This window comes from Mercenaria mercenaria, chromosome 3, assembly GCF_021730395.1.
Source record: "Mercenaria mercenaria strain notata chromosome 3, MADL_Memer_1, whole genome shotgun sequence".
Classification (NCBI taxonomy): Eukaryota; Metazoa; Mollusca; class Bivalvia; order Venerida; family Veneridae; genus Mercenaria; species Mercenaria mercenaria.
In genome coordinates this window covers 56,674,655-56,818,833 of record NC_069363.1, presented here as the reverse complement: position 1 = coordinate 56,818,833, position 144,179 = coordinate 56,674,655, and the positions used below count along the sequence as shown (strand labels likewise).

Genomic DNA, 144,179 nt, shown 5'->3' with positions numbered 1-144,179 from the left:
GAGTCCAAACCTATTGAACTTTCTTTTCTTTTTTGTTACAGAAATGGCTAGGGCTTTCAGACACAAGTATACTCCTAATTTTATCAATTTCTCTCTCCAAAAATATGTAAATCCACCAACTTGTTAAAAAAACATGATTTTTATTTTTACTTTTTCAGACCTAGGATTTTAATTTGTGCACATTTTAGTTTGTTTCGTTTTACTTATTTCGATTTCATTTTACTTTTCACTTAAGTTTTCGTGTATGTGCGAAATGGCCTACTGGTCATAATACAAATGTATATACTAAAAAAATTTTTGGTTCAATTTCTGTTCGGTGTATTTGTGAGGTGGCTTGAAATTTTGTATTTTTTAAATTATTTCCAAATGTTTGCTAAAAAGAATGGCAATTATTTGAAGTTTCAAATAAATTAGAAATTAAATTAAATGAAATTTGAAACTTTTAAATAAGTTTCATTGTAGTAAATGTTAAGGAAATGGCATGCATTTCAACTTTTCCCTGCTAAATGTTTTACTACATGTACCCTTCTTCCATATTCAGGTGACCAGGTCAAGCTTGTTGTTCTACTGAACCATTTTGTTGTCCACTGTGGATATTTAACTTCTAGCCTGCTAACAGCAAGTGATTCTGCCTTTGTGACCGGTGCAGATCTTGATCAGCCTGCACATCCATGCAGTCTGATAAAGATCTGCACTGTTCGCCATTCAGTCTGTATCTTTTTGGTTAGCACCCCTTTTAACAGTTAACAGTACTGTCCAGACTGAAAGATGGACAAGTTCATTATAGAAATTTAGCAGGATAAGGGTTGAAAATTTATTGAGGTTGAGATCCTCAAACTTGATATGCACATTGCTGATATGAAGTGCATGACCCCTATTGATTTTTGAGGTCAATGGTCACAGTAACTGTTAGTACAAAAATTGTTCCCACTCTATAACCTAAGAACGCTTTGAACTATGATCCTCAAACTTGATATGCTCAGTACCCATGGGCAGTGCATGACCCCTGTTGTCTTTAAGATCAAGGTCACTTTGACTGGTTATACTAAAACTGTTCCTGCTGAGGATGTTATAAACGCGTTTACAAACATTTCCTGGATTGGTAGGCACATTGCTTATGAATAATGAATAAATCCTATTGATTTTAAGATCAGTGGGTCAAAAGTCAAAGGTCATAGTGACTATTACTACAAAAACCTTTTCTGTTCAATATCTAGAACCTGTAGACCTACAATTCGCTCTCTTGTCTGGCACTTTGTCCATGCCTTTTGATTTTGAGGGCATAAGAGCCAAAGGTCAAGTCACAGACTGCTAGTTCTAAATTGTTTCCTCTCTATCATTTGAGACTGATTTGACCTGCAACCCTCAAACTTTGCAGGCACATTGCTAGTGTGCAGTAGCTGAACCCTCGTTTTTGAGATTAGTGGGTCAAGGTCACAATGACTAGTAGTACAGAAAACTGTTCAGCTCAATATTTGGAGAATGTCTTGACCCACTACCTTCTATCTTGGCAGGCACATTGCTCATGAGTAGCGAATGACCGCTACTGATTTTGAGGTCAGTCAGTCTAAGGTTAAGGTTAGACTCCTCTTGATCAAGGTGAGCTATTGTGACCGGTCATTGTCCATCTGCGCCTGGCGTCCGGCAACATTTGCCTTGTGAACATTCTAGAGGCCACAGTTGTGACCCAGTCTTATGAAACTTGGTCAGAATGTTTGTCTTAATGATCTCTAGGTCAAGTTCAAAACTGAATCATGTGGAGTCAAAAACTAGGTCAGTAGGCCAGATCAAAGGAAAAGCTTGTGAACACTCTAGAGGCAACAGTTGTGACTCGATCTTTATAAAGCTTGGTTAGAATGTTTGCCTTGATGATCTCTAGGTCAAGTTTGATTCTGGGTCATGTGGGGTCAAAAACTAGGTCACCCGGTAAATTCAAAAGAAAAGCTTGTGAACACTCTAGAGGCCACAGTTCTCAATCTTTATGAAACTTGGTCAGAATGTTTGTCTTGATGATCTTTAGGTCAAGTTTGAAACTAGGTCATGTGGGGTCAAAAATTAAGTCACTAGGCCAGATCAAAGGAAAATCTTGTTAACACAGTTTAAGTTTGAAACTCATAAGAATTGGTCAGAATGTTTGTCTTGATGACCTCTAGGTCAAGTTTAAATCTGGGTCATATGGGGTCAAAAACTAGATCATCCGGTCAAATCAATTGAAAAGCTTGATAACACTATAGCAGCCACGTTTATGACACTATCTTCATGCAACTTGGTCAAAATATTTATCTTGATGATCTTTAGCCCAATTTCAAATTTGGGTCATCTGGGGTCAAAAACTAGGTCACCTGTTAAAATCAAAGAAAAACGTGTTTGCAATATGGGCTTCATTTTCATTTAATGTGCATGAAACTTTGTCAGAATGTTTGTCTGCATGAAATCTTGGATGATTTTTTATCTGGGTCACGTGGGGTCATAAACTAGGTTACCAGGTGAAATCAAAGAATAAGCTTGTCTACACTCTAGGGTCCACATTTTTAGCTAACCTGAGCAATGCTCAGGTGAGTTTTTCTGATCGCTCCATGTCCAGCGTCCGTCTGTCGTCTGTCAACATTTAGCTTGTGTATGCAATAGAAGCTGTATTTTTCAACTGATCTTGATGAAATTTGGTCAGAATGATAATCTTGATGAAATCTGGGCCGAGTTTGAAAATGGGTCATCTTAGGTCAAAAACTAGGTCACTAGGTCAAATCAAAGAAAAACCTTGTGTATGCGATAGAGACTGTATTTTTCAATTAATTTTCATGAATTTTGGTCAGAATGATAACCTTGATAATATCTAGGACGAGTTTTAAAATGGGTCATCTTGGGTCAAAAACTAGGTCACTAGGTCAAATCAAAGAAAAACCTTGTGTATGCGATAGAGGCTGTATTTTTCAATTAATTTTCATGAATTTTGGTCAGAATGATAACCTTCATGAAATCTAGACCGAGCTCGAAAATGGGTCATCTGGGGTCAAAAACTAGCTCAGTAGGTCAAATCAAAGAAAATCCTTGTGTATGGGATAGAGGTTGTATTTTTCAATTAATCTTCATGAATTTTGGCCAGAATGATTGCCTTGATGAAATCTAGGTCAAGTTTGAATATGGGTCATCTAGGTCAAGAACTAGGTCAGTTCAAAGAAAATACCTGTTTTTTGCTCCAATTTTAATGATAATTGGTCAGAATTTTTTTCAAACATGTTTACACTGTTATGGTGTGTTATGGTGTTTCTCAGGTGAGCGACCTAGGGCCATCTTGACCCTCTTGTTTATTGTCTTCATAAAACTAAGTCAGAATGTTTGTTATTGCAAGTTCTTGGACATTTTCAAATCTAGGTCAAGTGGGGTTAAAAACTAGGTCACTAGGTCAAATCAAAGGAACAGCTTGTATACACTCTAGAGGCCACGTTTTTTGCTCCAATCTTCCCGAAACTTTGTCAGAATATTTGTTTTTATGAAATCTTGGACAAGTACGAACCTGGGTCATGTGAGGCCAAAATCTAGGTCACTAGGTCAAATAATAGAAAATGCTTGTTTACACTCAAGAGGCCACATTTTTGGGCCAATTTTAATGAAAATTGATCAGAATATTTGTCTCCATGAAATCACTAGGTCTTACACTGTTATGGTCACAGGCGAGCACTCTAGGGCCATCTTGGCCCTCTTGTCAAATGTCTTGGACGAAGGTCATGTATACTGTCATGTGAAGTAATCAGATTAACCTATTGTGTGATTATAATGGTTATCCATCTGTCTGTTTGCAATTTAGTTCCCACTCAGTAACTTGAAAATTTCTTGAACTTGATAGGCACATTGTCCCATGCATATTGTCTTCACCAGTTTCTCCTAATGTTTCCATCCAGTTCAAATGAAACTTAGTGTACATCATCAACATTAGCAGACATACAGATATTATTCTGAGATTTAGATCATTTTTAGCTCGACTTTTCGAAGAAAATGTAGAGCTATTGCACTCGCCCCGGCGTCGGCATCGCCGTTGGTTAAAGTTTTCGATAAAGTCAAATATCTCTGTTACTATCAAAGCTATTGACTTGAAACTTAAAGTGGTTATTATGTCTCCCACCACACAGTGGTGTGGGAGACATTGATTTACTCCAGTCTGTGTGTGTGTGTGTCTGTGTGTCTGTCACAAAGCTTGTCCGCACTCTAAGTCGAACACTTCTCATCCGATTTTCACCAAACTTAAAAAAAATGTGTTTGACCGTAAGACCTCGGCCAAGTTCGATAACTAGCCAAATCAATCCAGGCGTCTTGGAGTTATGGCCCTTGAATTATCGAAAAATTGGCCTTTTTACTCATGTCCGCACTCTTAGTCAAACATTTCTCATCCGATATTCACCAAACTTGAACAAAATGTGTTTGACCATGAGACCTCGGCCAAGTTCGATAACTAGCCAAATCGGTCCAGGCATTTCGGAGTTACAGCCCTTGAATTATCGAAAAATCGGTCTTTTTACTCTTGTCCGCACCCTAATTCGAATATTTCTCATCCAATCTTCACCAAACTTAAACAAAATGTGTTTGACCATGAGACCTCGGCCAAGTTAGATAACTAGCCAAATCGGTCTAGGCATTTTGGAGTTACGGCCCTTGAATTATCGAAAAATCGGCCTTTTTACTCTTGTCCACACTCTAAGTCGAACATTTCTCATCAGATCTTCACCAAACTTGAACAAAATGTGTTTGACCATGAGACCTCGGCCAAGTTCGATAACTAGCCAAATCGGTCCAGGCATTTTAGAGTTACGCCCCTTGAATTACCGAAAAAAATCCGTCTGTTTACTCTTGTCCGCTCTCTAAGTCGAACATTTCTCATCCGATCTTCACCAAATGTGAACAAAATGTGTTTGGCCATAAGACCTTACCCAAGTTCGATAACTAGCCAAATCCGCCTAGGCACTTTTGATTTATGGCCCTTGAATTACTTGTTGGATCCACTCATCCAGACCATCTAATTGGATCGACTCGTCTAAAACATCTAGAGAAACTAACATTTTTCATAGGGGCAGTTGTGGGAGACATGCGCTTTTCTCAAAAGCTTCTCTAGTTTACTGTCAAAGTCTACACCAGGAGAAACAATCCCCATAACTCTGATTTGAATTTTGACAGAATTATGCCCCTTTTTAACTTAGAATTTTTGGTTAATGTTTTTGATAAAGTCAAATATCTCTGTTACTATCAAAGCTATTGACTTGAAACTTCAAATAGTTATTTACTATCAAAGTCTACACTGGGAGAAACAATCCCTATAACACTGAATTGAATTTTGATAGAATTATGCCCCTTTTTAACTTAGAAATTTTGTTAAAATTTTTGATAAAGTCAAATATCTCTGTTACTATTAAAGCTTTTGACTTGAAACTCAAAATAGTTACTTACTATCAAAATCTACACCAGGAGACACAATTCCTATAACTCTGGTTTGAATTTTGACAGAATTATGCCCCTTTTTAACTTAGAATTTTTAGTTAAAGTTTTTGATAAATTCAAATATCTCTGTTACAATCAAAGCTTTTGACTTGAAACTTAAAATACTTATTTACCATCAAAGTCTACACCAGGAGAAACAATCCCCATAACTCTGATTTGAACTTTGACAGAATTGTGCCCCTTTTAACTTAGATTTTTTTGTTAAAATTTTTGATAAAGTCAAATATCTTTGTTTCTATTAAAGCTTTTGACTTGAAACTCAAAATAATTATTTACTATCAAAGTCTACACCAGGAGACACAATTCTTTTAACTATAATTTGAATTTTAACAGAGTTATGCCCCTTTTTAACTTGGATTTTTTTTTTTTACTGGCAAAGCTCAAATTCAGAGTGAAGCACTGAGAAAAGTCGAGCGCGCTGTCTTACGGACAGCTCTTGTTTTTTTAGTTATCCCCATTTTTGGACTTTTGATATTATTCTATCAAGCATTTTCATGGGTCATATGTCTTTAAGATACTGATATAGTTCTCAATTCATGCTGTTACTGATAAACATGTTTATTATTGACATTTTAAGTACTTCATAGGAAGCAAATATTTGCTAATGTGTTTTTAATTTTCAGTTTTCACTTCATTGAAGGTTGTTCCAGATATAACACCAATTACTGTGTAATAATGTGATTTTTGATATTTTATTAAGACATTGCTATTGATTTTGGAATATTGTGACATACTATGTATGTTGGAATATTGTGATGTACATTTGCTGGCATGGTGACATACATCTGCCAGCATGAATCTTTGAAAATATTTCTTATCAAACTATTTCTATTGTTCTAGTCACAGTTTATGATCTCTGTTGTATTCTTGAAATTTTAAATTGTTAATTTTTGTCATGTGAAATAATAAATTTGTGAACTTTTTCAATTTTAATGTCATTAAACTCCAGAGTTCTGTTACAAAATTAATAGAAAAAAATATTTCATATTTTTGTGACACATTTCTAAGGTGGATGGATGGAATCTAGCAGACATACATCTTTGATGGCCAAAATTTAATACCTCAACCATTCTAAAGGGAGATTTTGGGTTATTGCTAGCTAAGCTCTGTATTAGTAGTATGTTTAATTTATGAAGTCATGCCTAAGATTAGATGGCAGTCAATAATGAAAGCTGAAAACCCTTTTTGATGCCACCTCTGAAAAAGGGTTGGGTACTGATTCTTTTGCTCATGTCAGTCAGTCTGTCTGTCGACAGTTTGGTTTTCCATCAATAACCAGAGAATAACCAGATAATGCTTTGCCCTACATTGGTCAAATGCATTTGATCAGGAGAAAAAACATTTTTGGGATCAGTAGGTCAGGGCTCGGTTGTTCGAAACTTTAACTGGCTGTTAAGCTAACTGCTGGTTAAATTCTGTTTCAAAATATTAGTCTTGGAGGGGAACAAAAGTATAATATTTTGTTTTTAGTGTAAAGACTTAGAAGTTTTCATAATCCTTAACTCAAACAGCTGTTTTTTCCAAGTATTCTAAAATATCAAAATAAAACCCCAAAGGTTAATTGACAGTTAGCTTAATCGTCTGTTAAAGTTTCGAAACAACTGGGTTCTGAGGTCAAGAGCACACTGACAGTGAGACTTGAAATAAGTGTCCAGTTAAAAACTATATAACTAGAGATTGCTTTGCCTACATTTAATAGCTAAATTTCATAGTATGATTTCCCTTGGTCAGGAGATAAACATTACTGTTTTGATGATGTAAGGGGATCTGTAGGTCAAAGGTCAAGTGACTGACACTGCTTATGCATACAGCAGGAGTGCCTTTGGTTATTATGCCCCAGATGCCACCATTTGTGGTGAACTTGCCATCCATCCTTTTCTGAGGGCAGCATGCACACGCACCCCTAGAAATCTCACTTCCCCAAAAACTCACAAAAGTTCTGGATACTGGTCAAATGTCAAGGTCAAAACTGAAAAATGATTATGTATGCCTATGGAGAACCCATGCTGGTATTGCGATAGCTATTGATGTCACAGTCAATGGTAAAACTTCTTTGTTCCTTAGTCTTAGAATCAAATGACCTTAGAGATTGAGTAAATGAATATCAGGACGATTTTAGAAGAACTGTTGTTCCAGTTTACGTTTGTCAGTGATCAATATCAAATGTTGACTCATCTAGGCGATGTGTAGAACCCCTGTTCCAATGCGTTCAGTTTACGACAGTGGCATAATAAGTATAGGTTACAGGCCTAACTATAGTGAAGGAACCAGCGTGGGAACCATCTGGTCTAGTTGCGTAATGGCGGACAGGTTTTTGAACACTTATTTTTATGCCCACCCTTCGAAGGAGGAGTATATTGTTTTGCAGATGTTAGTCAGTATGTAGACTGGATGATAACTGTAGAACACTTGGGCCTAGCAACATGAAAGTTGATAGGGAGATTGATCATAACCAGCAGATGACCCCTATTGATTTTGAGATCAGTAGGTCAGAGGTGAAGGTCACAGTGACCCAGAACAGTTAAATGGTTTCTGGATGATAACTCAAGAACGCTTAAGACAAGGATCATGAAAATTGACAGGGAGGTTGGTCATGACCAGCAGATGACAGGTATAGATTTTGAGATCAATAGGCCAAAGGTCACAGTGACAGTAACAGTTAAACGGTTTCCGGATGATAACTCAAGAATGCTTTGTCCTAGGATCATGAAAGTTGACAGGGAGGTTTGTCATGACCAGCAGATGACCCCTATTGATTTTAAGGTCAGTAGTCAAAGGTCAAGGTCACATTGACCCTGAACAGTTAAACGGTTTCTGGATGATAACTCAAGAACGCTTGGGCCTAGGATCATGTAAATTGATAGGAAGGTTGGTCATGTGCAGCAGATGACCCTTATTGATCTTGATGTCAGTAGGTCAAAGGTCAAGGTCACAGTGACCCGGAACAGTTAAACGGTTTCCGGACGATAACTTGAGAACGCCTGGGCCTATAATAACAAAACTTGATAGGGAGGTTGATCATGATCAGCAGGTGACCCCTATCGATGTTGAGGTCAGTAAGTCAAAGGTCAAAGTCACACAGCGACCCGGAACAGTTAAACGGTTTCTGGACAATAACTCAAGAACGCTTGGGCTTAGGATAATGAAAGTTGATATGTTGGTCGATCATGACCAGCAGATGACCCTTATTGATTTTGAGGTCAGTAGGCCAAAAGTCAAGGTCACAGTGACCCGGAACAGTTAAACCATTTCCGGACAATAACTTGAGAACGCTTGGGCCTAGGATCACGCAACTTAATAGGGACGTTGATCATGACCAGTAGATGACCTCTGTTTATTTTGAAGTCAATAGGTCAAAGGTCAAGGTCACATTTACCCATAACAGTAGAACTTTTGTGTACAGTGACCAAGTAATTTCTGTTCCTTGTGCAATTACTTCAAATGCATCAAGGGGCATTTCATGTTCTACGAGCTCTTCTTCACTTTGTATGGCAACAGAGGTCTAAATTTAAGCTAATTTCTGTTTAAATTTCATTGTGGATGTATTTTTGACATTTTTTTAAGGAAAAATGGGAGAGGAAGTTGTATTTGGTGAAGTGAAGCTCAGTTTTAGTGTGAGTAGTACTTCCAGGTCTCAGCAGTGTGATTTTGATGTGATTATACAGTAAGCAAATGTGACAAGAGAAATCTCTCTTAAAAAATTCATGACCCCTACTTTTCTCTTCATTGTATTTTATATCAGTTTTATCGTAACTCTTAAAAATGAGGTAAGGATTTGTTCTCTGAAATGGGTCTAGCTATGTTTGGTAGCTCTTTAAAAATATCAGTTTTATATAGAATATATATGGAAAACTATTTACAGGTGTGTGACCTATAGGTCATTATGTCTCCCGCCACACAATGGTGTGGGAGACATATTGATTTACTCCAGTCTGTCTGTATGTGTGTGTGTCTGTCTGTCACAAAGCTTGTCCGCACTCTAAGTCAAACATTTCTCATCCGATCTTCACCAAATTTGAACAAAATGTGTTTGACCATAAGACCTCGGGGCGCGCCCGCTTAGCTCAGTAGAAAGAGCGTCGGTCTACGGATCGCGGGGTCGTGAGTTCGATCCTCGGGCGGGGCGTATGTTCTCCGTGACTATTTGATAAACGACATTGTGTCTGAAATCATTAGTCCTCCACCTCTGATTCATGTGGGGAAGTTGGCAGTTACTTGCGGAGAACAGGTTTGTACTGGTACAGAATCCAGGAACACTGGTTAGGTTAACTGCCCGCCGTTACATGACTGAAATACTGTTGAAAAACGGCGTTAAACCCAAAACAAACAAACAAACAAAATAAGACCTCGGACAAGTTCGATAATGAGCCAAATCGGTCCAGGCATTTTGGAGTTCTGGCCCTTGAACTGTAGTGAGTAAACAGTATTTAAAGACCGACTTGCTATTTAGATGATAGGCAGTTGCGGGAGACATTCGCTTTTCTGAAAAGCAGCTCTAGTTTATTAACATATTTGCCGAAAGGAAACGTAGTGTAGTGAAAGTAAAACTTAATTTATTAGCATATCAATAAATGGTCTACAACCGACATATACTAAAAACGACCCGTTTCATATAACTGACATGTTAATTTAACAACATCTCCGTCTCGTCGTACGACTTTAGTTTCTTGCATAATATCCCCGTTGTTCTTCGAATGTACGTACCTGTTTAGGTCTTAAACAAAATAAATGTTGATTCTGTACTTCAGTATTTTGATGAAATGGATGAATCAACTTTACCGCAACTGTTAAATTTAATGAACGAGAAAGTGAGGAAAATGGGAAAGTTTGGATATAAACAACAACAATAAACCAAATTACATTGGCGCACTTCTCATATTTACTGTATTAAGATCGTGGAGATAATACAAAGGTGCAAAACTTGCATTAAAAGGGTGAAATAAAACACAATTCTCTTGTGCTAAATTTTGTCCTTTCACCACATAGAAACATTATTACATGTGCTTTGAAAATCATTTGCTTGCTTTACATTTGATTAATAATTATAGGTTATTAGCTTTGTATCGGGAAATATGCACGAGTTCTTCAGCGGAAATATTGCGCGACTTTAGGAGCGCAATATTCTTCCGCTGAAGAACGAGTGCATATTTCCCGATGCAAAGATAATAACCTTTTTATTACATACGCATCTACACATATAAATATTATGTAAACACCACAAATATATTCAATAGCCTGTATAGGATTGACAAAGCAAAAGTAAATAGAAAAAAAAATGCAACAACACACACTGAATTACGTCACGCACTTGATATGAAATTCAGGCGTCAGTGTATGGGAAAATATTGACGTTTCCGGTACCAGTGTTACTTAACGGGGAATAGAAACGAGTATGTAATAAGGTAAAACTACTGATCTCACTCTTTATTGCGGTGAGACACGTGTGATGAATATTGTCTCATGAGATAGTTGTGATCCGTGACAGACATAAATTAATATTTCAGTCACGTCTAGATAGTTTCACTTTCGGTTCTAAATACAACCCTGACGCTGTAAGCAAAATTGTTTTATTATACATTTGTCATCTACATAGATACAAATGACGAATATGTAACATTTGGATGGCCAGTCATGCTTGCATACATTCGTAACGTTAACAAGACTTCAGCACACACACACACACACACACACACACACAGAGGCGCTCTCACGCACGCTTGCGCGCGAAACCCCGAAACAACGTTTTCCAAGGTTTTCAGCGTGTACGTTAATTATAAATGCAGTGACTACACTTCTGTGGTATCTTCAAACATATTGATAGATCTGGTCCCAGTTTCACGAAAAAAAAAAACTTAAGTTATTACTTAGTTAAGTCTGTTATTTTGAAATCGTGCTATTGCTTAGTTAGTAGTATTTGTCTGCAGTACCTATTTCAGTCACGCAAATATGATATTTCTATTAAAGCACGATATAACAAAGTGTAAAATTTTGCTTAAATATATTTATTATTTTCAGTAAAGTTCAGAATGGTTGTGTTCTGAATTATATACGGTTCTGATATAGATGAAAAGACGCATAAAGGACAAAAAACAAGCATTTGAAACAACATAGTTAGCTAAGCATTTTTAAAAAGTATTTTCCGTGAAACTAGGGTCATATTGCCCAAGCAACAGCTGCTCTTTTACAACCAAGATTTTAGTCCTGCGGGAACTCTTGTATCCGAATGAATAAAGCTTATACCGTGTATTTTTAATCCAACACTGATAGTCTCCTTTATCGTAGAGACCAGAGCACCTCCACCGGCATTCAGACACGTACTCAATCTTCCACAAACATTTGGATATATCACAGAACATGTTACGTCAGTCTTCTTGTACGTTGTAGCGTCAATCAATCTGAACACCTCGGTTTATGCTACGCAATAGACCGGAGAATACTGAAATGCCCGATGTTGCACGATTGCAGCGTTGATAAGCACACGGAGACAGTTCAAAACATCACAAAAATGTCCCACTCATGATCTTCTAGAAGCAACATAAGAGTCACTGTTCATTGTGAATTAATAATTCAGTAGGATTTCAGGTACAACAAGCCGTTGTACCTGCAGTCTCAGAAGCATAAGAAGGCTGAATAAAATATTTTATTACATACTCGTTTCTATTCCCCGTTAAGTTACAATGGTACGGAAAACGTCAATATTTTTCCATACACTGACCATGCTGACGCCAGAATTTCATATCGGATGCGTGACGTAATTTAATGTGTGACGTTGCATTAATTGTTTTATATAGTTCAGTATTGTCAATCTTATTCAGACTATTGAACAAATTCATATTTTTAAAATTACATTTATACGTGCAGATAGGCTACATATGTAATAAAAAGGTTATTATTTTTTGCACCGCGAAATATGCACGAATTCTTTAGCGGAAGAATATTGCGCTCCTAAAGTCGCACAATATTTCCGCTACAGAACTCGTGCATATTTCCCGATACAAAGCTAATTAACCTATAAATGTTGGCACGAGCGCGATGTTGTCCATCTCAAACCTACTGGCGGTTCTTCGTTACCAGTAATACCTTGATATGTAATTCCATTAAAGTTATGGTCTGTTGCAGCTTTCTCCTGCAGGTACACACAAAGATTTCCACCCATATCATTCTTCTGAAGAAAACAATATATTTTAACAAAATACATTGATTTTCATTCTCCGCGGAGTAATTCTGATGGCTTTTTGTCAGTGCAATGTATTTCGTAAATGATGATTTTGTCCTTTCGATTTGCAAAATTTCAAATTTCCATTGCGTGTTTGGCCTGATCCGTAATAATGACATCAGCTTTAAAAACACAAATGAGAGAAAAGTTTCATAAGACTGGAAAGAAATCAAAAAGCAGAAAAGAAAGTAATTTTTTATGTAATTTGAGGAAGATATTTACGTCCTTAGTAATTTAAGTACTACTTGTTACTTATCGTCATCCCAGGTGTATTTTATAAAAACTTATTATTCTTAACTTTTGAATGCTTTTATAGATTAACATTTAAAAACTGAAATTGTAACTTTCACAAACACATGAATAAAATATCAATCCTGACATGTATTCTAAGTATTTTTCATAGCATTTCGTTAATTTTACCAAGGACGTTACTTACGTCCATAATTTTACCTATACTGTGTTGGTGCGCCGTAAAACCCACATAAATAAATAATCTTACTTTTGTATGACATTTAGGCCTATATAGTTCGAGGTTAAATTATGCCAGTTGTTAATCTCAGCTTTCCTTTCAAACCGAGTTTCACGCCTCTTTGTCCAATATTCATGAAACCCCACCAGACTGTCTGTTTGTCTAGGGTATGCTTTTTTTGAAAAAACGCTGAAATTGTTACAAAATGCGTTTTATGATCGTCACCTATGCTCAATACATGTTAAAATGCTTAAAAATATTCGCTAAACTTTGGCAGGGGCGGAGGAGAGTAGGACTGACCGGGGGGTCCTGACCCTTAAGTGTCTGTGGAGTCTGCAACAAAGACACCAGCATCGTTATATCACCTCCTGTTCTATCAGTATTAATTTGTACATACACTGCCTTATTTGGCGCGGTGTTTCTTTTTGCTGCATCTTGTTTTATAACCTTTAGCCTGCTGGCGGCAAGTGGACCAGTGCAAACCATGATCAGCCTGCACATCCGTTGATTTGAAGATAATTGAAAATGTATTTCAAATGTCCATGTCGAATTAATTTAATTAATAGATATATCCCTCTTTGCAAGAACACTGTTTTGTGATATTCTTTGATGATGCGTATTTTACCGTATGTCTATCTCCCATAAAAAAAGACTGAAGAAACCGTAAAATTTTCGTTTCTATAAAGACCTTAATCGAGTGACACTTAAGAGCTCTACATGAAATAATATAATAATAACAATAATAATAATAACATCTTTATTCATAAAAGGTAGCACATGAAGATATAGATCAGTACAAAGTACAAATGATACATCTTAATTTTAAATGTGGCCTTCTGAAAAACAACAACATACAAATACAATTTACACAATCACATAACCTAATTAATATCACATTCATCCTTATTAATATCACATTCGTTCTTAGACAAATACCCCTAAAAATTGATATTGCCTTTAAGTATCCATTTATACAATTTTCATTTTTAGGCAATCAATTAGTTATAATAATCAATTATATTATAATGGCATAGTTGTAATTCAGCTGATATAAACAAGGAGATTCTTAAGGCAGTCGACTGCAAGATATACCTTTATATTTCTTTTTTAAAAGATGTTAGAGAACATACGGAGCGAATTTCATTTGGTATTGAATTCCAAACATTTGCACCATTGTAACAAAAGGTCCATGTCGAATTAATTTAAAGAATAATGAAAGAATTAATGTAGTCTTAAGTACAATTATTTAGCGATATGTGGTCAGCCTTTATTCTTTATTTTTTAGCTCGACTATTCGAAGAATAAGTAGAGCTATCCTACTCACCACGGCGTCGGCGTCGGCGTCACACCCTGGTTAAGTTTTTCGTACCAGTCCACATTTTGACAAAGTCTTTTGAGATAAAGCTTTGAAACTTTCAACACTTGTTTATCATCACCATGTCCAGTTATAGGCAAGAGTACATAACTCTGTCAAGCATTTTGACTGAATTATGGCCCCTTTTGACTTAGAAATCTTAGTTAAGTTTTTCGTACCAGTTCATATTTTGACAAAGTCTTTTGAGATAAAGCTTTGAAACTTTCAACACTTGTTTACCATCATCATGTTCAGTTGTAGGCAAGAGTACATAACTCCATCAAGCATTTTGGTTGAATTATGGCCCCTTTTTGACTTAGAAATCTTGGTTATGTTTTTCGTACCAGTCCACATTTTGACAAAGTTTTTTGAGATAAAGCTTTGAAACTTTCAACACTTGTTTATCATCACAATGTCCAGTTGTAGGCAAGAGTACATAACTCCATCAAGCATTTTGACTGAATTATGGCCCCTTTTGACTTAGAAATCTTGGTTAAGTTTTTCGTACCAGTTTATATTTTGTGTAAAGTGTTTGACATATGGCTTTGAAACTTTTATATCTTGTTCAGTATAATAGTCTCTATCAATAGGCAAGAGTACGTAACTCTCTCATCTTTTTTGGCTGAATTATGGCCCTTTTTGAACTTGGAAATTGGTTCTGTTTTGTAAATGTCCATGTTTTGTCAAGACTATTTGACATATGGCTTTTAAACTTTAAACACTTGTTTATCATTATGATTTCCATCTGTAGGCAAGAGTACATAACTCTGACAATTATTTTGACTGAATTATGGCCCTTTTTGGACTTTGAAATTTGTTCAGTTTTTCTTACAAGTCAGCGTTTTGTCAAAACTGTTTGAACTGTGGCTTTGAAACTTTTAACACTAGTTTATCAACATGATTTCCATCTGTAGGCAAGAGTACATAACTCTGTCAACTATTTTGACTGAATTATGGCCCTTTTTGGACTTAGAAATTAGTTAATTTTTTCATATAAGTCCATGTTTTGCCTAACATATAACTTAACATATTTGCTATCATGGTCACACATTGCCATTTAGTGCAAGACTAATCGAAATCCACAAATACAGGAACATTTTTTGTTTAATCCATTTTTTTGTTTAGTCTGAAAATCTATGGAAATATTTTGACCCCATTCTTCAATCAATTCTTCGAATAGTCGAGCGCGCTGTCATCCGACAGCTCTTGTTGTAATAACGTGTAAGGAATTTAGTTATTTTATTAAGAGAATCCGTCATAGCTCTATCTTGTGGGAAAAAGCATCAATTTTCATACATCTGTTTTTTTTAAAAAAGACTGGACCAGTGCATCGGACATTAAGTGTTGAATGTTCGATTTTCAAATGACCGTGGACAAGTGCAGATGTGCTTTTTTTTTTATTTAAGCCCGGCATTGAATATGAATCGATATTGCAGTAAATGCTGCCTCAGCAGATAGCCTAGTTACAATAATAGTTTCGGTTTCGGTTGTAAAAATAGCATTAACCTCGTACGCTCCGTTCTATTTATTTAATTATCGCATAGGGCGGCAATTTTCCTTTGATCTTTGCAGCATGTTATACCTAGTAACACACATTATTACTACAAAACTGTGCTGATATCTTACAAAACTGTTGCGATGTATATCAACACGGAAATCTCTATGGAGTTTCATAAGAAAAAAAGTGTTCCGATATATATCAGCACAGTAAAACTGTTCCGATATATATCGGAACACTTTTTCTCTATTGAGGTCCTATCAAGGGAGTATAATTTTTTCCTTTCAAAGAAAAGATGATTTTAGCTCCAATTTACAGTTCACAGAGAAAGAATTGTCACAAACACCTACATTTATAAAGTAAAAGAATAAATAAACTAGAATATTTCAAAAACTTGATAGTTATTGCCAAATTCAGAAATACATGAAATATATGAAATTCTGAGATTTCTCAAATGTTTCTTTTTCTTTGATTTTTTTTACAAACAAAACAACAAGTTTTACAATATGTCTGGCCAATGAAATGCAAAGATTTAAAACCAATGCAGAAATTTGTTGGGTACTTTTATCTGGGGAACACATTTTCTAAAACAGAAGTTTTAGTGTTTCAGTCAGCGAGGCGCAGAAAGGGAATCAAAATAGTAAAAATAATAATAAACAAACTTAAATGAAAATAATATATAAATTTTAATGATAAACTATGCGATAAAACAGTTATAATATGTAGTGCTCGTGTGTTACCAGGATATATCAGAGCTAGGGGTACATCTCGTTATTTTTCTCTTCACATATCTGTCTCGGCCTACCGGCCTCGACGATATGTGCAGAGAAAAATACCCTCGATGTACCCCTAGCTCTGATATATCCTGGTAACACACTCTCACACATACTATAACTATTACGTAATGGTATTGACATTAAAGCTACTCGCCCACCGTTTGAGTGAAATTTTTCAACATGTTTATTTGCACCAAGTTTGGCATATAATGTTTATATGACACTGAAAATAATAAAATGGGTGAAGATAGAAGTAATAGATATTGGTAAAAACGCAAGACGAATGTAAATTTTCTGCATTATTTCAAAAGCGTTACAACGGTTAACTACCTTTTGCGATCTTGCAAAAAATATTATGCCAATAAGTTTGCACTACTAGTCACTTTCAGAGTACTCACTTTTTATGGATTTTTGTAGTCCCTTTAAAACTCATAATAATTATTTTAATTTTGAATTTTAGATGTTGTGTTGTACTTCGGTCCGCATTTGGAACTATCTATCATGCAAATTACTTCCTTTAAGGTATCCGATCCCATTAATTAATATGCAAGAAGCTTTTTTACGGCGAAATGATAAATCTTACACTATTTTAACTAGTCTTTTGTTGAAGTTTTAACTAGTCTTTTGTTGAAGTATCTTTGAAGACTATAAAGTTAAAAGATAAAAATTCTATATTAAAACGTATTTTTTCATGTTATTTATATTTTCTTTTTCAGTAGACAATACACTTTCAGATGATATCAAAATTATATGAGCTTACCAGACATCAATATTTGATATATTTTAATAGCACTGTTAGATGCAACTAGCTTATTTGTGGATTGGATACCTCAAGTCCTAGCCACAGTTTAAAAGACGGGTGTGCAATCGTGAAATAATAACGCCAAATTTTTCTGTAATCATGCTTTTGCTGGATACAGCCGGATAAGAAGAAAGTGTCCAAAGTGCATTTACGATAAATAAGAAATATTAATAATCGATATAAGCTCCATCGTAATTACCTCCCTTTACTTATTTATTTACAAAGGCCGGCTCCGTGGTCCGTGTAATGAGGTCATTTATAAAAAAAATAATGTAACTGTATACTGTTGACGAATATCTCCTTTTTAATTCGGTATGATGAACAGATAATTATATTAACATATTATCTGATTTCATTTTAGATGTTTAAACTTAAGAATAAATGTAAGATGTGTGCTAACAATGTTTTTGACTTGAAGGAACTGTGTTTAGGTGATGAAGGTGTTGTTGGGGATATATCTAAAGAATTTGTAAGGGAAATAGACGATGTGAGCATGGTACAGACGTACGGACAGACACAAGATGAAACTTCTCCCATGCTTGACACTTCCGTCGGTACAGCAAATGATGCTAGATTAATGGAAAATGCTGTAAGTGTACTTTTCACTTTACTTACGGCTATGAATACTTGTTTTTCTGAAGAAGAAATAATGAAGTATTTAAACGAAGTGACCTACGATTATTTCTGCTACGATCTTTGTGTTATATGAGCCGTGTCATGAGAAAACCAACATAGTGGGTTGCGACCAGGATGGATCCAGACCAGCCTGCGCATCCGCGCAGTCTTGTCAGGATCCATGCTGTTCGCTTTCAAAGCCTATTGCAATTAAAGAAACCTTTAGCGAACAGCATGGATCCTGACCAGACTGCGCGGATGTGCAGGCTGGTCTGGATCCATGCTGGTCGCAAATCCACTATGTTGGTTTTCTCATGGCACGGCTCATATGTCGAAACGCATGGTTTAAACCTTTTTTCTTATCATATTTTACAAAATTTAATGTTTTTTTTTTTGTTGTTTAATTTATGATAGCTCGTCTTTCAAATACAATTGTACTTATCGTTAAGTGTGTTCTGATAACGAACTGCCAAATTTTAAGAAATGGGTTTCCCTGAAATTCCGCTAAAATGCATGTCATATATAATATATGCAATTTAACGTCAGTTATTTACGACTCTAGCTTGTGTACTAAGGCTATAAATTTGTTATGCATTGGTAATTATTCTGCGTAATATTTAAGGTTTCCTTTGATCAAGTTTTGTTTTCGTTTCCAATAATGTGGTTATTTCCAGCCTATCAACTGAGCATCTGTCACGTGCAAACTTTCGTTTTGCGCAACAGGATTGCAACACATTGCTATCTCGGATATCAAAAGTTGCAGTGCAATTAAGATAATAAATAACAACAGTATTAATTAGCTTTTATCTTCGGAATTGTTTTGAGATATTTGAACTGTTTAATTAGTGTTTGGGTACGAATAATCAATATTAAAATAGGACACAGTCATGTCGGATATCTGGGTTCAGTATGACAATAGGACAGAACAAGTAAATTCTGTGCTAGTACCTCCGCAAGAAAACCGGCGATCATTGCAGAGTAATGGAGGAATGTGCGGCTCAAGAGAAGACAGTGTAAGTTTGTTTAGTTTTAAGACGAAAACGTTTAATAATGACATTCGAATTAAGTTAGTTTAGTAGTAGTTTCCATGGATTATTGAACCAGTATTTACTTACGTGGCGATCAGTGTGATATTTAGTCCCGCCTCAGCATTCAGTGGCTGATCTATAGTTATCAGTTTGTCCGTCTGTTCCCGATACCACAATGCTCTCCATTGCAATTATTCTATATGAATATAAACCGTTTTTATTGTCAATGTTGAGGTCAGATGAGGATCTTCTGGTCATTATATCCTCTACATTCATACTTCAACTTAACCCTTACACAATGAACTTGTCCATCTTTTAATTTGGACAGTACCATTAACTTTTAAAAGGGGTGCTTAGCAAAAAGATACTGACTGAATGGCGAACAGTGCAGATCATGATCAGACTGCACGGATGTGCAGGCTGATCATGATCTTAACTGGTCGCAAAGGCAGAATCAGTCGTGCCAAGCAAGATAAGGGTTATAAGGCTTCTTTAATTGTGAAATGCACGCTAAAGAAATATTTCTCCACGTTCAGGGTCAAATGAAACATAGATACGAACATTTAACGTAGACACGGTAATTTAGCAACTTCACGTTTTCTCAGTATCCGCCAAGTTACGTATCCAGTCTGAACTGTATACAAGCATAGATGGTAGGGTAGGACGAACAGCATCCATGTTTAAAAGGGACGGAACGGTGGCACACCCTTAGACTTCACAATGTTAGCACCCTGTTCCTAGAAACGGCGCCAAAAATCCAATAGACATGGCCAAGTTCCAAGATCCCAGCCTCATACAGCAGTGTATTTATAAATATGTAAACACATAGAAAAATTAAGACAGCAATGAAAAAACAACCAAATAATGAACATAACGGGCCACCGCCTTGGCAAAATCACCACTTTAGAACCAGTTACTGGTGTGTACTGGTACTGATGATAAACCCGAACAGAAAATGAGGTTTTTTACGTGTAACTTTTATTTTTTGCAAACTGAAATCAACGGTTGGTATCAAAATAAAGGTTGACATTTGCTGGAAACTTTACATAATTCAAATTTTATATTTAGTAAGCAAACTCACACGAAGTGAGGCCCTGAAAGGGGTTTGTAAAATGGGGACTGTATGAACATTGACTGATGATAAATTCGTCCACTTTGTCATTTACAAAAATTTCTTCGTATTATTACATTGAAACTTTCCCGAAAAAGCTGCAACAGTCATTCCTGATCAAGTAATGAAAAGTGACCCAATGTCAGGCCTTCATGTTTCGACAGTGAGCTTGCGCAAAAAACACCCTCTTCCCCAGTAATTTTGGATAAATATTTTGTATACAAATAAATATCAGTCATTTATTTATACAGAATATTTACCAAATTTGTTTTTGTTTAAACCAGTTAGTGTGGTAATTGGAAACTATTAGATGGTGTGTTCAATTTTATAAATGACCGCTTGCAGTCAAATATTTCCAAGGTGGTCGACTTTATCATCTGTCCGGGTTTATCATCAGTACCAGTATATACCCGCCTGCTGGTTCCCTAACACGTGCAATGGCAACAAAATACATGTTATGTAAAACACAAAAATACTCGTGTACATATTAATTCATCATAATAAAGATACTACCAGACTTGTGTACCCTGTGCTTTTGCAGAAGGCAGAGCAACAAGGGAAACACTAATAAGGGCCCATAGAAACAGACTAGAAGACAAATATGGAAGGATTTCAGTCTCAGTGTCTATCGTGGAATAGGCTTCATGTTCTGTCAGATCCGATCAAAGACGAATGGTTAGGACTTAAAAAGGTCTAAACACCAAACAGGCGGCGTATCTCAAAATAGTTTGACCATAAATTCTTTAATAGAATGTTTTACAATTTTACCAATTATTGTCTTGACGCAGAATCTCCATAAAAAATCAGGTTTTGATATGATATGTTCAAAAAGCATGTGTCACTTTTCTACAATAATATCCAGGCACACAAAATAACATTATAGTCCAGGTCAAACCTTTTGTTATGTTGTCACATAATATTTGTATGCTAAACATGGTTTCCGAGAAAATTATTTCAATCTCAATGACAGCTGTTGGCACCAATATTGCAGTTTTATAAAATGTTTGACGTTACCTGAAGAGCTAAATTTTTTTGGTTCACTTTACTAGCAACATATTTTGCAGGTGACTGGGATGGAACGATTCATCTGCTTATGTTAGGTGAAAGAAATAATCCCAAATAAATTGATCTGAGGTCAATTATTCGTGCTCAGAATTATCTGCTTATATCAGGACGTTTATTTCAAAGCTACCCCTTTCCGACCCAAAAATCCTGATTCCCCACCTCTGTCTAAGAGTGAATTTTCATAATGAACATAATGGAATATTACTTTAAAAAACAAAACAAAAAAACTATTGCTATTCATTATCCATTTATCCATATATACTGCATAGATCATAGGGTAGGACGAACAGCATACATGCTAAAAAGGGACGGTAACCGTGACACGTCCTTATATTATATTTCACAATCTAAGCACACTGTTCCTAGAAACGGCAAAAAACCAATAGACACAGGCAAGTTTCAAGAACCCAGCTTCTCAGAAATGAAATTACACAGCAGTATATATAGTAATATGTAAAACACACATAGAAAAAAGTAACACAGCAGTAAATAAATAACGCAATGGGGCACCGCTTTGGCAAAATTACCACTTTTGTTTAAACCAGTTACCTTAATTTGCAGAGATAAGATTTTTGGGGGGATTTACTTTACTTGCAAAATATCATTTTACAAATGGTGGGACAGGAATGATACATCTGCTTGTGTTAGGTGAAAGAAATAATCCTGAATAAAAATTGAGCCGTGCCATGGGAAAACCAACATAGTGGGTGTGCGACCAGCATGGATCCAGACCAGCCTGCGCATCCGCGCAGTCTGGTCAGGCTCCATGCTGTTCGCTTTTAAAGCCTATTGGAATTGGAGAAACTGTTAGCGAACAGCATGGATCCTGACCAGACTGCGCGGATGCGCAGGCTGGTCTGGATCCATGCTGGTCGCACACCCACTATGTTGGTTTTCCCATGGCACGGCTCAAATGATGTGAGGTCAATTATTCGTGCCCAGAATTATATGCTTATATCAGGACCTCTATTTCAAACCTACCCCCTTCCAACCCTAAAATCCTGGCTCCACCTCTGTCTCCGAGTGAATTTTCGTAATGGAATATAATGGAATTTTACTCTTTTTAGCTCATCTGATTTTTTGAAAAAAAATGATGAGTTATTGTCATCACTTGAGCGGTTGTCGGCGTCGGCGTCGGCGTCGGTGTCGGCGTCGGCGTCGGCGTTGCCTGGTTAAGTTTTATGTTTAGGTCAGCTTTTCTCCTAAACTATCAAAGCTATTGCTTTGAAACTTGGAATACTTGTTCACCATCATAAGCTGACCCTGTATAGCAAGAAACATAACTCCATCTTGCTTTTTGCAAGATTTATGGCCCCTTTTGTACTTAGAAAATATCAAATTTCTTGCTTAAGTTTTATGTTTAGGTCAACTTTTCTCCCAAACTGTCAAAGCTATTGCTTTGAAACTTGGAATACATGTTCACCATCATAAGCTGACCCTGTACAGCAAGAAACATAACTCCATCTTGCTTTTTGCAAGATTTATTGCCCCTTTTGGACTTAGAAAATCAGTTTTCTTGGTTAAGTTTTATGTTTAGGTCAGCTTTTATCCTAAACTATCAAAGCTATTGCTTTAAAACTTGCAACACTTGTTCACCATCATAAGCTGACCCTGTACAGCAAGAAACATAACTCCATCCTGCTTTTTGCAAGATTTATGGCCCCTTTTGGACTTAGAAAATATCAGATTTCTTGGTTAAGTTTTATGTTTAGGTCAACTTTTTCTCTTAAACTATCAAAGCTATTGCTTTGAAACTTGCAACACTTGTTCACCATCATAAGCTGACCCTGTACAGCAAGCAGCGTAACTCCATCCTGATTTTTGCAATAATTATTGCCCCTTTTGGACTTAGAAAATCATTTTCTTGGTTGAGTATCATGTTTAAGTCAACTTTTCTCATAAACTATCAAAGCTATTGCTTTAAAACTTGCAACAGTTTTTCACCATCATAAGTGGACGCTGTACATCAAGAAACATAACTCTATCCTGCTTTTTGCAAGAATGATGGCCCTTTTTAGACTTAGAAAATCATGGGTAGGACAATATTTCTATTACACAAAAAAAATCAGATGAGCGTCAGCACCCGCAAGGCGGTGCTCTTGTTTTTATAAACTATTGCTATTCATTATCCATATATACTGAATTATTCTAAATAAGCGGGAAACACTTTTTCTACTCCCATGCTATGGTTTCTGTATCTGAAACACAACGATTTTGTCCCTATAACATACATTTATACATTGATTTAGTGTGTACATGTACCAGGATGGCTGCAGTATTTTGCAGACAGCCAGTAGACTGACAGTGGGAATTCCCCTAGTTTTTGTGTGTTTTTTTTTCGTCGAATTGGCACCGCTTGTGAGGTTTTGGATAAAATTAATATGCAAGTGCACATCTCGGTTAACCATTCAAAATGTTACTCTTACTTCCTTTCCTGTAACCCATATTTTTATTTCATTTACAAGTGGTCAAACATTTAATAATTCAAGCAACAATTTGGGACTTTCTCACTTTCCTTCTATTCTATTACGGATATATTTGAGCAGCAAAAGGATCCAATAAATAGATCAAAACTTTCGTACCGCTGCGGTATCTTTTTAATATACCCATTGCACGCCACGGTTACTCTTTAGGAGCAATAACTTCACGAGGAGAAATAGTAAAATTTGAAACAAAATATTTTTACAGAAGTGATTATAGTGCGATCAATTCGTAACAGAAAATGCCAAAATACTTCAGAAAATGGGAAAAGCACCAAAATTGGCACAGCTATTTATTAAAGCATTAAAAACATTTTTGTCATGGGACCCATTTGATATCTGTGAAGATGGTCGATATGGCGGCCATTTACCAAAATGGCCGCCAAAACTCAATATTTACCTTAGAAGATTCTAATGAAAGGTCATTATATTTACATTCACCCCCAAAATGCACTAAATATAAATGTTTATAATAAAATAAATCCTAAATTTGCATGAAATGCAAAAATAACAATTCAAATGATGTTAGTTTCTTTCTGTTTCCATGGTAACGGCAAAAATCTAACCTTTAAAACTTAGTTTAATATTATCATTGTGTAGTTTCCATATTTTAAAGAATATTTTATTTTAATATATGTAATTTATATTATTTCACTTGAATTCCCTCCACAGCAGCATATTGAAACATTGTTGTTATTCCCTTGCCAGTATTTAGCCAGATGGGGCTTATGGGTTGCCCCTATATGCATGTCAATATGTCAGCCATGCAGAGTGGGATACTGCAATAACTTTGAAACTACAGCAGAATTTTTCATGATACTTGGTACATGGATAGATGGCAATGCAGAGAATGCCAATGTCATTTAAATTTGTTGCTATGGCAACAAATGTTGTTGCTATGGCAACAAATAGTGCACGAATATGACACAAAGTGTCATCCTGCATATCTTCAAAACAAGGAGAGATTGTTTCTTGAGAAATTTTACATAGACAGAGGGACAAATTGAAAACATGCTTGCTTTCTTATTTTCTCCTCTTGTACATCATTTTGTCTGTCTGTATGTCGGTCCATCATTTGCAAATGGCGGATTCTTCAATAACTTCAAAATTGCAAATTCTAAAGACTTCTTTATGAAACCTTGTTTATAGATGGTAAGTAATATGGAGAATGTGAAGGTCAATTAACTTAGTTGCTATATAAAATTGTAGTTTCCTTGACACCAAGTACGACAACTACCCCTTTCAGTTTGGGACTTCGAAATGCAAGAATAGATTATAGCGACGGGCTAGTAGGATCAAATAAAACAATGTTCCTTATTATGCACCCGCAGTCACAATGTCTGCGTAATAAATTGCTAACTGTGTAACAAAGAAGAGTAAGGCTGAAAATATAAAAGTTGCTTTCATGGACAACACTTAGTAACTATTCTGTGAAATATATTACTCTGAACAGTGAGCTGAAATCTGAAATAAGGTACATGTCAGATACTCTTGTCAGTACACACAAGCACGAGATTGTCGACAACTTTAGTTAACTTGCATAAGGCAGTGCAGAGCATTTCAGCACGTTTGACAAATTACGTCTTCCTCGACAGACTTTATCGAGGTTGCAAATACACTTGAGGAGCTATTGGTACGAGACTCGTGTACTCGAGACAAAAACTATTGGAAAGGTTCCAATATATCAAAGATCTCTCTGGTCAGCCTTATTTATCTTGACTAGGAATTTTAGGAAAGTGATAGAACACCCGACACCCATATGTGCCCGACTTAATGGGCGACCTTTTTTAGTATGTTCAAGAGGCGTAGCAGACGATGCAGGAATGCACATTATAGCCCTAATTTATATGTGAACAGATGGTTGATCAAGCTACTTGACATGTTTTGCTGTAAAGAAGAGTATCGAAAGCCTCCATTTATACCCCAAAAATATAATACGAACAGTTTGCTTGTAGGAAGATGTAGAAAATGCATTTAAAAGCTTAATTCACCGGTAAGCGCGAGCTGTACTGGTTAGTTTTGTTTGACAAGACAGTGTTATTCTTACATTGGACTGCTTAACTGGAAGTACAAATGGTAAATAGATAATATTTGTCGTCTTAAAACTAGTAATTTAAATTGGTATTAAAATTGTGTTTCGAATGCACCTGTGCTTATTAGAAAAATCCTCAAGTACTCACATTTAATTTAATTTTAATTTCAGTAAAATGTCCAGAAACAGATATTAGAGCACATTTTTCTTGTAGAAATGACAGATTCTGCTCTTAATTTATACCCCCGTTACACTCAGCCACATTCCCACTACGTCGTAAAAACTAGCAGGACGCAGTAAGAACTTGTACAATGTAGAAGAAATACAGTAGACTCCGATAAGAACATGATAATTAATAATTATGGTCTCCATGAGTGTAGAGAACGCGGTCGAATTTTGGACATGTTCAAAACAAATGTAGTGAGAACGCGGTCTAATCAGGAAGCAGGAAGGACGTAGTAATGATTAACTAAAACCTAGTAGGACATAGTACAAGCGTGGTGCGGACGGGAAAGGCTGCATGGCATGCTCACTGCGCTGTCATTGGGTTATCATTGCGTTCTTGCTACGTCAATGGAGTTCTTACTACAATTTATCTACGCTTGTGTGCTATGACCATGCTACGTGCATGTCACATTGTAGTATACCGCATAAGGTTATTAATACGTTCTTTCGGTTCTTAACACATCTCTGTCACGTTTGCAGCAGGATCTCACCATGATTGGTTCAGATTCTGATAATTAAGTATGAATACTGGATCCAATTCCCAATCACTTCGTTTTCAGTCAGCAATGGGTATCGAACATCATCAGGAATTGCCACATAATCATGGACTCAGCAGCACTGGCAGCTTGTAGTGGACTTTTGGACCTCTGTATATCCTTCACACTGCTTTTGCTTATTCCACCGCAGTCTCTCTATAAGACTGCTCTTTTTTCTTCATTGGAGCGTTGGGGTGGGGTGGGGGGGTCATCGTTTATTGTAATTTATGGTTGTTGAGTGTAGATGCGGACACAATTATGTCAATATAACTTGCAGAAGGAATGAAAAAAAAAAGAGGCGCATGGCGTTGTATTTATAAGTAGCGACGAATGCAATGAAAAGGTGATAAGCATATGGTTAAAGCATGGTAAGCGAGAGGTGCAATCTGACTGAACCGTGAGAACCTGGCAAGGATGTTAAAAGCGCGCAGTATGAACTTTAGAACTGCACATTTTTCGAGTTTGATCCCCGTCCCCACCGCGTCAAAATTTTCAGGAAGCAGTATGATCTTCATGGTCTTTGCCTGAGAGTGATCAGGGCATTAGTGACTGTACATTATATGCTTACAACATTAAACTATAAAACCATTGTTATGGCACAATGTGCTACAATTTGACAAAAACAGAATATTACAGGGACATGCAAATGTAAATTTGATTACGCTGATCAACCGGCAATGACTTTTTCCCAAAGAAATCATGATGATCTGACAGGCCAGGGATGTTCACATAGTCTATCACACTAACATAATTAATGAATTATATAGTTTTATTAAGTGTCATTAGTTCTCTTAGGGTAAATAAATTGAAATGAATACAGCAACACTTTCAAATTCTGAGTCACGAAAACTAATGACAAAGTGAAACACATGTCATTTATTCACTAATACACATTACAGACTAAAACTTCGTTTGCTCAAACTCTGATAATTCAAACACCATTCTTCAATTAATCTATCGTCAAGTCCCAAACAAATTCCTTTATAATATTTTTTTCGATCACTCATACTACCAATAATTCGAATAAATTTAGTCGGTCCTGATGGGTTCCAGTTACCGAAGTTCGAATGTATTTATAATTAATTAATTTACAATTGTTGTAAAGTTCGGCACAGGACTATTGCCATTTTAAACATTCTTGATATGCCAGTAACCATTATATACTTAATTTTGATTCATATAAATGCATTATGACTTTTCTTCTGCTTAATAGCACATTTTATCAAAGGGAGACAACTTTTTTCATTTTTGTTGGAAGAGCGGTATTTTTGTTAATATAATATGTTTGGATTTATTCAGGCAGGTGGTTTTAGCTTATTATACTGATGACTGTAAGTGTCAATAGAAATTTTATATATAATATTACGTATTTTTGAAAATATATACATATATGGCGGCCATCTTAGATTTTTCGGCCATATTGGATTTTTCGGAGTGGGTCTCATGCTCATTTTTAGTATTTTGCCCTAAAGTAGTTATGTACCAAGTTTCATGCTTTTCCCATTTTCTGAAGTATTTTTACACCATTTTACTGTACTATTATAACAATATAGTGAATTTTGATATGGCATAGACGCCAGTCAAAAATGTTTGGCTTTGATTCTCCTAAATGAAACGAATATCCTTACATGGGGCCAAGATGTTTATATGAGCCGCGCCATGAGAAAACCTACATAGTGGGTATGCGACCAGCATGGAACCAGACCAGTCTGCGCATCCGCGCAGTCTGGTCAGGCTCCATGCTGTTCGCTTTTAAAGCCTATTGGAATAGAAGAAACTATTAGCGAACAGCATGGATCCTGACCAGACTGCGCGGATGCGCAGGCTGGTCTGGATCCATGCTGGTCGCATACCCACTATGTTGGTTTTCCCGTGGCACGGCTCATATTCTTTAATAAACTGTAGAAACACCAACGAAGATTAATCGTATTTCGAAATTTTTCAACACGTTCAGTTCCACCAAGTTTGGCATAGAATGTAAAAATGCAAGAAGAATGTAAAGTTTCTGCATTATTTCAAAAGCGTTGCGACGGTTTACTACCTTCTGCACAATATATTTGGTTATTTTTTAGAATATCTTGCAAAAATCTTATGTCTATATGTTTGTACTACTAGTCACTTTCAGATTACTCACTTTTTATGGATTTTTGAGAGTAATTACTTTTTGCCTAAAATGTGTGGGTTAGTCACTTTAAGCAACCGAAATCAGTTTATACAATTGCAGAATCTTTTGGCAGTACACAAAATACCACTTTCTGGTGCAAAATGAGTTTTTTTATCCAGTTGGCTTACGAAAGGTCGGTTGTTCTACCCAGGTGCCCGCTTGTGATGAAATAATGCACGGAGGGGCACCTGGGGTCTTCCTGCACCATCAAAGCTGGAAAGTCGCCATATGACCTATAATTGTGTCGATGTTAAACGCAACAAACAAATATCGTTGATGTTTTAAATTTGAGGTTCCCAAATTGTTTTCTAGGTTAATGCAACCGAGTCACGCTATCGGCTGGTATGCATCATTATCTAGCGTAAACGCAATAACCGCACTTTAATAATTACGACAGTATTTGAGCCGTGCCATGAGAAAACCAACATAGTGGCTTTGCGACCAGCATGGATCCAGACTAGTCTGCGCATCCGCGCAGTCTGGTCAGGATCCATGCTGTTCGCTTTCAAAGAGATGCGCAGGCTGGTCTGGATCAATGCTCATCGCAAAGCAACTATGTTGGTTCTATCATGGTACGGCTCATTTTACGTTTTAATTATATTTAAAGCAATTGCCGTTTGTGTGATCATGTCGGCCAGCAGTACTATAGGCTTTCAGTTATGCATTTAACAGTTTTAAAATAATTTTCACGTCACATGCGTTGCTAAATACATTTTTTAAACGATTTTAATTAAAATCATGTTACCATTTATTGAAAAAAAGAGAAGATAATGTAGAGCGCAACAAAATATAACAATACATTTTGAGGGTTATCTTAGTCAAAAATGATTTCATAGAAAATCTTATGAACACTGTGCATATTTTGGTTAAGAAAGTTATATTAAGATATTTTTTAAATGTCATTTCATGCGTGATTGATCACCTGAAGATACTTTTGGAGATACTTTAAGCTATACATGCCATTATTGTTTTAAATCAGTCATTTAAGCGGTGTGCTTTGACGGCGAGGGAATTTCCCAAATTTAACCATTTTAGTCGTTAATCAAATGACCTTGCGTGGTATTCACGTGATAATAACTCGACATTTAGATACCATCAGTATTCTATTCTAATTGATATGGAAAAATACTTCATGCCCATATTCATCAAAGTCCCGAGTTTGAAATCTAAGTGCTTATTATTTCATTTTCCTTAGTGTTATTAAGTAATCTCGAATTAAATTTCAGATGTTTTCAAAATGTTGATAAATACTAATACGTATTCTATACGGAGAATACGGAAATACCAGATGTCTCACGATTGCCTTTTAACGTTCATACTGAGTATGTACTTAACCTCGTACATTAATTAATACGTGCGTATGATTAAATGTTGAACGCTCTTAACGTACCATCCTGCTAAATTATGAAAACAAATTCTCCTTAGGTTTTTTTTGTCAAAATAAACAATCGGCCTCTTATTGTTGTTGTTTTTTTTTTTTTGTTTTTTTTTTTGGTTTCGACATAATATTGAATGCCTGTTGAATATTGCGGTGACCGGTCTATCCGCCGCATATAAAGGAAGACTCACAAACATCTTTTTTTTTACTGTGAAATTTAATTTCGTGGTCATGAAAGTTCGTACTTTTCACAAAAGCAGCTTTTTCGTAGGGTTGTGAATTCGTGGATTTCAACTTTTAAAGTTAAAATGAATGAAAATTTTATTTGATTTTTTGGAATCAAATTCCTTGGGTTGATACAACAGCAACGAAATCCACGAAATTTTCCCCGCACGAATACAAATGAGCCGTGCCACGGGAAAACCAACATAGTGGGTATGCGACCAGCATGGATCCAGACCAGCCTGCGCATCCGCGCAGTCTGGTCAGGATCCATGCTGTTCGCTAATAGTTTCTCCAATTCCAATAGGCTTTAAAAGCGAACAGCATGGAGCCTGACCAGACTGCGCGGATGCGCAGGCTGGTCTGGATCCATGCTGGTCGCATACCCACTATGTTGGTTTTCTCATGGCGCGGCTCAAATGATAACGCAGTATTCGATTCATTTCTTAAGAAATCACTTGAATATCATGTAAAGAAACTTCCCTTCATTTTTTTATGATTGATTTATGTTTATATTGCCGATAACTATTTAAGACCAGCTGTAAAAAGAAATGATAAAAAAAATCCTAAATTACATTTGAGCAACATTTTATGACATTTTTCATTTTTGGTGTATTTTGTTAGAGATTTATCAAAGGAACAAAAGGAGCCATTTCGTAAGAGTTAGAACTCTATTAGAAATGTATAGTTCATTTCTTTTTATGAAATGTTGTAATTACGCACCTTTAATACGATTTTTTTAAGTATGGACTACTGCTTTCTCATTTCAATATAATTTCTAATTGTATATTTGCATTTAAAAGATATTGGGATATTTCAACAATCTGAACCAAATGCAAGTTTTAGGACAGTGTGTAGCTCCGGAATTCATATGTCTCCAATCTACCCTGGTTGCGCAGCCAAGATAGTAAAGGGATGTAATAATATTCATACAGACTTGCATTTCTAATGAATTTCGGCTAAATATATATTTGTCAATGTAAATATTTGACAGATATGATAAAATAGCTTCAATATTCATATGACTTCTTAGGCAAAGTTAGTTTATTGAATTCATACATATGCTAAAATAACTCTAGCTTGTATGAGGAACCATAGCCTGGGTTCCAGTCTGTCGATTTTTCATGTGATTTTGTTCTGCAAATCGACATGATACTATCAGAAACTAAACGGGCCAGTAACAGCAACTTGCTCATATATATGAAATAGCGCGTATGTTATGACAAAGCAAAAAATATCAACGCCTGAATCCCAGGTTAGGGGAACCAGTTTAAAAATACTTTCAGTGAAAGTCTTACATGTTTTAACCCTTATCCTGCTAAATTTCTAAAATTGACTGGTCCATCATTCAATTTGGGCAATACCATTTAATATCCGAAGGGGTGTTCACTGAAAATTTACTGACTGAATAGCGAACAGTGCAGACCATGATCAGACTGCACGGATGTGCAGGCTGATCTTGGTCTGCACTGGTCGCATAGGCAGAATCACTTGCCGCCAGCAGGCTAAGGGTTAAGCAGTAAGAGAATATAAATAAGTGTAAATAATCTTCTTTTTTTGTTAAACTTTTCACCGAAAACCTTAAACCACCGAAAACCTTAAGTCTGCAGGCGGCAAGCGAACAATGCAGACCAAGATCCGCCTGCACGTCCTTTGAATACTAAGTTGTACTGCCGAAATTGAATGATGGACCAGTCCATTTTAAAAATTCAGCAGGGTAAAGGTTAAAAGCCACGGGCAACAGCGTAACTATCAGTTTGGTTGCATTACCTTTCAGCAAGCTTTTAAATTATAACTTAAGTAATCTTATATTTATAGAACGTCCATATTCCATGGACCCATTTCAATTTCAGAGAAATATTTCAAATATAACTTAAATGGTTCAGATAAAGGTCATTTGAGCACTTACTTGTTCAAAAGCGATTTAAGTTCGAAAACATTATGTAAATATCACTGAAACTATTCAGTTTAGTTATATATAATAATCCGTTTTAAAGTATTTAATGTTTGCATAACCTTTCTGGTTAGATCCGATCAGGGTTTTTTTTTCAATTGTGTTTATTATGAGCTCCCAAACTGATCTTCAGAATTTGCATTATTCCTATTCTAATGTGTCATTATGGTAAAAATAAAAGCGGATGAATTAGGGAAACACTATTGCTTTGCGAATGTATGGCGCAAAATTTACACGTTACCGCTATATAATAGTGAAACCCCTAACACAAAGACCCGCTTGTGATATTATTGATTAAATGAGCCGCGCCATGAGAAAACCAACATAGTGCGTTTGCGACCAGCATGGATCCAGGCCAGCCTAGTTTGATTTTACTTTTATATGTTTCAGCCATCATCCTGGGCCGATTCATGTGTTATGTTGTATTTACATCAGTTGCTCAATGCAGTCCGATATGCAAGACAACTGTAACTTTCTGTTGCTTTGTGCTTATTGAACTGATTAAAAAAAATAATTCAGGCTGTAGCAGTCAGGGTAGGATCCATGCTGTTCGCTAACGGTTTCTCTAATTGCAATAGACTTTGAAAGCGAACAGCATGGATCCTGACCAGACAGCGCGGATGTGCAGGCTGGTCTGGATCCATGCTGGTCGCAAACGCACTATGTTGGTTTTCTCATGGCGCGGCTCGAATACAAAAAGGCTAATCATCCACTTGTCGCCAGGACAGCCAATCATTACTTGGTCGTGGTTGCAGGTTGATGCGCTTTTGAAAATGTCTTTCTTCCCTTGACACCAAATTCCGCTCCTTTTGAAATTAGGATTCAATGTAAACTGACTATCTCTAGTTTGATTCTACTTTTATATGTTTCAGCCATCATCCTGGGCCGATTCATGTGTTATGTTGTATTTACATCAGTTGCTCTATGCAGTCTATGCTTTGTGCTTATTGAACTGATTAAAAAAATTAATTCAAGCTGTAGCTGTCAAGTATGGCTTCAGGTTTTTAAGTATTAAAGCTGTTGCCCGAGTTTGAATATCAATATATGAGCCGCGCCTTGAGAAAACCAACATAGTGGCTTTGCGACCAGCATGGGTCCAGACCAGCCTGCGCATTAGCGCAGTCTGGTCAGGATCCATGCTGTTCGCTTTCAAAGCCTACTGCAATTAGAGAAACTGTTGGCGAACAGCATGGATCCTGGTCTGGATCCATGCTGGTCGAAAAGCCACTATGTTGGTTTTCTCATGGCGCGGCTCATATTGAATATCAATATGCAACGTTCGATTTTTCTTTCAGTTTTTAATAAGTACACACGAACAGAGCAGGAATATGAATATATTCTAAACATGACCTTGGCCTGCAATATTGAATTTGGCACTCGTCTAGTGTGATCCGGATGGGCAAAATCCATGAGAGCCGAATACATCGTTGCAAATCAAGGTGCTGTTTTAATGACCCTTTTATTATATGCATGTACCTGTTTCTAATGTTTCGTGTATATTAGCCAAACATTACTATAATTTTAGATAAATAAGGCAGAAAACTCGTTTGAAACGGTCCAAACTAGTTGACGTATAGAACGTCTAGACGCCGTTATGTCGTCATTTCTGGTTGAATATTTTTCTGTATGCGATGGGAGTTGAATACAGGGCGTTCTATTCGTTAGTGAAATGCATGTTGTATTTGAGACAGCACATTCATATGTGTATAACAAACTGTTTTAATTTCGGAAGAATTTGTTTTCAGCAGTACAATCTTTGGGGTGATTTGAGCTAAATTTGAAATTCATCAAGTTGTTAAAAGAAAATTTTGGTTATTAATATTTAAACCCACCATAACGGTTACATTTGAACAAATACGAGTCTCATTCTTTCGACTAAAATTAATTTCAATTGCTAAATTTCTATGACAGGTCTGCCATTCAATTTTGACATTACCATTTGTTAATCGAATGGATGTTCACTGAAAATTTTCTGACTGAATAGCGAACAATGCAGATTATGATCAGCCTGCACGGATGTGCAGGTTGAACTTGAGTCTAAAGAAATATTTTTGATGATTGATTCGGGGGTGTTTTTCATAAAGTAAATGACTTGAGAGGTAAGAAAACATTGACTTGCTCGCATTTACAGATTTTGTTACCATCTATCATAGGTGTTTCCCCACTATTTCCTTGTCATAGTGAATAAAATTTCTCATAAAAACACGATACTATTAAGGTACTAATCTATAATATATGCATATCGCTGACCAGTCATTCATAAGCATCTTCACCCGGCGATAACACTCCCGGATAAGGAAATAATATAAACATTCTTTCCTACTCCGTGCCTTTCTAATTTAACATTTTTCAGTTGACTGAAAATAAGCTGAAATATATACCTAGCTGACACATCCTAATTCTGAACACGGATGTAGTGTTGGCGTTCATAGGTCACGTAAAGCTTTATGGGTTTTCTTCCTCATCGCATAATATATAGTCGCACTTGGTCATTGTGGTCGGGAATTCGGAAGAACTCCGTAGAAACTCTGTCATGTGTATTTGAAATGTACTGAACAGTTTTCGTACCGTTCTGTGCAAGGTCAGTAATTGCAAGGTCAGTATGGCGTCGGGATATATTGTATCAGATAAACTTTTTAAACAAATTCATTTTTTTTTATTTTTGAAATACATTTTAGTATCATTTGCTTTCCATAATGTGCTTTTACATCTTCAAAAGCAAAAAAGTGATGTAGGCCAGGTATTTTCTAGAGGTTACAATACACATTGTATACTTGGTGTCCAGCTCGTTTAAAGTTGGATCCTACGCTTATGTATATATCAGACAAACTCCATAATACGCAGCTCTTAAATGGACTTACCCGCACATTTTAGGCGAACAATAATTTTTCTCAAAAATTCATTGCAAGCGAGAGCTCTAATAGTGACTAGTGGTACAAACTTACTGACATAAAATTTTTAGCAAGATATTCTTAAAATAACCAAATATATTGTGCATAATGTAGTAAACCGTTGCAACGCTATTGAAATACACCTCCGCACTTTAAAAACGCACCACCTAATAAATACACAAATTGCACTTTCTGAGTGGACCAATTTATTCATTCTTGTATTATATAGTAATCTCAATATCTCTTCCATAAGATGTGCAAAATAGAAAAAGATCTATAAATAAAAACTACTTATTTAAGATGTTATATCTGGTACCCCTCAGTTTCAAAATTCACAAAATAGAATTTTGAGATTTTTTATTACTTATTTCACGCATAAAGTCTTCCAATATTAAATTTAAATGAAACAAATGTCTTTGTTCAATACACGTATTCACTTGTCGCTTAATTAAAATTATATTTATTCAAAACCACTCAAGAGTGGATGAAACATTCCCCAAGCTAGGATTAGCAATCATAGTTTACTTCAAAGAGGAAGAAAGTGGTTGCGTGCGTGCACTCTCGGAGGACATACTAGATACTGACATACTGGTTCGCTGTGAGTTTTGACTTGGAGGGTGGTGTTGTTTAATAGGACGAATGAACATTTTCGTTACCGATTTTTGTTAAATTTTCCTTGTTTGTGTACCAGATAATGAATTTATGTAATCACATAAAAATAATGGAATTGTCATATAAAATAAAATTTTATGACCCATTTTCTGAGTGGTGCGTTTTTAAAGTGCGGAGGTGTAATTCTTTTTGCATTTTACCAATATCTAACTTTTATTTTCACGCACATCATTTTCCAGTGCCATATATACATTTTATGTCAAACTTGGCGAAAAGGAACATGTTCAAACATTTCACCCAAACTGCATGGGCGAGTAGCTTCAAGCCCGCTTTGATACCTGTCCTCTGACCTTTACTTGATGGCACTGAGTATTATGCGTATATTGTTCGTAATAATATACACAAGAAGTTGTGTTCTTATATCGTGCCTTTTGTTAACTACTGCATGTTTTATACTTGGATATGGTTGAGCCGGTTAATAATGAGTATGGACAACACCACTTTATAGGTTTAAATTCCCCTGTGGTGTTTTGGAAGTGATGTGTTATCGTGTTCCTTTGTTTATTTTTATGTATGTTTTACTTTGTGTATTTAGTGAATATTATAATTATGAGCAAATCCATACATGGGTATCTTTTCATATTGAATCTATGTCCCTGTTCCTATGGAGTTGTTGTTCAGGTTAGAATTTATTACAGTTTATTATGAAACGCTTAAGTTGTCGACCGACACGACACCTGGCTTATTAAATTTTCATTTTGTTTTGCAGATTTTAGATTTAAGTTCAAGATAAATTAACATTTTCTCGCAATCGAAAATGAGATATCGTTTTCGTGTCAAATAAAATTCAATGTTTATATTGTCCGCTCGATCGTGAAGAAAGGGCGTAATAATGTGTTTATATTCTATGACATGACTAAAATCCTTGCTTAATGCAAAAACGAAATTTATTTCTATGAAACGTTTAAATTAAATAGAAAGTTACGAATAGGATACCATTTCATGACAAAAAATTTCTGAATAGAAAACATTTTACAAAAGATTCTAAACTCTAGCGGTACCTTAAAACTGTTGAGGTTTCAAACTTGGCTGAATTTACTGTCAAAGAATATACACATTTTTTTATTTGATTAATAACATTTGGAAATTTAGGTTAAGTCACATAAAATTGCCCTAATTTGGACAGTGACAATATTATTGTGACTTTATACATTGTGTGTTTGCCGTCAAGGTAAGGTAAGCCTTGAACTAAAAAAAGTTCATTCATTGATCGCATGTCTAGTGTCACTATTGATTTCTTTTCATTGCTACTATATTAGACTAATGCTTATTATATAGATATTAAGTGTGTATATAATTGAAGTAACATAGAATTGAAGTAGTTTAAAAAGGCGTGCAATTATATCAGTTCAGTTTTTGCACCACTTGTTCAATGAAAAGTACTTGTCCTTGAATCTGTTTACAAATGTAATCGTATCTGCGGACGAGCATTTTTTTTTTGGTTATTTTCACGTATCACAAATAACACCAGATTGCGTACGAACTTTTCCTAGATAATTGATACTAAACAAATGAGGAGTTACATACATTTACCATTTCCCATATTACGAATGTACGGACACCCACAGACTCTCAACATGACTGAGCAACGTTTACGATCTAAGCTCATGCGTATATATATATATATAGATTTCCCTACTTGTCCATCCTAGGTCACAAGGTCAAATCAGGTTACTTAATTTAGTTACTTGTAGCAGACGACCTTTAAATGCAACTTAGGTAATGTTTTGAGTCTTAAATTTTGTCAGTTCGAAGACTGATGCATGTCTACAAAACCACGTGCAAGTTCTGCTTGAAATCCTGTGCTAGCTGAGGTTATGACCTATGCTTTCCACCGTGAAATTCATTTTTTTTTTTTGACAGTTTAAATTTAAAAGACGTTCTAAATATACTTCCTGGAAAATACTGCACCAACAAAAATTACGTATATTAAGCATGTCTTTGCATGTTTTAAAAGATTTTGGGTTTTTAGGTCACTTAGTTAGTCATATCAGATAACTTCAAACGAACAAGGATACTCGAACCCCATTATTGTTTGAAGGAGGACATTAAGTAGGCTACTGCTACTGTTTCCTATTGCTCGGCGCTAAACAAGCCAGCGATTCAGATGTGGGGGTTACAGTCCCGTCTTTAATATGGATTTGTATTTACCTTTTATCAGTAACCATGCTAATCACGTCTGTCTAGTTACATCTTTTTTGCCTTGAGGTACTTTAAATAGATAAATGTTTGTGTTGGCGTATGTCTTACTGATAACATTCTATCAAAATTTTCTATAGGCCAAATGGCTGATGAGTAGTTTGCTTAGGTGAGTTTTTGTGATCGCTCGATGTCCGGCGTCCGTCGTCTATCTGTCTGTCTGTCAACATTTAGCTTGTGTATGCGATAGAGGCTGTATTTTTCAACTGATCTTCATGAAATTTTGTCAGAATGTTTACTTTGATAAAATCTAGGCCAAGTTCGAAAATGGATCATCTTGGGTCAAAAACTAGGTCACTAGGTCAAATCAAAGAAAAACCTTGTGTATGCGATAAAGGTTGTACTTTTCAACTGATCTTCATGAAATTTTGTCAAGATGATAGCCTTGATGAAAAAAGACCAAGTTCGAAAATGGGTCATCTGGAATCAAAATCAAGGTCACTAGATCAAATCAAAGAAAAACCTTGTGATGCAAGAGGGGCTGCATTTTACACTTGATTTTCATAAAATTTAGTCGGAATGGTTGCATTGATTAATTCTAGGTCAAGTTCGAATATGGATCATCTGAGGTCAAAAACTAGGCCACTAGGTCAAATCAAAGAAAGACCTTGTGTATGCGATAGAGGCTGTATTTTTCAATTGATCTTCATGAAATTATGTCAGAATGATAGCCATGATGAAATCTAGGTCAGTTCGAATATCGGTCATCTGGGATCAAAAACTAGGTCACTAGGTTAAATCAAAGAAAATACTTGTTAACACTCAAGATTTTTGCTCCAATTTTAATGAAAATTGGTCAGAATATTTGTTTTCATGAAATCACTAGGTCAAACATGTTTACACTGTTATGGCGTGTTTCTCAGGGGAGCGACCTAGGGACATCTTGGTCCTCTTGTTTAAAATCTAGTCTGTGTTCAGACCCTGTGCTTTGTTCACAGGAGATAACTCCTGAGGCTTTTCAAATTTTGTATAATTATGTCTCTTTTCTTCTCAAAACAGTCATCGGTCAGAAAATATAAGAGAAATGATTAAAAATAAAAAATAAAGAGTATCTAGTCGGTAGCCAGACTATTTTTTTTAACTAACATACAGATGTGGAGGAGAATGGCTATTTTTTTTTCTTTTTTTTTAAAAGTCTCTTAATCGTACATCAGTATTATACCAGACATCATAAAAGCATAAAATACAATTTACAGTGCCATTTATATATGAATTATAACATACTGCACCTACTTTGTACGTGAAAAGTGCTGTTTTAATACGAGTTGTATAGAGGTTGTAAAAGACGAGTTACACATATTTGTCTGTTAGATACTAGTGTCCTTAACTTCTTATGGACGACCATAGATAACATAAAGTAACGTTTACACTCCCGGATATAGGATGGATATAAGCAAATTAACATTTTTTTCTCTACCCACAAAACGTTTATATTCATTATAAGCTTAAATGAATCAGCATCGATTGATATCCTGGATATATCACGTTCATAGGTCATTGAAAGCTTTAGGGTATTTTTTAACCTGTCCACTTCCTATAGTCTCACTGGTTCATGTGGTTATTTGTGGTAAGTTCCTTGATTGACCTTTTAATACATGTATAGAGTTAAACCTTAAACATTTGCGAGTGTATTTGAAAGGATGTACAAGTACTAAAACAGCCTTCTTCTGTTTTCGTTTTGTGTATTGAAATTAGCATTGTAAATAGTCATACGGATTAATTAGCATTTACAGTATAGTATTCCATTTATTTTAAAGGTAAATCTGCACTTACTGTACTGGTTGGGAACCATTTTCCGGACAGGACCAGTTTCCGGACACATGTAATATCCGCTTTATTTCGTTGTTATTCATGTAATTGTTTCATCTAGATCATTTGGATGTTTGTTCTTCATGTCTACAACAAACCACTATTTTATAAGGCTGTATAATGTTTGGGTTTTTGATGATAACTCACCTGCGTTGACAAAACAACTTTCTGTCTTAACGGGGCATGAAGATAGCATTGCGCATGCGCAGTAGTTCACACATGCCGAGATATCAAGTGGGGTAGAAATAATCAAACTACATAATGATTGTCTGCTGATAACATGTTCTACTTTTAATGTCACGCTAAAAGTTATATAAGATGCAGGGATGTCGATTTTTGCACTAATTTTATTCTATATCTATTGGAATTATCAAGAATTCGTATAAGACGAAATTCGAGTTTTTTTATAGTCAACCTCGGTTTGCTTTCGTAGCTGCTATTGAACGGCGAATTATGTTTCATGTGCAATTTTGAAAAGATGAATGACAAAGAAATGTGTAAAACTAGTTTAATTATTTATTTTGATATCAAGTTAAAAACAAAACACCGTCAAAATATTTGTCCGGATACTGGTTTACTTGACGGGAAAAATAACTTATTTTAGTGACCCCATTTGAGGCCCCATGGAACCCATATTTTACGCCACAACGCGATGCTGATTACAACATCGGACGTGGAAGGAGCTGAAGTTTGTGCAGTGTGGGCTTCATTTATGTCAAATATTTTTTTAGGGAATGATGGAGCCGAAATATGAAAATGTGTCCGGAAAATGGTTCCCAACCAGTATCCTATTTTTTTGTCAAATAAGAAAAGTAGAAGTGCATGAGCACGAATAAATCTACATTTACCGTATTTGATTTTTTTTTCAACGAAGAGAAAAGTTTCACAATTTAGTAATATGCATCGGTTTGAGAGGCGAGCGTTCTTAGAATGCAGCTTTTCCTACTGAACTGTTGTCCTGGTTTCTATGCAGTTCAAGTTAAAGCAACGTACAAGTAAAGGTTTGTTACCGTTTATCTTTAAAAAACAAACAACAACAAAAAAAAAAACAAACTGACGTTGTTTATGTATTGACGTTTTGTATAATATTTTGTGTCGACGCTTAAATTTGTCGGCCGTAACACGTAGCAAAATATAATTCATCTTGTGTTCCATATTTTAGTTAAAATCGCAATTTCTCGTAACCGAAATAAAAGTAACATTTCGGCTTCTTTTATGTAGACGTAATTTAATACACTATGATATGTTTAAACTCAATGACCTACTTAATTGATTTCTAATCACGCGAAAATTCATTTCTATGAAACGAATGATGCAAATGGGAAACCATAACATCATATGATGATTTAATCTGCGAAATATCTGAAAATCCAAACCGTACCTCCGCACACCCGAGCGCGTAATATCTGAAAATCCAAACCGTACCTCCACACACCCGAGCGGCGCAGTATACCTCTAGTTTTCCAATATTTGAGACTTTTTGTTTAATTTGAATAATTGAATTTGGTATTTGTAGTCGTTTGTACACATGTAAAGTACAATATACGAATATTATATACTCTCCCTTTGATTTTACCCATGCCGACGGAAACCACCTAGCATCCCAGTGGCAGATTACTCTCGTGCTGTAAGCTGCACTCATGAATGGCAGACTCGTGCATCAGTTATATAGTTGTTTATGTAAAACTGAACTCAACTTTGAAACACCATTACGTAATTTTCCGCTTTATTGTAAAAAATAATAAGGTAAAACTTTAATGCAGTATTACAGCGAACACAATTAAACGTCTGGGTCAGGCTTGTAAAATATTTCAGCACGAGAAATTGGATACTTTTGTTTTAACGATGGTAACGTCGTATGTAATCCAAATCATGTGTTCACTATAAAACAACTGGGATTTCGCCTTTTTATTGTATTTGTTCTCTTTTTAGTTATATCTTTAGCAAAATGTTTACTTAAGACATGAATCAGACAGAATATTCCAGTTTACAATGTACATGCAGTCAAAAGGTTGCATTTGGCATCGTCAAGTGAAAACAAGCAAGAGGTTATAATAAAAAAAATAAAAATTAGAATTCGCTTTCTCTTCACGTGATATTGCAACATATGGGTATTCCTCGCAAAACCGTGAAATAAAGGGAACTTAAAAAGCCATGTAGTCCGCTTTTAAAAGACTTTAATTTAATATTTGTATTAACATTGTTAACATGTGTACTGGATTATATACAAGCCGTGCCATGAGAAAACCAACATAGTGGGTTTGCGACCAGCATGGATCCAGACCAGACTGCGCGGATAAAGGACAAAATTAGCTGCTGTCTGTTCATCATTTTTTTTACGCAGAGCGTTTTATAATGTTTTATCCGCCAAAAGGGATTTTTTTGTACAGAGACTGTCATGTTTACTGAAATGACAACAATCCCAGCAAAATAATTAATATTCTTCCCTCTGTGCTTTTCAAATGACTCAAAAATAAATACGTTTATATTCATAAACTGTACATGTGACGTTGAAATAGCATACCTTGTTGAATGAACATCGTAAACTGATATCCTAAATATTGGCGTTCATGTGTCATTGAATAAGGGTTTTCTTCATCTATTCGCTAAATTAAGTCTCAAGCTTTTGTGGTCGGGAAAAAGTCCCTATCTTTAAAAAAAAGCTGATTCATTTGCGACTCACAGTTGTATTTCAAATAAAAGGATTTACATGTATTGAAGCAGTTCTTTTCGTTATGTGCAAGGCTAGTAAACATTGAATTGATCACTAAGGTTACCGTATCTATTTATATTTCAGAACGAATAATAGAAGAGTTTTCCATGTGTTTTTTTTTCTTTAAAGTCTTTTCATCAGGCATTAAGTTTTATCATGATATTTTCTTAGTCCCAAAAATCTTGAAAAGAAAACAGTTCGCTGAATACTAGACTGGCTCCCGTCCCTATATGCTTTTTCTTCATTAGCAGTGGAAGTAACTCCAGCAGGTTGTTTCTTAATTGATATTTTAATTACCCCTGGCTCCGAACACCGTTGGATGAAAATGTGCAGAATAAAATAACCAGTCAGGGAGCCAGGCTAGCTGAAAACTTGTACTGTAGAGTTTAGTTGCTTATACGAACTAAAATCAGATTAGTATGTTTCTATTTAAAGCAACATGCATCCTGGTTAACTTAAAATCTCACGTGGTGTGTATGAGACCCTGAGTGCAGCAAAGTATTTTTTCGGTAAATGTTAAAACCATTTCACATGGTTTCATGTATTGCAGTTTCTCGTAATCGAAAATGACATATCTTGCGCATATTAACCTGAAATCGACGCATATCGGCTAAATCAATGTATACTTGCTTGAAGGTATTCTAGGTATAATATGTGATCTACTAAAAATGATTTTTGACTAAAGTCATTGTCTAATCATGTAAAAATTCATTTTTGTGAAATGTTTGAATTACATATAATGATTGGAATGGGAAAACCTAAAAATTATCTTTTTAAAATCTTCAGTTATATATTTTCAATCTACAAACGTTAGCGATACCTCAAACACTGGTTCGTCGTTTTTTTCCCCACAGATATGTTCTTATTTACAATATTAGTGATTGTTTGTTATTTGTTAGTCGCTTCCATACTTTGATAGGTCAAATCTGGCAAATCTGGATCTTGCAGTTACTAAAAAAAGTATTCAAGCTAGGTTCATAAAACTTGGTACGTGAATACAAGGCAAAATGTAAATTATGCTCGAACATGATTTATACTTGTAGACCAAAGGTCAAGGTTACTACTAAAAATAAAGCCTTCATAACTTTTGTATGCATTGATGGATTATCTTAGTGCTACACATAAATATTCCCCATGATAAGACAATGTGACAACACATGATCTGTGAATGTCGGTTAAAGTTCAAGGTCACTTTTCAAGGTCAAGTAACTGCACTCAGGATAGAATGTCTCAATACTGTACACAAAATGTTCCCCATGATCAGACAATGTGTCGCGCATGATCTGTGTGTGTAGGTCAAGGTCACTATTGAAATTTAAGTAAAAATATTTTTTGTTTCTTAGCTCCTAAATTCCTTGAAGCATTTTAGTCCTAACACAAGGCAAAATGTAAATTATGCTCAAACATGATTTATACTTGTAGACCAAAGGTCAAGGTTACTACTAAAAATAAAGTCTTCATAACTTTTGTATGCATTGATGGATTATCTTAGTGCTACACATAAATATTCCCCATGATAAGACAATGTGACAACACATGATCTGTGAATGTCGGTTAAAGTTCAAGGTCACTTTTCAAGGTCAAGTAACTGCACTCAGGATAGAATGTCTCAATACTGTACACAAAATGTTCCCCATGATCAGACAATGTGTCGCGCATGATCTGTGTGTGTAGGTCAAGGTCACTATTGAAATTTAAGTAAAAATATTTTTTGTTTCTTAGCTCCTAAATTCCTTGAAGCATTTTAGTCCTAACACTGTTACCAGCAACCACAAGGGACGAATATTAACAAAATCTTCCACCGGTAGGAGACTTCTGTTTAGCTACTGCATTGTTATCACTGTTAAGCACCTCTATTGTTTTCCCACGGTCATTAATTAAAGTAGGTGATTTTAACAGATAAAAGTTTGTGTTTGCGGAGTGTCCTTGTGTTATCATCTAATTGAAATCACTTAAAAATAAGAGGTTTAAGGAGAAACACTTACATAAATATCTTATTTCATTGAAATCATTTTTTGTCCTTGAACTTTTTGAATGAAAAAGTACTTGCGCTTGAACTTTACTATAATTCATAAATAAATTAATTATTGGCTCCTCCACTTCACATTTCCTCAGGTTCAAATGAACGGACACCCATCAACTCTCAGCTTGGCATAAACTTTCGCCATTACAAGACACTGTGCTCTGTACAGTACCCAGACCACCCTTTAAAAGGTCAAAGTCACTCAAGTATTTTTTTTTTGATCGTACATATAATAACTTCCCTTTTATATGATAAAGTACTATACCTGTGCTTTTTTGTCATTTTTTCCACTAATTGAAAACGAAATTATGTTCAAAGTAAGATTATTGGTATTGAAATCTATAAAAAAAAGCTATTAATATTTTAGATGTCATAAATACAAACCCAGACAAACGTTATAACTTTCCTGTATATTATAGGTAAATAAAGCATTAATATGATTGCAGTAATTTAGGTTGTTATGCCATGCAACTCTGTGCATATAAACTTTAACTGGTTTGTAGTTTGAAAATAAGTTTCATGGGTACCATACATATGTTGCCCCCAAAGTCAGACATTCGTTGTTTATCAATTACTTCCCTTTCATATGATTAGATATTTCAATACATTCTTATGTCTTAAAAAATGAAATCGCATTAAATTTTAAAATACAGGTTTTAACATTTGAAAGCATTTGCCAGATATATAGATTTCCAGATATTTTACACTATATACTTGTTCATGAACAATGTGATATATATGTATGGGTATAGTATGTCTGAGACGCCCACGCCGTTTTGTTTATGATTCTTACTTCAAGGTTAATGTAAGCGTAATGAAATGTTCATATCATAAAAAATAATTTCAAGGGATACGCGTTTGGTTTTTAGACTGACTTAAGTCATTCTGTCATCATGTGAAACCTACAGTTTATTTATTTTAAGACTCATTACGTCAGTTGTATAATTATGTCTCCATGCCAGTGCACTCTTCATAAAGAAAATATATTATAAGGATACCACCTCCACTTTGTATTACTTTTTAAAGACGTACCAGAAAATAACTGTATTCTTTTGTATTTCCGTGATGGTAGTTATACATAATTTGCATGAAAAAAGTGAGAAGTACAAATATCTACTAACAAATTTACTGTGACATATATAAGGCCAAGACAATGTGTTTCATGTCTAAACATTGTATTAGATGAATGTAGTATTTAAGAACAGTATTTGATATATTAAACTGAGATTAGATCAAACTTTGTTTCTACATGGTAAGATAGTTATTTATGTATGCTTTAAACATATACTGAAATGCGATTGACCGAATAAGTTTGTTGATGAAGTTGTGAAAACATATTAATTCAGGGAGGGCCTAAATTGTCCAACTGTCATCATGTAATATAGCTGTATTATACCAGTATTATTAGAATGATTTTCACGAAGTTCTTGTGGGAGAAAAAAGTAGGTCACTAGGTCGTGGTGGGTCTTTAATAACATTTCTGATGAGAATGACCTGAACAGTATAAACTTATTGTACGAATACGCCGCTATTTCAGGAATAAGTATACGAAAAGGATGAACAGACATACGATTAATGTAAGCGGGACTTACGTAAGACAAAAACTATTCTAATATTGTTATACAAAATAAACAACATGATGCGAATAAGCCGGAACATTGCTAATAATAAATGAAGTAGAGTAGAAGAAATGAAAATCCCCAGTTCACTTCAGACATTACACTTCATTAACTAAGTTTCTGAAGACGAATCAAAAATAGTCATGGGAAGGTCAGATTGTCGTGAAGCGTTTATTTATTGTAAAACTGGCAGTTTCTTTAAAATATGTGACACTATTTTTCAGCGGTCTCATCTGAAATAGGTTCTAGCACCTAACATGAATTTACGCGAAACTGTCTGTAGAATGTTAACAGCTGACCAGTGTTTTTATGTCCAGATCTTAATTTGTAATTCATTTGCACAGTTTAAACTATATATCGGGCCTATCTCTTCACTCGTAAATTGAAAGTATTGTCAGCTCTAACATGCCCTAGTTTATAATAATACTTCCGTTTGAAAGTTTTGTCCATCTGCATAATTTTTATTCGTACTGACATACATGTACAATGTCCTATTCAGGTGTTATGGGCCTTTAAAAACGTGAATGAAAGGTTTGCGCTGATAATACAAAAACCTCATAAATCTACAAAACAAATCATTTTGCACGAATTATCAGGACATAGATATATATTCCCCCAGTAATTGGCTCTGGAACTTTATCACCGACTTATGTAGAGTTTTCATTGGTTTAAACATTCTTTTGTTGCAGTGCAACCTTTATTTTTCTAGTTGGATGCAGCTGCTCATTACAGTAAAAGGAGTGTACACACACACACACATGTATATGGATGTAATTTTATATTCACGTCGTGGGAAATCCACAAAATGATATTTTTCCGCTCTGACGCATTGTTGTTATGAGTAAGTAAACCATGTCGGTTTCACTGTGTTGAAAGAGCGCCTAGTGTGGTGGTTTTTCCGTGGACGTTACTATTAACATAAATACAGGATTCCTGATGAAACCCGATAAAACAGCCGTGAGCTGTACCAAAAGAGTCTGTTACAAATCGAGGGCTTGGTGCAAAACTATTGTAAGTGTATATAAATAAGGAACAAGATACAATAGTTTTGCGCCAAGCCCTCGAAATGTGATTTTTGTCTTCGCTTTAGTATGTTTACTAACTTTATACACAAAATTAGTCAGAATTCTCCCGTCCACAATGTAAGTAAGATATTAGATTAAATCTGACATCTTCAAGTGAAGGCAAGCATAATAAAACACATTGTTTGGATTATCTGTCACCATGGGATATTGCAACAAGTAGGCTATAGTCCCTATTCGAAACGATGTACATTAAAGACGACTTTAAGAGTTGATGTATGCCAAAAATAAATTATTCGAATTAAATACCTCCGTTTCGTCTGTTATTTTGATTACATTTATAAGCAAAATTAATTAAGCCTTGAAATTATATCTAGCAGAACCATGTTTCAGCACATCGAAACAGTGCAATGACTGCACACACACTTGAAGGTATTAACTAACGTAAATTGTGAACTGGAGTATTTTGACTGATTTTGTTCTGTTGCCAAAGACGAAACAAAAAGTTAGAGAACACCAACTGTTTTCCCATAGACTTTCATCTTTCATTCCATTATGCCATGTACGGCCTTCCATAAATCAAAACATGTTTATCTAATCACTTTTTATACCCCCACCAAACATGTTTGGGGGTGGGGGGAGGGGGGCTATATAGGAGTCAGTTTTGTCGCGTCGCGTCGCGAAATCTATTATCTCAGTTATTACTAAATGGATTTGATTCAAACTTAAAATAGTTGTTCCACCTCATCACCCACATCATGTGACATAAGGTGCTTAACTATGACATCAATTTTTTTATGAATTATGTCCCCTTTTACTTTAAATTTAAGGTTTATTTTGATGTATTTTCGCTATATCTCAGTTATTACAAAATGGATTGATTCAAACTTAAAATAGATGTTCCACCTCATCACCCACATCATGTGACACAAGGTGCATAACTCTGACACCAATTTTTCATGAATTATGCCCCTTTTTACTTAGAATTTAAGGTTAATTTTGATGCATTTTCATTATATCTCAGTTACTACTGAATGGATTTGATTCAAACTTAAAATAGATGTTCCACCTCATCACCCACATCATGTGACACAAGGTGTATAACTCTGACACCAATCTTTCTTGACTTATGTCCCCTTTTACTTAGAATTTAAGGTTAATTTTGATGTATTTTCACTATATCTCATTCTGATTGGCTTAGAGCCAAAGGGAAGTAACCTTTTTTAACTTTTGTATTGAGTTTCTTCCCCTTAAATTTCATGAATTAGTCTATTTTTAGAAATCCTATTTTTAGATTTTCAATATTTTATGTATTTTTTAAAACTTTTTTATTATAAGTCCTATGTAAAAAGTAAATACATTTTTCTGTGGTAACATGGGTTGATAAGACACTTTTTTATATTCACTTTATCTCTAATATTAGAGATTTTTTATATTTACTAGTATTACTATACTAGTATTATACTAGTATTACTTATATGTGGAAGCCCAGGATGAAGTACTCCAAAGACGAGTAAAATTCTTAAGTATTAAGCTTTTTTTGACATTTTTATATTATTCTAAGTATTTTTAAGATGTCTTATGGTTGCCATTCTTCTGTGACAAGACCGTATGGTGGGGGTATGAGTCACTCCTGTGACAGTTCTAGTTTTGTTTTGCAAGAACTATCTTAGTTCCACCAAATTATCGGACGAAAAACATACGGATAGTGATACTTTATTCAAGTAATTTTCATGTGAATGAGATGACGCCCTGTATGGCGGGATAAAACCTTTTTAATACACATAAAATGTAGCAAATTTTGTCAAAATATATAATAAAATACTGTAAATGCAGTAACAGTCAATTTTGAAAAAAATCGCTTCTTGGGTTTGTTTACATGACTGACCAATCAGAACGGACAAACATTACCTTATTCCCAGGTATACACTTACCTTATTCCCAGTAAGTACTTTTTGAATTGTGGTCTCTGACCTATACCGAAGGACACTGACATTATTGATCGCGGCCTCGATGAAATAGGTGAAGTATATGCGCGCTGGGGAAAATATTTCATGATGGACCTGTGAATTCTTTACTTATGGGTGAAACAGGTCTCATAAGCGTAAATACGACTAGCTTCTACTGATTATAAAACATACCGTACGATTTGTTGTGAATTAACTGTTGTTGTACTTTTTATAGTTCAACCGCCACCCTTGTTAAGAGCAACATTTAAAAAAACATGTTTTTTTTTTATCCTCAAGTAATAAGTAAGTAGACTCGCCCAGTGTAATCAATAACCCACAATTGACCGATCCCTCTGGTACAGTATCAAGACGCATAATCTAACTCTATACATAGAGCGCCTACTTCACCCGATTTACATTCGGAACATTTTCACGCGTTTCGGGCTTAATCGTATGTTTAACATGGGATTTTTGAACCGTCCAAAGATGTTGGAAATGTTTGTCTCATTGTTTATTTTTTTTTTAATAAAAATATTACTGCTTTCATTGTCTACCACTTTTTTTCTACCCTAGCCTGAAAAAACAGTAATGAGTTTGTACACTGTTCAGACAATTGTGCTCTGTTGAAATTTAACCAAACACAAGTTTACCTGCATAAACAGAAAGCATGATATCTTAAAGATATGTCACTATACCTGTCCAGTAATGGACATTATGGTAAACGCTTCTTTCCTGCACACATGACAATTTCGCAACTTCTGTCCGGTTTGTACAAATTTCTGGCGGCGATAAACCATTTGACTTGTCTAAATACATGAGCACAATAAACTTAAACATTAAACAAAATTAATGATTTACACTATGCTCGACATTCATGGTGTTTGATATTTATGACACCCAATGTTAGATTAAATGTGACTGGTATTTTGTTCATTTTTTAAATAATTGAATTTTTAGTGTTTTATTTAAATGTGAACAAACTGCCATGTAAAAAATAAGATTCTGAATATTTCACTTTATTCATTATATGTTTATTTGAAATGAAAACAACTTTTGTGGTGTCGTAATTCACATGAATGTAAAGTCTCTTTCAAATACGTTCCTGAAACAGGTTACTGGAAGAGAATTACATTTTCACTAAATGTACTTGCATTTAGCGTCCTTCTCGCTAATTGAGCTAATATTTATATCGCAAATATCATCAGCTTTAACACAGATTCAAGAGGGTGGTTCGATATATTAAATTCTATATCCGGGAGGCTATTTATAGCGTGATCGATGGAGTTGGAAAACCCGTAGTTTTGTATTTAAGCTTAAAAACTTTCAACGTGTGTGCAGTATAGTAAAGAATTAACATGGGTTGTTCAAGTGATAATTTAGCGAACGGCGGAGTTATTGACGGAGAAATATATGAAGTAAATTTCAAGCTTTTGGAAAATTTATGTTAATATCGTTTATAAGTTTAACGTAATGCACAGCGGATTTATAAACTTAAAGTGTTTTTTTTTTGTATGAAGTTGCAGAGCTTAACACGTATATTTTCAAATAACATTTACACTTACGGTTACCGTATTATATGTCAGGCAAAAGTTACTATTACATGCGTGCTCCTTCGACTTCGTTTGTTTAAAACCATACCGGTTATTTTCGGATTATATATATCCATCACCCCCTCCAGGTTTTCGTTCTTAATGTATATATTTTAAAAGTTCAGACTTATGCATTTAATTATTATTTTATTATTTTCTATATTTTACTATTCTGTCTTCCCAGCTTGGGTGATTAAACTGCAATAACTTAAGGGAAGTCTGACGTTTTACGAATATATTCATACATTACCTGGACGTAACTGTAACTTTTCGGTTCTGTATCATCATAAGGTCTCCGAATACTGTTCAACATGTACAAGGTCACTTTGCAGGTGTCTTAAATCACAGTCATCACAAATGTGGTTTCAAATCCCGATTCTTTCATATGAGGAAGCTATCTCACTTCACTGGCTTATGGACGGTCGGTGGTTCGACCTCCCTGTACGCATAATTTATGTCCGGAGGGGCATCTAGGGTCTTCCTACAAGGACAGAAAGCCACCATTCAGTTGTAACGTGAAAACCAAACAAAAACACATACGATAATCATATTCATGTAAGAAGATATTACAAGTAAAGAAGTGGCATATCTAAAGTGACAGGTTATAACAATAATATTGGACGGTTTATCTTGAATAATATAATCGGAATAACACTGAAATATTTTTTTTTCAGATGGAATTGGAAGATACCAGCACAATTCCAAAATCACGGGTGCGATGTGGCAAAGTGGTAAGTTTTTCTGTGCACTTCATTATGAATTGAGCTAATCTGTAGCAGACTATTAGGTTTTCCATATTCTAGTATATTATTTTATACATTCCTGTACTTTGTTTCTGCTATTAATTTACAAAGTTCCCAAGAGTTCTTCTAACAGAATGTTTACATTTGTTCACTGCTGAGAGATAAAAGCAACGTATTCCAGACATTTTCCCAGCAAAAAAAATAGTCTTGTCAATTAGCCTTGAACTTGAAGCTGTGCAGTCGATTTTATACCTTTTATATAGCCCCATTAATAGGAGTGACATGCATTTTGCTTTTGATCTCAGTCTGCTAAATTTACAACTATTTATTTGATAACAACCCTTACCCTGCTAAATTTCTAAAATGAACTTGCCCATCTTTCAATTTGGTCAGTATCAACTGTTAAAGGGGGTGTTTACCAAAAAATACTGACTGAATGGTGAACAGTGCAGATCTACACTGGTCACAAAATCAGAATCAGTCGTGGGTTAAAAGTTTATTGTACTAGAATATGGACGTGCTTATTAGACTTGTTTACAAATTTTTGGGTATCTGAGGTGCAAATGTAAATATAAAAATCGATTTGTATAAAGCGGTAAACTCGCTGTAAAGTGTTAGGTTATTATTAGAGGCAGTTTATTAAACATACATACTTACGGCTAAATATGTTTTATTAGTTTCTTCTTCCGCACACCTTCCGGTAGTTCACTGGGCAGTAGTTACCCACGCTGTTTTTGAGACGTGAAAAAAAACTCACGAGCACAACGTGGTTTAATGTTGGGCATTAGTCAGATATTTTTTTTGCGTCGATTAAAGCTACTCGCCCGCAGTTTGGGTGTTTTTTTCTTCTTCAAGATGTTCATTTCTACCAAGTTTGGCATGGAATGTATATATCACAGTAAAATGATAAAATGGGTGAAAGTAAAAGTTAGATATTGGGAAAAAATGCAAGAAGAATGAACATTTGTTGCATTATTTCGAAAGCGTTGCAACGGTTTACTACCTTCTGCATAATGTTGTTGGTTATGTACATGTATAAGAATATCTTGCAAAAATCTTATGTCAGTTAGTTTGTACCACTTGTCACTTTCAGATTACTCACCTTTTTTATGGAGTTTTGAGAGAAATAATTTTTCGCCTAAATATGTGGGTTAGTCCCTTTAATCTGCGCAGAAAAAGAACGTTTCGTGAGTTACTCATGATCATGTTTGACCAAAACTGGTCGGCACAGTTAAACGTAATGGATTTGGGTCATTGAAATAACTCCGGTATTTTAACGGTAGCTGGTCAATATTTTATGAACAGTCTATTTAAACTCATTTTTCATCCAAATTTGTAAATAAGAAGGGCAAGTCTGTCAATGAATTGGATTTTGTTACAATGTCAAATTCAGACAACGTAATGGTCATTTTTGTTGATTATGATTCGTCGACGCCGTGGTTATAAATAATTAAGGTTTAGGAGTATATCACCAAAACACAGAAATATTTTATAAACGAATAACATCGTTACCAATATTTTACTTAACCATTACATGTTCTGCCATACTGTCCCGTACTGAAAATATTCTGAAAAAGTTGTCCCCCTTTGAAAATGAATGCCATTTGTAAAGAAATAAAAATAAACAATTGCTGAAAACTGTGTTCCACTTAATTATGTGAAATTTCAACACTCGCATGCGATTGCAAATGAATAAAAACTAACATGTGTAACAGTTCTTTGAAAATGGTGAATTTTTGAAGGCGTTTGACTGCCTGGAAGTGGGTCCCATTTAGGCAGTCTTTTTTTCGGAATTCAATGTTTATATTAGTATACTGACACTTGTTTTGTTGTTTTTGTAATGATAGCGTGTATATTACTTATATTACTCTACAAAACAAGTGTCAGTTTACTGATATAAGCATTGAATTCCGAAAAAAGAACTGTTTAAACAGGCCCCACTTCCAGACAGTCAAGCGCTTTTAAAATCTCACCATTTTCAAGGAACTGTTACACATGTTTGTTTTGATGCATTTGTAATAGCGTGCGAGTGTTGAAATTTCACATAACTAGGTGGAACACAGTTTTCAGCGATTGTTTATTTTTATTTCTTTACAAATGGCATTCATTTTCAAAGGGGGACAACTTTTTCAGAATATTTTCAGTACGGGACAGTTCGGCAGAACATGTAATGGTCAGGTAAAATATTGGTAACGATGTTGTTCGTTTATAAAATATTTCTGTGTTTTGGTAATATACTCCTAAACCTTAAATTAGCACTATTCCGATTGTTCATGAATACTTTCTTCATTGTTGTGTATTACCTTGTCCTCAGTGGGTGTTGTATCATTTTCAGAAATTGTGCACTTTAATAAGCTCTGCTGGCGTCTGCGTACTGGTTGGTCTTGTTATTGGATATTGTGCCGCGAAAACTCTGAACAAAGCGAAAGCGGAAGTCTCCCTCAGCGGACTTGCGTCAAGTCAGACTGGAAGTATAGAACTCAGCAATGGAGGAGTTGGTAAATATGATAATACAAAATGTATATGAGCCGTGCTATGAGAAAACCAACATATTGGCTTTGCGACCAGCATGGATCCAGACCAGCCTGCGCATCCGCGCAGTCTGGTCAGGATCCATGCTGTTCGCTAACAGTTTCTCCAATTCCAATTGGCTTTAAAAGCGAACAGCATGGAGCCTGACCAGACTGCGTGGATGCGCAGGCTGGTCTGGATCCATGCTGGTCGCAAACCCATTATGTTGGTTTTCTCATGGCACGGCTCAGTTATCATTTGTAAGCTTACATGGATTCATGCAGTCCCAGTTTACACAATAGCATTGTCTCCACTGGTAGAATAAATACTTGCAATATTTCTGCCGCATTAACACTGAAATCAGAGACAAGTTTTTAGTTTTAAAAATGTATCGTTATAAGGTTTTAAAAATAACAGTATCTTGATTACAGATTTACGAATTAATCCTGATACAAGTGTATGTGACGGTTCGTCGTGTGTGCAGTGTAAAGCCGAAGCCCCTTCTCCACACAACATAACCTCTAATCGTAAGTACCGGTGCTTTTGTTGTGAATATATGGAGGTTATCTCAAATATATATTTTTTTGGCTGAACATAGACCAATTTGGTGGCACCTGAAAACGACATGAAATAAAAAAGAGAATATATGCTTATGTTATACTTGAAGCTACTCCCCACACTTTAGGTGAAAACTTCAGTATGTTAATTTCCACCAAGTTTGGCATAAAATGTATGTATGACACAGAAAAAAATGATAAAACGGTTAAACATAAATGCTAGATATTGGAAAAAGATGCAAGAATAATGTAAATTTTCTGCATTATTTCAAAAGCGTTGCAGCGGTTTATTACCTTATGCAAAATAATTTTGGTTATATATAAGACTAGCTTGCAAACATCGTATGTCAATAAGTTTGTACCACTAGACTCTTTCAGAGATCTCACTTTTTTATGGATGTTTGAGAGAAATTATCTTTGGCCTAAAATGTGTGGGTAACTCCCTTTAAAACTGGGAAACACCACACCTTGTGTGTCATATTGCATCTAGTGTTCACCGATAAAAAAAAATATATACCCTATAGACAATATATATTGTTTATTGGCAAATGCTTAATATTAAGTTTACAAAATGTAACACTGTTCTACAAATATTTACAATTTATTGTTTAAATTATCCATAACATTTGAAAATGTTGTTGAACATTTTAAGGTCGTTTAATAGTATAACAGCAAATCAAAAATGAATTTTGACTCCAGTATGTGGTGTGCCGTGCTTGTTGTTGTTGCTGTGTTCGCATATTATGACCGTGATATGCATGGTTTTCACACGTTTTACATATTTTTGTTAAATCTTCCGTAGACAGTAGGCCTAGCTCCTTAAAAAAATGTGGGATCACACGAGAATGACCGACGCAATATAGATTGTCAACGAAATTAATGTAACAGTTTTATTAATAACTCACGGTCAGTTGTAGTCAAATGTCAGTCTACACTCTGATAAAACCATCTTATTTTGAGCCGTGCCATGAGAAAACCACCATAGTGGCTTTGCGACCAGCATGGATCCAGACCAGCCTGCGCATCCGCGCAGTCTGGTCAGGATCCATGCTGTTCGCTTTCAAAGTCTACTGTAATTAGAGAAACCGTTAGCGAACAGAATGGATCCTGACCAGACTGCGCGGATGCGCAGGCTGGTCTGGATCCATGCTGGTCGCAAACCCACTATGTTGGTTTTCTCATGGTGCGGCTCTTTACATTTTTTTCGACAGAGAATGACTTAACAGAATGATGAACCAAATTTGATATGGAAGCAATAATTATTGTTATTTTTTATGTTTGTTTTTTTTTTCAGCTTTCAGTTGTGGCGAGGACCAAAATGTCAAAAATTCAAGTAAGTATACAAGTATGTCAGCTACCAAATAAAAATGTAACATAGATAGAATTGTTCTGTACATACATTCAGCTATTAAAACATATCTAAGTCACTGTGATAAACATTGTAGACTAACTTCTAGACTATGATATATCTTTTTTTTCTGACATTTTTTGTCCATACTTTAGTGAATTTAATCTAGTATAATCTCTATTATAGACTGGCTTTTGTCTCTATGAAATGGATTTGAACCGAAAATACGTAAAAAAATCTTTATCATCAGTCTAGTGGCTAGTCTGTAGACTACAAATCGACATTGATAAAGTGTAGTAATCATGTTTCTTTTGTCTTAATACTTCCAAATAATCCAGTGTTTGAACTGAGGGTTAAAATGCTGGTTCGATTCTACGGTTAGTTTTAAATAGATTATTCTTATTTAACCATTTCGTATATTATAATGCTAGTATGTAAATATATTGATTCGAATGATTTTAGGTTGCTATCTTTGTAATGGGGAGTGCAAAACGCCGAACGATCTGCAAGGTAGAACAAGTATAATGTGTGGGGGACGGCCTAAATCAATAATTTCGTGTAAGTAAAAAATTTCTTGCCTACCATGCGGGGACAGTATATATGTTCTATTAAAAACAGAAGCAATTTTACAGATGTTGTACGCCTAAAGCCCTCTACAGACGGTAGGTTTTTGTTGTACAACACCAATTAAATTCAAGATGTACAGCCAAATATTATCGTGTGTATGATGCTTTATTTTCCTCGTCTGTAGAGGCCTCAACAGACGACATAAAATATCATAACTATTATTGATAAGATATGTCAAGGTTATCTAGAAGCAATCATTCAAGTTGGAGTTCAAATCTTAACCTGTCGGTGATAAATTGTTTACTTACATATACAGTGAAACCTATGCCGAAGACCAGCTGTAAGTCAGAAACTGCGGATCACCTGTATCATTTCTGATTCAAAAAAGTCAAATGGCAAATATTATATTAAAATCATAGAAAGAAAAGAACAAGCAAAATAATAGCAGACTCGGATTGAATGAGATTTTTGTTAGAGGCAATAAATCTCATCCCCCCCCCTCATAGTGTGGTATGAACGTAGAATATCCGAGTGTATATTTCCCTGGCAGTCTGCCTGATAAGCTCCCGAAGCTCTGAAGAAATTTTCTTCCACTGGAATATTGTTTTATAATTTGACCGGATACATTACGCTGGGAGGAAGTTGCCAGTAACTTTCTGACAAAATGTTAGTGCATGCAAGAAATACAGATGCATGTGTTTCGTCTGAGATATGATTGTTTATTTTTATTTTATCCCATACAGGTTGTATCATTAGCCAGATGGGTAACCTCGGCAATGTGTGTGGTGTGGGCGGCGAGTACAACTGCTACGAAGACGGGTCAGGCCGTCTCACGCCAATGTGTATATGTCCACGTGGACAATCTGGAGATGGATGTCAGACTTCAACTACAGATAAGGTATATATTGCTTTAAAGAGTTGAGCATGAATAAAAACCACACTGGTCACAAAAGTGCTATGTTCTCAGCGGTAGAAGATAAACACCGCTTATAGGCTAGTTTAAACCAGGACGAAAATAATACAAATATGACAGATCTGTGTTTAAATAGAGGATATTACACGAGTGTCTTTTTATATTGAAGTTTTTAAACGAGTCGAATAAAATAATATCATTTTTTTTCAACGAGTTTAATAAATCCAGTTTGGAAAGTCACTAATATAATACATGAATATTCTTTTTATCACATGTTAGTTTTTCCTGCCAAAACACAAAAACATCTACTTTCTTTATGTATTATAAACAAGTCAATTTGACCGACGTCTGCGATACGTTGAACGACGTCGACGTAGAAGCTTTATATTATTACACTTTATTATATTACTATAAATAGTAACAAAAAAACGTGTAAAACGGCCATCATGGCCTCTGTTGACGAATCCATAATGGCGCAGTGCGCCTCACGCGCCATAATCATAATGGCCCCGGGTAACCGGAACGTCAGCGCGTTCTGATGTTGACGTCATGTAGCAACGTTATTATGGCGATTGAAAGGGCGCTGAATCATTTTCAGATCAATTGTCAAATATTGATGGCATTGTTGATAAAAAGCAAGGCAAATAATGCTTTTAAATTTTTGGAAAATAGGTGAAATGAAAATACCAAAATAAATATGAAGCGAACGTATATAATAAAAAGGTCAATAAACGACTGGTGTGTGCCGTCTAGCCATAATAGCACACCTAGTTTCATAATGGCTCTCGGGCAATTATGACACTAGGTGTGCCATTATGGCAAGAAAGCACAATCCAGTCGTATATTAACCTCTTGATAGTGTATTATCAATTTATGTAATGGCTTTATTTCACTCCCGCGACGTCAAACATGTGATAAACAGCATTAGTAGGCTATAATATCATCTTTCACTGATTTTTCACAGTCTCAGATTTAAATGTAGTTCCAACATTGTTTGAATGAAAACATTCCATGTTTCATATCAGCTGTTGAGGAGTAACATTTTTGTTTTGCGCCTCCCGTAAGATTTTAGCATTTTCAGTGGTTAAAAAGTGGTCAAGTGGTGACCCCCTATATTTCTGTGGAGGGTCAGGAGATTTTCGTGTCGGTCTAGGCCGATAAAACAAATCAGTTATAGAGTGTGTTAGTGTGACCCTCTACGGAAATATGAGGGGCCTGTATGTTAATATTGGGACTCTGCTAACGTCTTGCCCCCCCCCCCCCCCCCCCCAATTTATCATATTGACCGCAGGGTCACTAACAAACCCAATAATAAAAATATATTTGCGCTGGGTTAGACATATAGGTAATCAATGGTTATATAATGAATATGTTTATATATCACTACCAGGAGAACACTGTTGTATGGAAACGGTTGTAATTTCGAAAAGGAATGTTTTGTTTTTGTTTCAACAACAATATTAATGTGACAGTTTGTGTGTTTCAGTTAAACTGTAAGTGTTATAAACCCGACTATAAGTTCTGCGGCCAGGAGAACATCGCTGAATGTAACAGTATGGATACGGATGTAACACAGTGTCACATGGTTGTTGACAGACGCGGAGAAAGTCATAATTGTATCTGCAATAAAGCAGGTAGCTTTTATTGTAATTTTATCTCGGATTTTAACTCATGTAATTCCATTTAATGTGTATAAGAGTTGAAATTAAATTTAAAAAAATGATATTTTTACCCTACTTGATATTTGATCTCTTTAGCCCTAAGCTGGCCCATGTTAAACATTTGATTACTAGGACACAGGAACATACTTTACACAACTTACTAAAGCTATAATGACCACACCTTGTGTAAATGATTTAATAATATATATAATGTGTGTTTTTTCAGATGACGGTGAATCTGATGACAATTATTCAGATAGTTGTTCAATTCCCCGCACAGACGCACTAACAAATGGTACGCGAACAAATGGTACGCACATTTATATCATTACCTCAGTGTAGAGTGCCTGTGATATATTACAGACTCCGGTATATACCGGACTCAAGCGATTTGGAATGACGAATATCTTTAATGCACATAATTTGTAACTTTGGTAATTTTAAAACTAACCACTAGCCAGTATATGATACATATTGTACACTATTACATTTACCTAATTATTGATGGTTGTCCATATTTAAATTACATTTATGTGAATATTCATTGTGGTATTTTTATTATTTCAGACTCCACAAAACTGTTTCAAGATTTCTTATTGTATATAGTTTTATTGGTGAGTATACTCTTGTTCTTAGAGAAAATTAACAGAACAATACCAGCTTATGTTTGTATGTTGAGTCTATAGTCATACCGACACAATTATAGGTCATATAGCGACTTTTCAGCTTTTGATTGTGAATAAAGACCCCAGGAACCCCTCTATGCATTATTTCATCATGGGCGGGGCACCTGGGTGAAACAGCCGGCCTTCCGAAAGCTAGCTGGATGGCTTCCTTACATAAAGAATTCAACGCCCTGAGCCAGACCTGATTGCTAAGTGATTCGAAGTCAGAAGCCTTAACATCTCGGTCACGGAGGCCCCTACAGTACTACTTACAGCAGTCAAAAAAATGCTATAAATAGTTAATATGGTCATTTTGCTTCTTAATTTAGCTTTCTGAAACAAAAACCAGTGGAACAAAAAAGTATTCAAGCAAAACGAAAAAAAAATATTTGAGTAACGAGACGACGGATCTTGCGTTTTTTTAGCGTTTTGCGTTCTACGTTATGATCATACTAGATCACCATGTTGCCTAAAATCATTGTTCTTTTTATTTATTTTTTTCAACTGTTTTTTTTTTCAGGCCATCTGTTTAGTAGAAAAAACGTGAGCAGATAATTAAAGAATATGGAACAATCTGTCTCTCAGATCAGAACTGCTTTCGGTTCACACTGTTTTCGAAGATCTCAGCAATACCTTCAGATAATCGACGGAAGCGTAAGAAGTTAACTCAAGCTATCTACGAATTGCCATGCAATACTTCCCAGAAATAAACGGAGGCGTAACGAGTTAGCTCAAGCTATCCGGTATCTTCCGTACACTATCTCCTGGTAACGAACGGAGGCGTAACAAGTTATCTCAAGCCGCCTACGATCCTCCGTGCAGTATATAGTGCTTAGTGAATACATTCATTCAAGACACGGTAGATTTGAAAATGCTTAGAAACATTAACTCCTAGATTTATTTAATTTCGTATGGAGGTGCTTAGGTAACAGCAACAATATTTCATGAATAAAACGATATGCTCAGTAATCGTTCTGTGTTACATGCTCATTGTCACAGTTCATTATTAACTTGCACATTGGACCTTTCAGGTGTCCAACCTTGTATTTCCATGCTCAATGACACAGTCTTATATTTTATGTCTGGTTGCTACTGTCTAACATTACTGTTGTATTTTAGATAGTGTTGGAGTAGTTAAGTAAAATATACATTTGTGTAGATGAATAAATCAGCCTAGTACATCATCTAGAAAATTGTAAATGCTCTCTTTTTTTAGATTGAGAAGTTAAGACATGACATATATCATAAGCCGCACCATGAGAAAACCAACATAGTGCATTTGTGACCAGCATGGATCCAGACCAGCCAGCCTGCGCATCCGCGCAGTCTGGTCAGGATCCATGCAGTTTGCTAACGGTTTCTCTAATTGCAATAGGCTTTGAAAGCGGATGCGCAGGCTGGTCTGGATCCATGCTGGTAGCAAATGCACTATGTTGGTTTTCTCATGGTGCGGCTCAAATTATTATAAGGGTATGGCATATAGCTGAATAAGAATTTAGTTTGGTTAGACCATAAGTATGTTCCTCGAGACCATTGTTAAGGATGTACGTCAATTCTTAACCATACTAGATTGAGCTGCAGATGTCAGTTCATCTGTTACGATTATTAATTCACAGTGGTTTCTTTGATGTCATATATAAGGGAGCAAAAGGCCTCTTTTGTGGCATTTAGGTCTTTCACACTGCACACTGCAAACCATTACTTAGTACTTATTCATCTAGACCAACTTTCGCTATTGGTTAAAGACAATATATAATAGCACTTGATTGGTTGATAGCCTGACGTCATTCAGCTTCATGTCACATTTGTAATATCTAAGTATTTGATAATCACGAACTCACTGTATTGCTTCCTGTCTCAAAAAGCGAAGTTGAGAGTTAGAAGTGGGCACTCTAGATTTTAGTTAACAAAACATAATTAAATATTAACTGTCTGTCAATAATCTAGTGTTATTTACTTAGATGAAGTTTGTCTTATTGTCACTCCTTCTACAATATGGGACGGCCGCATTAAAAAATAGAAAATAAGTTTTTTTCCGGCCTGATCTCGGGCACGTATAGATATTTTCGTGCTTATCATGTAAACCTGACAATATGCAATTGTTCAAAAAAGAAAAGGAGTGTGTGTATGAATCAAATTTGCAACTTTTTTCAGTATTCATGTAATTTATCCTTTTCATGCTGGACAGGATTGATTTGGCCTTTGTGACCAGTGTAGATCTTGATCATTCTGCACATCCGTACAGTCTGATCAAGATCTGCACTGTTCGCCATTCAGTCACAATATCTTTTTGGCAAGCACCCCTTTTGACAGTTAATGGTACTGTCCAAATTGAAAGATGGATAAGTTCATTATAGAAATTTAGCAGGTGAAGGGTTAAGGCAATATGTATGCTTTGATTTTTTCAAGGATATACGAATGAACAGTCAGGAAACAGGCTGTGCAAAGTATTCATTTAAATGGCTTTCCTATTGCATATCTTATAACAATTATGTGACGGTTTTATAACGAAATATTGCCCGAGCTGCGTTGTGACAGTTTTAAACACATTTATCTGTATAAACAATTTTCTGGCTGATTTTGGCTACATTTTTTTTTCGGTTGTTATTTTTGCTAACAGATATCATATCATCCTGTTAATAGTTATATTAGTTGGCTGGCTGACTGGGTTTGTGCAATAAGCTATTGATGTCATGTGCTTTTATCATTTGCCTATTACATAATTTTGCAGTAGACCTTGTGTGTTTTTGCTGTGAATAGCTACTTATAAAATGATAATAAAACTTATTGATGCATATATATATATATCTTGTACTGATAAAAACTAGTATGGCAGTTGATTGTATGATAAAAAAAGTCATTCTATATGGTTACTTACATTCCACTTCGATTGTGTATATAATAATTCAAACATTTTATCTTGTTGGTGTATGTAATTGTAGATGTTAATTGTGAGACTTGATAGTAGTCAGTTATCACGGTAAATTAGAAAGGCAATTTCAAAATTATTGTTTGATACCTTTTGAATGCTAATGTGTTTTAACTAAAGAGTATGAATAGAGTTGTATAGCAGTGTTGGAAGAAATGTGTATATTGTGTTGTGTTTACCTTGAAATACTGTAGTGTTGGTTATATTCGCGAACAATCCCACTCGTGGATTCAAACTATTCATGTATTTTAATCTGCACCGTGTTCAAAAACACAAACACTCACATTTTGCGAATTCTTAACACCGCGAATAAAGATTCTGATTATGGAATCGTTTCGCGAATTATACATACCGCGAATAAAGGTGCTAATCATGGAATCGTTGTTAAACCGCGAATAAAGGTGCTTATCATGGAATTATTAAAACATGTCGAAATAGCGAAAATAACCAAATTTACAGTATCTTTTGTGAATAAACTATATTGAAATACGAATATTTTTTTCACTTTTCCTTTAAGAAGTAAAGAAACATTTTTAAGAAGGAAAAGATGACGCCATATATTGTATAACGTAGACATGTAACACTATTTTGTCTAAGGACATTTCCAAAGTGCATACGACTTTAAAAAATACGCTCATTTCCGAAAGACTTGTACTAGTATACTGTCCTAGCATGAACAGTAATTTGCCTGAAGAAAATCCCGAAATACCATGTTTACGAAATGAAAATGCTCCACTGTGCTAACAAACACTATATTTAAGGTAATTATGTATAGGTAAGAGGTTCTGATAACCGGGCGAAGCCCGGTTATCAGAACGTCTTACCTACTTATTGGCAAATATGTGGGGGTGAAGAAATCTGACCTTCCTAATTAACCATGAAATTGCTGTTGTCAAACAAATTTGTGTCTTCAGAGGAAAGCTGATTGTGAATTCCATCATTTATTTTGTCTGTAATTTGGAGCCAAAACAGATGTGAATGTCTAGCAAAATGACGGACTGTTTTCAGTTTGTTTCAAAGGATTATGTTGAGCAAAGAATTAAAAGAGTCATTTGTTCCCTAGCTAGCTCTTTTAGTGAAATGTTTAATTAAATATTTTCACACTTCATAATATGTCGTATGTCACTGCATTCCTGTAAAGTACACCACAAATAAATGAGTCTGATAAATAAATTGCCTTTATCACTTGATTGTGGTCTTATCATGACCTTCCCAATTAAACCTGTCAGTTAAAAATTATGAAATAAGAACCGGGTTCTTACTGAATTTTTGGGGAAACATGAAGAACGCACCATTAAGAAGCAGTTTGCCAATAAGGGAAGATGGTGTGTCGAATACATTAACCAATTGCTTAATGTCAAATATCGAATCGCTAATGCTAAATGCCAAAAAAATGAGCACTGTTTAGAACTTTATGAGTATTTTGTCACCATAAAATGAAAGAGATTATATGGAACCGTGGTCTGGGTTTGTTAAAAGTTTGAATCGCAGTTCTAAACCTTTAGCTTGAGGTGTAGGTTTCTTCATGTGAGGAAGCAAACTAGCTGGCATACGGAAAGTCGATGGTTTTACCCGGGTTAGCGCCCTTGCCTGGAACAATGGCTTTATGATGCACCTTGCCTCTTCCTCAACTCAAACCTGGAAAACTCTCCGTATGACCTTAATTGTGTCGACGTGACTCTCACCCCCCCCCCCCCCCCCCCCCACACACACACACACCCCACCCCTACCCCCTCCTCTCACACTCACACGAGCGCGCACACACAGACACACACTAGCACACAAAAAAGAAAGAAGAAAACAAATAGAAAAAAAAGGCTAACCACTTACTTCTTGTTGCTTTGTCTTAGTTCCCAGTTTCTAGCAGGAATGTTCTTCCTTATTTCGGGAGAACAGATTCATGTTTTCGTTCCCAGCGCTACACCGGGGCAGCCTAATTTTCTTCGTTCCTGATTTGAGCCAAATCGAAAAGTCCGTCAAGCAGTTCCGGAAAAAAGCTGATTCAAGCCAAAAAATGACCAGGCTGGAACACACCTGGTACCATAGGCCGGCGTGTTACCATCGGACCACTACGCCCGCTTTGCGCACGCACGCACTAGTGGCGTGGTGGGGGGGGGGGGGGGGGGGGGGTGGAGAAACAAATACACTGAAGACTGTGCGAAGATGGGGTATTCTGGATGTGTAGACGCTATGTGTTTGTTTCAGTCTAAGACTGAGGCATTTTTTACCGAGTGAACACTAGATGCAATATTTTCATGAGTGGCATAACAACGACCAAACAGATATGGTGTTCATGAGTGAAGGATATTTGATAAATATCTTTTACAGAGATAGGCAAATTTTCTTTTTTCTTTTATGTTTTTCAATGCTTTTAACCAAATTTTGAATATTTGGTATTTACACTCAGTCCAAATATATTTGATAATTTTAACTGCGGAATTATCAAATATATCTGACACTTGTATTTCTCATTAATTTACAGAACAAATGTAACAAAACCTTTTTTTATTACATATCTAGCGAAGATACCGTGATACCAGCCGGATGTGTTGCAGTCTTCCAATGGGAATTGGGGTTCCCCAAAAATTTCATTGATATGATATCCTGGCTATATCTGTCGTTAATCAAGCATCCAGGCGTATTATTCTAAACTTTATGCCCGCTATCTGCTCTTTTTATCTTCCCTATTTTTCATCTCATTTATCCGGCGTCTAGCTGAAAATAAATAAATCTAACTATTAAGATATGAAAATTACTGGTTTTTTTTCAGCATAGAAAGGTGATTAAATGCGTGTTAAATAGCGTTTATACTTCCGGGCATTTTCTAATTAAAGCGACTCGTTCATACATTTTAGGTGAAATGTTTTCTCTCTCAAAAATCATAAAATGTGGGTAATGTGGCAGTGACCTGAGATACAAACTTTTATTGACATACTCTTTTTGCAAGATATCTTAAGAAATAACCAAAATATTTTGCAGAAGGGAGTGAATCGGTGCAACGCTTTTGAAATAATGTAGAAAATCAACATGCTTCATTTTACCTGTATCTTTTACTTATTTTCACTTTCAGTGTCATAAATACAGTCTATACAAAAACTGGTCAATATGAATACGTTAAAAAATCTCCCCGTACATGGGCGAGTAGCTTTAAAATTATCTACCCGGTCAGTGTGGTTAGTAAGTAATGGTGCAAAGAAATATCTAAAAAAATAATAATAGCTATTCCATTCTGTTTAAGCTTGTTTTGTTGGGTTTAACGTCGCACCGACACAATCATAGGCCATATGGCAACTTTCCAGCGAAGACCCCAGGTGCCTACCCGTGCATTAGTTCATTACGGGCAACTAGGTAAAAGCAACGACCTTCCGCACGAAGAATTCAACGCTCCGAGTGAGGCTCGAACCCTCGTCGGTGAGGAGCAAGTGATTCGAAGTCAGTGACCTTTATCACTCTGCCACGGAGGCTCGATTCTGTATTAATGCTTTAACAGGTTACGCTTTACCGGCATACATATTTTATTGTATATACTTTAATACTTTTGAAGGTCTCATAAAGCCATTTGGTACTAGTATATTTTTTTCATCCCAATTTAATTTTTCTAGATTATGTAAAAGCGTGATCGTTATTTCATATTTATTGCATCATACACATTGCAGTGTCAGGAGTTTATAAAAACTTCGAAGATCGTCATTCTAATGTACATACTTATACCATTTATATCTTAAGGACCGTAACGGGAAAATTTCATTTGCAGAGTAGAATAGGATTTTAGAAATTGTGGGAAATTTTAGGAAATTATCTCCATACTTACTGTTCGGGAATCCAGACAGATTCACTTAAGTGGTAAACCACAATAATGATTGAGCCGCACCATGAGAAAACCAACATAGTGCGTTTGCGACCAGCATGGATCCAGACCAGCCTGCGCATCCGCGCAGTCTGGCCAGGATCCATGCTGTTCGCTTTCAAAGCCTACTGCAATTAGAGAAACCGTTAGCGAACAACATGGATCCTGACCAGACTGCGCGGATGCCACAGGCTGGTCTGGATCCATGCTGGTCGCAAACGCACTACTAGTATGTTGGTTTTCTCATGGTGCGGCTCATATGTTACTTGCACAAATCGCTGTGTTTCCTAAAAACGCAACAACAAAAAGCAAAAACAAAAAGGAACGAAAAAAAAGAGAAATAAAATAAAACAACAACAACAACCAAAAAAAGAAAAGAAAAAGAAAAAACACAATAGTTACCGTTTTTCAATGGCGTCTGAAATGTTGTATAACTTTGTATGCTACCATATCATGCATATATTTGAGAATATATTGCAGTAAAGTCTCCAGTATTTGTTCAAGTTTCCGGAAGCTCTAACGATGTAAACAAACAACATCCAGAACGTGAGTCAAGGGAGCCATATTCACCTCTAGCCTACTGGCGGGATGTGATACTGCTATTGCGACCAGTGCAGCACTGTTCGCTACTCAGTCAGTAAATGTTCAGTGAACACCCCTTCGAATAATAAATGGTATTGCCCAAACAATTGAAATTGAGTGATGGACTTGTCCATTTAAGAAATTTAGCTGGCTAATGGCTTATAAAAGCCATGTGTGCAAATAATCCCATAAATCTTCGGAGATCAAAAGTAGTAATGGGGAAAGACATCCTTTTAAAATTTCAACTAAATGTCTTTGAGATAATCTCTCCAAATGTTTTCATCCCCCCCCCCCCCCCCCCCACCCACAAGATTAGACCGGCCTCCGTTGCAATGGTTGTTCTTCATTAACATGGAAGAACTCCAGCATGTTGTTTCTATATTGACATTTTTATCCCCCCTCACTCCGAATGTGCTATTTTAGAGGCTTAAAATTTACTTATAAAAGGTTTTCAATATTTTTATAAAAGTAACCATGCAGCCAGGGAGCCAGGCTATCCTAAGATATAAGAAGAACATTTGTTTCTCTTATGTAAAAACGCATTTAGCTTGTTTATAAATTATAGAGATTGTTGGATACTTCTTTGTTGAAAAGTTAAAACTATTGGCAAAATATCGGGTGATGACTGTATTAATTTAAGAGGTACACTAACTAAATATGTCTTCGGAAATCCAGCAAAGCTATATTTAGTTTTAATTTTCCGCTATGACGCATTGTTTAATGACTATGAATATATGCAATTCCAACATTATTCAAATAATCAAGTGTTCAAATCGCGAACATTTCAATCAAACACAAAAATGTTGTATGTGATCGGTCCTTACTAAATTTGTCTTGGGAAATCCAGAACAGCTATACTTAGTTTAGTTTTACGCTATGACGCATTGTTTAATGAGTATGAATGAGTGCAATTTTCAACATTATTCAGATATTCAGGTATTCAAATCGCAAACATTTCGGTCAAACAAAAAATGTTGTATGTGATCGGTCCTATTTAAATTTGATCTAAAGTACTTCAGATCCTTTTCTTCGCCCGCTACAGACTGAAACCCGGTTTGAAGACTATAATTTTTATGTATATCTAGAAATTTTCAGATGTTTCAGTGCCATTTCAAAGTGATCTCATTCAGCCAACACGCACTGTTTCAATCGATTTGATCTTGATTCTGAAACAGTTTACATAGGTTTAGGTTTCTCTGGGCTTAGGTTCCAGGCAATCTTAGAGCCAAGGAAGAGACTCATAAGCAAGTTCGCTAGTTGTAACCTGGTGCATTCCTCTTCACCAGATAGCGCAGCGCATTTGGGGCCCACCATGCGTACCGCGAGAACAGTTTTCGGAGGATGTGATGGACATATGCTGCACTCGTGTTCGTCATCAACAGTCAACCATGAGTCTTTCTTAATGATTAATTATGATCTTTGAAACAGCAGACTTTAGTCTTTTGGTATGTGGAGAATCTTTGACCGATTCTGTCCAGATTTGGATTAATAAAAAAGATGATGTGACACGTGCAGGAGCCAGGACCATAGCTGAAAAGTCAGTGTCACACTTAGAAATCAAATAGTCTGGATAAAACTTTTTTATGTGATAAACTGGCGTTCAAAAAAATGACCCTAACAAGACAATATATCGATCTCTAGATCATAGGTCAAGGAGTTTAGATCATTATTCTGTCCAATCGAAATGTGTTTTTATATGGAGCACAAACAATAACTTGAAAAAGGTTGTGCATTACCCAAATGTTTTTCAATAATAAAATATCAGGTTTTATTTTTTTAAAACGTGGACAAATGTGGCTGGTGTATATACACTAAAATTTTCAGTATTTTGCGTATCTGAGTACATTCTATATATAATATTGTTCATTGAAATAGAACCCATGATTTTTATGCAGCCGTAATTCATGTGAATGCAGTGTTCCCAGAACGTATGCTACTATATCAATGTCACACGCGTTTGAGTGTGTCAGAATAAATTGTGAACTTAAGATTTTCAAGTGTTTACAATGCTTTGCTTGTGATATCACGGTGAGGATGCGTACACCGGATATTGCCATTAAGTGATAAGGTATTTTCCGAAAACGTGATTATTTTTCGTCAACAAGGTAAGTAAAACCCCGATTTACTATTGTATTATACTACTACAGAAGAAAAGAGCATTACTTTTCATAACTAGATACTGTGTATATGCTCTTACAAGCTTAAAATGAATGAATCATAAGTAGAAATGCTAAAATTTGTGATAAAATGACAAGTTTATCATTTGATAAATGCATGCCGTAAACACATTTGTCCCGATACCATAACCTATTTGCATTGTGGGGAAAATCTGAATCGTACGATTTATTTAGTTACATACAAAGAAAAAATGTGCAAAATTTCAGCTTTGTACATGTTCAAATCACGGAGAAATCGGTGATAAATGATCGTCGATGGTGTACTGTGTATTGAGTTTTCAAAGTAATATTTGTACTGTGTATTGCAGTTTGGTGTACTGAGTATTGATATTGAAATACGTGCATATTTTCAGCATTTATGGTCATGAGATAGACAAAGCATGTAATTCCATTGACCCAAATGATGGAATTTCTTTTTCTGTTTGCAGATGGCATTAGACTTCACAGCGAAAATAACAAGCACCAGTTTGAACACTGATATTACAACTTACAATTACAGTGGGATGCCAATAGTCACTCCGAGAAACTGTCTAAAGACTAGCCATTGCCGATAAAAGGCCCAGCCACAAGTTCAGCCGTGAAGTTTTATAATAATGTAACACAAGACATGATGACGATAAGAGTGGAAAAGGTCTCTCCTTATAAGAAGAGCAAACATGAAAATATGTTATCCTTTTGCCTTCATACTATAAAGAGACATAAGCCTTGGTCAATAGACGACCTTTATCGATTATGGTGTCAATAGTTCAAAGGTCAAGGTCGTAGGGGCTTTGAACTTTTAAAGTGGTTTCTTTTCAATAACCTTAGACTCATTTGACGTAGAACCCTCGAAATAGTTTCACTTGAAATTTTCTCAGAGCTATTTTTATTGCTTTAAATGCATTGTTCTAAAAGGTAATTAGCTCACCACTTGCTTCATACGAAACAAAATGGGTGCCATATGCAATGAGCAATTTGTTTTAGAAGTAGGAGGAAACAGTGCCATGTGTTATTTTTGCACACTTCATTTGCAAGATATATGTCATTTCTATGCAAACAGTTCGTTATCATTGTTACGTGATCAGTTTCCCTGTTAACCAAAATAGTATATTTGTTGTCAAGGTCAACTTCGAATTATAACAAACGATCGGGAACTGACTTGATGATCATTCCGATTTGTTTTTCATGTATTCAAACTGTTGAATGTAAAATGTTAATGATCTTTGGTTTAAACATATTTATTCCCAACAATATACATAACTATATTTATATACTAACATTACAAGTACAGTTGGTGGAAAGGATTAGAAAGAAAGTGTGTCTAGGTTTCAAGTTTGTTTAATAAATATTTCAATGTACATGACTATTTGTTCTTTATCAAAGTAAACCATGGCTTTTACAATATTGCTTGTCAAATAATGTTTGGTAAAATAAATCTGTCACAACAGAACCTATTTCAGTATCAATGCCCAGTCTTATGTGGAAGTAATGTACACTCATCACATTTATGCAGTTACTAGCTACTTCTTTTAATGTCAATAAGTATTTGTCTGTTTGCTTTTCTCTTCCCTCTTAATTTAGCGGCAGAAATGCTGTCTCTGTTATGCAAGCAGTTGTATAATTGTAATTTCACTGGAAGAGTTATAAGCCTGCTCTTCAAAACAACTTGCAGTCTTCACTATACCTCATATTAACCAAGTTGTCGATAAAAAGATTTTGCGACGTCAAAAAATATAGGAAACTATAAAATCAGTTAAAGAAAACGTTTCTTGGCAAACAAACTGATTAAAGGCTATTTATTCATTCATCTATTTTGTCTCATTCTTTCATAGACTGTGTAAAAATACTGTCCGAAAACCTTGTCTGTCCATGGAAATTGCACTCTGTGTAACATTGAAAGTTCCATGTACACCGCCGTGAATGTGTCTCTAGATTATATTTTTGTACTGGTAGCATTGTGTAAATATTGAGCTAGATGGCGTGGTAGGTAGCCTACATTTCCACTACAGTCAGTGAACAGGCTCCTCACTATTTGCCCAAATCAAAGGTTTCTTTCTGTTGCAAGTTGGTCCCTTTTGTAATCGGGTTCCTTTTTAAAACATGTATGTTAATATTTTCTGAATCAACAGTATTTTTTCTGCTTTTTTTTCGCTGCATATGTCTGGTGCTATCTTGTAATTTACTTTTTTGCGGTTTTGGTCGTTAGCATACGAATATATTCTCGTCATTTGGGTGGTGTTCAACAAAATGACATAGAAAGTCCTTAAATTCGTTCGTCGAGCCAGTCATAAACACACATACACAAGTTGAATCTGCAACGAAAAAAAATCACAATATAGTATTTATTAGTAGGACCGGGCTTTCTGCAAGATATTGAGAGTAAAGCTAAGTGGCATACCAATACAAAATTTTAAAAGATACCTTTAACTGTTTTTGAGATAATTCATTTAATATCAACTTAAACAATGCTCATTGAAAGAATAGAATATATCTATACATTTACAACTGGTAAGCATAACAAAATAACAAAAAATATTGCCCACTGTTGCACTACAGTATGGTGTAGACTGTGAGTTACGTTTAGAGCTTATTACATGAATTACAACAGAGTAAACGCTATAAATATCAATGTAAAACATCACGTATCTTCAGGGCTAAAGAAATTACTGTTTTGTACCTTGAAAAGGAAATGATAATGTACATTTTGTAAGATTCATTCTAAAAAATCAGCGATAATGTAAACAATACACAGTACAGTAAAATGTGATACAGGTCAATACACAGTACATATATTTGCAATACACAGTACACCAACGACGCTCATTTATCATCGATTTCTCTGTCATTTGAACATTTACAAAGCTGAAATTTTGCACATGTTTTCTTTGTATGTAACTAAATAAATCATACGATTCAGAATTTTTATCATAAGACAAAAAGTGACGATATCGGGAGAAATGTGTCCCCGACCTGCATTTATCAGATGATAAAGTTGCCATTTTATCACAAATTTTAGCGTTCCTTCATAAGATTGGCTCATTTTACGCTTGTGAGAGCATATACACAGAATCTAGTTATTAAAAGTAATGCTCTTTTCTTCCATAACAGTATAATATAATAGTAAATAGGTGTTTTACTTACCTAGTTGACGAAAAATAAACACGTTTTCGAAAAATACCTTATCACTAAATGGCAATATCCGGTGTACGCATCCTCACCGTGGATATACTTATTCTATTATACCGAAAATACATAGAGATTGCAAAATGATTACTGGAAAACCTGATATCTATTTTTAGACATGTGGGAATTTTGGGATGTAATATTATCATGTTACCTAGCTACTATTAATATTTTCTAACGGAAATATTATCTATTTTAGACGTGTGTGTAATTTTCAAGCGTGTAACATCATGATGTTACATGGCTAACAATAAGAATTTTTAAGCTCTGCGGAATTTTTGAAAATGCAAGTGAGTTATAATCATATATTTAGCTAACTGTGCACTAATTTCTCAATAGCAGATTTGACGCAGAATCAGATGCAAGAGAGTAGTCCGCTATATAGTAGTCCGCTGTATGTATCTTTCCGCAGAATTATATAGCCAATAGATCTAGTTGGTAAAAAACTTGTCATACTTGCACGTATTTTTTCGAGTAAAAATTACAGAAATTATTGACAAAAATTATATGAATCATATTCAGGTTTTTGAAACGTAATGTCAGTATTTGTTGAAACACAGGGTTCTGAAATTCTATTCATAACCCACCACAAGTCGATAAGACACATATGGTACTCTTAACATGTTGCAGCGCGAACATTGTTTTTCACGTTTCCTGAAAAATTGATAGAAACAAGTATGCCAGTTTATGAATGTAAAGTAGTAGTGTGATTATGTTTGCAATTAGTCACCACTATATTCCTATTTGTAAGAATTAAGACGTGTATGTATTTAATTTTAAGATATCCAGCTCCCTAGCAGAGGCCCGGTGGTTATGTTCGTCATTGCCTGAAATAATATATATATATATATATATATATATATATATATATATATATATATATATATATATATATATATATATATATATATATATATATATATATATATATACGGTCGGGCGACTAAGGCGTCTTCCTCCACGATTTAAGCTAGAAAGTCGCCTTTGTTTGTCTATGTGACATAAACAAACAAAAACACATCAGATATATTTTTCAAATAAGAAGGTATTACAAGTCCGCCGAAAGAAATAAAGAACTCTAACCTACGTACTTCGTCTTGGGCAGTTCGTTCTGAGTAGTGATTAGCAGTTCATTTTCAAGAGTGTGCTTTATCTAAAGTGGCATTAGTTCATTTATGACAGTGTTCTTTATTTAAAGTGGCATTAGTTCATTTATGATAGTGTTCTTTATTTAAAGTGGCATTAATTCATTTATGACAGTGTTCTTCATTTAAAGTGGCATAAGTTCATTTATGACAGTGTTCTTCATTTAAAGTGGCATTAGTTCATTTATGATAGTGTTCTTTATTTAAAGTGGCACGGGCAGTTCATTTTGAATAGTGTAAATGTACTAATTTTAAAGTGGCATTAGCAGTTCATTTTGAATAGTATATTTTATCTAAAGTGGCATTAGCAAATCATTTCGAATAGTGACATTAGCAGTTCATTTTGAATTGTGTACTTTATCTAAAGTGGCATTAGCAAATCATTTCGAATAGTGACATTAGCAGTTCATTTTGAATTGTGTACTTTATCTAAAGTGGCATTAGCAAATCATTTCGAATAGTGACATTAGCAGTTCATTTTGAATTGTGTACTTTATCTAAAGTGACATTAGCAAATCATTTCGAATAGTGGCATGAGCAGTTCATTTTGAATAGTGTACTTTATCTAAAGTGGCATCAGCAAATCATTTCGAATTGTGACATTAGCAGTTCATTTTGAATAGTGTACTTTATCTAAAGTGGCATGAGCAAGTCATTTCGAATAGTGACATTAGCAGTTCATTTTGAATTATGTGACATTAGCAAATCATTTTGAAAACTCATTATTATAATCGCTTTAAGTTCGAAATAATGATGGGGAAAACTATTTCAGATGGAACAAGATGATTCCAGCACCGCTTCAAAACTCTCATGCACAGTATACAAGATGGGTAAATTTCTTACCTTGTTAAGAAAGTGTTATTAAGGTAGTGGCCGGCAATTTCCGAATACACAATCTCCGTATGCGATTGCGGTACCATTCAGCTTAATTTACAGAAAGTTCAAGCATACGGAAAAAACGGAAATAGCCGGTTTTCATTATGGGTACAGTACCTTATATGGCTTAGATATCATTTCACTACTACCCGGTACCAACTGGCAAAAAAAGTCTTCTTTTTTTCAAACTTCACTTTCGTTATGATTTCGTAGAGAAGTTCACCTTTTAGTGACTGAACTACTCGTGTCAGACCAACTGGGCGTTATTTCTACATTTCTGTACTTTTTTGTCTGTAATCTGTCTACACTTTCTGCTCCCTATCACATGGAAAGAATATAGATATACTTAATTAACACACAGACGAACGAGTTATTTTAGCACAATGTTTACATTCCCACAAATCATCGCTAGATAAAATCTTTACGCCACTTGCTTTGAATTTCTTTGTGAAGATATGATACTTAGTGCAGCTGATTATTTATGTAATAGCTTTTGTTCTTAAACCTGATAGTGTTAATCATTATACTGCAATGAATCAGAATGCGGACGTGATCATTAAACATGTTTACAACTCGTTTGTGTATTTTTCTTTCATAAAATTTAGTTATTAGAAGGGCACATGTAAATATAAGATCGATTTGTAAACAGTATAGGAATGATACCTTACTATGTCTGATGTTTTCTCCGCTCACACCTCTGCCGACGGCACATACATGAAAAACGCACCAGCTCCCCTCTCCTTTTTTATAGAGATTTATCTGCACAAAAATAGATTGATCTCCGATTAATGAATCATTATCACATGACCAAAATTGGTCACCGTGGATCAGATTCAATGAAATACTTCCGGTATTTCACCGGTAGCTGGTCAACTTTTAAGGGGACGTATACTTTGAAATTAGAAAAAAGTGGGTGGGGTATTATAAAATTTACCTGCAAAAAAGTACAAGGTTTTGGTAAATGAAATGAATACTGTTTCAACTGTTATAAGTACACAAAGGATTGCTCACTAAAATAAAAATGAGAAAAACTGAAACAAGAAAGTTATTGTTGAATTACGCAAGACTTCTTGTGTACATTCAAAGTCAACAATTAAGATTTTTTGGTGCGAAAATAATAGTGCTTCACTTTGTCTAAACATTTATCAATGTCCTACAGATTCTAATTTAAAGAAAGAATGTGAAATAAGTTCACTGTCTTGCTTTTCATTTCGCATATGTGAGCTAAAACAAATTATTTAGTTTGTTTACAAAGTAGTGCATAAGAAAAGATACGGTGGTCAAGGAATGCCACATTACAAAACTAAAAGAGTATATTCCCCTTAATACATTAAACATTTATCGTTACAGAAGTCTAGTGGCTTACAATAAAGGCCTAGAAATGTTGCCATTATTAATTTTTAACTTGGTATTCATGAACTACAATGCACTTAAATATCAAAACACATTCAACAAACTTTTGAAAATGTATTGTCTTAAAAATCCCTAAAATAAGGTATGAAATTTGGTTGAGAGGTCCAATCAATGTGTATATGTGCAAAAGCAACATTCTAATCTTGTTCACAAAAGTTACTAATAAACAGTAGGAATGTCAATGATCAAAACTGGACGAATATACAGTTATCCTCACTTTAATGTCAATTATAATTTGTCCTTGAATTCTCCACCATACTTTTCATAACTCTGTTTGCACGAGTTGCACGAGAATGCTGTCATTCACGTAAAAAAACGGGGTCAAATAAGTTGTAAATGCAGTATCATCTAAACGTAATTAATGGATTATGCAGTTCAAGATAAACTTTATCTCATATCGTAACGAACATGTATAATATTGTAACAGCAATTTTACTTACACTGATTTAAGTAGCAGTCGGTTTATAAGTGACTTTATTGATTCATTTTGTGTTTTGTTATTGTTGTCAAAAAGTATAACGGAAGTGCCTCACAACTGAAGCGGAAACCAGTTTGATGCGCAAAGTAGTCCACTGTAAGTAATATTATTTGACAAATGTCCACAGAAATTAATAATTTTCTAATATTAAAGACGAATATCTGAATAGGATTCATTATTTGATAAGAAATTATAATCATCGACATGTTTTTTTAAAAATCGTACACGTGCTGACACCTAAGTTGTCTCCCGTTGTTTATTAGAGTTACCTTTCGTCCGGCGCAGTAATACATTTGCAGTGAATCGCCGAGAAGTCGTGGGAAAATTAAAAACCATGTAAACAAACTAAAATTAACTACCTTTTCAAGATGAATTTCAAGTGATCGACATTATGCATTTAACCCGCCTGACCTGTGTAGCATCTTAGATATCTGTTCTAAGGTATTCATTGTGTAGAATGTCATGTTATGCCCTTGCAATGCTAATCCCACCTGACTTTTTTGTTTACATTTTTTATCAATGAGAAATATGGCGTCCATCCCGAGACGAACAGACGTGGCGTTAAATTTTTACATGTTTAAGCAAACCTGGTGTGTTAGAAAGAAAATCTCATCCCTTCAACATTATTTGGAATACTGTTATTGTAAAAAACCTGTATTTTCCTTATACAAAAGCTTAATATTTTGTGTTGAATGTACTTTCACAAAGACCTCTGTTTTCCTATTACATTCATAGTACCACATCCTTATCCACAAAATACTGAATATTACAGGTGTCCATCAGTATTATATCAGTTTAGGAATATGTTTTTTATTTTCCCACCATCGATTTCTTGAATATGCACCCCTTCCGCATTGCTGTATGAACTGTGAATGTAGCAATATGCGTCCCCTTAATAATTTTATATATTTAAAATTATAAGCACGTGAGGAAAACATGTATTTATAGCTTATGACGATGTCAGAGTGACCATGTCCGCCCATATCGTGGCGTTTTGTCAGCAAATTATATGTCTACAAATACTTTCATTATTGTTTTATATGAGCCGCGCCATGAGAAAACCAACATAGTGGGTATGCGACCAGCATGGATCCAGACCAGCCTGCGCATCCGCGCGCAGTCTGGTCAGGCTCCATGCTGTTCGCTTTTAAAGCCTATTGGGATTGGAGAAACTGTTAGCGAACAGCATGGATCCTGACCAGACTGCGCGGATGCGCAGGCTGGTCTGGATTCATGCTGGTCGCAAAGCCACTATGTTGGTTTTCTCATGGCATGGCTCATATCTTATTCAATGCTTATATCGGTATTGGGCAAATACAGCATTCTGTAAAATTTCAAAGGTCATATCTCTTAAATCAGGAAAGGTACTCTAACGCGCTGATAATATGCCCAAATTCACTTCATATAATGACGCATTTCTGTTGGTTTAGGCCAGTTTCCTTGAATACTGGGGAAAAAATTATCTGGACAAGGCTTATATTACTATTGCACAATATGCAGAATTTTGTAAAATTTCAAAGGGGCATAACTCTTGAATCAGGCATGAAACATTTATGTTCTTTAATAGGCACACGGTAACTTCAAAGTGATACATTTGTATACATTTTGACCAGATCCGTTAAAAACTATAGGAGGAGTTAACCGGCTAATATCAGTATTACACAAAATATACACCAGTCTGTAAAATTTCAAGGGCCATAACTCTGAAATTTGGCATTTTCATTCATGTCCTGACACTATATCTAAGTTCATTTCATATAATTATAGTGATACTTATTTGTAAATCTGGGTAGGCTTATACCGGTATTGCACACTATACAGATTTTTCGTAAAATTTCAAAGGGCGATAACTCCTAAACCAGGCAAAGTACATTCATTTCCTAATAATATGAGCAAGATCACTTAAAAGTAGTACATTGTAAGTCTGCGTCAAATCCCTTGAACACTGAAGTTCCAGAAAAAGTCGGGAAGGACGGTCGGACAAACGGACAGAAGGACAAGGCGGCATCTTTATCCTACCATCCCATGACACTTTTTCAATGTGTGTACTCTATCTTAAACTTGTGAACACCACATTTTACAGGCACTCGTAGCAAAAGATGTCTCATGGATACTTTTTAATGAAAGGAAAATGATAAAGCTCTTTCAAGAGAGCATTTTTGCAATTATTTTTGATGGTATTATGATCTTCTTTTATTGTGGCCTTGTGGATTACAATTAATGTCAAAAAGTTGCTGCTTCAAAGCACGAGTAACGGGTGGAATAGAACTGTTATTCTTTGATAAAACTGAAAAAAAAGTTATGAATTGAAAGTATGGTCTAAGTTAGCTTTTGAATTATAAGTACAACACAATATGCACACAATTCACTTCTTTCGGTGCACTTCAAATAAGCTTGTTCATCAATTAGAAATACACTGCTAGTTACTTTTCGTATATCTTTACAAAAAAACTTTAAATAGATTAGATTAAAATTAAGATTTACATCTTTTTTTAACATATATTTCAGGCATCTTATTTATGTGACAACAGCACAGGTTGGACACATGTAAATATATTTGCAATTTTAGCTTCAACATTATATATTCCCGTTCTATTTTTATTAAGTTGTATATCTAAAAAGTTGCTGCTGTTGTTGTGGTTGTAAAAGCTGTGTACGACATTTTATCTGTGTCATTTCAATAGTTTTATTTCAGATCTATATTATTTTTCAAAAATGATATTGCAATATATCAGTTATTAAGCCATAACCTGAAATAAAATATGAAAAACACGCTAGCATATGGATTTTATGTCAGTTATTGTGGATATCTATAAATCTACAGAAACCCGAGAGTTAATTTGAGAGCGAAAATCCATCAGGTATTGTGTAAACTCAACCAAATGAACAAACTATAGCAAAATAAACTTGAGTAAACCCCACTAAATCGTTCCTCACTATTCCTTTCAATGGCAGTTGGCGGCCATTTTGAATTTTTTAAAGTTAATTTTTTCTCCAAAGCTGACAAGATGTCATACAGTGTATTCCTAAAGAAAGGAGACTCCAAGAGCTGTCGGAGGACAGCAACGCCGAAACTATTCAACAGCCTTGTCACTCATCGAAATGAAAGTTAACTGAATAAAGATAAAAGTCGAAAAAAGGGGCATAATTTTGTTAAAAAAAAGGGAGTTATGGAATCTGTGCAGTGGCAGTGGATGTCAGATCATCACATTAGACAGTGGAGTGAAGTTTCAATCCATTCCCATTAATAGGTACTAAGATACCAGCTTACATACGAAATCTTAACCAAAAATTGCTAAGCCGAAATAGGGGCATATTTTTTTTTATTGCAAAGCAGAGTTATGGAACCTATGCACTGCAAATCGGTTTATCACAGTGAATAATTGTGTGAAGTTTCAATCCATTCCCACAAGTGGTTACTGAGAAAAACAGCTTACATACAAAACTTCACCATATCGGGACGCCGACGAATGGGCGCGTGCAATAGCTGTACGTATTCTTCGTAAAAATAGTCCAGCTAAAAATACCTGGTATATTCTGAATTTCAAAGTCCAGCTTAAGTTCTACCCTTCTTTAAATGAAACCCTATTTTATTAATTTTTTCGTCTAAACATGTTACATCTGTAATGTTGTTGAACCTTTTTGAAAAACATATTGCTGTATTACGTACGTAACAACACAGTCACATAAAACACGTCGCTAGAATGCATATTATTCCCATGCCTACAGAAGTCTTTCCTTCGAAATTGTGATAAAAATAGGAAAGAATAATTGTTATTACACAAAATAATTGTCCGAAAATATGTAAATTTATGTTCTCTTATGAAATAAATTGTTTTAATTTTGGTGGGTATCGTCCTGTCTAACATAACGCCTCACTGCTAATCCGCACCTGTATTTGTATTTATAGTCGTATCAGTTCAAATACTAGTCTGACAAGTTTTAATCCCACGGGATTTTCATGGGCAAATTTAGTGCAGTGACAAGTACATTCTTTATCGGAAATCCGTAGAGGACAGATCGTTTACAAAAATTTAAAGAAGATTACGACGGAAAACTGCAGCTCTACTGTTTTGAGAATTCACAATTGAGATGAGTATACATTATATATTTTCTTTAGATGTCTGCGCTTATAATTTTGATTGCTGAACTTTCTGTTTATACGGCATTTGAATATGTCCTCTGGAAAGTAATGGAGACACGTGTTCATCGTACAATCAGCAAGATATTGGTTATTTGGTTTTATTCAATCACTGAGTGAATCAGTCTGAAGTGAATTTTAGTTATAAAAAAAATAAATAAATAAATTAACAGGCCCATAGTGAGCTGACAAACACTCACAGGTAAAACATGGGTGTGGTCGAGCGTTTTTTTTGTTTGCATGTACATGCGCAAAATTGCAGTACGTTTATTTCCCTATACATTATTCTCGGTCATATTATTTAGGGATTTTAAATCATATGTACAATACGCATGTACTGGTTTCACCGAGGTGTATTGAGGTTTATGCTTTTCTAACGTACATTGTTGCGGAAATATTTTGTAACATGATTTAGTATCGCTGGGATTAATCAAAGAATTTTGCTTTGTAGCCTACATAATTTAAAAAAAAAAATAAAAAAAAATTACAAACTATTATGTCATTTAAAATCAACAGAAATATACATTTGGTTGTTCCTTACCAATTGTCAAAATTATACTTTAAATATCTTGCTTCAAATGATAAAAAGCATGCTGCATAGTCTATTTACAGCTTAACAGATCCGTGAGAAGGAGCGACTACATTAATGGGTTCCATGCCGTTTTCAACAGTATTTCAGTAGATGGTTTGGAGTGTTCGTAGAGACTGCATGGAAAATTGGTATGTAATAAGACGCAGTTCTAGCCTGTACGTTTTGTGCGAATAATCCATTACGTCGCAATTGTAAACCAGCATTAACACGGTCAATCTCTGGTATAAGGGGCTGCAGAAAACAAATGTCGTCAACCGGCTATTCTCCCAATGTCTTTAGTTTAGCTTAGGAGCGGCGGGGCCCAGGGTTTCGGGATCGGCGCTTTTGGGCACCTTTGTGTGAAAGGTAACTTCTGTACCTGGTTAATTTATTAAATCCGATTATCTAGGTCCGTTGCATGCATTACTTAACTGCCTGCATGTAATAGATAAGTAATAAAATGCTTGATATGGAAAACGAAATAATCAAGAAATATCGAAAATAGGTGTTAAAACAGAATGAATCAATTATGAGAAAAATGTTAATGTTAAATATAAAAATTTAAATAATAACAATAATGATATGAATAAAAATTTCAAAAATATGAATGCAAAGAAGAGTCACAGGAACGGTTCAAGCATATTCTGTTTAGACGTAACAAGTCAGGGGCAGTGGACTCTTCTAATTAAAAGTCTTATGGCTATTGGTTTCCTATTCGTCAGCCCGTCCGTCCGTTCGCCTGATGTTCGTTCAAAATAAATAGTAATACATTTTTGACTGAACCTTAGCAAAAGGTTTCATGATGCCCCTTTGCTTTTAGTAATCGAATATTGGTTTAATGTACATGTACCTGAATGCATTGTAAATTTAAGATATACAATTTGTAAAATAGCAGCGAGTTCTGATTTTGTTACCCTTAAAATTAAAGGTACATAGCAAAAGGCATTTTAGCTCTAGACCTTTAACTGTTTTTCAATGACCTGCTGTACCTATTGAGTAAACGTGTATTCACTGCATACCTCGTTTTGGCGAATTTTATTTGCATAAAATGTTGAGTGGCCCTCATACACGAAAAGTGCATTTCGGTATGGCATATTGTAAATCTTTTAGTACTAAAATCTAAAATGCATTACATTCGTTGAAATCTATAGTTATCATTTTAATCATAGTGATCGGTTGAGAGCATCTTTGCCTCGTTTCTCATTAGTGCGAAGTACTAGAACCTAAAATTTTTCCTATTAGGTTGGTTGTCTGCGCTTATTTTCATAGTTTTTCTGCCCCTTCGCGCGGGCTATGTTGCTTCCAGGCATTTAGCTGGAGTTTTGTCTTTCATTTTTCTCATCTTTTCATATATACCATGCTATATTTTTTACAATATGCCATAATTTTCATTTGAAAATTTACAATAAAGTCACGGCCTTTCCACATAAGTTTGTTTTTTTTTTGCTATATTATTTGGGTTTACATTCACTTTTGTCTTGAACCGATGAACTCCCTTATGCAGCCAGACCCGTACTGTAGAAAGCCTCCAAAAATATAACCTGCTTACTTGGTCACACGTCACTTGTTTTGGGAGAAAATATATTGTTTTCAAAAAATACGGGCATTTTCAGTCCCCAAGGGAGGTTCTGCAGCCGGGTTTGACTGTTATATATATATAATACCCTAACACCACCAAAAAATTTAAAGTAAATTTATGTTCTCTTATGAAATAAATTGTTTTAATTTTGGTGGGTATCGTCCTGTCTAACATAAGCCTCACTGCTAATCCGCACCTGTATTGTATTTTAGTCCGTATCAGTTCAAATACTAGTTGAAAAGTTTTAATCCCACGGGATTTTCATGGGCAAATTTAGTGCAGTGACAAGTACATTCTTATCGAAAATCCGTAGAGGACAGATCGTTTACAAAAATTCCCTCCCACCCTTCCATTACATTAACTTTGTTGTTTTTTTAACTATTCTGGCCGTCAAGTTTAATCTGTTTCAGGGTCACAATGGTGAATCATACTGCTGAACCCCTGCCATAAATGTACTGCTGCACCAAACAGTCACGCCGCTTCTGTAATCTATGGTATATTAGATAACAAACTCTTTTCAGTGTGTGTGTATAAACTCAATTTTGCTAGTATGCTTCTGTTGGTACATTTAATCATTTAGGAACAATACGGTTGAATGAAACCGGCTTGATTTTTTAACTGCATGTTTTCATTTATAAACATTCCCAATGTTACATCTTTTTCTTTTTGGTACTTTGTTTGTTGTTTTTGTTAAATTTGGTTTGAATTTAAGCTGAAGATATCATGAAATTTTTTGCGGGTTTTAGTAACAAAGCGATGCATGCAGGTTCGACAAATTCTGGGTTTTATTTGCAGAAAATGAGGAGATGGTCTTTATGTCATTTATTCTGTAAAAAAAAAAAAAAAAAAAAAAAATAATTGAATATTTTTGTAGGACATCGTTTTTGTACATCGATTTATAATTCGATCACAGTCATGAACATTACCCGTTTTTCGTGTTGTTTTTGTTCTGTTTGGCACAGTTATTTTATCTATAGAAACATTGATGATAGTAAATACTCGGAAAGCAGGGGGTGGAGGAAACCTTTTTTTCTGGTCAGAGCCTGGATTCTCCCTACCTCCCCCTCTTATATAAAATATCATAAAAAATGAAGAGTTAGGGTTGGGGGAGCCGGTCGCGCATACGATTAACCTGTCTTTTCTGGGGAGTTTTTGGATGAAAATTAAACAAAAAATATATTATAATAATAATAATGCGTAAGATTTTAAGAAACATGACAAGTATTTGTCATATTATATGAATTGTCCATTCTGTATTCTGTCTTACTGCTATGTTCATAAATAGTCCCGGTATTTTATGTTTCTTCGGCATATTGATTGCTTAAGTACCTGCATATTTGGAAAGAATTATGATATTTTTGTCTATATTATATTTGAAGGCGTTCTATTGATGCATTGTGTTATTGGATATTGATTGTTATATGAAAAAGTAGTTACACCATCTTTGAAACCAGTTGGTATTAGTTTATATAGTAAAGGAAAGAAATAAGGGGTATGCGTATTAACTTGATTTTATTAGTAAACATCATTATTTGCATTGATTTGATTTTATCAAATTTTGAATTTTATTGTCGTGATTAAATGGCGCTTACAAATTGTAATCTTTATTCGGGATCAGTAAAGAAAATCTTCTTTATTAAAATGTTTGGCTCAAGTCAATTCTAATTTCATTTTAATTTTTGTCCGTGTTGGGGAGCAATATTTAGTGATCCACAAATATTTTATTCTTGTATACTACGGCGTATCAAAATAAAGCTCACTTGTCTAGGTTGACCTTCTCGTATCTGCAACCTCGCGCTCGGTTGGTCATCTCTTATTATTGGTGTTATTGGCGTGCGCTCTTTAACCCTTAGAGGGGGCCTTGTACATGTGGTCGGCCATTCACCTGGTCCATAGATTGCTGTGTCTTAATAAACAGGGTTGTTCAATTTCGGGCCCTACGATTATTAGTGATCAGTCGAAAGTTGCATTTGTTATATGTACGTGTAGGTCCCTACATATTTTTTTAATTTGTGGATCACTTTGCTACAAACCTCTAACACATGGGTTTTGTTGAAACGACATGTAAATCCCCCCTGTTTTTTTACGTTTCCCTCTGCTGGTTAGCTCAGTCAATCGCTTTGGATGGATTATATTATTTTTGTTTGCATATTTGTTATAACCATTCCCTCGCCCCCCGTCCCTTTGTTCATATATTACATTGAAACAATTTTTTCAATATTTTAATAATTTTGTGCGTTTGTTTGCTGAAGACTTTCTTGACTTACATCAGATTTTTTTTTTGATCTTGGTGTTATGTTTCTTTCGCATTTACTTAATCTAGGAAGAATATTTTTGTTGATATATCATCTCATGTCATAGTGATCGGTTAGAGAGCATCTTTGCCTCGTTTCTCATTAGTGCGAAGTACTAGAACCTACAATTTCCCCTTTTGGTCTGGTATGTTCTGGCTTATTTTCATTTGTTTCTGCCACCTTCGCGCTGCTATGTTGCTTTCCCGGGGATTTAGCTGGAGCTTTGTCTTTCTATTTTCTCACATTTCATATATTCCATTTCTATATATTTACAATATGCCATAATTTTTCATTTGAAAAAATTTTTAATAAAGTCACGGCCCTTATCCCACATAAGTTTGTTTTGTTTTTGCTATATTACTTGGTACATTCACTTTGTCTTTGAAAAAGATGAACTCCCTTATGCAGCCAGACCCGTACTGTAGAAAGCCTCCAAAAAATTTTAAACCCGCTTACTATTTGGGCACACGTCACTTGTCTTGAGAAAATATATGTTTTCACAAAAAAACCGGCATTTTTCAGTTTACCAAGGGAGGTCTGCAGCCGGGTTTGACTGTATATATATATAAATACCCTAACACCCACCAATAAATTAAACTCATTATTAAATAAATACGCCGCAAGTAAAACAACTGGAAATATTGTGTATATAACAACTGGTCGGGAACTATTTGACATACAGGAAACTGTTATTTACTGAGGTAATTGCATGAGTATATAATTATCAAGAAAAAGTGAAAATAGTTACTAAAAGTTGCAAAAAATAGGCTCAAAATGAATATTATACATCATTCAACGATGGGATGTAAAGTTAGGTAAGTTAGCTACTTAAAAAAAAAATCAATGTAATAACGAAATTTACTGCGCTTAATCTCGTGCAAGTTTTTTAAAGAAACATTGCGACTTTGGAAAAATATCGTTTGTAAAGTATTCTGCATCTTTTCTGTGAAAATTGTAAACACGTTATATACAAATGAATAAATAGCTGAAATAATAGTTAGAAAAGAGATTTTGTCAAAACTTACTTTTTATAATAAAATAGATTTCTAAAATATTCTGTATTATCCAGAAAGTTTCTCCAATTTCAGGTTGAGTTAATTCATAAGTTAGTTCTACAACAGATCTGCAACGACTTCTAATAGTGCAAGATATACGGCTAGATAGGGAAAACTTGGGAACAGTAGGTATTTTAGATATATTTTTAAGCTTCTCTAATATATTCTTCTTAATCACCCCAATTGAAAATATTTGTATTCAGCGTGCAAGTAATTGTTATCATTTCGTAGTTTGTATGATGCAGAATTCTTGACACATTGCAACGTAACTTGGCACAATGCTAAAGTGAGCATCATTTCTGTTTTATTATCTAAACTAGGTTTCTCAGTTGAATTAAAAATTTCGGTCGTTATCCTAAACCTATGAACCTAAACCTAAACTATGAACTAAACCTAAACTATGATCCTAAACCTATCGTGAACCTATGCTTACGGGCGTGAACCTAGGTTCACGAACGTGAACCATAGTTTACGAACGTGAACCTATGTTTACGACCGAATCAAAAAACCTAGTTTATCTAACGTAAATCTAAGTTTACGCTCGTATACCCAAGTTCACGGTCGTAAACATAGGTTCACGTCCGTAAACATAGGTTCACGTCCGTAAGCTATGGTTCACGGTCGTAAACCTAGGTTCACCGCCGTAAACCTAGGTGCACGCCCGTATCTATGCTTTACCAAATCGTATCCGTATGATTTACGAGCTAAGCCAATCGGCTCGTCACTCTGACGTAGTTGAAATCGTTTTCAGATCCCCGCAGCGTTCATTGCAGACACTTCCTGTAAACATGAATCTCTTTCTTCTGAATGAAGTGTGATGATAGTTTTTGTTGTCAAAACTTTAGGTCTGCTATTACTTTAGGATTAAATTCATTGACACTGACCTCCAAAAATAAATGAATAAAATAATCCAGTACGAGTGGACTAATAAGGCCTTTATTTTTACGAACCGCCAGGATGACACAATGTCGTATGAGGAAAAAAAATAAATAAAAAAAAACAGAATCAGAATTTTTTTTCTCCATAGGAAACAGACCATGGGTAAATTCTACATAACATAAAACAGGCTGCATGTTATAATCTTCTTTCCCGTATTTCTGTGACCTTGGTTATATCGGAAATTTTAATTGGTCGTATACGTCACGCATACGATATTAAGTTTAAAAATAGAATTATAGGAATTCCCAATGTTGATTTGACTCGTTCGTCGGGACGGGTATTCGAAGAGCGAGACGTTTTTATTCTTTTTTGAATACGCGATGCTTTTTTTCCTCTGCAAGGTTTTATGTCATAGCGGAGGCCCTTTGAAATAAAAAAATACGTTTTTCCAATTTTATTTTTATTCTGAAAACTCGTTTCTTGAGTGGCGGTTCCGTAAACCGAAGAATAAAAAATAAAAGGCCTAAAATCAATAATACAAATAACCCACCATTTTGTCTCTTTAGAAAATTTGTAGTTTCTTAATTCCCATTTTGGATATGGTAGCAGATGGCGGTTTTTTCTAGTACTTCGGACTTCCGAGCGATGGGGCCCAAGTCAGACGCTTCCGATATCTTACGAGATGCAGACCTGAAATAAAAAGATACCGGTTACATCTTACTTGAAGAAGAAATAAAATACATAGTAAACTTCATACAAAGCATAGATTTTTAAATCCACAAGCCACCTGAAAGACAATTTCAGCCCGCGAAAATACATGACATTTCAGCCCAAATTAGCCATATCTCCAACTGGCCTTAAAATGTAAGGAGAAATGATAGAGCCAAATGGCCACTTGCACTCTGTACTCAGTTTCAAGTATTACTTGCAGAGCGGGACAAAATACCTGTCAACCGATTACTTTTTCACTATTTTCAACTGTGTGAGGCCATATGACATTTGACAGTTCACCGGACGCTCAATGCTGATAGTGGTATATATGCAGTTCAAGCAGTTATATGAAAATGATGCCATCAAGCTTACATTCGCATCTGCCAGAATTTCTGCAACATACTATTCTTAAACTTGTTAATCACAAACTCACATCAACAAATATTTCAAACATCAAAACAGCCTTCACTTCAAGGTTTTATCTCTAATGACAGATTTTGACCCTGGCCAATTCGAATCTGTGGCTGGAAACTACCAACTGCTACCTATACGCTGTTGTGATTGGCTATGCTCGTAAATTACAGATACTGGTCTGAAAGCATAGTTACAATTCGATAAACACGGTTTTACGAACGTAAACTACAGTTCACGGTTGTAAACATAGGTTCTCATCCGTAAACTATGGTTCCCGTTCGTAAACATAGGTTCATGGCCGTAAACATAGGCTCTCGGTCGTGAACCCATGTTCACGCCCGAAATGGATAGTTGATTTAATAATCCTAGTTTATCAATCGTAAACCATGGTTTACGTTCGATAAACTAGGTTTCTCGATTGAACTATGAATTTCGGTCGTTATCTTATGTTTACGAGCCTGAACCGGAATTCATGAGCGTGCGTTTACGACCGTTAACTTGGGTTTACGACGTTATCCTATGTTTTCGCTCAAAAGAATAGGTTAACATGCTTTTACGTTAATCCTAGTTTTTCGACTGTGAACCTGGGTTCACTTAATTATGGGACAATTTCCATACATGTAACGTCCGTAAACATGGGTTCACGTTCGTAAACATAGGTTCACGCTCATAAACATAGGTTCACGGCCGTTAATGCATGTTCACGCCCGAAATTCATAGTTGATTTTATAATCCTAATATATCGACAGTAAATCATGGTTTACGTTTGATAAACTAGGTTTCTGTATTGAACTACGACTTTCGGTCGTTAGCCTATGTTTACGGTATTTATCCTATGTTTATGCTTGAGAACTCGCAAACCGTAGTTTACGAACGTGAACCTATGTTTATGACCGTGAACTTGGAATTACAAGTGTGAACCTACGTTTACGGGCGTGAACTATGGTTTACGGCGTTATCCTATGTTTTCGCTCGAAAATATAGGTTAGTATTCGAAAAACCTGGTTTTACGTTCGAAAAACCTGGTTTATCTATATTGTTAATCCTACCTGGGTTCACGTAATTATTGGACAACTGGCGTGCCATAGAGGGACGTTGTTGCTTACATTACTTTTCAGAATAACGTTGATTAAACGTTCGTGGGAACATTCAAGTACTATTCTCTGACCTCTATCGAAAGTGTTTTCTAAAACACGAAACCACAAGAGAACTATAATTCACAAAAGACACATTATGCTTAAGAATATTATTGTTGAAAAGCGTAGGTTCGAGGGTGAGGGGTTATACACCATTGATAAAATAACACTTCAATTCCAGTTTTCTATGTTAGTTTATTATGAGATGGATATATAGTCTAAGTGATGGAAATAAAGTCATCAAAATTATAATTCTCTCATTCCTCTGGTCTAAAGTCACTATTTTATTATAATTGTAAAATATTACATTTCTTGGTTGTAGATCCTATGATCTGTATTTTCAAAGTCCGAGCCAAAAGTAAAAAGTCCCTCCCTAGTTCTGACCTAGGTTTATATACAAAAGCAGGTACCCTCCCATATTTGGAGTGTATCATAGTAATGAAAGACAAAGATTACCACTAATATTTATGAGGATAACCGTTGACTGATGGTACCATCCCAAATACAGAGCCACCTCTAACTCTAACAAACCAGACATGTTTACAATGGTACATGATGACAACGTACCCAGATAAAATGATACAAAATGATACACACTCCAGTCCCAAGCCATTTAAGAGGGTAACTGGTGAATTACAACTCAAGTAGCAGAGGCCAAAGTTTCTCATCAGTAGAATCAATTAATAAATCATCTTTAATAAGACTGCTAAATTTACAACAATTATGCACAAAAATGTTCTTTGTGTATACTAGTACTAAAACGAATAGAGGGAAAAAGACTGACCGCTGTGGAATTGCAGCTGTGGTATCTTTTGCGTATAAAAATCTCGATTTTACGAATATTGCTTGACTCCGATAAGAAAAATAATTGTTTAAAAACTACCATTACAAAACTTATTTAATTTGCCATTGATTCCATGTTGACGTGATCTATAAAGTAGTGGATTGCCAAAAGTGTGACATATTTGAAACTGCTAAGTCTCTTAAATAAGATTATTTAAAAGCAAATGATTATACACATGTTTAACAAGAAATATCTTTAAAAACGATGGTCGGCGAATTGTAATAAGGAAAGAAGTTTATGAATTTTTCATCTAACATTCATCTTTCATATAACATTTTTCAAATTGCAAAACTAAACACCGCACTTTAACAATTTAAATGGTTCTCTTTTAATTTTTCGCAAAGGTTTCTAAGGTTGCAATTTTGTTTCGTTTATCCTTAGACGAATAATTACAGCAGTAGTTTGATGAAGATTCATGAAGCGGTTCATGAGAAGAGATCATTAAACGTGTTTATATTTTTAGCTAAATTGGTCCCTATCCCCATTTGTAACAAAATAGCAGGAGACCTTACGATATTGTTACACATTGAGTTTGATAAAAATCAATTACATTTTAGTGGTTAATGCGAAGAGAGGCATATCTACTTTTAGCTATAGTGGTCCCTAATAGGGCCCAAGTTCCTATATAAATAAATTTGGAAAAGGACCTTATAATGATGCTCCAGGCCAAGTATGACAAAGATCCACCAAGCTGTTCATGAGACGCTGTATAAAGGAAATTCTAGTTTTAGCTCTAGCAGCCCCTAAAAGGGGTCAAATGTTCCAGCTGAACAAAGTTGGCTGCGGGCCTAATAAAGATGCTAGAAATCAAGTTTGATTAGAATACATGAGAAAAAATCAATTAAAAGATATTTTTATTTATTATTTTTATTTATTTCTAAAATAGGCCAACTGATCTCGCTTTAACAAATGCATTTTCGCTATTCATGAATCTTTGGACAATGACGTCACACCTATAAAAAGTGAAGGTCAAGCAAAACATACAATAGTAATTATTTCAATATTTCTGTTTCATAGGCAAAGTTTGACCGTAGTCATATCACATAGTTAAACTGTATGCAGCGTACCTTCATTTCAGTGTAATGAGATTCAATCATTATATAGCATATATATAATGAAACAGATTTCAACTGAGTTCAATATTTGCATACCATACTAAAGAAAAATATTCATATATAATAAATCAGTTAATCAATTTATAACAAATATATCAAAGCAAACAAGTACTTATTTTAATATGCAATCTGAATAAGTCAAAAAAGCAAGAAACCTTTTCATATACAGACGACAATTGTAACAAGGAAAATCTTTTAAAAAGCACTTCTCTACATAAAAGACTCTTATCACACCCTTATTCTTGTGATACGCAGACCGTATTCAGCTCTTTCTTTAATTTGATATATGTTGGTATTTGAACAGGTTTTTATCTTATTTATTAAACTTACTTATCATTTTGAGATATATCAATATTCTTGCTAAATATACTGAGGCAAAGTTAGCTTTAAAACTGTGAACAGCGTCGTTTAGGATAAACGCTTTGTCTACATTATTTCACTCAGAGTAGCACAATCAACAGAGTGAAAGAAATTGACACTCTCGTCCAATCAGGCAGAGTGTTGCATAAATCTTCCATTTTGATAAATTATCTATAATGCGTTATCAAGCAGTTTGATTTGCAAACTGAAGTCACGTGGCATAGGTAACGAAAACGAATTTAGACGGCGTCGCCGAAAAATAACTCTCTCCATTACATTCTCTATACAACTTATCAAGGAAAAAGGTGCGTAATTTACTGGAATATGTTTATAATCCTCCTCTTAATAACGTTGTAACAACTGGTGATTTCCAGTTATCGAGATAAATGGTTTCTTACACAAAAAATCCCTGTCAGATAAAATATATATAGACACACATACAGTTAACCATGTGTCTTTTTGCATCCTATGGTTAATATCATTTGGTCCACTTGCTTTATTTGTCATTACTGAGGTAAATTTTCTAAGATTCTGTATGACATTTGGAAGAGTGGAATGTGAATCGTCAGTGGTAGAAATTGAGACAAAGTAATCATTCAAAGAATGTGCAGATTCTACATCAGTAAAATAAAAGGATTTACTGTTACCATTTTCCACACAGAGCGGATGAATATATTCATATCCTTCATAGTTTAACCATCTTCCAATACTGTCTAGGATACTTGGAACTGAAGTCATCAATAGGAACGTTTTAATTACTGCAAAATATGTCTTCCGCGTGCTTTTTCAACTCATTCGTTTAAAGGCTAGCCAATCGGATGGCTTATTCGAGTTTGTTTACGCGCACGATACAAGTAGGTATACACTGCTGCTATATCTAGTAGTTTCATGCAATCATTGTCAGTTGAGCTGAGGTCTGTAATATGAATTAAGTGGTTAAGCTTCAGAAAGTCTCGGTCCCTTAGTGCATCAAGTTAGTATGTGCGTTTTCGTGATTTCGAAAAACAAAGCTGCTTAAAGGTTTGAGACCATGCAGACATTGCACCACAACTTATTATTCATTTACTTCAGTGCGATATATTTTTACGATACTCAACATAATATTTAAATTATTTAGTTAGAATAAGCACACAGTCATGAGTAGTAGCCCCTTTTGTCAAATAGCACCTTGATGCAGCTGTGTTATTTGCAAATAGCTCTTTGACGCATAAACAAAATGCGTAAGTAGCGAATTTATCATTTCGGGAAATATCAAGGGGTCAATCTACTCTTTTATAATTCCATATGCGCCTTTTATAGCGGTTTACCTTGAATGAAAACATATGTAATATAATAGTTACTTATATATCTTTAAGGTAGACTGACTTTCCAATAAACAATGACCCTTGTCTGACCGAATATCGATTTTCACCAGGTAGCAGATAACCGAAATACGTTAATCCTGTGGTCTTGTCAAAGGGAAACAATCCAGATATGCACGAATTGCCAGATAATCAAGGGAGGCTACAATGTAAAATTGGCTATGAAAGCTGGCAATGGTAAATACGAATATTTGATTTCAATAAGAGACGACGGCAGTGTTGTCATACCTGGCATTGTGATAAACACATTTGCTCTGATACCACTTGAAATATTCATATTGAATATATTTGTATGTTATAATAAAAATGTGTAAAAGTAATACATGTATTAAAATGAACCAATATTTGAATGTTTTAAGGTTTAGGAGTATATCACCAAAACACAGAAATATTTTATAAACGAACAACATCGTTACCAATATTTTACCTGACCATTACATGTTCTGCCGAACTGTCCCGTACTGAAAATATTCTGAAAAAGTTGTCCCCCTTTGAAAATGAATGCCATTTGTAAAGAAATAAAAATAAACAATCGCTGAAAACTGTGTTCCACCTAGTTATGTGAAATTTCAACACTCGCACCTATTACAAATGCATCAAAACAAACATGTGTAACAGTTCCTTGAAAATGGTGAGATTTTAAAAGCGCTTGACTGTCTGGAAGTGGGGCCTGTTTAAACAGTTCTTTTTTCGGAATTCAATGCTTATATCAGTAAACTGACACTTGTTTTGTAGAGTAATATAAGTAATATACATGCTATCATTACAAAAACAACAAAACAAGTGTCAGTATACTAATATAAACATTGAATTCCTAAAAAAAGACTGCCTAAATGGGACCCACTTCCAGGCAGTCAAACGCCTTCAAAAATTCACCATTTTCAAAGAACTGTTACACATGTTAGTTTTGATTCATTTGCAATCGCATGCGAGTGTTGAAATTTCACATAATTAAGTGGAACACAGTTTTCAGCAATTGTTTATTTTTATTTCTTTACAAATGGCATTCATTTTCAAAGGGGGACAACTTTTCCAGAATATTTTCAGTACGGGACAGTACGGCAGAACATGTAATGGTTAAGTAAAATATTGGTAACGATGTTATTCGTTTATAAAATATTTCTGTGTTTTGGTGATATACTCCTAAACCTTAACTTGTTATCTTTATAATGGAGAATGATCTGCAAGGTAAAAGGTATATAATATGCGATCGGCCGATATAAATTATCCATAAGTAAATATGCTCGTGATTTTGATATACTTTACATTTACTTTTTATTTATATATCTAGACGCATATCCAGAATATTGTACATGTATTTCGAATATATTTGATAAGATCTGTTAATGTTATAAATTGTGCCAAAGTACATACTGACGTCTTGTTTGCTCAAAAGATTAATGATCTCAAAATCATCTGTAAATCAACTATTTGGATCTTCATTTCTTATCTAAACAAAGCCTATGGCTTCCCAAAAATGATTTTTTATGAATACAAAGGTTCGATTGTACAATTTGCTAATATAATGTACTGATGTTTTAGAAACTCCAGAATGATGAATACAGAATTCTTGAGAAATATTCTACGATAGGGATGCTGTTGTGTGATGAAAAGACTGTTATTTTGTTTGGTTGCGTTCTGTGCCTCGGAAAGATCTTCTTAACCCTTATCATGTAGGGGGCCTCCGTGGCCGAGTGGTTAAGACCGCTGACTTCAAATCACTTGCCCCTCACCGATGTGGGTTCGACCCTCACTCGGGGCGTTGAATTCTTCATGTGAGGAAGCCATCCAGCTGGCTTACGGAAGGTCGGTGGTTCTACCCAGGTGCCCGCTCGTGATGAAATAATGCACGGAGGGGCACCCGGGGTTTTCCTCCACCATCAAAAGCTGGAAAGTCGCCATATGACCTATAATTGTGTCGGTGTGACGTTAACCCCAACACAATAGATAAACTTATCATGCATCACACGACTGATTCTGCCTTTGCGACCAGTGCAGATCATGATCAGCCTGGTCTAATCAAGATCTGCACTGTTCACCGTTCAGTCAGTATCGTTTTTGGAATGCATACCTTTTAACAGATAATGGTACTGTCCAAACTGAAAGAAGGAAAAGATAATTATATACATTTAGCTGGGTAAGGATTAAGGTTGTATGAACCATCACAACTATCACAATAGCAGTCTTTCAGTGCTATGTGACGGCGACTGTACAAAGTATTCCCTTACTTGTTATATGTTTGGTCCTTTTGGATCAGGAAGTCTATTCAATGTCTATGGATGTTTATGGACTTCCGCTTAAACCGGAGCAAGGTTTTTTTCACATTTAATTACAACTCATGCACAGACTCAATCAAACAGAATCTACCTTTATTCTGCAAGTCTTGTTTTCTTTCTATCCCAGTAAAACTTACGTTTTACATTTTGAAACGTTGAATTCTTACGTCTGACGGACTTAAGACGTGATTGATCGTTGACGTACATACCTCAATTAAATACCAAAATAGATATTAATTAAAATAACCAAAATGTATTATTCCAACTATGTTTGTTGACTCGAATACAGGAGAATACCCTTAGAGTCTTCCGAGAGGAGGGAGGATGAAAGACTCAAGTTATCAGATTCATCGTTGATTCATCGTTGACGACACGGCTAATACAAAGGGCATTGACTGGAACACCGACTGGAACACCGACAGAAGCGAGAATGTGGGAAAATCTGCAAGAACCTTAGGGGTCTTCACATCCACCAAGCGAAGTCCGCGTATAATCGGAAGGCAACACAGCAGCAGCGCACAGACTCAAAACCTGGTGAGAGGCAGGAGGATCCTAGTCAGGACTCAACCCACAGTACTGGGGACCTCTCCGCTCCTGAGCAGCCAACCGCCTCCATGCAGACCCTCAATGGGACACAGGAAAGTGACACTACTGATATGAGTGATCCACGTCTTGAGCTCTTGAATACTTAAGATGACCCTGAGCCATTTGCAGAAGTACCACAGCAGAATCGAAAAGCGCCAAGCAACTTTACAGAAGATCGGAAGCCAATGATCAACTAGCCAGACTTCTGATAAGCAGGCCTGGAAAGACCTAGATAGAGAGCTAGATATCATTCTGACGTCAGCACTTCAGGGTACAGCAGACCGAAAGCTGATATCCATGACAACCCTAGTTTACACTGTCAGCAAAGAGAAGTTCGGAAATAGCCGAACAGAAACAAACCAAGACTTCCAAACAACCTAACAGAAGACAGCGTCTGATTGAGGGTATCAGGAAAAAACTGCGGTCTCTCAGTAAGGCATATAAGAAGGCAGGCCAGTAAGGAGGCGAGAATCAGTCTCCAAGAACTCAGAGACGTCCAGAGAAGTCATCTGCTTTCACTTAGACGGGCAGAGGAGGCAAACAAGAGAAGAAAGTTGAAGGCAAGAAAGAGGGCTGCTTTTGTGGCTAACCCATTCAAGTTCTCAAAGTCACTCTTCAACAAAGAGAAATCGGGCAAGCTCCAGAGCAGTATAGAGGAGATACAGCAATACCTTAGGGATACTCACTCCGATCATCAGAGAGAAGAGCCTCTAGGCCATTGCCCAAAACTAGAAGCAGAAACACCACCTAACACAACACTAGACACCAAGGAATCGACGTTCCCAGAAGTGAAAGAAGTTGTGAGGAAGGTTAGAGCCGGCTCAGCACCAGGAGCTAATGGAATACAGTACCAGGTTTACAAAATGTACCCCTCCCTATTGCGCAGATTTTGGTCACTACTGAGAGTTATTTGGAGAAAGGAAAGGTTCCGGACTGTTGGCAACAAACAGAGGGTATTTTTATCCCCAAGGAGAAGGACTCCAGACACATAAATCAGTTCTGAACAATATCACTGCTGAACGTTGAAGGGAAGATCTTTTTTGCAATCCTATCAAGACGACTGACTGCTTACCTGACAGCCAACATGTATATTGTTATGTCATTTCAGAAAGGATGAGTGCCAGCTTTTTCCGGATGTGTTGAACATACCAGTGCTATAAGCCAACAGATCCGAGAAGCCAAGGTCACCAGCGACTTAACAGTGGTTTGGCTGGACCTCGCAAACGCCTATGGTTCTTTACCACACCAGCTGATCGAGGAAGCTATGAAGCAGTACTACATTCCTGAACTCATACAAGGAATCATGGATGAGTACTTCAATGGCATACAGCTGCGCTTTGCAGTGGGCAACAGAATTACATCTTGGCAAAAGCTAGAGAAGGGCATCGTCACAGGTTGTACCATCTCCGTCGTCTTGTTTGTAATGAGAATGAACCTCATTATCAACGCAGCTAAGAGGGAAACCCGAGGTCCTAAAACTGCATTCGGGATGTTCCTATCAGCAAACAGAGGTTTCATGGACGACTTGACGGTTTCAACAAAGACTCATGTTCAGGCGAGATGGGTGCTATCCGCACTGGATGAGGCTGCCACATGGGCAAGAATAAAATTCAAGGCAAAGAAGTCGAGAAGTATGGTCATTAAAAACGGACAGACCACAAAGAAGTTCAACTTCCAGGTTCAAGGAGAGGACATACCATCCATTGTAGACAGTCCAATCAAGTGCCTGGGCAAATGGTATGATGCAAGCCTGAATGATGCCAACAACATACAGCGCATCAAAAACCAGCTACAGGAAGGGCTGAAACAGATTGACCAGACTGGCCTACCTGGGAAATTTAAGGCATGGCTTTTCCAACACGGGCTCCTACCCAGATTGATGTGGCCCTTAATGCTTTACGAAATAGCAACATCAACAGTAGAAGGCTTGGAAAACAAACGGTCAGCAGATACCTGCGTCGATGGCTAGAGGTCCCACCCAGCTTCAGCAACATTGGTCTCTACAGCAAGACTAATCAACTGCAGCTCCCACTCTCGTTTTTAGTCGAGGAGTTCAAGGTTGCAAAGACAAGACTGGTGATCACTCTTAAGAAGTCAAAGGATGACTTAGTCCGAAAAACAGGAATTGAAACGCGGACATGACGGAAATGGTCTGCAAGCCAGGCAGTCAGCCCAGCTGTTGGTCGTCAAGGGCTCGGTATCATCAAAAGCCTGAGATGGGGCTCCGCGGAGAGTATCACAAGGAGGCAGATTTTACAGAACGAAGTACGCTTGGTAGAGGAGGAAAAAGAAGGAGAAGCGCAGTTTCTATGGGGGCCCGAGGCACTTGGACTAAGTGGTGTACCACAGACAGAAAGCTGATATGGGCAGAAATCTGTCGCTACGAACCAGTCAGACACAGCTTCTTGCTAAGGTCTGTTTATGACCTGCTTCCGTCACCTGCCAACTTACACTGATGGGGACTACAAGACAACTTAAAGTGTCCATTGTGCGACAAGGTAGGAACCATGGAGCATAGAGTGCGCCACATCGCTAATCCAACGTGAGAGAACCAAGAAGAGGGCAAAAGAGAATCCACAGATGATGCAATTCTTCAAAGAAGGTCAGACTGCATCAAAGAAGAAAGCAGCAACAGCGTCCCTCCTTGATGAATCAGACAAGTGGCAAATGGCAGTTGACCTCAGAAGAAAATTGATCTTCCCTGACATCGTACAGACCAAATTGAGACCAGACATTGTCATCTGGTCCAGGAAAGACAAACGCCTGGCGATGATAGAGTTGACAGTTCCTTGGGAAATTCGCTGTGAAGAGGCTTATGAGCGGAAGCGGGCCAACTACACAGAGCTCCAAGAGCAGTGCAGAGAGCGAGGAGGGAGGACATGATTCTTTCCTGTTGAAATCGGGTCGAGAGGCTTTCACAGCACTGTCATTGTGGAGAATGTTCAGCGCCAGGGGGAGAGAGAAAGAAGGCCATTGGAAGGCTCAGTCCCGCTGCTGAAAGCGCATCCAGCTGGTTGTGGCTTAAGAGAGAGAAGAAGAGCTGGAAGTCAACCGCCGCCTAGAGAGTGTCCTGGGAATAAAGGGTCGAAACACTTGATGACAGGCGGTTTCTGGCTGAGGATGTCAGTGGCTAAAGCGGTACAGAACCGTATTAAACACACGTTTTCAGATGACGAACATTCTGAAATAACGAGTTAGATAGCTGTTCGGTTCCTCATACGGAGACAAAGACATAGAGGATTGCAAAGATAATATTTGTTTTACCGGAATATCATTCACCGAATATACACATCAGATGCAATGTTTTCAGGGGTAACGCAATCATGTGTGAATATTTCAAATCTATTGTCCATGAGTAAAAGATATTTTGATTTTACATGTAAGACAAACAATCTTTTTTATATCCTGTCTTTTTCAATGGTTTTCACGAAAGAATACCATTCTACCCCTGCAACGTCGCGCGTATTTGGCAAATTCACGCAAGATATTTAAAAAAAAAATTTTTTTCGAGATTTTTATATTTCTTCTGTTTGAAAGTGTAAATGTTGAAAAGATAAGATGTCGTTTTATTTTAATAAACCACTGGTAAATACATATTTAATATCATTGACCTCATGGCATTAAACTGTATTTGCATTATTCAGAATGTTTTATCACCATTCTGTGGTATTTGACCTGTAGTATTTAATTTGAGTTTAATATATATATATAAGTTATTTGGATATAAGTGCTGTTTTTCAAAGCTCAACCCAAATACTCCTTGCTCATGGTGAGGGGTAAGGATCGTTGAATGTATGTCGTCCGTCCGTTGCCCACAATTTCTTTAAAAATATCTTCTTCCAAACCATCAACGATTAAAATGTAAAGGTAGATTCCCTGGCAGCATACAGCAAAACAAGCACAGTAAGAGCCGCATATTGTAAAGAAGCCCGCAATAAATAGAAACTGTCGAGGAAAGATAGGGTAAAGAAAGGGGGATGTTGGGAGAATAGTTTATTTATTGTGTTGGGTTTAACGCCGCACCGACACAATTATAGGTTATATGGCGATTTTCCAGCTTTGATGGTGGAGGAAGACCCCCAAGTGCCCCTTCGTGCATTATTTCATCACGAGCGGGCACCTGGGTAGAACCACCGACCTTCCGTAAGCCAGCTGGATGGTTTCCTCACATGAAGAATTCAACGCCCCGAGTGAGGATCGAACCCACATCGATGAGGGGAAAGTGATTTGAAGTCAGCGGTCTTAACCACTCGGCCACGGAAGCCCCTGGGAGAATAGGGTAGAAAACAAAGATGAATGTGCAATAGCAAAATCTACGTTCCCAGAAACGTAGCCGTCTGAAACCGTAGTAGTACAAGCATAGACGCGCACACACCCTAATTCTGCAATGTATCTTGTTTTACCCTCTTTCATATACCTTCAAATCAATGGCATCGATGTGGAGTTTTAGTTCCCACGACAGCCAACTTGAAAAAATCTTTTAATAATGTTTCTGTTCGGAACCTGCTTACCCCATTTCAGATTAATTTCATTGCAACGTTACTTGGAGGATCTTCCACGTAATTCTTTCAATCTATGATGATTTGTGTAAGAAAATGACCGCAAGGGATTGTTTCCTTTATATGGCTGTATTTTTTTTTTAAATATCCTTTTCACAGCAACGTTTTTTGGGTGGCCATCTATCTAATTCCTTTAAGCTATTTTCATTGGTTCTATGGCTAGTTTTCTCAATACGGTAATAAAGATCTTTTTAAAAATCTCCTCTGAAACCGGGTGCCCGATTTAAAACAGCAATATTGTTCGGGTGACCATCTACCAACTTCTTCAAACCATTAAAACAGGGCTGCCAGCGGTTAGTGCTTATTTTCTCTATAAGGGTATAGGAAAAAAGAGAAATATCGTCTCCTTTGAATTTCCATTCAAAGACAACCACCCTCAACTGTGCATGGAATGTAGTGGTGAATTTTCAGCTAGTACTTACTTCACTTAAATTAAATATATAGCCAGGCTACGAAAGACCGGTGGTGACATTTCAATTTCAAAAATTCACGATTTCCGAGTATGAATTCGTGAAGTAGAAATCATGAAGTATTTAAATGAAATCGAGAACTCTTGAAGTGGTATTTGTGAAATCATGAAATCGTGAATAATTGAATCCTTGAATTTTTTACATGACATACGGAAATCGTAAATTCAGGAAGTTGTGAAATATTGAATAATTTAAATCTTGAATTTGTGAAATTCTGAATTATTGAAATATTGAATAACTGAAATAGAGAATTTTTTGAAATTGTGAATTACTGAAATATTGAAATATTGAATAATTGAAATATTGAACTTTCGACGAGAAATATGGAAATCGTGAATTCATGAAGTTGTGAAATATTGAATAATTGAAATCTTGAATTAGTGAAATTCTGAAATATTGAAATATTGAATAATTGAAATCTAGAACTTTTTGAAATTGTGAATAACTGAAATATTGAATTATTGAATAATTGAAATATTGAATTTTTGACATGAAATATGGAAATCGTGAATTTATGAAGTTGTGAATTATTGAATAATTAAATAATTGAAATCTTGAATTTGTGAAACTCTGAATTATTGAAATCTTGAATAATGGAAATCGAGAATTCTTGAAATTGTGAATTATTGAAATATTGAATTATTGAAAAATTGAAATATTTAATTTGGAAATCGCGAATTATTTAACTTCAGGAATTCAAGAATTCACGACTTTTGTGTGAAACTTGGAAAAATGTAAATTATTGAATTTCAAGAATTCATGATTTTTGAGTGAAATTTAGAAGTCGTGAATTTGTGAATTGTTAAACTTAATGAATTCACGATTTTTACGTGAAATTAGGAAATCGTGAATATGTAAAATCGTGCATTATTGAACTTCATGATTTCATGATTTTAAGAATTCACAAATTCCAGAATAAACGATTTTTATATGAAATTTGGAAATCGTTAATTTGTGAATTATTGAACTTCAAGTATTCCTGAATTCTCCAGTTCAAGAATTCACTCATTTTGCGTGAAATTTGGAAATTATGAATTCTTGAAATCGTGAATACTTGAAGTTCAATAATTCACAAATTCACGATTTCTAAATTTCACTCAAAATCATGAATTCTTGAAATCGTGAATTCTTCAAATTAAATAATTCACATTTTCCAAGTTTCACGCGAAAGTCGTGAATTCTTGATTTCATGAATTCGTGATTTCTTGAATTCCTGAAGTTAAAGAATTCGCGATTTCAAAATTCAATTTTTCAATAAATTCAATATTTCAATAATTCACAATTTCAGGAATTCTCGATTTCCATTATTCAATATTTCAATAACTCAGAAATTCTCAAATTCAACATTTCAATTATTCAATAATTCAAGATTTCAATTATTCAATAATTCACAACTTCATAAATTCACGATTTCCATATTTCATGTCAAAAATTCTCGATTTCATTTATTCAAGATTTCAATAATTCAGAATTTCACAAATTCAAGATTTCAATTATTCAATATTTTACAACTTCATGAATTCACGATTTCCATATTATATGTCAAATTCAATATTTCGATTATTCAATAATTCAATATTTCAGTAATTCACAATTAAAAAAAAATCACGATTTCAATAATTCAAGATTTCAATAATTCAGAATTTCACTAATTCAAGATTTCAGTTATTCAATATTTCACAACTTCATGAATTCACGATTTCCGTATGTCATGTCAAAAATTCAAGAATTCAATTATTCACGATTTCATGATTTCACAAATACCACTTCAAGAATTCTCGATTTCATTTAAATACTTCATGATTTCTACTTCACGAATTCATACACAGAAATCGTGAATTCTTGAAATTGAAATGTCACCACCGGTCTTTCGTACCAGGCAGCTATAAAATACTTCAAATTGCACAGAAAACATCAAATTTCAAGATTTTAAAGATATTTTAATGATACAAGGTAACACATTTTTAACCAATCAGCTGATGTCTCATTGAATGTTACGGGTTTCCCCTACACTTTATTTTCAACCAATCCAAAGTCGGCTTTCAATAACAACATTTGACCTGAAGTATATTATTTTTGTGTATGAATTAACTGATCCAAACAGTTGCGAATTTCGTTTTATAAGATTTAAGAATATCAGGCATATATCGGTCAATTAAATATATATCAAGGTTTTTTATTGCCTCAGTCTCCCAACAAAACGAGCTTTTGACAATGTATAATTGCTATATTGTATTTTGTGTCCATTGATATAGGTAACTATTAATAGTATTGTACAAAGTTTTAAGTCATAGCTAAAAGGGGACGAAAAAAGAGAAATGTAGCAAGATTAAAATACTGTTATCATTACTTACGCATTTAACAAGGCGTTCTTTTGTCTACAGAAATAACTGTCGGAAAATTTAACGCGATTGCACCGAACAACCATAGGAAAATGTTTTAGATCTATGGTGGCTGATTTCTGCCATTTCGTGTTTTCGTGTTGGCAGGGCGAAAACACGACAACACGACAAATTTTACGCGAAAACTCGACGTTTAAAGGGCGCCGACACGACAGATTTATCTGTCGAGTTTTCGTGTTGGCGGGTATAAATATGTCGTGTCGGCGCCCTTTATTTGTCGTGTTTTCGCCCCGCCGACACGAAAACACGACAAATACATTGTTTGTCGAGTTTTCCTGTTTTCGCCCCGCCGACACGACAACACGAAAACACGACAAATTCTTTTCAGACATCTCTTATAAAATGAAGAGTTATTCTGAAGCCAGTGGCAAAGGGTTTTAGAACCATTTTTCTTTCTATTCGAACGAACCGCCAATTCAAAATTATTTATATTCTCTAAAGCTGCATTATAGGGAGATTTGAGATTACAAAACAGTACAATAACATGTCAGTTATCGTTTTAAGAATACAAAGTGTATGTATTACTGACCCGGTTCCAGAAATATTTCATTGGGGTGCGGAGAGCGGCAACAGTTAAAAAATGAAGGCGGCATCGGCGAGCCGAGTGGGGTTAGGTACGGAAGAGGGTAACCCCTAATGTTAGGTGGGTCAGGGCGTGTCTGCCTTTAAATGTTTGAAACATATATACCTAATTTGTCGAGTTTTCGTGTTGTCGTGTTTTCGCCCCGCCGACTAGAAAACACGACAACACGAAAACTCGATGAATACCTAATTTGTCGAGTTTTCGTGTAGGCGGGGCGAAAACACGACAACACGAAAACTCGACAAATAATGTATTTGTCGTGTTTTCGTGTCGGCGGGGCGAAACCCTAATTTGTCGAGTTTTCGTGTTGTCGTGTTTTCGCCCCGCCGACACGAAAACACGACAAATAAAGGGCGCCGAAACGACATATTTATACCCGCCAACACGAAAACTCGACAGATAAATCTGTCGTGTCGGCGCCCTTAAAACGTCGAGTTTTCGCGTAAAATTTTCGTGTTTTCGTGTTTTCGCCCGGCCGACACGACAACACGAAATGGCAGAAATCAGCCACCATATAGATCACTTGAGCCTTAAAGGTTAATTCGTTAACTGTTATTGTATTGTCAATTTGTAACTATTTTTCTTTGAATCAAGAGAAACAATCCTATTATCATTGTTTTAATTTTTTGCGCCCACCTGCTATTGAAAATCACTGAACTCTTTGATACTTTGCGAGACGTTATTGCTTTTCCTCGTGAGTAATAATTATCAATGCAAAAGAATGAGAATTCATAAATACTATTGCATATTGATTAAAACTTATTTATCTACCCATGTAATTAATTATACAGTTTGTTTAAAAGAGGTATCAAGCAGTATAATATACATGATAATTTCACACACTAGTCGTAACTATACGCTTAATATTCATTTCAAAATAAGATAAAAAATAATATCATGTTTTACGTCTGAAAATAAACATATTTTTGAAGGCAGGTAAGTATCAACTTGTAACATAAGTACAATTTTGAGCCTTCAATTAATAATTGGTTCTTGTTTTAATTTTCTGATCATAGACTCGATATTTCTTGTTTGCTTCGTAATATTGCCGTAGAAAAAAAACTTTATAGATGAAATGAAGTAACAGGAGTGTTCCAAGAAGATATGCGAATACTGCCGAAGTCTTAACCGCACTTTAGACCAGTGTTTTACTTAATTTTCCACAAAAAAGCTTTTAAAAGAATTAAATATTTTTTTAATATTAAAGGAAGAAACGATTTGGGACCGATTTTATAAGAAACCAAAATTTTTGATTTTATACTTCTTGTATGAAACAAATGTTTATTAAAGCTCAAAATATTCCAATGTAGATAAACTATCAATCTCTGTCATCGACTAACAGAGTTTTCCAAAGAAAATTATCTTACTCGAAGTAATTCCCATTATTCAATTGATATTATTAGTAAACTCTGTAAACTTTTTTACACAACTGTTCTTTTGTTCTCCGCGGGTTAGTAACCAAAATGAATACCTACATTCCATACCTGCGCACGTGCACATGTATCATACCATACCTGAGCACGTGAAAAACGTATTAGATGAGTTCAAACTGTAATGTTTATTTAATGCCATTTTAGACAGTATCTGTGTCAAATAGCATTCACAAATGTAGACTTATAAACATATATTGTTTATTTTGACCTTTGAGTTACGATCGGCATGTTTTCCTTTACAATAAGCTTGAGGTAAATTCGCGGCTCAGTACTCGAAATCAGACTATACAGGGAGAAATTTTGTGTCGATTCGCCGTGAAACCTAACTCACTCACTCACTCACTCTCTCACTCACTCATCGTGTGCAGATCTTTACCCATGTATCTATTATACTGTTACAAAATACAGTGTGGCATCAAGTATTATTAGTAATAATAATATTAATAACAATAATAATAATTATAATAATAATTAGGAGGAGAAGAAGATAATCATTATAATTATTATATGCATTTTTAGCTTTTGTGATCGCATAGTGCACATGTCCGTTGCGTCGTGCGTCAACATTTGACCTTGTTTACACTCTAATCCTTTCATTTCGAAAGCAATCCTAACTTAATTTTAATATAATGTGTTTGGCCAATAAACTCGACCAGCTGCGATTGTGACTCTGATCAGATTAGTACTTCCAAAATCAAAATTAAATATTGAGAAAGAATGCAGAATTCTGGTTGCTATGGTTACCAACTTGAACAATACTTAAACAATTCATTAAAAAATCTACTACTTACCAGTTTTCAAATAAAATGTGGAACAAAGTATCAGCTAGAGACCTTCCGTGAAAAGTGCTAAAAGAATATATCCATGCAAAATTCTGGTTGCCATGATAACAGATTGGAAAAAATAATAAAATATCTAAAACTCATCAGATTTCAAAATAATTTGGTACCTACAATCAGCAAGAGACCTATTGTGAGAATTAGTGAAAGAATTCATGTCAGTGCAGAATTACAGTTGCCATGGTAAAATGTATTTTACAAGATTTACGTATTACAGTTTACTGGCTGAAGTTAAAGAAATTCACACAATCATTTTTTTCTGACTGGGAGAAGGAAAGACTTATTAATAAATTAATTATAAAAACCAACAAATTAATAGGACGTTGTGTAAGTCAGTTACTTACCTCTTAGATCGGTGTTTCATGGAAAATACCCGCGGCCGTGCGGTAACACCTCCAGCGCTGCTCGAGGTGTCACGATTCGCACGGGTGCGGGTATTTTCAATTCATGAACACCTCCTAGTCCTACTCGGTTAGTAACCTACACATACGCATTTCACAGAAAACTGTTTCAGAGTTGACGTGTTCTAAATCAGTTACGGCAACTACAGGTATCTATGTAAAGGAGAAGAGCCGAAAAATCTAGGCGATACTCACGAAAAAGAAAAGATTTTCGTGATATTATGAATTTCCGTGTTATTGTCCTCTTTAAGGCAAAGACAATTCATTGATTTGTGTATCTGCACTAAACTAAAAGCTAAAGTTAAATTGAACAATACAGGTTTACTGTCACTAAAAGTTTTTTTAACATTGATGATATTCAGGTCTCATTCCGAGAAAAGTTTTAATACATTTTTGATTCATTTGAATGTTCTGAAGTGCCTTTACGAAACTTAAATTAACTTGGCCTTATGATACGTGCGTCAGTCATGCTTTGTCCGTGCTGAGTTTGCAGTTTTATATACGTCAAGCAATTTAATACATGGACGGTCTAGGTAGAGACATTCTGAACTGTATGTATATTTTTCAAACATTTCTCGGCATTTTTAATCAAACAATGAAACAGACAGTCCCAGAAAAGGGTATTTTATCATAAAAATAGTTATTCCTCTCTCTATATATTAATTTATGAAAATAAAATGTCTCCTGTTGAAATTCTAATTTTAATATATTTAGAGGGAAAATCTTACTGCTTGATTTGAACTTTTTGCAACAGCTTTTTTTTGTAAAATCATTTAATTTCGTGGGCATAAAATTTCGTGGTTTTGGTCAAAACGACAATTTCGTGGGGATATGAATTCGTGGATTTCAACTTTTGAACATAAAATGAATGGGAATTTTACTTGTTCGTTGGGATTAAATTTCGTGAATTGACTCATCCACGAAGTTTAGTCCCCCACGAATATTAATGATTTCACAGTATTTCAAAAATGTATTTGACACAGAGTCATCAAACCTCACACGACTGTTATTCAGCACGATGTGAAGTTGTGCACCTGGTGTTTTAATTTGGATCTCACACAGCCAGACCAGACTTAGTAAATTATGCATAAAAATGCCTTAAAGTTTGTGTTGCATGTATCTCAGAAAGTATTTTGATCTGGAATTATAAAACATTACAGGAATATTATTTAGGACGTCGTGTTGTGCACATGGGGCTTTGTTAGAGATTTTATTCAGTAAGACCACAGTTATGGCCTTGACTTAGTCAAAAATATATCATAAAATTGCAAAAAAAAGAAGGTTTGTTTCGCACGTATCTTTATCTTAAAACGTATTTGGCTTAGGGTCATGAAACAATAGGAATATTATTCAGCTTGTCAAAGTGTGCACGTGGGTTTTGTTTTGGATTTCTGTCTGTCAGACCAGAGTTATGGCCATTGATTAAGTCAAAAATGTGCATAAGCGGTACGCGGTTTCTGCCACATGCATGTATAAGTATTTGACTTAGAGTCATAAAACATTAGAGGATTATCATATAACATGTGAAGTTGTGCACCTGAAAAATAAACGTAAAACTTTGCGTTGCATATATCTTAAAAATATCTCACCCAGAGTCATGAAACCATGTACAGTGACAATGCATTTGGTGCTTATGGAATTTTGAGAGCAATCTCCAAACTACAACATTTGGAAAAATGAGTTTCTTATCCCGTAATTACGAAATTTTATATTATTATCACAAGAAAATTACCCATATCACGTAACTATGAGATCTTTTCTCGTTATGACGACTTTCTATCTCGTTTTTACGAGAAAATATTTCGCTATTACAATATATTTCGTTATTACAAGAAAGTAGTATTGTTAGAATGAGGTCATTAAGCTGCCATTCTCCCTAAATCGACTCATTTGCAGCATGCGAAAAGTTGAAATTTGAAGTTCATGGTAACGTAATGGTTTATATCATTTTTTAAACTTCGAACCCTCTGCAGTTTATTGGAAAAGAATTACCTACAAAAAGACTCTTGTCTACGAGATACGACAATTTAAAAATGTGCCCTATAAATCTTCGTTACGGAGCGTAGGTGAGAGCATAGCTTTATTATATTGCGGTTACATGATTTATATTAGCAGTCAAACATGCTTTTGCAGTTAATTTGATCAAAGGAAGAGATGCAGACCGCGATAAGATGCAAACATATTACTTCATACAGATTATTTTTCTTGTGACATGTACAAGAAACAAAGCAACATTTTGGCCAAACAGTTTCATACCAGAATGTTATATATCATTAATGTTTACGCAAAGGCTACACTCACAAGAAAATGAAACATTACTGATTTTAGGTTTCAAAGAGGTTTAAAGAAGTTAGTTTTTCTTTTCATCCATCTAGCAGAAACAGATACCACGATGCCATCCTGAAGATAACTAGTGCCTTATTTTGTTTCGGAAAATAGGTTCTTTGAGTTATATTAAGAAATGCAAACATGTGCTACTTATTTCAAATTATTTTGATAAAAAGTCATTTTACATACCAATAAATATATTAAAGGATAAAAATCGACTTTGAAATTGACACAACATTGTAAACTTTTATTTAACTGACAAGAAATGCGCAAATCAACAAAAAAAAAATGAAACAGTCTCAAAATGTCAGCAACCTTGACAGATTCTCCAAAAGAAAAGAAATGCAACTTAAATAAATAAAACGCATAAGAGAACAATCTGAAAGTGAACAGTATGTCTTAAGAACATCAATTGTCTCATACAACTAAATAACTGTCATAGCAACTTTTCCGGAAATTTGTTACGGAACATATAAAAAATAAACTTTTTAAAGCCATACAAAAAAGTCAGAAATAACAAATATTTTTAGAACATTTATGGCCAGTTTTTCAACTATTAAGTAAAGACTTAAGCTCCGACTTAAGCCGTGTCGGATATATTTACAACGCTTAAGTCAGCACGTGAATAACGGGGCTCGACGAAAGTTAAACCTTCGATTGGATTTTTCTACTTTGAGCGGTGTCAGCAATGGCTTATCTTTCTACTGTTATTTTAAACCTGGGGCATAGGTGGTTTAAGAAAAGATGGAGGCGGAATATTTAGACATGGATTTAAATTTCTAGCACGAAGTTAAAGCAGAAATGTTGAGGAGGGAAGGAATGATACGGGACTGAGCAAACCCTTTCGTTATGTACGACGATTTGGACTTTTGGATAGATTTCGTCTCAGTAAAGCTAGTATTAGAGATGTTTTACTTTATAAAAACAAATTAAACCAACGGCGAGGCCGACGCCGACGCCGACGCTGGGACGAGTGCAAAAGCTCTATTTTTTATTCGAAAAGTCGAGCTAAAAATGTAACGGATTCAACTGTTCAATTTTAACTTAACTAAATTCGCTACGTTTGTACACGTTTCAAAATATACGTGCAAGCATAAATATATAAGTGCATGTAATTAAGGCATCGCCACAGTCACGATTCAGTGTCAGTTCATATTTTCAGGCCGTGTATTTTTCTCTTGAAAACTGCACTAAAGCCTTAACAGCTGGTCAAATTATCATCAACAGAAGAAGCATATGATGATTTATAGTACATATGCCGCTTGTAAAATATCTGAGTCTCGTTTAGACCGAAGATTTACCCCAAAATATTGAAATTTTATGTGCAGTAGAACTCCAATATGAAAAATATTACAAAGACAAAATTTAGTTTATTGACTTTATAGTTACCACTTAGTCATCTTTTATTTTTATGAAAATTTGCATGTAAAATTTTGAGTCAGATGGCTGCCACTGTAGGCGATGCCTTAATTATAATTACATGTAACGCAAAACATGTAGCTGAACATATTATATCTATGGATACGCACGTCTACATATATACGTCTCCTTTCAATGACGTGTGGATTTTGAAATTTATGCATTTGCAAGTGCAGTTTGAGTATCTATACTATTAATTTAAATTTACAAATGCATTCCTAATTACAAATGCATATTGCACGTGTTTTGTACATGAAAGGTGGAACATTTAGGAATAATGAAAACAAAAAGACAATGAGCAAACATAGGAATGCTTGTAGTCTTACCTTGAATTAAATTCACCTTTTCCCAGCAAATATTGTTTTTTTTAATTCATAAGACGGGCGCTAGTGTTTTTGTGTTTTAATGTGTCTTTGTATTTTTCTATGATTTCTATGAGAATTTCTTTTCCGAAAGTAGTAAATCACCAAAGTAACACGTTTTATATATGTAAAAACACAGCGAAACGGTCCGATGACTGTATCTACATGTTCATAGTATGTGACCCACTGGCACCAGATCAGAAAGAAAATGCCTCCGTACGTGTTATACCCTACCCCTAGGTATTCTATAAGAACCATGGTCATGAACGGGAAAATATACTAACCCGTTTCAATCGCGCATTTCATACCTAAAACACGCAGTGCGGTAAATGTGTACTATGGATATCAAACAAGTGGTAATTTATCTTCCATTGAGTACCGGTCGCATTTCTTTAATACATCTTATCTTAGAAAAACAACGCGTAGTTTATAGTAATTTCAACGTAACACAAAAAACTTGCTTGAACTTCCCTGGTGAAGTTCCGTTCTAGATTAAAAAAACATTCTGATTGGCTGTTGTGAAAATGTATGTCAATCGTCACTTTACTACACGTGTTCGCTAAAATGTGAAAATGCAGCATTAATGTGCAAAATGAATAAAATAAACAGAACAGATGCAGACCAATGTACGATTTCAAATTAAATATCGTATACAAGATGAATTTCATTCATCATTTGGAGTTTTAGTGTAAAATTGTGATTTTTTTAAATTCTGTTTTTGTTTGTTTACGTTTCGCCAAACATGTGCACACTGTCGTGACCTCTAGACCGGATGTTCATTAGGGAAGGTCAAGCAAGTTTTTTCTGTAACGTTGACGAAAGCATAAAATATGTTGATAATCTCAGCAATATGGAATATTGAGACAATGTGACTGGTGCACGATGGAAGATAAATTATCGCTTGTTCAATATGCTACATACCCATTCACCGAACTGCGCGTTTAAGTTGAGAAATGTACGATTGAAACGGGTTAGTATAATTTCCCGTTCACGACCATGGTTCTTATAGAATACCTAGGGGTAGGGTATAACACGTACGGAGGCATTTTCTTTCTGATCTGGTGCCAGTGATGTGACCAAGGCTTAGCTAATACATCGCAAATATACCCGCCGAGTATTAGTAAAAATCCGTTAGAAAACAAGGTTGAGCGATGGCTTAACTAAGACTGGTTTAACCCTTTCTTAGTGCTAGAGTTGAAAAACTGGCCATAACAGAACTTTGCAATAGGCAGATTTTGTGTAATATCAGAAGGTACTTAGTCCGCATAATTTTCCACCTATTATATAAAGTAATCGTTATCTCAGTTATGTATAAACATTATCTGCAAAATCAGACTCCGCAACGTCTAGCTTTTCTAAATGTCAGTTTTTGAATAAGAATATGAATGAATAACTATCTTACACTGTAGAAACAAAATGTGATTGAAATTTACCTAAATACACTGATTTATGTACATATGGCTACATTAATTCAATAAAATTTTAGACATTAAACACATTGTCTTGGCCTAAGATATGTCAATGTCAATTTGAAACTAAAAATTTGTACATCTCATATTTTTCATGCAAATCGTGTATAATTGCCATCATGGAAATACAGTTATTTTGTCGCGCATCTTTAAACGGATATTCGTTAGAATTAATTTTAAAATCACGTGATCCCGAAGAATTTCCGGCCGATTACGGAAAAGCGATAAACACGAAAGTAGGACAAAATGACCACCCATGTCAGTCTAAGAAAATACAGAAACAATCATTTGTTTCTCTGTACATGTGTTGATTTCAAGGGAATACTGCACGGTTATCGCAATGTTTAGTAGTATATTTCAAAATGTGTAGTCTTGTTTTAAGTTTTATGTCTATTCCTTTGTCTTTATTTGCATCTTTAAATACAGGTACTGTAAAACAATCGAAACACCAGTAAGAAACGATGCCGATTATTCGTGGATGCTAAGTGTGCAACAAGATACCAAAACATGTATTTAAGTTATTGTCCATTCATTGTTGGTATAAGCTTAAGCTAAAGTGCACAGTTTTGTGCTCGAACATTTTGAGAAATATTACTGAAAGCTCGGCGACATGGTTTTTTCAAGTATGTGTCGATTTTGGGAGAATGGCTGTAAAGTCAAATTTTCTTTTAATACCGAAACATATAGTAAAACTTTCGGGAATTTATTTGCTTTCTGCATTGCTTTTTTCTTTGACTTTGTAGTAGAAAGGTGAAATTACATATTTCAGGATAGGATTTTATGCGCCAGGTGTAGGCTGCATTTTTCAGTGCTCTCAAATATTGATAGTTTTCTGACATTTATACTTTGTTCAGAATTCTGAAAATTGGATATATTGGATATCATCTAGTCGTGGTTGGAGTGTTGTAAATTTAAGGTGAATCATAATTGTGATTTTGAAGTTATTTTGATTTTTAAAAAAACCATTATTGCAATTAAATTGCCAAACTTTCATATATCAGCATAGCCTGCAGCAATAATGTGTTTCAGTGAGCGAATGTCACCGAGGATTATTTATAAAAGATCAGAGTTGCACATATTGGACAATTACCAAGTGCACAAAAGAGACCTAATCCCATGATTATCAAAAGATTGAAAGAGTTTCGATTAATTCAATATAGAGGGACTCGAGGTGGGAAAAACCAGATTAGACGAGCATGGGACACTAACAATGGGGTAAATAATAACAACTTGATACGGATAAAACCTGAAAACTGTACATTAGTTCAGGGGCAGAAAAAACATCAAAATTTGCTCCGTCAATACACGATCAGTGAAAAATAAAACACTCTCCATATGTGACTTCATCCTTACAAATGAATTCGACATTTGTGCCATAACTGAAACATGGCTCGGTAGCTCTGTTGACAAAGCGTGCATCGGCGAACTCGTGCCCGACTGTTACAAAATGAAAAATGTCCCTCGTAATGGTAGGCGCGGCGGGGGCGTAGCAATTATTCACAAGAGAGCCATACAAGTGAACATTGTCACATCAAGCAAAGACAACGAATTTTCCCAATTTGAGTATATGGATTGCAATGTAGTTACAGGCGGACACTCCATAGGCCTACGGCTTGCCATTATATACCGGCCACCCCCTTCCAAAGAAAACGGTTTAAACACAAATATTTTCCTGGAGCAAGAATGGCCCAATTTCTTAACTAAATATGCTACAATTGACAAGACCACCATCATTGTAGGGGACCTTAACTTCCATCTTGATTTACCGGAAAATAGTGACACAAAAAAGTTTACAAGCAGTCTGGATGCATGTGGCATGCGTCAACATGTACAAGAACCAACACATGTAGCTGGGCATACGTTGGATGTAGTGATAACCAGAGATAATGATGTCACGGTTTCAAATATCGAGGTCATAGATCCTGGACTCTCTGATTCAAATGGAAAGATGTCACGTGATCATTTTTGCTGTGATATTTGACGCTAAAGCTTCCAAACCACCCCCAGTACGAAAAACTGTGTCGTACAGGAAATTACGTTCGATCGACATTGACTCATTTCGAGAAGACATACGAAGAATAGATTTTTTTAACACACAATGCACTCCATCTGTTACTGATATCGATGAATTTGTGGAGGAATATTCAAATCAGTTAATTTCTATAGTAGACAAACACGCCCCTTTGACTACCAAGACTATTGTGTTAAGACCTTCATGTCCTTGGTATACCGAGCAACGAAGCAAAACATCAGAAACGAAAATTAGAACGGAAATGGCGTGAAAGTAAGCTCACAATCGATCACCAAATTTACCGAACACAGTGTGCTGAAGTGAATAAGATGCTAAAACAAGCTCGTGTTGAATACTATATAGGCAAAATTGACTCATGTGGCAGTGATCATAAGAGTTTATCAAAGATTACCAAAAATCTTCTTGGCGATACAAATCAGGTGATTTTACCATCACAATCATCTCCACAGCATCTCGCACAAGATTTCAGTGACTTCTTTATTGGAAAGATCGAAACAATCAGAAACGATATAGCATCGCAAACACAATCTGTATCTGATTTAGATGACATAGAAACTGAATACACAGGTGTCAGTTATGTAGAGTTTACTCAAGCCTCAGAAGACGAAGTGAAATCAATTATCAAAAAGTCAGCGAACAAATCATGCGAACTAGATCCTATCCCAACATGGTTATTAAAAGAATGTCTTGACGAACTAACACCAGTGATAACAACAATTATGAATGCATCTCTAGATGCTGCGTATGTGCCCAAAGCGTTCAAACATTCACGAATAAGACCTCTTCTAAAAAAGCCAAGCCTAGATTCTAATGTCCTAAAAAACTATAGACCTGTGTCAAACTTGCCGTTTCTGTCTAAAATCTTAGAAAAAGTGGTAGATGTTCGAATTGAAAATCATCTGAGGAACAACGAACTTCATGAAGTTAATCAATCTGCTTATAAAAAATTCCACTCAACCGAAACCGCCCTATTAAAAGTTCAAAATGACATTCTTCAATCGTTGGATAAGAACAATGTGACTATTCTTGTGATGCTTGATCTCTCTGCAGCATTTGACACTATTGACCACGGGACGTTGATTCATCGCCTTGAACGTCACTTTGGTGTTACAGGCAAGCCACTCGCATGGATGATGTCATACCTTAGTGACCGCTACCAGACCGTATGCATAGATGGCGAGCTATCACAACCAGTGCTAATGAAGTACAGTGTACCCCAAGGGTCTGTCCTGGGGCCAAAGAACTACACAATGTACACAAAACCAGTTGGAGCTATCTGCAGAAAGCACGGACTGAACAATCATTTCTATGCGGACGATTCGCAGTTATATCAATCCTTCAAACCAATAAATAAAATGTCTATTGAAGAGACCATTCATCGCGTTGAAAGTTGTTTAAAGGATATAGTAAGTTGGATGAATACTAACATGTTGAAACTCAATGCTGAAAAAACAGAATTAATCATATTTTCATCTGAACACAAGACACAATCTGTTTCAAACATATCTGTGAAAGTGGACGGCTCTGAAATCAAACAATCAGGCAGTGTCAGGAACCTCGGTGCTTTCCTGGATTCGAACATGAGGATGGAGCAACATGTGAATAGTGTGTGTAGGAATTCCTATGCACAGTTGCGGCAAATTAGTCACATCAGACAATATATAACGCAAACGCAACCAAATCTCTAATCAACTCTCTTGTTACATCACGTTTGGATTATTGCAACTCTCTTCTATATGGAATTCCAAAACGGTCAATGAACAAACTGCAATATGTCCAAAACACGGCAGCTAGAATCGTAACCAGAACATCCAGATACGACCATATAACGCCTGTTCTGCGTGAACTCCATTGGCTTCCTGTGCAATGTAGGGTAGAATACAAAATTATAACACATACATATAAGGCACTCAAAGATCAATCACCAGCTTATGTAGCGAACATGCTAGAAATATATACACCATCCAGAAATCTGAGATCGCAGAATAATGCATTAAAACTAGTGGTGCCCAAATGTCGAACAATACGTTTTGGTGACAGGAGCTTTCAGACAGCTGCGGCGAGGTTATGGAATGACCTCCCATCTGGCATAAGAGAGTGCAAGACCGTGCAAAGTTTCAAAAAAGCGCTAAAGACGCATTATTTCATACAATTCTTTGGCAACTAACATCTCACTGATTACCTGATTTATAATGTAGGTACTTTGCCGGCCAATTAATTACTTTAATTAAGAACTCCAGTGTGACAGAATAATATTGGCGGTGTTTTTTTTTCTGTGGGATGTATCGTGGATGTTCTCCGGACCGTTTGGGTAGGGATTGGCCCAATCATCCGGGACGGTTTGCATGCTGTGATGCATTTCGCAGACATCATACCGTTTAATTCTGTCTGTTCAAAATGTAAGATATCTTCTGTTCTATTCTGCTCTGACCTGTGTCTTTGATAGGTCAGTTAATGTTTTATGATATTGTGTTTTGTTTCATGTTTTGATCTGCCTACCTTCCAATTTAAAATGCTTGGTATCTTATTACCGTAATGTAATTTTAATTTCTTCTATAATAGTTCAATTCCCATTTTTTATTGAACATTATATAAATGTTTTTATGTAAAGCACTTTTGAACGTATTTTTATATGAAAAGAGTGCTATATAAATGTGGTATATAATAATAATAATAATAATAATTTTAATTAAAGTCTGTTATGGTAAAATCTTTCACCAATTTTACAGGCACTCTGCATGAGAAAGATAGGTCTGAAGCATTTAAAAAATAAAGCCTATTTTTGTGCATTAGGTACTTGCCTATATGCAGGTATTTTCGGCCGACAATCCCATACAAAATGTATCTCTGTGGTACTTTTCTAGGTCGATTTAGGGATCGCCATATACAAAGAGTATTTTACTATTTTTTAACAGTTTAAGGTATAGGTCCATGTTTCGGAGGAAAAAGTTCGAACGTCATCAAATCATAGAAAAAAGCATTGTTTTACATGAAAATCTAACAGCATATAAAACATATATATTAGAATCTATTCTACAAAACCATTGTCAATTTACTCATATATATATTGAATTCCGGAAAGGGACTGCACGAAGGGGCCACACTTCTGGACAGTTCAGCGCCTTTAAAAACTCACGATTTTTAAAAAGCTGTTACATGTCTTAATTTTGATGCATTTGCAACATCGTACGAGTGTTTAAACTTTACATAAGTAGTTTGACAATTGTTTACATTTATTTCTTTACAAATGGCATCTTTATTTAAAGGGGGACAACTCCTTTAGAATATTTTAAGTATCCAACTCTTTTGGACAAAACAGTAAATCATGTATTGGACAGATAAGTTGTTGGTCAAGATGCTGTTCATTTACTTAAAAAATCGTTGTTTTGTGATATACTGCTAAACCTTAAGATTCAAAGTAGTTTTCTGTAACTAGATTTGACCTAGTCTTTGACTTTAATTTTTCTGATAATTTTTGGGTCGATTTTGGCTAAAGTCATACGTTCCCTTTCAGACTTCTTTTGCAGCTATAATTTCTGTAAAACGTTGTAGTTTATATTTTGATTTTTTGGGTGATGTACTCTCACCTCTCAACGCACAAGGTTGTTACTATACACATCCATTATCTGCTAAGCCTGGGAATCCAGTCTGACAATTTCTAACTTTTCTAATACCTGCAAATTGACAGCCTGGGGAAACCTGCAGCGCCACCTATATTACACCCGAAATATGCGGGTGTTTGATAAAGAACGATAACCTCTGAAAGTAATATACCATGGCTAAAAATAGAAACGGAATTCTCACGGGAAAGACAGATCGGAATCGTGTACTTCCGAAGGTTTCCGAACATTTCCGGGACATAGACAAATATCAGTTTGTACCTCCCATAGCTTTTCCAGCAAGTTGTAGCAACTTTTAAATGTATCAGTATAAACTTAAATTTGCGTCATAGCTATCAAGAAGTTATATTAATGCAGACCTAGTGATCTACGGAAATTGCCGAATTTTCGGCATCATTGCCTCGTTTCCGTTTCAAACAAGAGCAAATCTGATCACATGTTAATTAGGCTAATTATAGAAAATCGATAATCAGTAGTAACAGGGAAACTCCTTCAGATTTCCCCAGGCGTTGATAACATCAGAAACTCGATGAATGCCAATTAACACTAATTAGCGCAAATTAAGTGATCTTTAATGTATAGGTATTAGGTATGATTTCTTCTGACAAAGCACAAATATTATCTGCTAACTGTCCATTCTTAAAGTATCCATTATTTTAAGAATGGACAGTTACAGGTTAATAGCAGACCTACCGGCGCCGCGAAGCGGCACCGACAGCGTCGCATTACGGTTAGATGTATGAAAAAGAAAAATAAATAGAGAGATCTAACTTTGCATACTATCGAGTTGAAAATTCGTGGTACTTTTTGCACCAAGATAAAGAAAAAATGCGTATTTGAATAATTTCTATTATTCTTATTAAAACGTACTGCATCAAAAATTTTACCTAAATTATCATTATACTGGAAACCAGTCACAAATGATAACTCCTTCAAATTGAAAAGCTTGAACTTTGAAAATTTCAAACCTAACAGAATCTCATGTATATATAATAAAATTCAGTAATGGCAGCGTGACGAAAGTCGTTTCAAAATGAAAATATTGTATTTTATTTCTTTTTTCTTCGTAGAAAATGTATTTAGCACTAATTTCTTATTATCAAACGCTCATTTACATTTTTATTCAATATTCAAAGCAGTAAGCGAGACGCTTTTGTCAACCGTAAACAGTAAGCGTCTACTGACGTTTTTACTGATTAATTACTATGTGCATAGTGTACTTGAAAAAATCCGAACAACGCCGATTCCAAAAAGTACCACGAATTTTCAACTCGATAGTATGCACAGTTAGATCTCTCTATTTATTTTTCTTTTTCATACGTCTAACTGTAATGCGACGCTGTCGGCGCCGCTTCGCGGCGCCGGTAGCTCTGCTATTATTTTGACTACTTGTGACTAGACCTGCGGAGGCTTACATTCTATTTGGTAGTGATCAGCCTGTAGCTGAAAAATTTTCGTCGCGTCTGGGCGCCGCCATTTTGTTCTACTTCCGTCGAAGTCGGGAAAATTGTTTTTTTTTTTTTTTGTTTGTTTGTTTTTTTTAATTTTATATTTGAGTTACAATCTCTATGTTCATTAGGTGTCTTTATTTTTAAAAAAGTTATATTACGGAAATAATTTCAATTTTGCTTTTATTTTACGAAGTGCGCGTCCCTAGACGACAGGTGCTCACAGGAAATGCTTTGTTGGCAGTGAATACAGAAATATTATCCATCACTCAAAAATAATGCAAGAAAGATTTCAAGTTGATAAAAAAAAATATGATTTTCTTTTAAAAGATCAAGCATTGGCCAGAAAATGGGATAAAATGTCATTAATAAGCATAAAGCCATAAGAACGCCGCAAACAGGTAATGACGTCACCGTGACACCGGCTTTCCATAAATTTTGCAACGTATGATATTCGCTGTTACAGGGATAATGACATTAAATTTTTGTTTCTTTTCAAGTGAATAGGTTCTCGGAATTGTTTTAAGCAGTGAATAGTTTTCTTTGTCGTTTAAGCTACGCTCGCTCAGAGGCTTTGCCTTTTTCTTATTATATTACCGTATTGGACGCACGTGCGTACAAAAAACCTGTATTTTTTCGTATTTGGACGGTTCAACAGTCCCATGTTAAACATACGATAAAACCCGAAACTCGTGGAAATGTTCCGAATGTAATCCGAATCGGGTAAGTAGGCGCTCTATGTACAGAGTTTGATCATGCGTCTTCATAGTAAATATTTGCACTCATGCCAAGCTGAAGGTAGAAATACAATATTCAGTGAATCATTTTTTTAATTTAAACTAAAATAAAGTAGATATAGAATAAAAAAGGTTATTTAACATTGTACTGTACAATACGAGATATATTTGGACTCGTACCCAGTTGGGAAAACCATATTGGACTCGCCTAGCGGCTCGTCCAATATGGTTTTCTCAGCTGGGTACGAGTCCAAATATTATGAGGTTATTTAACAGTGTTGAGAACAATACTAAATTCTATTGGACGAGTACATAGCAGTAATAATCCATATTTGGACGAGATGAATGCCGAGTCCAAATATGGGTTATTACTGCTGTGTACGAGTCCAGTTGAATTCAGTATTGTACTCAACACTTAAATTACCTCTTTATTTCACACCATAAAAAGACAGATGTAGAAAACAAAACTTCATACATTTTAACTCGCAAACAACAATACACATTAATCTAAAATACGTTCTTCTCTGATAACACATAGACTATACATTTAGATCCACTCTCGGTGCCAAAAATTTCAAAAACAACTTTTCGTGAAATTTTGAACCGAACCCATGATAACTGGATAGGAAACGTTCTAACTAAGAAATTGAGTCCTTACACTAACATGTTTCGTTCAAAAATAAGAAAGTTATCACATTTTTTCAAAAAAATAAAAAAATACTGCTCTCGCTATATACAAGGGAAGTAATTCAAAATCTCCTTATAAAGAATCGGAAGAGTTGTCCCGTCCTATATGAAAAATATATGGATTTTTGGGACTGGAGTCCAGTATGAAAAAATATGGAATTTGTGGATTGTAGATTTCGGATGTTACTATATATACTTAAGAAAATGTGACACACAGTACAATACTGGTTTCTATTGTATTGTTACGTGATAGAAAGAAAAGCTTCCAATTGGTTAAAAATATATAGGTGTGAAATAAATCTCCGTATTTTACAGAACAATGTTAAATAACCTAATAGTATAGAGTGGTATCAATATAATAACCTATATAATGGACAAAACTAACAAAGGATTACGTCACAACCGTGTTTTAAGCTGGATCAAATATCTTTTCATGTCACGGAATATTTGACATGATGAAAATATCTTACACAGACATATTTTACTTCTACTTAAAAGATACAGCAATAATTGTTAACATAAGATAGGATGCTGTAGGTATAACAATACGATTCCCTATTTTTCTCAAATCTCAAATTCGTACTATCAAAGAAGGAAAGATCAGAAACTAGAACAAACACATTGTAAACACTTGTATGAGTTCCTTACTCGGTGACTGTACAAGCCTTTGTCTAGTTAAAATAGACCCGTTACCACAGCACAAAATACCCGAACAATGCATACAATAATTCACCATTTGCCTGTACTCGTACTAATCCGCCTTTCAAAAGTATTTCCAAAATTTTAGCTCATATTTTTTTTCTCCCTCCTGTATTCTTTTTTGGTTGCATCCCTATTTCCGCTGCAAGTCAAACCATACTTCAGACTCATTTGGTTTATGCAATTATTCTCCGTAAGAAGGCGACGTGCATGACTCTGAACCTAATTTTCAAAGACAATGTCAGGATTTTATATCATGTTTCTTGTCCGGTCTGGATAGATATAAAAATAACTTAGCACAGACATGCACCAATCTAAGACGATGTCACGCTCAATCCCCCTCGCCTCAAGTTCAACAGTTTAACAGGACTAAGATTTTATTTCATTCATTTGTCCGGTCTGTACCAGTTTTATGCTATAATGTGTGTTTGTTTTTAATTTAATAGTTTGGCTCAAATGAAACAAAACATTGAAACATTTTACCAACAAAAACTTCATAAAGAGTCATTTTAGTTAACGGATGCTGATTCCCTTTTCATTTCATTGCCCGTTGGCCCTTTAGGGACTTTTTATTGCCTGACAATCCATTTAGTTACGTCGATAAGCGGAGGAATATGAGACAGGGATTGGTCTTTTTGAAGTTTTAATCACATTTACTGTTTCCATGAAATTCACTCTCATGAATGTGAATGTTGGTGAAATTGTTTGAGATGCCTGAAAACTCCATAGATCACCAACAATATTTTTGGTATTCGTTTTGGTTGATAATCTATTATATCTCTGATGAAACGTATTTTTTAAAACCCTTTTCTATCATGAAAATATTAGATTTTTTTCTTCAATATAACATGGAGGTAATATAGAGATATTACCTCCATGAGTATAAGCGGACAAATTTAGCTGCTGTTTCACAATTATCATATTACATCAGTGTGTATGTTTAATGGAAATAAAGTTCATGATTTCTACGTAGTAGTTATTCATGTGAATTCAATGTCTGTGTTGCATATTAGCTAGACTTGATTACACTCTAAAGCGGTTCCTTTTTACAAAGTGTCCCAATATTTAACTTACAAATATCCACTCCTGTCGTGCAGCATGGCATTGTGGCAAAAGTAACCACTTCTGGAAGGAAGGGGAGATCGAAGGTCGAATACCGTTGGGGGTTGTTCCTATATGGCCAACTGGTGAAGCTGCCAGCAAATTCAAGAATGGTTACCGATCGCCTACATGGCTAATACTTGACATTAAAAGACAAAATGTGCGCAAGGAAAAGGGTCTCACATATACAAACTTTTATAGCTCGGCTCCAGACAATGGCCCAGGATCAAATGAATGGGGGTGTTTCGCTATTTCACGGTTTAAATTAATTATATATCCGGGAGGATATGTACAACGTGATAACCCGAGCTGGAAACCCTATCTGCCGTATTTAAGCTTGAAATTCAGCGTGTGTGGGTCAATATTCAGCAGCAGCGAGTAAAATTAACAGTGAGCGAGTAAATTTAACAGTGAAAAGTTACAGAACGGAGACGCAGAAATATACGAAGTAAAGTTCAGTTGTTCTTTTTTTTTTTAAAGAAATGCTACTGACTCTACGAAGTATTACGGAATGTACAGCGGATTTATTACTACTGAATGTTTATTTATACGGCCTAATAAAATTTATGAGAACTGAAGGTGTCACATGTTCCTTGGTATGCTTCAGCCATACCGGTTTTTTAACAGTTCTGAAATATATACATGTGCGGATATCAATTAGTGTGTTGTAAAAATGATTATATATACGTAAAAATAGACTCATTTTTCACATTAGTTCTTCGAAAGACACCAATAGTTCTTGTACTTGTTTCTTACAATATTGTTTAACAAGTAAACTATGATAGACTATATAGATTTCTACTTACCCAAACTTGAATCGTGTAACGTCCATCTGTATGCGTCCTTAATTACTTATCCATAGTGTGCACAAGTCGATTTTTCTGAATGCACGTGACAGAAATTACGTGGCTTCTCTCCGCGACGGAAACTGGCATGATTGCGTCGATGTAACGTATCATGTATCATTTTTTCCATTTTAGCCCTTTGGAAGAAATCAAAACTTCTTATCTAGGAATCTCATTTAATGTGGCAGATATAATAATAAATGGACAGTTCATTTTGAATAGTGACATAATCGCTTTATGTTTGGATATATCTCTTTTCAGATGGAATCTAAAGGTACAAACATCACTCAAATACCTCGTGTAAGATGTATAAAATGGGTAAGTAAATATCAATTCATTTTTATTGACTGGCAAAGATATATTTCATTTTTTTTTCGACACTTCCATTAATATTTCTATAGAAAATTTACAAAATACAGAAAAAAAAACTGTGAATGAAGAAATAACAACAGCGAGCTGCTCGATTTCCTTCTTTTTTTTTCTTTTTTTTTTTGAGATTTAGCTGATCTTTTCACGCCGGCAGATTTTCATTTTCTCATGCTAAGGCTGTGAGTAAATTGATTATTCTCTTATCTCAATTAAATACGATACATATGGCCTACATCACATTCATATATAGAAAGGTTTTGTATATATATTTGTCAGCAAATATCGAGAACAATCGCTTTCGGATTAATCAATTTTACACTATGGTTTATATTTATAACCACCAATGTTTCAAAAGAGAGACGTATACAGTTCTAAAGCAAGAAAATCATTTATAAACGGATGGATCTCATGGAATATAATGGGGAAGGCATAAAACCTTCATTATCATACATAACTTCTTCTCTATAGTATCCAGCCAAATTCCAGGTTGGAAGTCCTGTAGAAATCCCCATTATAGTCGTCATGTAGACATATACAAATATTCAAAATACTTGAGTGTTAACCTTAAGGTAACCGATCCACAAATATGTAATATTTCGATCCTTGGTGACCCCATGTTTTTCTTTTTTTTCTTTTTCTTTTTTCTTTTTTTTTTTTTTTTGGTATTATTTGAAATAGTTGTTGTGTCTGCTAAACAAGAAATAGTATATAAGATGACCATAAATAATATGCAAGAATTATTACAGTCAGGTTTTTGATTGTGAAATGATAAATCTTAAACTGTAATAACTCGATTTCTGTTAAAGTATCATTGAAGACTATAAAGTAAAAAAAATAAAATTTCTATGATATATTTTATCATGAGCTTACCATGCATCAATATTTGATATATTTAATAGCATTGTTATATGTTGCTTATTTGTGGATCGGATACCTTAAGCGAAGATAATGCGCAAAAATATTTATATAATGAAAGAATTCACAAAAATATCGTGCATCTAACCCTAAAAAATACTAACAGTAGAAATCATTAAAGTGCATGTATAACTAATAAAGAAACAATCTGATTGAAAGCATCTCCTAAAATGCTACGCATAGGAAATCTTACATGAGTAGGTTATTTCACTTTACTCAGACTGATGAAGAGAAAACTTGAAATATTTAATAGTAAAACGAGAATACTGTGAAATCATTAATATTCGTGGGGGTCTAATTTTCGTGGATTTCGTGGTAGGGTCAATCCACGAAATTTAATCCCAACGAACACGTAAAATTCCCATTCATTTTATGTTCAAAAGTTGAAATCCACGATTTCATATCCCCATGAAATTGCCGTTTTGACAAAAACCACGAAATTACATGCCCACGAAATTAAATGATTTTACAGTAATGCTATATTCTGACGTATTGTGTACATATATTTCTGTAATTTTGTCTGTGATCAACTAGAGTTCCTGGAATATTCATCCTTGTTTTCCCCCTAATCCCAATACCATCCCGCCTCTCTTCCTTTCTTAACCCCATCTCCACGTTGTTCGTCCGTCCGTACGATCGTGCGTTAGCAATTTCGTGTCCGCTCTGTAAATCTTGAACCCCTTGAAGGATTTCGAAGAAACTTGACACAATATAATTAAAATGTAGTTGATGGATATGTGTAGCTCTCTTACTGCTGTATTATTCCACTACAGTTTCTAATTATTGCGGTCAATGTACTATATCCTTTTAAGTTTGGAACTAGAAGACTGTACAAAGTTATATGTTGCGTTGAATAGCATTTATATCTCTACGTATTTATTCAGTTAGCTGAGGCAATAAGTGAATTTTCCTATGCAATAAGTGATGAAAGGTTTTTTGCTTAAAGTGTACATTAAAAAAATAAATGGTAAAACATATCACGTTATTTTCATAAAAGATTGTCAACTTGATCATTTAATACTCATACTTTCAGTGAATTTAAGTGTTTAAATGTTTCATTTAAAGGGAATTGCTACCTGAAGTAAAAAAAAGGATGAATATGTTTTTCTTGCATTTTATCTAAATATTTTGATTGAATTTTCAAAAGAACTTCAATTGTATTATGTTCAAGACACCATGAAAGCAGTATCAGAATAATCAACGAAGTAAAATATAGTACTAAATTAGTGTTCAATGTCTTCAATATCTTTAGGTAAAAATTTGGTATGTTTCACAAACATTCTTCTTAACATTATTGAATGCGCCGGCCGATGCGCATAAATACTTCCACGAACGTTTTTCAGTCTATTTTAACAAGTGCGTAGATGAATATAATAGAAAACAAGAGAAAAAGAAGAAATGGAAACTCACTGAAAACAAGGTTTTCAAATCGCTAACCATTTCAACAATCTTCTAAATACAGCCAGTATATATATTTCTTAAAAAATGCATGACAGAACCTACTTATCTCAGCTGATGATGATAAATAAGTGTACCATGTTTCAAAGCTACAGCTCTAATAGTCTTAAGTTTTCCCCAATACCATCCCGCCTCTCTTCCTTTCTTAAACCTATCTCCACTTTTTATACGCCCGAAGGTACGTATTAAGTTATGACGCCGGTGTCCGTCCGTCCGTCCGTTAGCAATTTCGTATCCGCTCTGTAACTCTTGAACCCCTTGAAGGATTTCGAAGAAACTTGACACAAATGTTCACCACATCGAGACGACATGCAGAGCGCATGTTTTCGACAGCTCGCTTCAAGGTTAAGGTCACACATAGGGGTCAAAGGTCATATGACTTTGTTTCGTGTCCGCTCTGTAACTCCTGAACTGCTTGAAGGATTTTAAAGAAACTTGGCACAGATGTTCACCACATCGAAACAACGTGCAATTGTTTCGGATGACTCGCTTCAAGGTCAAGGTCACACTTAGGGGTCAAAGGTCATACCTTCGGCGTATATTGCTCCGCATTGTGGTGCGCTTGTTATCTTTCATATAATTACATTGTAGTTGATGGATATTATATCACTCCAACTGTTGTCTTTTTCCACTACAGTTTCTATTTATGACGGGCACTCTACTCAAACCTCTAATTTTGGAACTACGAGACTATACAAAGTTACATCATGCATTGAATACACTCTGTTATGAGCATTTATATCTCTAGATATTTCTTCAGTTAGTACTAAATTAATGTTCAATGTCTTTAATATCTTTAGGTACCAAATTCAATGGAACGTTTCACATTCTTCTTAACACTATTGAATGCGCAGGACGATGTACACCCGGTATATTTCGTAAAAAATGCATGAGAGAACTCTAGTTCTTGACCTAGTTCTTGACCTTCTTTACTCATCTGATGATGATAAATAAATGTACAATGTTTGAAAGCTACATCTCTAATAGTATTAAAGAAAACTTTACCAAACAAAACACTTAACCAAGAAGTTATAATGATGTTGGTATGCTTATTTAAATGAAATTATCATTAACCTTTGGCCTGCTGGCGGCAAGTGTATTTGCCTTTGCGACCAGTGCAGACCAAGATCAACCTGCACGGACGTGCAGGCTGATCATGGTCTGCACTGTTCGCGATTCAGACAATTTTCAATGAAATCTTCTTTGAATAACAAGTGGAATTGCCCAAATTGAATGATGGACCATTCCATTATAGAAATTTAGCAGGGTAAAGGTTAAATAGTGTGTCCAATTTTCATAGAAACATGTCAATATTTAACAGAGATAACAACGAAAAAAAAAAAACCAAACAAAGTTTGAAGTTAGAAAAGTTGTTAGACTTTAGGTCAGTGAGTATGTATGTTTTTCAGAGCATGTGTAAGGTAATCAGCATTCTTGTCATCGCCGTACAGGTTAGGCCTATTGATGGTTTTTTCTACAGAAACTCTCACACACTGAAACAGATGGGAACCTATTTCAATGACATCGAGTCAAGAAACGCGGGAAATATAGAATTAAACAACGTAGTATCAGGTAAATATGATTACATATCTTTGATCTACTGAATTTAAACATAAAATGTATAAGCTTGCATGAATTACTGAATTATTATTGATTATAGTCTCTGTTTAGATCTCGGGACAACACAACACAACAACTTTGCCCCCCTTGGTACATATAAATATTTCATGTGAAGCTAATTCATTCCCTCTCACCTGGTATGCCTGTGTGTTTTGTTTTACAGACTAAGGTACCTTGTCAGTGTAAAGGGTAATTTGTTTTCGAAAGAGAATGATATAATCAATGTCTTAATTCCAGATTTACGGATTAATCCTAGCGCACGTGAATGTAACGGTCCGTTTTGTACGAGGTGTAGAGCACGAGTTTCATCTCCACATCACATGCCCGAACGTAAGTATTAAATATTTCCGGTGAATTACTGAAATATATCAGTGAGAGATATATAATTCAGCCTCACCATGAGAAAACCAACACAGTGTGCATTTGCGACCAGCATGGATCCAGACCAGCCTGCCTATCCGCGCACTCTGGTCAGGATTCATGCTGTTTGTTTTCAAAGCCTATTGCAATCAGAGAAACTTTTAGCGAACAGCATGGATCCTGACCAGACTCCCGCATGCTGGTCGCAAATGCACTATGTTGGTTTTCTCATGGTGCGTCTTGTGGTTTTTTCGTAGTGGTAATTATGAAAAAGGTTTTACAGTAGAAAGTAGACAAGAATATCTTTAAAACGTATGAACGTAACACTTGCATCTTCACGAGTGGCAGTATGTCACAGGGTGAGAAAAATGTGCAGCCAGACCGGGACTCGAACCCGGGGCCTCGGAATACCGTTCCGATGCTCTACCGACCGAGCTACCCGGCCGCCTACACACTTTTACCCCGTTTTAAACTATTTCAAGTTCTATACCGTGACATATTTCCCCACCATTTTGAAATTCGTCCTCGAATTTCAGTGGGTACTTTATATATAAGCAATTACAGGCGTCGGAGACTAACCAGTGTAATGCCGTCACGGTCCCACGTTGGGCGCCAAATGTCACAGGGTGAGAAAAATGTGCAGCCAGACCGGGACTCGAACCCGGGGCCTCGGAATACCGTTCCGATGCTCTACCGACCGAGCTACCCGGCCGCCTACACACTTTTACCCCGTTTTAAACTATTTCAAGTTCTATACCGTGACAAGTACACCTTGTGATTTATCGTTAGACCCGCTTACAATGAAGTAAAAAATATCTCCTGGCTATAACATTGTTAATTGACAAATGCATAATATTTCATTTAAAAAAAATTAATCTGTCATACTCGGGTAGCATTTTAGGAGATGGTTTTAATCAGCTTGTTTACAAACTAAATCACTGTTTTACAAATATATGCAATTTATTTTTTGGGCTACTGCACATTTCAAATGTTGATGACAAATTGCAGTATTTGTATGATCATATTTTTTACTCAACTATGCTTTGCCTCTTGCTTATGACATCTGACTGTTTTGCATATAACGGGGTGTAAAACGTATCACATTTTACATTTTTAAAACGGTACGGCTAATTGAGCCGCGCCATGAGAAAACCAATATAGTGGGTTTGCGACCAGCATGGATCCAGACAAGCCTGCGCATCCGCGCAGTCTGGCCAGGATCCATACTGTTCGTTTTTAAAGCCTACTGCAATTAGAGAAACCATTAGCGAACAGCATGGATCCTGACCAGACTGCGCGGATGCGCGGATGCGCAGGCTGGTCTGGATCCATGCCGGTTGCAAACCCACTATGTTGGTTTTCTCATGGCGCGGCTCAATTAAAGGTAAAGTTAGGTGTCTTAAGTCTAGTAGAAGCAGAGTACAACTTAATATTAAAGCGATCAACAAAATTTGGAAGAGAATAAATTGTTTTTATCTTTTCTAGCCTCAGACTGTAAAGTGGACCAAAATGTAAAAAATTCAAGTAAGTAAAATTTGTATGCAAATATTTAAGCAACCAGATAGGAATGTAACAACCTTAACTGCTTTTGCGACCAGTGCCTGCACCATCCGTGCAGTCTGATCATTGTCTGCACTGTTTGCAATTCAGTCAGTAAAATTTCGGTGAACACAACTTTGAATAATAAGTGATACTGATGGACCAGTCCATTTTAGAAATTTAGCAGGCTAAAGGTTAAGAAACACGTACAGAATCTTTCTCTTTTCCCTTTCCGTGACATTCAGCTTAACATTTAAGTCTATTTATTCGAGTTAAACAAGACTAACAGGTCGATACAAATGGTGTGTGACAAAATAAATTGTCATCAAGAAAGGTGTGCATGTTCTATTTTTGTCGTCTCGTTACTTACAAAAGAGTCCATCGTTTGTAGAGTTCGGCTTCTGAAAAGCAATCATCGAGCGCTGAGAAACCAGATGCTCTGCAGTCCATTTTGAATAAGTCATTCATATTGAATATGCTATGTATGTTATAATGAAAGTATATTTGTATGTAAGTGATACCCATATTTGAATACTTTTAGGTTGTTACCTTTGTAATAGAGAGTGCAAAACGCTGGGTGATCTACAAAGTAAAAACATTATAATGTGCGGACAGCCTGTAGAAATAACGTGTAAGTAAATATGTGTATTTGTCCTACTTCTTTTTAGATTTTACTTTTGATTTATATAACAGGTTGAATAAGTTGAATATTATTTTTAGAATATATTTGATATTTTTTTGACAGTATTCAACTAGGTTAGAGCTCATATCTAACCTTGTCATTGTTGTCTGGTTGGTTTGCTCAAAGGGTCGATGATCTCAAACTTGTCTAAATTCTACAACATGGATCTAAAGTTCTTATGTAAACAAAGCCATATAATATCTGACTTTATAATTTGATATACATGTATAGTATGGCGGAAAATAATACGTTGAATTTATTTGTTTTTGTTCGGAAAGCTTTCATTTACGTTCTGACAAAAAAATGAGTGCATGTTGGGAATGAAAATCCCCTTAAACTGCTATTAGTATAAGAAATGCAAATGCCTATGATTGTCTTTCAAATGATGTGTGTTATTTTATTTCATTTCAAACAGGTTGTCTCATTGCGCAGATGGGTAACCTTGGTCATGTGTGTGGTTTGGGTGGCCAATACAACTGCTACGGAGACATGAAACCGATGTGTCAATGTCCATATGGCAAGCTTGGAGAGAGATGTCAGCTTTCAAATAAAGATACGGTATATTGTTAATGCTGTTCATGAATATGTACAGCTTTTTCCAGTGTTTTCTTAAAACTGATTGACCCAGAGCTAATGTTGAGCCAGAATCTGAGACTCGTTACCGCCTGATAAGTTATCCCTTTCCTGAATATTCGCATTCGCACCTTCAACCAAGGACAGACTTTTGTGAGATTGTACCTAAATGAGTCGCACCATGATAAAACCAACATAGTGTATTTGCGACCAGCATGGATCCAGACCAGTGCGCATCCGCGCAGTCTGGTCTGGATCCATGCTCAGTGTTCGCTATCGGTTTCTCTAATTGCAATAGGCTTTGAAAGCAAACAGTATGGATCCATGCTGGTCGCAAATGCACTATATTGGTTTTATCATGGTGCGGCTCAATTATACTTTTTGATTCAATAAATGGTAAAAATGTAATAATCTAAGACTATTTTATGTGTGTATGTATGTGTGTGTGTTTCAGTTAAACTGCAGATGTTATAAGCCTGCCTATAAGTTCTGCGGTCAGGACGACATAATAGAATGTAACAATAAGACTAGAGGGCCGGATGTAACACAGTGTCACATGGGTGTTAACAGACACGGGAAACGCCATAATTGTATCTGCGACTTAGGTAGTTTTTATTTGAAGGCTTTGTGGGATTGTAACTTAAAACGCATGCAGAATTGTGCTTGGTATTTCAGAAAGAACGAGTGATTTAATTCTTCCATTTATTTCTTGTTCAACAAAGGTGTTTCCCTTCATATCCTAAGTTAAGCTGCTATCATTTTAAAGATTTTAATTACTGTCACAACAGTAGTCTTTAAATGACGGCCATAAAAAGTCTCTCTGTACTTGAATTCAGTGTTATTATATTATCTGGTCCTTCCATTAATATCTATATAATCCGGTGCTGAGAGGTGGAGTTGTGTTGCACTTTCCATTACCTCTCGTGAACGGACTCTATCAAACCGGTTTGAGTCTTGTTAGAGATTTCATTTCATTTTGCAGTTAGAACATTGACTGCTTGCTGAATTTGACCTACTTTTGACAAGAGTGATTACTGACTTATCTAACTTACTTACCTCACTCTACGGAATACTGTAACTATTTTTATATAGTATATATTTATACTCATATAGACAAATGTGCCATTATGAATATTTTTCAGAGGACGGTCATTCTGAAGTAAATGGTTTAGAGAGTTGTTAATCTACTCATACGGACAAATGGTAAATATATACATATTTAATATCATTGACCTCAGTAGCATACGATATTTACAAATATTTGAAATCTCGCAGGTAGTGATTCCTTATAAAAACGATAAAATCTGGCTAGATATTAAGTGCTCGTTGTGAGCTTTTTAGGATTGTTGAAAACCCATTGTCTGCAGTTTCTTTAAGGAACAACCAATCTTGTTCTCAGAAACCGCTTACCCGATTTCAAAACAATTGACAGCAATTTTCCTTTTGTGACCCTCAACCGAATTCCTTCTAGCCATGATGATACTCCAGGGTGCGATGCTAGTTGTCTGTATATGTCTTTTGGAACACTTTAACCTTTAGGTTGCTGGCGGCAAGTGATTCTGCCTTTGCGACCAGTGCAGACCAAGAAAAGTTTGCATATCCGTGCAGTCTGATCATAGTCTGCACTATCCGCTATCCAGTCAGTGAATTTTCATTGCACACGACTTCGAATGATAAACGGTACTGTCCAAATTGAATGATAGACCAGACCATTTTAGAAATTTAGCAGGGTAAAAATCTTCTCTGATATTGCCCATTTTAAATACAGTTCATGGCAATGTTTCTTGAGTGACCGTCTTCAAAATTGCTTCAAGTCATCTTTATTTACTTAACAGACTAGCATGGTCGCAGACTTGCTGTGCTAATTTTCTTTGTATGGCAATATTGGCAATATCAAAAAAAAAGAAAATATATAGAATGAAAACTTTCTATACTGAAACCCCGATTTTAACACGATTCCACGGCAATTTTCATCTGACATACCAAAATTTCTTTAAAGCATGTTGGTTTGTTAAAAACATGGCCGCCAGTGACCTGGGCTAGTTTTTTCTACATAGCTATGTGCAGCACTTATTCACAGTAATGTTACATTCCTTCAAGCCATGTTGATTTCTTTACATAACCGTTATCGGGTGGGGCTATTTTTCTCTATATGGCTGTATCGAAAACTTTACAACATCTCCCCATCTGAAACCGCTGAACAAATTTCGACAGAATTTTACATCTATGCTCCTTATCATACCCAACTTTTTTCTTCTTAGCCGTCTTATCAAGCCATCCGCAGCGGGGTGCGAGAACAGCCGCCGCAGAGACTTTCCGATATCAGACAGACCTGAGATTTACATTGAAATATAGAAGGATTAAATTTAGTTTCGACCATTCTTATTTCCTGTTCTGATATTTAAATTTATCACTGTTCCTACCATAAAATTCATTTTCTTATCTTTCCACTGGTGTATTTTTCATTAATGTAACACTATTTCTTCTTGCTTCCAATTTCATTTGAAACCAGCCATAGTATTTCCCTATATTACCTATATAAAATGCAAGCAAAACACGGTAACCATCTGCCAAAATCACTTAAACCATATTATTTTGTTATAAAGTGAGTGTGCCTTTTTCCCCAATATCTTGAAACCACTGGTCCGATTTTAAATATTATCACACGTTTTAACCAAATGCCTTCAGATCATTCTTTTATCTTAAAAATTCAAGATATCACATGTAATAGAGTGTAAATGATTAAAATTTCGCCTGTTTGTAGACAATATATAGCATGTTTAATTTTAAAACAGCAGTCACGACAGAATAGTGAAATTAATTGATAACAGTTTGCTTTTTATGACAAAGGAAAGCCAATGTTAGAAAAATGTTCTAGATATTGATATTTAATACATATGGAGGAATATTTTTGTAATCTGAGTATGTTTCTGAAGTAATCTCGTGTTTTTGTTCCATTGATTTTATTGGCTTTTTCAATATTTTTTTTCAGGCTGTCAACTTGGTAGACAAAAACATCGTCGTAGAGAAAGAGTCTCACGTCGACATTCCTGATTACAAGCGTATGCTTAGATATATCTGCTATCTATCCTACAATAACTACTGCTTAGTTGATACATGTTAATGGAAATCTAAAACCGTTGATACAATTAACTTTTAGATTCCTTTAATTACGAGGGACAATGGATGACAAGAACGGTTTCAAATAACGTGGTGTGTGTGCTCAGTCATCGGCCTATATCACAGTCCATATCAACTTTGCATTCCTCTATGTAAAAATCTGTATTTCAATGTTCAGTCTCTGTGTTGAATGTTTTACAGCACTTTAGGATCGTGCTACAATGTTTTATTGTTGAAGTTTAAGTGTACTCGTATCAAACATTTGTGTATATGAATGAACCAAACTAGTCTATGATCTAGAAATTGTGAATGTTCTTTTGGTATCAGACAAATATCCGGGGAAAGTGTTCTTGCATTTTGTGTCAACTGATAAAGCTTACTGTGTATGTTACTTTATTTTATCAAAGCGCTGAAAGCACAGAAAGGTTGAAACCTTTCGATTTATAATCTAAAGGAAAACATGTTGTTCTGGTAAGAAGTGTGTATGTAGCCTCATTCATAGGAGCTGGTGTTAAAGGCATGAAGGTAGTTATATTCGTCGGATATGCCACCGTGGTCTGCTCGAATGTAGTCCATATTAATATATAGTTCGATTTTCCCGACTAGTAAAGGCTATTTTGATCTATAATTTATAGTTACTTATGCAATACAGGAAAGTCATCAAACGAAATCCAAGCTGCACTCTGAACATAAGGTATATCTAAGGGTAACTTTCTTCAGATTTTGATTAAATAAAGTTGCAGGTTTATCTAGAATAAAATCTATTGAACGAATTATCAGCGTAATTTTTTAAACACATGAATGCATTACATATTTATAATAATAAAGTTCAAGAAGCATTTTATCAATAATTGCTATTACTGTAAATGTATTTCGAGCAAATATCAATATTATCAGCTAACATTGTGAATATATTTAGTTTAAAAATTTACAAAGCGCCTATGAATATTTTTTGTTTGTTTCTGACTTTGAGACACAAGTCTAAGCTACAAAGGTAGAAAAATACCCTTATCAGAGCTTCTTTTCTTCATACTCTCTATTGTCAAAATCCAACATGTGTTGTTCCTAAAAGGATACTAGTATTAATAAACTTTGATAATGTGGCAGGTGAGTCCAATAAGTCCAGGGGTGTTCAAAGATAATCCTTCATAGATCTATTGTGGAGCAAATATTGGATTTACCTGTATTGGAAAATAAACAGTGTTGACTGTATTGAGGTCAACTGCCACATTATCGAAGTTTATTAGTATTTCTCTAATTTTTTCCGAGTAAATTATTATAAAAGCTGTTCTATTCATAAAAGACTGCTCTGTAACTGGAATATTTCCTAAACATTCTGGTCATAGCACAAGTGTTTTTCTTCAATGTGACTCGGGCACCATCTTGCTCCAGCAGGTATTATATTACAGCATGATGAAGAAATGCAGCAAATCGGGTGAGTACCGAAATGACTATAAGTTTAGGTCCTGGTTTCTTGCATGCCAAACAACATGCATGTGCTATAGGTGTAGATGGTATATTTATCTTTACCGAAGGTGGACTTGCTGCAGGAAAAGTTTAATTTGAAGCGGTTGGGTGGAAATCTGCACCCCCTGATAGATTTAGAATCGCTCTTGCTATTGTTTTGCTTAGACTTTGCATATATATTATACCTTAAATATTTATGTTTACATTTGTTGCTTGTGATATCTTTTATATATGTGAAAAACTATGTTGCAGTAGATCTTAAGGTTAGCAGTGTTGTAGGTATGTAGACATGGCGTTACAACCTTTTTCTGAACTGATCTCGATAAATAATGCCTTTTTGAAATACTTCTTCACGACTTTGTTTATATTGCGTGTTTCCTTTGGTTAGATTCGTTTGTTACACACAACACAGTTGCAGTCTTTTGACAGATATAATTAAAAAGAGAATAATTGTATATTTTCATAAACCATTTGTATAAATGAATTCGAAATGGGCTAGATTATAACTCCAATTAAACTTTCAAAAATGTACCAGACTCTTTCTACAGTTCGAAATTATTCCTGGGCCTATAAAACGGGATCCCTATCACCTCACCAATAACAGAAGAATGTCCCTCTTCCAACAGTTCTGAGTATGTGTTCCTGCAAATATTAGCCTTCACATTCACAGGAAGCATGCTGCACTCAAAACGTGACATATAACAAAAAAGCGAAAACACGAGAAACTTTTCTGGACATTGACGAAGATGCATAAATTCAGTCATTTTAACAAAACAATTAAAAGCAAAGGAATTTTATGAAGACCAAGTTTTCAACAGACTTGTTAAACCAGGTTAAGAAAAAGAAGACATATAGCAGGATCTGTGGGTATCTAGCTCGGTTTTTTATAGTGACGGGTCATTGCGCTATCCACTAACCTGAATTAATCACCTCATTACAGTTTTATGTATTTAGTCTGTTATAAAATAATATGTTTTAGACTTACATATAATATTGTATTTCCATTATATCTAGAAAATTTCTTTATTAGAATTTCAATGGCTGGGTACTGCCTTCTTAACGTGTTATTTCTGATCATTTTCGAACTACTATAATGTCTACCTACCTACATCACAGCTAGCATTTAAATCTACTACAAAACAGTTTTTTTTTCACATATTTCCCTTTTTCATAATGAGTGAATGTGCCGACAAACTGAAGATAGTCACTATAAAATTTGTCGATATCTGCGCTTATATCTAACTTATGACAACAAATGTTGTGCAGATTAAAGTAATGAAAAATAATAACAATCAATGTCGCACCAGTAGACACTGTAGTGATTGTCATAATTTTAGGCCAAAATTACAGGTTAGTAAATCTAGCCCTTTCTAACGTTTTTTTCTCTTTTTTTTTTTTTTTTTTTTTTGAAAAAAAATAGTAAAATATCTAAAGTAGCCTGTGAGTATTTGCTAGCAATCTTAAATTATTTTTCAGAAATCCAAAGTAAACATTTATGCTATAGTGTATCAGTCTTAGAACAATACAGAATATAGTCAGATTTGACGTTACATCTACTTCAGAATTCCAGATGAAATATCAAAAAATATATGCCATGCTTTTTGGAGGAATTTTCTCTGTGTTTCATTTCCTTACGTACTACTAATCCCACACAAAAATGTTTATGCTAGAATTAGTTCAACCATTGAAAATAAACTGGAACTTCGCTTACACTTATTGATATTTATATTTTATATATTTATTTCTCTTTTTATGTAATATATAAGGTCAGATTTGTTTAAGCCGATTATTGAAATCGATATTCCATGTCATTCAAACTAAGATATAAATAAATCAATAATTATATTTCAATCGGCTAACAAAGGGGGAAAGCCACCTTTATTCCCAAAAGCCCCGGGACTTGCAAAAACAAAAAACCTAAAAAGCCTGGCAGGTAAGTACCTTCCCTTTTTTGTATTTTCTCTAAAACATTTTTTCCGATCGATACACTTCAAACTAATACCTAATATCAAATTTTTAAATTTATATTTTGGGCTGCTTGGTCACAGGGAACATGGGTGAAAACAAATCCTTAAAACCCATGCATTTTAAACCTAACCTTTTAGCCTTTACCCTTTTAACATATCAACTGAAGCGAATTTACAATTTTCGCCATTGTTATTGTTCAATAATGAATCAATAATCACATAAAAGAATCGATTTTTCGGGGGGAAAGTGTAGTTTATGTTAACGAAAATGACCTTTAACCAAAACACATTTAATTGGGAAAAAAATTTTTTGATAAACAATCGGTAAATTCATGTAAGAGAGAAAATCCGATGGATGTTGTACTTTATCTTGAAAACACGCTGCAACGATATAAATGCGTTTTAATCTTGCACAATTTGTCATTTACATTTTGATAAATCAGATGATTTGTCCTATCCAATTTCAAAAGAAACCCGGTAAAAAATTTTTTTTCAAAGAAAACCTAAATTAACAATATCGTGTCTCGTGAAGTATATATATCTTAATGGTAATTAACTCTACTGCTTAGCCCCAAATGTAAAACTTTTGCAAAGGGAGAAAACCCTTGTAACAACTATTTATTGAATTTTTGATTTGGCCTTTTTACACTCATTAAGATGGAGTGAAAAAAAATATCAAATTTGCCGTCATATTTTAACTATAAAATCGTGTCCAAAATAGAAAGGGAAAAATCTTTTTTTCTTTTTTGGGTAAAAAAAGTTTTCAGGGGTCAAAATGGGCTTTTGCATAAAAAAATATGACTTTTGGTGTCTGTACAAATTTGATCACCAAAACGTGGGGTTTTCTGGGGAAATTTCCCACCAAATATTTCGATTCCTGATCCATTTTCGAGTTATTTATACGGAAATGTTCACTTAAACTATTCAAGCACCAGCATGTAGTTTAAAATGGGGAATTCCCCGCCCAAATATTTCGATTCGATGTTTTGCATTTTCAGACTTTTATTCAAGGGAAATTTCCTTAAACATTCAAGTACCCCTTTTAGGTTTCATGGGGAATTTCCCGACCAAATATTTCGTTTCATTTTTCCATTTTCAAACGTTTTCAAAATTGGGTTGTGAACTGCGCAATGTACCTGAATTTCGGAGAAGAAATTAATTTTGCTTGTTTTTAAACAAACAAAGAACGACAAAGTGGGGGTGTTACTGGATTTTATTATTCCCTTAAACTAACAACAGCCCAAACTAGTATTATTTATAAACAAATAGCGTAGCGCACCAATATACATTAATTGAATTCATTAACTATATAATTAAACCAAAAATTAACAAAACCCCAAACCCAGAAACACTACACATTGGAATTTTTTAAGTTAAAATTCATAAAAAAAGCATGGGAAAGTATATGAACAAAATTACTTCATTTACAAAAACTTTAAAAAAATGCACGGCCCCGATAAAAATATAATAACATTGAGATCAATCAACAATCTTTAATTACAAAAAGATTACAAAAATAATGGGGGGGGTAATTTTGGAAACCCAAAACACCAAACACACCCTGGGGGGCGTAGGGCCCACAAAAGAGAAGCTATAACGAAAAATTAAACCTAAACAGATAATCCCAATTAAGGGGGGATAAGGAGATTTTTTACGATAAAATTTTCCAAGCGCTAACCGTAAAACATAAACGGGGCTAAAAGGCAGAAATCTAAAGGGCTCCCTAGAAAAGTCACTGACCCCAGAAGGCGCTGAAAAGGGGGTGCCGCTGTCTGTTTGTCTAAACGAAATTAAGGAACTTAATTCTATAAAAAATTCTATGCACTATCCTGAAGCCCATGCATAAACAAAAGAAACAGAAAAGGCTTTTTGTAAATTTGGGGGCCTAAACTTAATAAAAGCCGGGCATGGCAGCTTCAAATACGGTTATTTTTTACATCTGGGGCATTACACACTCTCAACAACATCAAAAATGACATTTGGCGATTTGATGAAGTTCCAAAATTTATAAATGCAGGGACCCCCTGGGGATTCGTTTATCCAGAGCTCAAATTTTTTCATAGATTAAATGCTGCACTAAAGCCAGGTTTTGTCAATTTGTAATAAAGTGCTGAAAATTGACTTCTCAATACAAAAAAAAAAAAAAAAAAAAAAAAAAAAAACCACAAAGAGAAATTCACCGCTGACTATCTACAATCGAAATGGGCTTTCGTTTTTAATTTGCATTTTTACTTTCATTTTATTTACTTCCGGAAATAGCTGAAGTCCAGTTAGTCATTTTCGTGTTTTCAAAAACACACAATCCTGCGAATTGCATAAATATGACTGGGCCAGCCTAAGATATAGCTTATTGTGGGTTTTACAATGTACACACCCCCAATGCTACAAGCTATTTACAAATGCCGCTATCACATAATCAAAGACATGCTTTAATAGGTAACCAAAAACAGAAAAAATTGAGGTTTTTAAAAGTATAAAAAATTAAGTAATAGAATTCAAAAAGAGTTTATCTTTCACAGTGTATTTACAGTATATTCTAATCATCAAATTCCATCCTTTTTTTAAAAAATATTAAACCCAAAAATTTTAAAAAAACTTGGTCTAGTAAAAAGAAAGGGTTTAAAGCAAATACAAAAAACCAAACACACGAAACACTGTCTTCTTGTCAGTGTAAGGTTTTAAAAAAAAACAAATAGAAATGATCAAGGGGGACTTCAAAAAAAATCGCAACGTCAATAAAATGCCCAACGAGCCTAATGCAGGTTTTTAATATGAAACATGCACGCTTAAAATTTTGAATCAAACCGAAATAAATTCACAAACTATTTTCATTAGGTTTGGTAATTAGATTTTAAAGCAAAAATTTTTAAATCATAGTTTTCCCAAAATACCAAAGAAAAAAATTTGCCGGAAAACAGTCAGATCACAAAAACTGGAATAAAAATGAACCTCATAAGCAGGGACGGTTTAGCATTAAAGCCTATTATTTGCAGAATATGCATTTTAACGTGAAAATATTAAAAAAAAAGGTGTACTTTTATTTTAAAAAATTTAAACTTTAAATTTAATTTTTTTTTGTGTCAAGAAAACAGTAAAACTTTGCAATGTTACATGTGGTGGTTCAGCAAGCTTTGTTAAAAACCGGGTTGAATGAGACCACCCCGCTCTAAGAACACGTTTTACTGTTTCCCCAAGGGTATTTTTAAAGACAGGGTTTGACTTATTAAACACACGGCTGGAAAACCCCTTTTTTCCTGTTTCGTGATAAATTTGCCCTATTTAGCTCTGTATCTTGTACAAAGCTTACTTATTGCAATTGCTTTTTATTAAACAGACCGCAGAAAGATATTTAATTTTTGTCGAGGGAAACACTATTTTTTTTGTCATACCATTGAAACATTACATTAAGATGTTTTTATTTATTTGATAAAACAACGTAAAAATTTTAAACATTTGAAAACAATAATTATTTTCATGAAACTAAATTGTTACAAGACGAGTTTTTGTACATTTTACAAATATACACGGGATTTGTTTGTTCGTTTGGGTTTAAACGCGCTTTTTAACAGTATTTTTAGTCATATAACGGGGGGACCAGAACTGTTATTTAGATGCGAAAATCTAAAAGTTTAACACTTTTACAATAACAGTGTTCTCAGTATGAAACTTATAAATAATTTCTGAAAAAAATTTTCTAATAATAACCTGTTACTACCACGTTCAGAAATTATGACACATTTGGCCTTCGTTTAAAGATAGATTTAAAAAGTTTTTTTTTTTTTTGATGGGCATACGAAAAATATATTTTTTTTAAGTGAGTTTTTTTTAGCTCCAACAAACCCAGTATTGTTTTAAAAGGCGGTTAAGCAGGGTCCTTGTATTTTAAACGCGTCCGTTTTCCAAAAAGGAAAAACCATGCTTTACGCGTACGGAATAGTGTTATAATATATTTTTTAATTGGGTTTTATCTTTTTAGTAGGAATGTCGGAGATTTAAATTAAAACAAAAACTAGGGGTCTACAATACTAAAAAAAACTTTTAAAATAGGTGCAGCGCCCAAAACATTCATGCTAATTCAAATATGTAAAAACAAAAACTAATTTTCCAAATACCTAAAAAAAACGAAATACATTGCAATTTTCAATAAATAAAAAATAACATTTTTTTTGTAAGAAAAAAAGCAAAAAAGAAAAATTACACATCGATATAAAATAAATAGTCCCCCCCAAAAAAAATATACAGAATCAACAATATAAAATACCGTTTAATCACTGAGTATTTTAAAAATTTAAATTTCAGGCCTGTTGCAAAAAGTTTAACAATTTTGATAATAGGGAAAAAAGAAAAAAATTACAAAAAAAATAGTTAATTTAATTAGAAAGACAACGGTTTTCGTGCTTTAAACGTATTACTAACGATCAATACCCGTTAGCTTTCAGTATCCTGTTATATGTTTTAATACAAAAAGAACAATTAAAGGTAAATCAAAAATTTGATTTCTAATGTTCTATTTTAAAAGAGTTCTGAAAAAGAAATATTACGTGGAAATGGTATTTTGAAAACATTTTTGTTTTTGAAAAAAGCTACAACATTTGCGAATGTTTACTTTTGTTTTTTTAAATTAGAATTTATAATTAATAAGGGGAACTTTCTAAAAAAAGGGCAAGAGATTTTGTTTCATTTCTGTTATATGAAGTTTTTCAATACAGCATCAAAACAACACAAAATACAAACAAATGAACAGAATGAACAAAACGCAAAATTGCAACAGCCACAATTACGGATCAAACATATTTCATGGTCCCTAATTAAAACAAACGTGTTTTACTTGAGTAAAGTAAGCGTTACCGTTGATGGTTGTCCCTTTCCCCTCGCCGCCATAAAATTTTTTGTCTCGTTGTTTTTCCCCAAAATTTGGATCTAAATTAAGTCAAAGCAATTCACTTTCTTTTTAAACTTCGCAATGCAATTATATTAAAAACCCACCACGGGGCCCTTTTTTAAAATCCATTTACCCCATCACGAAATTCAAATAAACACCCCTTTTTTTTGCCATTCAAATCACAGAACCTGGAAAAATTACAAAAACCAGTGCACGCTGAATGATTCATAATAGAAATTTTAATATACAGTCAAAATGACCCATATTTAAACTTGACCTAGATTTCATCAAAGCAAAAATTTTGATCAAATTTCATGAACACGCTGCATGTAGCCCCTATTGCATTCACAATATTTTTCTTTGATTTTTTTGGGTGACCTAGTTTTTGACCCCAGATGACCCCATTTGTACTCCACCTAGATCTATTTTATAAAGACAAACAATCTAGAAAAAAAAATTCAGGAATATCCAATGGAAAATGCAGCCACTATTGTATACACAAGGTTTTTCTCTGATTTGACCTAACGACCTAGTTTTTGACCCCAGATTATCCATATTCGAACTCGACTTTATTTTTTTTCAAGGCAAAGATTCTGACTAAATTTTATGAATATCTATTGTAAAATGCAGCTCCTACTGCATACACAAGGTTTTTCTTTGATTTGACCAGGTGATCTAGTTTTTGACCCCAGATGACCCAGTTCGAACCTAACCTAGATTTCATCCAGACAAAATTCTGGCAAATTTCATGAAGATCAGGTGTAAAATGCAGTCCTTATTGATTACTCAACGTTTTTCTATGATTTGACCTAGTGACCTAGTTTTTGACCCCAGATGACCCCTTTTCAAACAAGACCTAGATTTTATCAAGGCAATCAGTTTGACAAAATTTCATGAAGTTAAATTGAAAAATACAGCCTCTACAGCATTCACAAGCTCAATGTTGACAGACAGACAGACAGACATTGAGTGATCACAATAACTCACCTTAGCATTGCTCAGGTGAGCTTACAAGGGTGCTCATGGTGGTGAACATTTGTGCAAAAGTTAATCAAAATCCCTCAAGGCATGAAGAAGAAATGCTCTGGACAAAGTCATTCTTCAATTTGACATCTGACCTCCAAGTGTGAGCTTGATGTTAGACCTAGGACTGGTTCTTGCGCATGACAATCCGTCTCATAGCGGTGAACATTGAGCTAAGTTATATTTAAAATCCGCCCCGTGCATGAAAAAGAAATGCGCTAGACAAAGTCATTCTTGTATCTGACCATTGGCCTCTATATGTACCTTGACCTTTGACCTAGGGACCTGGTTCTTGCACACTCCGTCTTATGGTGGTAAAATTTGTGCCAAGTAATATTAAAAACCCTTAAAGGATTTTTGAGTTAAAGACTGGACAGGGAAAAAACCCCTTTGGCCTTTGACTTCTAAGTGTGACTTTGACCTTTCAGCTAAGTGTCCAGGTTTTTTGCGCATGCCACTTTGTCTCATTCAGAAGATGTTGCCTATAGTGTTGACAAAGTTTTTCTATGATTTCTGCTACTGCCCTACTTTTAAACCTTTTGTAATCTAATTTGAGACTTGGTCTAGATTTGACAAAATCAAATATTCTTAGGTTTAAGAAAATCAGGATGTGGCCTCTAGAGTGTTTACAAGATTTTTGTATGATTTGCCCTAATGACCTAGTATTTGAAATCAGGTAACTTGTCTAGATTTTATAGAGACAAACATCCTGACCAAAGTTTCATAAAGGTTTGGTACAAATGTGCCCCATCGAGTGTTAGAACAAGGGTTTACTATCTATTGACCGTGTGACCTAATTTTTGGCCCACATGACCCAGTAACAACCTTGTCTGAGATTTTATTAAGGGTAACAGACTGACCAAGTTTCATTAAGATGTGATTGAAACTGTAACCAATAAAGTGCATACAGGCAAATTGTTGATGACGATGACACAGGGAGATCACTATAGTTCACCTTTAGCACTTTGTCCCTAAGG

General features: G+C 35.2%; 3 protein-coding genes and 1 long non-coding RNA gene across 8 annotated transcripts; 3 read left to right on the top strand and 1 right to left on the bottom strand.

Moving 5' to 3' along the window:
• The first annotated feature begins 17,921 nt into the window (after positions 1-17,921).
• On the top strand, positions 17,922-63,285 carry LOC128555644 (uncharacterized). Of its 3 annotated transcripts, none has more exons than XM_053538641.1 (11): positions 17,922-18,191; positions 51,573-51,629; positions 53,977-54,139; positions 54,584-54,679; positions 56,004-56,042; positions 56,520-56,615; positions 57,368-57,522; positions 59,024-59,171; positions 59,425-59,508; positions 59,766-59,812; positions 60,384-63,285. In XM_053538641.1, the coding sequence occupies exons 1-11, from the start codon at positions 17,964-17,966 to the stop codon at positions 60,408-60,410; spliced, it is 1,140 nt and encodes a 379-aa protein (XP_053394616.1). In that variant the 5' UTR covers positions 17,922-17,963; the 3' UTR covers positions 60,411-63,285. The 3 variants fall into 3 exon arrangements, with proteins under 3 accessions (XP_053394616.1, XP_053394617.1, XP_053394618.1); XM_053538642.1 differs by lacking the exon at positions 17,922-18,191 and adding an exon at positions 18,818-19,230; XM_053538643.1 differs by lacking the exon at positions 17,922-18,191 and adding an exon at positions 50,608-50,724.
• Positions 63,286-70,697: 7,412 nt separating this feature from the next.
• Positions 70,698-73,348, bottom strand: LOC123531442 (uncharacterized). Its single transcript, XR_008370244.1, has 2 exons — positions 72,519-73,348; positions 70,698-71,689 (listed from the first exon to the last, which is right to left on the bottom strand). It is a non-coding gene; the product is annotated as an uncharacterized LOC123531442 (long non-coding RNA).
• A 12,371-nt stretch (positions 73,349-85,719) lies between these two features.
• LOC128555643 (uncharacterized) lies at positions 85,720-134,249 on the top strand. Of its 3 annotated transcripts, none has more exons than XM_053538640.1 (11): positions 85,720-85,758; positions 86,146-86,237; positions 123,489-123,545; positions 127,379-127,541; positions 127,827-127,919; positions 129,435-129,473; positions 130,030-130,119; positions 130,586-130,728; positions 131,198-131,348; positions 131,886-131,946; positions 133,736-134,249. In XM_053538640.1, the coding sequence occupies exons 3-10, from the start codon at positions 123,489-123,491 to the stop codon at positions 131,924-131,926; spliced, it is 777 nt and encodes a 258-aa protein (XP_053394615.1). In that variant the 5' UTR covers positions 85,720-85,758; positions 86,146-86,237; the 3' UTR covers positions 131,927-131,946; positions 133,736-134,249. The 3 variants fall into 3 exon arrangements, with proteins under 3 accessions (XP_053394615.1, XP_053394614.1, XP_053394613.1); XM_053538639.1 differs by having other exon boundaries at positions 85,740-85,872; XM_053538638.1 differs by lacking the exons at positions 85,720-85,758; positions 86,146-86,237 and adding an exon at positions 122,692-122,830.
• LOC128555904 (uncharacterized) lies at positions 85,856-97,762 on the top strand. The gene is made up of 3 exons (XM_053539718.1): positions 85,856-85,872; positions 96,242-96,640; positions 96,946-97,762. Exons 1-3 carry the CDS (start codon positions 85,856-85,858, stop codon positions 97,760-97,762), a joined length of 1,233 nt encoding a protein of 410 aa, XP_053395693.1.
• Positions 134,250-144,179: the final 9,930 nt, after the last annotated feature.

What these genes read in the sequence shown, in the direction of transcription:
- LOC128555644 (XM_053538641.1), top strand. Translation starts at nt 17,964, where the DNA reads ATGTTTAAACTTAAGAATAAATGTAAGATGTGTGCTAACAATGTTTTT. An exon ending in CTAGATTAATGGAAAATGCT is followed by an intron (nt 18,192 to 51,572) that starts GTAAGTGTACTT and finishes TTTTTTTTTCAG; the next exon opens with ATGGAATTGGAAGATACCAG. An exon ending in AAATGGTACGCGAACAAATG is followed by an intron (nt 59,509 to 59,765) that starts GTACGCACATTT and finishes TTATTATTTCAG; the next exon opens with ACTCCACAAAACTGTTTCAA.
- LOC128555904 (XM_053539718.1), top strand. An exon ending in CCAGGAGCTAATGGAATACA is followed by an intron (nt 96,641 to 96,945) that starts GTACCAGGTTTA and finishes TGAACATACCAG; the next exon opens with TGCTATAAGCCAACAGATCC.
- LOC128555643 (XM_053538640.1), top strand. Translation starts at nt 123,489, where the DNA reads ATGGAATCTAAAGGTACAAACATCACTCAAATACCTCGTGTAAGATGT. An exon ending in ACAGCCTGTAGAAATAACGT is followed by an intron (nt 130,120 to 130,585) that starts GTAAGTAAATAT and finishes CATTTCAAACAG; the next exon opens with GTTGTCTCATTGCGCAGATG. An exon ending in TAATTGTATCTGCGACTTAG is followed by an intron (nt 131,349 to 131,885) that starts GTAGTTTTTATT and finishes AATATTTTTCAG; the next exon opens with AGGACGGTCATTCTGAAGTA.